Below are 123,324 nucleotides of genomic sequence, written 5' to 3' on the forward strand. Positions count from 1 at the left end.
TAAAATTTACCGTAAGGGCCCTTTCACACGTGGCTCATGTGAGCGGCTCACGTGAGCTGAAGCGACTGCTGGAGATATAAATCCCAGCAAAATGCATTGGACCCTTTCAAACGAGAACCACTGAACCTGTGCGAGCGCCTCGCATGAGCTGAAGCGACTGCTGGGGATATAAATCCCAGCAAAATGCATTGCACCCTTTCAAACGAGAGCCGGTGATCCTGTGTGAGCGGCTCATGAGCCACTAAGCAGCTCTCCCCGCTAGTAGCGGCTACTGGCGGGGAGAGTTTTGCCTGCTTTAACATGGAACCCTTTCACACGAGGCCCACTGAGCTGCAGATCAAGCCAGTCTAGCCAACGCATTTATACGGGAGAGTCACATGGTTGAAAAAAACTCCAGTAAGTTGTTTGTAATAGGTAATATTAATTCAATCCTAAAGGGTTTTGACGACGGTAGTTTACACTTAAAATTATGCATTTTCAGGAATTTTTCTATCTTTAAAATCACGACGTTTCGGAGGCTGGTCCTATCTCCGTCTTCAGGTGAGAGGTACCTACTCTGTTCGGTCCCTTAGATAGAGCTAGTCTCTGTCACTGGACAATATAAATCGTGCAGTTATTTCAACTTATCCATCCAAGTACAGGTTCCGTCAGTAGATTATAATACTTAAATGATAGCGGTCTTATAATTTTTATTTTATCATCTCCGTCCGAAGGAGTTCCTCGCGCACATCGCAATACTGTGAGTGTGTGTTGAAGGTAAACCAGAATGTCAAGGATCGCTAGAAGCAGCTCTTTGCCTGAAAGCAGAGCCCAGGGTTTTGTACCATCGTTGACAAATCTCGCCAACGATCGGCAGCCTCTTGTTATCACATTAACCTCAACGATGTCGATTTTGGTCTCCTGGGCTGTGACGCTGATTGGACCCGCAGGTTGTCATGTTTTCCGCCGTAACGTCCTCTCGTCTTCACTGTACGAAGCACACAGTAGCTTAAATGCCATCTTATGAGACGCATGAGAAATCATGTAGATAAACAGCCGTACGTTTGTAATGTATGTACTCAAGAACGGATTCCCTGAGGAGACGTAAGGTGAAACATATTCTTGTGGATAGGATACACAGGTCATATATATGTGATGTATGTGGTAAGGGATTCTCAAATAGAACCTATCTCAAAAGGCATTCTATTGTGCATGGAAATGGAAAGTCATATTTGTGTAATCGATGTGGAAAAATATTTACTCAGTTGGGTGCTATGAAACGACATGCAACAGTGCATACAGGTCGAGAATTGCAGATGTGTGTCACATGTGGGAAGTCTTTCAGCTATGTCTACACTCGTGCGCTTTTACGTTCGTCAATGGCATGCGTTATAGCGCAAGCAATAGCGCACGTAACGCATGCGTCTACGCATGCCTGAAGAGAGTTGAACGACAGCAGTTTTAGCAGCGCATGCCTCATTGCACGTGTTCCCAGCCTGAGTGGGTTTTGGTTCAACACGCCGTGCGTCTCGCTTCTCAAGATGGCGTCTTCTGAAGAAGAAACTTTGTTGTTTATCGACATTTACAGGTCGTTTCAACTGTTATGGGACCACAACCAACTAATAAAACAAAACGGAGCGATGCTTTGATTGAGATGAGCAGCAAGTTAAACATCGACGTGAAGAGTGTGAAAAACAAAATAAAAAGTTTGCGTTCATACTTTTCTAAGGAACGCCAAAAAGTGTTTAAAAGAAAAAGTGGTTCGGGCGCTGAAGATAACTACTCCTCCACGTGGTTTGCCTATAAGTCTCTGCTGTTCATTACAGAGTCGATAACACCTAAGGAAAGTAACGAAGCATTGCTGAAACGAATTGCTTGGAAACTTTAAACAAATACATTAAGGACGCAAACGAATCACCGGTAGCTAAAAATCTCAGCGTTATAGCTAACTTGATCGCAACAGGTATCGCTTCTCTGAAGTGAGTGTTCTTTTTTGCGATTTTCGGCGCGACTATTTCCAAAAGCGTGTTGAAGTTTGCTCTGGACATTCGTGTAAAGTTTCTAAATAGAACCTCTTCATCGTCTTCCAAATCCTTCAGAATTCCAAAATTCCGTTTCTTTAAATAATCCTTCATCCATATGCGTCTTTGTTTTTCTTTCACCTGCGATAACTAAATATGCTGCACTTATGCCCATAAGTAAAGTTGCGTCTGCCATGTTCCTCTCTTCTGTCCAGAAGAATTGCCTGACAAATGGCAGCATAGTGTGGACAGCTAGGGGCACATTCAACAAAGGCATGCCGTACACGAAAGTTGAATTGAATGTTGAAGCGCAAGTTGAATTTAAAGTTGAAAACGAAAGCGCACGAGTGTAGACATACCCTTCCAGAAGCGAATGAGCCTTCTAAGGCATCAGGTACATCACACTAAAGAAAAGTTGCTTTACTATAATACATGTGGTAGAAGCTGTCTTCAATCTCACAGATTTCGACATGTGGCACACAAACTAGTTATACGCCTTGCGGGTAAGGAATTACATAGATTGAGGGTAAGATTTCACGTCCACACGGTGGCAGATACGAATATTGCTGTCTTCTGGGATGTCGTGCCCTTCCACTTCTTCAGTGTATTCAATGGCATGATCCGACGGGAAGATATTCTCACAAGTCTCGTATCTAGGAAGTCCAGAACGAAATTGCATTGTTTGCCGAAATATTGGTTAACAAGAAACATTCAGCACCAGCCGGGAAAACCTACGGTCAAGTTTAGTTCAGTTATCTGTGCACTAGAAAGCAGAAATATTATCGTTGACTGCAAACAGATTCTCATTTCATTGTCCACGTTTATTCAGAAGTGTGATGCATCAGTAGGATTCTTTCAAGCTACTTTACTATACAGTCTTCCAATCAAGATGTGTGATGAAAAATTAGCATACCATAAAAACAAACTTAAAGGTAACTTGAAAAGTATTCTTTCATTTGATTGTTTGCTACATGTGAGACTTTTACTTGTTGTGTTCTGTTTGTGAGATAGGATTTGATTATGTTATAATGTGGTTGAAAACGATTCCCATCTTGTGTTCATTATGTTGTGGCTATCATTATCATGACCACTTCACAGTTAACAGTGTGGAATTAGCCTTTGTAAATGAAAGAAAGTGTGTATGTATCTATGGGGATTGAATGTGAGATGCTTGTGTAAGAGGATATGTACCTTGGCATCACTACAGCAAGACTCCAGTAAATTTCTTGATCCACCAACACAAGGTTTATGCATTTTCTTGCCGCACATAACATTACAGCAGTTTCTTATCGTCTGGAAATTTTGATGTGAGAAATATTTGTGAGATACAATTTTATCCTGAAAATACTCAGTATTAGCTTGAGGGCACCCCATATTCTATTTCAGAATATGCTATTGTAGATTCTCATCTAGTTTATACCAGAATTTAATGCATATCATCCCAAGGAATTATGTTTAACTCATACTTTTACAGCAGAATATTGATAAAATCAAATGTGTATGTGTGTATGTACAAATGTATCCATACATGCATGCATGTGCTTCTGTTTTAGGGTAACTGTTTTATAAAAACAAACATTTCTGGAAGATAATAATTGTGTATGTGTATGGTGGTTTTACAGAACTGTGTGGATTCGGTGAAAGATGATCCCCATTCAGATATTGAGACTTGTCAGGATGGAAATAAGTAACAAGCCCAGTAACACAAGTTGAACAGGAGGTATGTCCATTAAAGTCTCAATTGTCCTCATGTGTGTCTGTCCATCTACATGAAAAAGTCACTTGTGGTGAATGAATTTTGAAATTGTATCTAGGTTATGAATGGTATCATAGACAATCTTCAGACATTCGTAAATCCTGCGAATTATTCTACAGATGGAATCAGAGCACTGTGTTTGTTTTCGCAGTGCATTCAGGCTCTACCCTATCCTTCTGAAGTAAGGAAGTGACAGTCTTATTAGGGTATGCTGAATTACCAGATTGTACTCACAGTGGATCTTTTTTAGGATGGATGTCTTATGTATTCCAATTTGCCCTTTTCTCATCATAAGTGATATCACTGAAAGAATAAAATTTAAATCCACACTCTGAACAACTTTGTTGTTTTTGTGTCGTTAAGTTTGAAAGTATTGCAACTGCAGCATGACAGACAGTAGGGGAGAGAGAGGCTTTGTGGTGTAAGAAGAGACTTCTCAAAAAGTGAGGTGGAGTGAAATCATCACTCAGAGTTTACATACTTTCTGGGATATTAGATTTATTGGTTGCACTGTAATTAGTGACAGTGATAGGCATATGGAATATTGTGCGCTGTTTGATAGTCTTACTAAATGTTTTGAACATGAAATTAAAGGACAAGTTCCCAAAGGGGAGAAATAAAGATGGGTGCAGGAAGTTATAAGAGGTGTCACACAGTACGAAAGAAGAACATGGGAAAAACGGAGGAGAGGTGTGGAAGAAAGAGACATGTTTATCTACAGAGTGGCACTGTCTTATGAAGATAAAGACTGCAGTGTGTTAAAATTCACTGAATGTGGAAATGTTAAATAAGATTAACACCTATTTATATTTCTCCAAAATATGGAATCCAAACCTGGCTACTCCTATTGGTAGAAATATGTTTTTATAAAAATTAAAATTTGTAAGAAGTGGTCATCTCTTTTAGTTGAACTGTAAAGTTTGGAAAGTGGTTTATTGGAACAGTTATTATTACTGTAGACTGTACATCACTTTGTCTGAACAATAAATTTTATTTGTTTTCTGTTTCTTATTAAGGCATGAAGATATGCTGGAATTCTTTGTGACAAATAGAGAAAGCTAGGTGTTGTCAGTCAATACATTTCTAAAGATCTGGGTTATTTATTTAGGTTAATTTTTTGAATTTATATTCGCTTTAGCAAATTATGACCACACTTCTTGATACTCTGGCTCTGATTGGTTAACTTTTTGCTTGCCTGTTGCAGAAAGCACAATAATTTTGTTATAGGTTTTCTAATAACAAGTCTGGCTGGATAGAAAGAACTTGAGTATGTATGTTATGATATAGGATGAGAATCTTCCTATCCCTCTGCATCTAGAGTAATATATTTGCCGATTTTGCGTGCTTACCTTTTAATACAGTGACCTACCATTCAAAGTTAGAACACATTATGCGATGGAAGACCATGGGTTGAATTCAAGGGTTCCAAAATATATAATCTCTTGCTGTAAGTAGCCATCAAGTGATTGAACAAACAAATTTACATGTAGCTGTCCCACTGTATAAAAAAATGCATTTACAATGGAATTCAGATCCAACCTGCTACAGAGTAAGAACCAAGATAACTGGGTGACTTGGCATTTATTATTTGAGTATGATGTTAAATTGGGGGCTGAAGTTTGAGGTCAGGGGCTCCGGATTACATCACATACCTCAGTGAATTAACTGTTGTAAACTGCGATGTGGACTTCAAATTCTTGCACACGTTCCACTAAATTTGGGTCAGGTAATGGGATTTGGTAGAGAAACCTATCATGTTGCTTTCAAACTCATTCTTCTTCTTCTTTTATGTTAAGTTCATCATAATTCTTTTCTCTTTTCTTCAGCAGGGATGTGGTATTTTCAGTGCTAATTGCATGGGGTCACAGAATGTAAGTTGTTCTTACAAAATCTTCTGTAAATGATGTAAGTATTCTTTTGGCAGTGGTATTAGGTGTTGTCTAGTCCATAAAACTCAAGAATGTTTTTGTATGGTACTACTTGTGTAAAATTATTTTACAAAATGGGGAAGCGATAAATAATGTGTGTCAGAAATTCTTTCATCCTGCATCTACAGACAATCTGAAAAAGCTGATGGTTTATGATGTTATTTTATGCTCAAGAAGTCTTATTGCAACTACATTATTTTAAGCACGTTTAATTTTAACAACAATATTTTTGCAGTTTCAATTTATGTCTTGTATTCAATACACTTGTGGTGACATGTTTTTGGTTATGAAACCATCTTCATAGTATTACTGAACTGTTGTTAGAGATTGGGTTTCTGATTGTCTACAACGGATATTAGAAGTAATTTAAAGAATGTTTCACCACTTCATTTTGGCTGAATGTAAAAGTATACACACAGTCATATTACTTGAAAAGAACCAACGAGAAGTGGTGTAACATACTTGAAATGACTTTGTTTCTGGTGCTCGAAAGTATCCTTTTACCAGAAGGTTAACAGGAAATGCCCACTTACCTTGCAGCTAAGGATAGAATAAAAGTGAAGATGTTATGGAGGTAAGTAGTAGAGAGTAGAATATTTTATTTATTTATTTATGAATGTTGTGATTATAATTTGTGGTAATTTAGTGACCTTCATAGTAAGGGGGTAAATTTGATTATATAACTCGGTAGGGCCGAATGTGATTCATGCAGTAGCAACCATGAGCTTGGGAACCGTCTGAGCATTTGTTTAAAGACGAAGGAAAACCTGTGTCGAAATGGCCAGTCGCAGTGCCTTTGTATAAAACCCTTTGGAGCTCGAACCTGCCTACCCTACCACAAAGAAAACTCAATGCGACTCCATAACAACAATCAGTTGGTTAATGATGTTTAGGGAATTAATCGCTGTTAGAAGATTTCTGTCTTCTGGGTTATTGCACCATGTAGTCTGGTAGATTTCCACCAACGTTTCAGAGGTCATACTGCCTCCGTCATCAGGGCGATGAGAACGAAGATTTCTGTCTTCTGGGTTGTTGCGCTGTGTAGTCTGGTCGATGTTAACCAACGTTTCAGAAGTCATACTGCCTCCATCATCAAGGCGATGCATTAGTTTGAAGATTTCTGTCGTCTGGGTTGTTGCGCTGTGTAGTCTGGTCGATGTTAACCAACGTTTCAGAGGTCATACTGCCTCCATCATCAGGGCGATGACGGAGGCAGTATGACCTCTGAAACGTTGGTTAACATCGACCAGACTATATAGCGCAACAACCCAGAAGACGGAAATCTTCAGATTATTATAATGTTTTCATACGAAAAGTTAAAGCGATCGTGGGAGTTGAAAATATTCAGAAACCTCAAACTTTTTCTTGTACCGGGCACTGACGAGAAATGTTGCAACAAGAGTTCCATCATTTGAACTCCTCGCCCCTTGTTGACGGAGTGATGAGACGACGAGATTGGAAGCGAATGCAGAAGGCGCGGGAAACATCTTAGGCAGAAATCGGGAAGGATTGGGGACCACACGCAAGACAAAAATTAGCAGAGGGTAATAATAATATTAATAATAATAATTTAAAAAATGGAAGTTAATGGAACAGAATGTGTGGTTGTAGACTGTGTGACCAGTGAAATGTTCAGGATCATAAATATTTTGTTTCTGCAGAAATGCTGGAAATGTTTTGTGTCCGCTGATCGACAAAGGGATTTGTTCCATTGGAATTAGTAAGTCAGTCTGACGCTGCTGAGTGGAGAAAGTGCTCCTGGTCGTGCGAGATGTATGCAATCCGGTGTTGCAGCCACGTGAATTCTTTATACAGCATGCAATGAATTAAATTGGTCTAATCCATCAGGATCTCATAACGCACCAAACTAATGGCGTCTGGCTCAATATGAATTCAAATTTAGATCAGACAAGTAGTGATGTCGTTCCCGTAATTTAATAATTCGCCTTCTGCAATTTCTCTGACGATGCTGTAGAACGTCAGCAAACAACAGAGAATCGTAAAGTGAGTAAATAATTGACCTGTCTGTAGGAAGTAAATATTTTTACCGTAGTCCTTATACGTGACATAAAACAGTGTCGGTCTAATTTTTATTAGTCCTGTATTCTTACGTTTGAAAAAGTTAATTTACAAGTAATCCGAGGACGAAGTGAGATATATAATACAAAATTAATTTTTGCTGACCTAGAAGTTTACTTTGCTTAAACAATTCACACACGTCGTTTATGAGTGAGCGTTAATCAGAGGCAGAAGAATTTTTAACTGAAACCTTTGTAGCGCGCAGAGCAAAACACAAATTCCGTACACCCCTAAATCTTACATCAGGGCAAACAGATTTCGTCACCAGTGCAATTATATTTGGAACTTCGTATTATTGTTAATGCTAGTAAATTGTTAGAATTATAAGACATCCCTTACAACGTGAAATAAATTGAAAGTTGCAGCCACTAAATATTCTGTAGTATAAAGCACTGTAATTTAACAACATTTTCGTTTGTAATATGAGTATGATAAAGATTTTAAATATGACCTTTTTTGGAGAGTCGAAACATGTCGATCTAGATACAGTTAGTATTGCATAGCCCGGTAATTGTTAATTTTGGTTTGTGCATTCCCGGACAATAATTACATATTCGCTTCGAAAAATAAATTTTGAATTTAAGAAATGTCTTGCTCTAGACCAGTGTTGGGCAACCTTTCTTCACTCGCGGCTCCCTAAATATTGTCGAAAAGTCATGGCGGCACATCAACCCCATTTTGCAAATCGCGGGGGAGGTAGATGGTTTAAGGCATTGATTGGCCGCGACAACTTCCTATAAATCGGTCCCAACCGAAAAACATTCTATTTGATGTTTATAATTACCCATCTTCATTATTACGCCATTAGTTTCAGATAGATTAAAATATATATTTCCTACCGTTTGATCCAAAATGTATTAACCACGTGTAAACATTTGAACTTACAGATATATCGCAGAAAAATACACAGTGACAATGAAAGTAAATGGGAGGTGCACGTGTTTTGCTGCAAAGTGTTTTTGTTGTTTTCCAATTCCATTTTGTAAATCTTGTCTGTCCCTTGTGTGCCCGATCATAATAAAGTAAAATAAAACTGAGAAAGGGCGGGAAACAAGATTAACAATTATGTGCCTCATTATGGTTTTAATTATAAAATGAGGTGAAAATTTCGCGGCACACAGGTTGCGCATCTCTGCTATAGACGAGTGATCTTCCCACAGTGGCCGCTTTTAGTGTTTCCAAGATGGAGTTCTTGCCAGGGATGTCATCTGAATACTTACCTGAGAAAAGCTTACAGTTCTATTATTATTTAATACTTTGCCTGCTTTGTTTATTGCTGTTCTATCTTTCGGTGCACTTGGCAACCCTGACTTGCATGAACTTGGCGTTTTAAGGTTTCTACCATTTGTCCGAGTCTCATTTGTTTACAGGAATGCATGTCTTGTGCTGACATCTATTATCATCAGCATCATCATTATCCTCACCTCCACTACTCGCACTGATCAACAGTATGTTATCATTTTAATTATATAAATTCTCTGATCTAGTACGTTGTATGATTTAAATTCTTCTAATTTTAATCTAAAATACTTAATTTATTTGAACTATCATTATAAAGCTTTCATGAATAAAAATTCTCCACAATTATGTAATTTTAGATAAAATCTTTGTTGTTACCATTCTATACATTTTATTGTGTTCTTCTCGTGTGCTGCATCTGTAATTGGCCTTCCAGCTGTTGATACAACACACCAATGATAAAGAACTTAATTGAATCATAATTACTGTCATCATCATTAATATTATTCTTGTTGCTTTTATTAAATCATCAGCAGCAGCAGCACTGCGTGATTGCATATCCTCAGGTTGCGGACGGAGGGGAAGGCCTCTAGATAAGGAGGGTAGCTTTGAATACTTAACCTTCGACAAGGGGTGGTACCATAGCTCTTGTTTGAGCACGGGTCAGTCTTTTCCCCATCTTAGAAACTCAGCTTATAGTCAAAATGTTTCTCAGGGTCTCGGACTATGAGAGATTATTTGAATTTCCTATATTGTTATCTAATTTTGTAATCCATTTTTACTTTCTTAAAATATTTAGTAGGGACTCCGTACCACCTAACAAAGACAGTGTTTCTGCAAGTTTACATCCACTTTCTTATTTCCATTTGTGATTCAGAGGATTCAAACTTGGAAATTGACCAGCTCCCTAATAACTTGTCTGCAGATGAGTGGTAACTATTACGTGTTCATTTGACCTTGAGAAAATAACAGCTGACTGCTCTTTCTTAATACCATTCTCACCTCGTAGGAACATAAACATAATAAAAAAAACACGTTTATCAAATACAAACATTTATTAACAATTTAATTATGTACACATGTTTCAGTTCCATGGGGCTGGTTTACTTTCTTTCTGTTTCTTGGAACCTTATGGTCTAAAAGACGAGGTGATTGGGGCGAAGTATTTATTCCGTTGCTCGTCTAATCTCCCTTTTGGATCTTTGCTGGAGGTCTGTTACATTTTGAATCGTGAATCTCGTTCTGTTCGAGACGACTCTCGTGTTCTGAGAGAGCTCTTTCATCTTTCTGAACCACTCAGACAGATCCTGCATATGCAAAGAAGATTCAAGTCACATTTACTGGCAACATGAACTCCTTACACTCATCAGGACTACGGAATGAACTGGAAAGAACACGTAAGAAACATGGCACTGCAGTCAGCAATGGCAGAAACAACCAAAGTTAACATCAGCGCAGATGGCATTTGAAGAGCACTGACAGGATTTACAAGAATTGACAAACCCAGGAAGAATATAAGAGGAAGACACACAGAAAATGTCACGGTTCGCTGTCCCAAACACATGCAAAAGAGAATGCAGGGAACTCCATTACCAATTTTGCACTTTAAATCGACTGGCGAAAGAAACAGCAGCAATGGACTCGTCTGTTTTTGTATTCCTTTCTTGTTTCGAGTGGGGAAAAATAGTACAAACTGAAGTGTTATACTCTTAGGGGAAGGAGCAGAAATGCAAAGGTCATACAACCTCTTCCTTCGAGAACTAGCCGCGTAGAATGTTGACGGTTATCGGGCACTTGTCTTGTGAAATTATTTCGCGCGACCTCCATTCCAAGCCACGTGGTTACTAACTCACGACTGCAGCTTCATAGGTAACCACACACGGAGGCCAGAAACTGTTATGAAATGCGCAAATTCTAAAACCCTTCGACGGCAAAATGCCAGGGATTGAGGGTCAAATGTAGGAAGTAAATTGCCCCATTTCCAATGGAAAATTCTGTGACCCGATGCTACATATCCTTCTCACAGGCCACCCCGTTCAATTAAGTCATCTGCTCCCTTATTTCGTCCTTCCTTCCTTCCAACGCCTTGATCTGTTCCGTCCTGTCCGAACCACGTGGCCGCTAAACATTTCCTCGTAACCTCCTCTATTGCTTCTCTGGTCACGAAAACCTATTCCTTCATCCAATTTCCTAACCACCCGGTACCAAGGACTATTTTTTTCATGTACAATGCTCATCCACGAGGCCGCATCACTTCCTCCCCCCGTGGATACCCCCTCGCCCATTTTACAATCATCACATTTCCCACTAACCTAACCTAACCTTCTGATGCTTCCGAATCTCCCCAAAATATATTCGCCCTCAATGAAGATGGTAACAACACTGTTTGTCGAAACGTTGGGAAATATTCAACAGTCTACGCTGCTTGTTTCCGTAAACAAAAATTAATCAATGAAACCAGTAGTCGACTTACACGTACCTGCATCGTTGTTTCCGTGGCCGTCATTTGGGAGGTCGACCTCCGGCGTTGGTGGTCGTGGTCTTTTACTTGGCCTCCCGCCATCTTCTGACCTGCTCAGTTTCCTCTTCTGTGACGGAGTCTTCCCGACAGCCGCAGGTGCTGTTTGCGCTGCAGGAATCTCCGTCGTTTGTGTATCTGAAGAGAAATACACGAATTTTTCAGTCTGTGTTCGTGTAACGGACACAGCGATTCTCGACACTTGAACACGTCTGCTCCAGTATATTTTCTGCTGATAAATACTCTAACATTCTCTGAAGACTGCAACTACTATTCCATGTTTTAAAAATTAAAGCTGTGCATAATTCTCCCCATGAAGTCGCCTTTCTTGTTACTTCTGAGCAGTTTTATAAACTGAGTCAAGTGAATGTGGGGCAGAAAGCAGTTGCTGGACCACATTTTAACTTGCGTTGACAGAATTCAGCGTGGTACAAGCCTTTATTCTAGCAAATGCTATCACTTTCTTCATTACCCGTGTGCCCCTGAATTTTGTTTATCGTATTCAAATTCAACAAAACGTGATCCTAATTATGCGACCTGGAAGGAGATAAAGCAATTGGGTGGAAAAGGAAACTCACATCATCAGACTTGCCTCTGTACCAAAGTTTTGGAAGAATGTACTGATACCATCTTCAGCGATGGCGATGGAGGCAGTATGTTCCTCCGGAACGCAGAAATGTATTTACGTGTGCACATGGCATTACAACGCAGAGGACCAACGTCAACATGGAGTGTCCTTTTCTGGGCACATTTGAAATCAAACTCGTCTGAAGAAACACGAGTCGCAAAAAGTAGGTTTCTTCTGAAACTAAGTCACGTATCTCACCTGAGCATGAAGTGACACGATCCTGGGATCGAGCAGGGGATGGCGGGAGGTGATTATCCTTGGCGCCGAGGATCTTTTCGTTACCAAAAACCGGCTCAAACGGAGCTTTCTTGGCTTTTCGAGCCATATCAGCCCAGTTGATTTTCTGTGGGATGAACACGAGCATTAACGGTGATTGCAGAGTGAATGTCTGGCTGGCAAGGCTCAACTGGGAGCATCTCATTTGAACAGATGCTTCAGTTGTGCAGACAGAAAAGGGTTCTGAAAACAGTCTTCAGCGTGGCTACAAATTTTGGTCTCTGCTGTAAGTTATTTAGCAATAGTACAGATTGCAGGGAGGGGTGTTTGAGGATGCACCCAAGGTTCTAAGCAAGTTATTTGGAAATCTAAGGCGTGTGGCGAAAGGTTTTTTTTAAAAACGTCATCTGTCAATGATTTATGCATTCGCTTCCTAACTTGTTACTGTGAACTCATGAAGCAACTTCTGTCAGTGTTATGATATTTGTTGCAGACGATGAATTCTGCTCACTTAAGTCTTAAGATAAGTCAAGAGTCTCTAACTGTTTGGATGATATGGGAAACCTTGATTTTCTTAATACAAGTTAACGTGGCCAAGACACAGTTTAGAACTGAAACATTTAGAACAGACACGGAGACAGAACTCACGTTGAAGAACGGGTGCCTCTTGATGTCATCCACTCCGTTGTCGCCTGCACCAAGACGCTTCGTTGGATCTTTAGTTAACAATCCTACGACGAAATCTTTCGCCTTAGCGGAAAACTTTTTCGGGATCACCGGATCTTGCGTCAGAATTCGGCTGTAATGGGAGAAAAGAACGCCATTCTTGTATTTGTATATAGAAAACTACATATTAAATATGCATCCATAATTAGTGTGCCTAATTCCCCTCACTTCTATTATAAGAAGCCTCATCAGTGGCTCTTTTACATGGAGAACTCTGAAGCGGGTAACACCACAGACGTTTAAGATGGATCATCTATAAGGACGCACTCAGCTTCTCAACATTTCGAACCCTTTACTGCCCTGTCCCTCACAGTCAATTAGGGCCCTGTACAATCGTCAGATTTTAAATGGTTTTGGTCACCAGGCGTTTTTTCTGACTGCAATTCATTCCCTGTCCTAAGGTTTATTTAGCACGTGTTTAAAGGAGCTTGGACGTCACACACTGAACTCACTCGTAAAGCCTCATGTAGTTGTCACTCTCATCATCCTCTTCTTCAAATGGCGTGGCTCCTTTTAGCATCTCATACACCATGATGCCTAGACTCCACCAATCAACCGCCTGCAACAGAAACAGGTGAAATCAGTCACTTTTCATTTCTAAAGACTTCTACATGTCCACAAGAATTTAAGGGCAACAAAATTTGCGGAATCTATAAGGTGTTGTTAATTTATTGCGTTAATGTTATATATATATATATATACATATATATATATATATTAATTCTCCATTCTTCTGGCAAATGTGTGTCCGTCGGCACAAAGTTAACTGCACCAAATACAGACGAAAGCTTCTGACACCTGTAACGTGCACTGACTATTTATCTTTAAATGATGTTATGAGCAGTTGGTAAACACACACAGATTTTAAAATATTTTTTCGTTGTTGGCCCTTCCTGGAGGTAGGGGGAGGGCATTGGTTGAAGAACATCTCATCCCGCATGAAATTTGTACTTATGCATCCGTACCCTCACACTGCTACACTGCGACAGCTCCTCATTGTCAGATTGCCATTGCGTAAGAAATTACCTTGGTATGTCCTTCGCCTGTGATCATCTCAGGAGCCATGCAATGGGGAGTGCCACAGAATGTATAAGCACGTTTATTCTGTTGATAGAAACAACATTTTACATACGTGTGACAGTAATATGAGACACGAAGCAACTAGTAACTAACTTTCTGGTAGTAAGGCTAAAAACTCTTAATATCGCTAATTCCAAAGACCACCACTGGACGCAGTTCTCATCCAGTGTCATTTTCCTCCTGCTCTCAAAATCAATTCTTTTTCTTATATTCCTCTTAACTCTGTCCCCCGATGTTCTTCCTCGTCCTTTGCCTTGGCCCTTTGTAAGGGGTTTGTCTCACCAAGACTTATCCACAAAGTTTCTCATAAAATAACATCTAAATTATTTCTCTCTTTACCTCATACAGCTTTGTTTCCATTAGAGTCTATCTTCTAACACCGGTAATTTCTGTTTATGGTGTTTATATTTCTTTATGGTAAAAATCCCGAAGGAATTGCAAACAGATTTGCTACAATTAAAATGGTTCTGTGCTTCTGAGTTCAGCTCCTCAATTTCTGAGTGCATCCGATGCATGTTAGTTGCACTTTACGTTAAATATTGGTACAAGACACACAATCTGATCACGGATGAAGCGATTTTAACAACTGAAATACGTACAACCTTTATGATTCTTGTATTCTGACGTCCGTCAGACAAAGCGTACTGACAGTGGTCCACGCAGCTCCTGCATTGTCGGCCTACGTTTTCCTGTAGCTGGACTAAGCAACAAAAGGGCCTCAGGTGGAAATTAAATTTACCTTCTGACGAGGGTGGAACTTCTTACAGAGGCCGTAATCAGTGATCCTCAAGTGGCCACTGGAGTCTATGAGGATGTTCTCGAGTTTTAGATCGCGGTAGATGACGCCCATCTGGAAAAAACAAAACAAAATTAACAAATTGCTTCTGTTCTGTTGTGTTTCCGTACTTATTGTGGCTGTGAGATGCACACCCAGCAGTTTGCTTTTCTGCTACGCTGTAGCTGCTCTGACTAATTTTATTAAGTTATGACTATGCTCATGAGTCAGGAAGTTTCATGTCACTGGGTCTGAAAGCGGAGGAGGAGGAGGATTAGGGACAGGAACCCTGTGATCTTAACAAATTACCTTTTCTAACACAACTCAAAAAAATAATTATTTTTCTACTTAATGATCACAATCGTGATTTCCCAAACTGTTGGCTGTCATTTTCAACCAGACACAGAAATGGGCTATTTGAACGTGCAAACAAACAAACAGACAAATACTGTATTTGTTAGGCAGTTCATTGGCGAGGTCTGCAGTGAGCTTACCTTGTGCAGGTGTTCGATACCGAGGACGATTTCGGCTGTATAGAATTTAACATCGCCCTCTCGAAATTTACGTTTGTGGAACAGAAGCTTATATAAATTTCCACCTTCCATAAAGTCTGTGAACACATTGAAAACAATAATTTCCAGACCTCCTTATTTTAACGACCATTACTCTTACTAGATGTCAGCGAATAGTAGTGTATTGAATATTAAAGTCGACAAAATGTAAGTGTAAAGGTTGAAGGGTAACATAGTTTAACAAGAAGCAAGGAATTCTTCCCTAATTAGGCTGCGAATTCTGAATCTCTACTAAGCGTAGTTAAACACTTCAGTTCGTTGCCACTCAGGACCCAAACCCCCAGCCACGGTTTCGTCCCGAGCATGAGAGCAGTTCTTCATGTACTCACCTATCACAAGGTGCAGATCAGATTTCGTCCGGAAGGTGTAGTGCGACTTAACCAAAAACGGGCTGTCGCCTACCTCCGCTGACACGCGACACTCCGTCATCGTGTGCTGGTAAGTTTTTCTGTTCTTAGTGATTTCCTTCATTTTCATTGTCTTCATTGCATAGAATTTTCCCTCATTGAAGCCTCTACTCTGCTTAACCAAGTTAACCTTCCCGAAACCTGTAAAATTTCATCTGTGTTGCTAATTGATGCCCTTTCAACAAACGGTTCTCACGTAAGAAAACAATCTCCTCATACAGATTAGGATTCAGTACAATTTCTATGCAGCGTCTAAACTTCTTGAGTGAAAAAGAATTTTTCAGTATATTCTGTAGTCAGTTTAGAAAAACACTAGAATCACTTGCAGTAAGTGCGAAAGTTTTTGTAGTTTCTAATTATTGGAGCACATAATTTCAAGTAAGGGATATGAATAGCCCTACTAATTGAGAGTAACATAATAAAACTTTATTTAATCTTATTACAGGTATTCTATAATTAAACTTTTCCTGTTATAATACTTCTGTGCTAAATCTCTTCGAAGGGTTGATTGACCAAGTCACACGAGCTCAATGCCCGAATTCATTACTTGCCACCTTGTTTTGAATCTACCCACAAATAAACTTTTACAGGCCATAGGTTGAAAATTATCTACGTCAGAACAGGCTCTACATAATTCTCAGTTTGAAAATAACTAGATATGTCACTCATCCGTTAAAATGGTGGTGGCGGGACACAAATTAAAATCTCATTGACGTCAGGAACAAGGACCGCGCCACAGAAATGTCCTGTCAGCCTCTACGCGCACATTTCACTCTCGATTGAGTTGCAGTGCCCGGAGGTAGCGGTGAGATGCTCGTCTCCTCATTGTCTGCTGCTTAAGAATTGCGTTTGTGAAAGTCCACGGAGATGGCAAAAGATTCAGTGCGGTTCCGTCGACGTTAAGAATTCTTCTACCCTGTTATGAACTAGACCTAGCGTCACACAGAGGATCAGTAAGGAGACAACGACAACGAGGAAGCATTAGTAACAGCTCCGATTAGCCAATGTACTTTGCTAGGAAGGCGTTCAGTAACTTGTCAGTCATCATAGAAAAACGTAAAAATAAATCAGTTTTGTTGCTGATACATTTCCATTGTCTTACAGAAAGGATAAATAAATCCTGCGTTATTTTAAATTATCTCCCACGACTTATTCTGACTTCTAGAAACAAGGAAATATCGCAGATGATTACGATGCGTTAATTCCATGGTCCTCGGAACTTTGATAGCGACGGGGATCTGAGTGGAGGAAGAAGGTTGTGCTCAGACAGTTGTTAATAATTGCAATTTTTATATAGCGAAATAATTTGTAACTAATGTTCAGTATCTTTAAATATTCTGTAGTCACGTGCCTGTAAAAGTTGTGACTAATTCAAAACTGGGGATGGGCTCCACTTTCCTTGCTCCTGCTGATACTACTACTAATAATAACAATAATAACTTTACTGCTAGTCTCCTGCCAATCTGTCCATGAAAGTTCGGGTAATCAGGTTTGTGTTCTATAAGGAGAAAAATCGGCTCAGAATTAACAGAAACCTGCACTTACCTCCTTCTCCTATCACCTTCAGGGGTTCAAAATCGTGTACAGTGATATCGTCGGTCCGTGGTTGTTTATCTGTAACAGAGCATCAGAATTACAGGTTTAACCGTGAAGCAACTTTTTTTGCACTAATCACTATATTAATCTTACGAGTAAAATAAACCATGATCCTGAAATGTACAAGGTTTCTGTGGGCTGGACACGTAGCACTCACGAGGGTGCCTCGTTCCTCCCAAAACCCTTTAAATTCAACAAGCTATGCCCCTTTGCTGGGAAAGAAGGCGGCGCAACGATTATGTGTGCTAGGTCCGCTCATCAATAGGAGAAGTGGCCTGTCCATCAGGAACGGTGTGCTGCTCCATAAGCAGCTCATCCGTCCCATGATGGGTTACGCATGCCCGATCTGGAGGTCAGCTGCCCGCAGCCACGTCCGGAAGCTGCAAGTTCTGCAATCCAAGTGTCTTCGCATTGTTACTAACGCGCCCTGGTACGTTAGTAACAGGCAAATACATGAGGATCTGGGGGTCCCTTTCTTTGCCGACCACATCAGAGCACTGACTGAGAGATTTGACTCGAGGTTAGCTGGTGTGGGGAACCCCTCAGTCCGGCAACTCGGGAGGCACTCGTGCCGAACGAGGGCTGCCAGAGATCGCCCAAGGGCTACCGAGGGCGACCGATGTTCAGCAGGCCAGCCGAGGCTGTCCCCAAAAGACGGCCAGGTCGGCACAACGAGTGGTTAGACTACTCGGCTACCCTGACTGAGGTTTTCCGTGCTTTTCCTCAGTTGTAAGGCGAATGCCAGGGTATAATTTAATAGGGGCACGGCCCCCCCAACGGCTGAAGTGATCTTCCCCCCATGCCGCAGAGGCCTTCAGCCGAAACGGCCCCTCCCTCTCTGGGTTCAAACCCCGGAGATCCAACCAATCAAATTCCTTTGGACAACTTGCCTGACGATATAACCTCCCATCACCAGCAACAGATCCCAGTTTGAATGGTCGAGGCTCCCGCCACGACGAAACCCCGTTAGCGTTAGCGAAATTTCCGTATTTTCTAGTTAAGACCGTGTACCATTTCCAGCAATGCGCCTTGTGCACAGGAATGGTGTCACCTGGGAAGGGACGACGCTTGCGCTTGCGCAGGACTCCACCCTTAGTTAGCTTTTTGGTTGGCCTTTGCTGACCATAATGTAATTTCCTAGGTGCGCCAACGTACCTCTGGCACGGGGTAAGGATTACTCATCCCCCGGGCTGAGGTCCCATTGTCAAAAGCACGTCCCAGTCTCCAGCCTGTCGCTGGCCAGACACAAGCCCGCATAGCATCTACGTTAAGCTACAATCCTAAAATATAAATCTAACAAATTTCCAATCTATTATAATTATAACTTTTGATTTAGAAAGGTACTATCAAGAGCAAAACCTAACTTAAGCCCCTTTCTTTGCACACTAACCGGATTGACGGCCGGAAGTCAAGTTCCTGTCCATCTCTGGTTGCTTGTTCGTCATCGAACTCAGAACAGGTTGTCACAATGTCCTTGTAATTTCTTCGTTTGTTGACAAAAAAATCGGGATTCTCCTCAGACACCTGTAGTTAAAAAAGATATATCCTGTTACCTTCCATCAGCGCTCTTTTAAAGTCAACAAGAAATTCGGAACACACGAAATACAAATTTATATTACGTACTTTACATTGTTGGAAACAACAGCACTGAAGCATTCTTTACATGCGCCATTTTTGGCGAAGGAAACCTTATGGCCAACCCTGTGCCCCTATTTTGTAGCATATAGAAGGTAATGATTTCTCCTGGGTTGTCTCTCCAGGAATAAGAAAGTTTTATGTATTATTCATCCTTGGACGCAGTAGCGTATATGAATTTTGGACAATCCTGAGCGCTATTTAAAATCTAGGCAATTTCCCGTGGTTTTGTCTCCAAGAGGAACGCTTGTGCGTTTACAGATTTTTTCAGCGACGAGCGTTGCCTTGTACATCCCTTAGCCCAATTTTGGAAATAAATTCTCCCCCCATTGTTCCTCTCCAGTTAGTAATTTGTTTCGCGTTTTTCACGGCTCGCCATTTGTGAGAGACGCTCTGGCCGACGCTCTCCGTTGCAATGCACCGGTGAATACCGCGCCACTGCCAGGCGCGAATTTTGAATGTACATTCGAATTTTTAGAAATTTTTTTCGCACCCTTGCACAGCGAATCAGCGGCTGAAATTTTGTGTACAATCATTACTAGATGGGCTCTGTAGATGAGCAAAGCTTCAGGTGAGGTTTCGACACGACCAACCGAACCATTCCCTCGTCAGTGCGAGTAAGAGTGTAATAAATTACTTGATTAAGATAAGTAATTTTGACAACAAACCCTCTTTCAGACCACAGACCACAGACCAATCGTTCAGTTCACTGCTGTTTAACTGGATGGTGTATTCAGACGCCGAAACATTTTTAAACTGCACAGTCCGACTTGTGAGCCTTTACTTTGAACCTTTCGTAAGATCGTATGATACTCTTTATTTGGGTTATTAATCGACGCTCTGTTCCCTACGTAGATTGACTAAACGATTATTAATATTGAATGAAAAACAAATTGAAAACATTAGTGTTCAATGACAAATGTGTAATGATTACATATTTAGTGTTAGAGACTACTATCTAATCTTATGGTAACCGCGGTTAAGAATCCTCGAAACTTTTCAGTGACATTTCGGGAACCAGGGGACAAGAAACATTTTGAGAGGCGTTGCATTACAGTACTCTGTTCCACCGATCGATTTGGTTTGCGTAGGTAATATTTTCCCAACCTGTAGTTCGCAGGCAACGCCTAAGCAATTCCACACGTTTCCTGGCAAACTACGAAAGAGACTTAAGCCGCTTCTTTATTCCCAAGTGACTCTGACTTAAGTCCCTATCAGCCGTTTCTTAGCCGGAACTCAAATAACTTTGTTGATGATGGCCGACGTGTGTGGTTGCTAGCATTTGGATGCTTAAAAATTACACACAAACTCTCAAAATACCACAGACAATTACAAATGCAAAATCAAATAATAATATTAATAAGAAATAGGAAACCTTTGTCTCACCCTTTGTGAAAACGAAGAGACCTCGATGTCCACAGGAGCAAAATTTTAATCAGAAAATAAATATAAAGAGTGCAGGACACTGTCACGAAATTGTTGATAATTCACAGAAGATAAAACACGAGTTATTTTCAAAGGTTTTCATAAACAATGTAAGCACAAAATTATCTAGACAACCACGCACTTCAACAACAACCGATTCACAAGGCAATCCTTTCCAAACGAATCCCGATTGTTGACTGCAATTTATACCAGTACAACAAAGCCGACGTAACATATGACGCAAGAATCAGTAAAGGAGTGTAATAAGGTTCAATCAGGCTATTATACCGCGTGAGTAAGAAATAGGAAATGAACCTTATGGCATGCTCAGTCGAGATTGTTGCACGTGTTCTTTAGAGATTCCAATCCCTTTTCTTACATTGTTGAACTCGCAGGTGTTTTTTTAGTTACAGGAATACTAAGAAAATTACACCAAGTTTAATTTGGTTACATTCCATCATAAATGTAAGAAGTCAATTATTAATATTAAATATTTTCTCTGTAAGAAGGAAATCGATTTAAAACTATTGAAAAGAGGCTTGGGGTATATTTTTAAATTTGATTTGCCCTATTTTAAAAACAACGTCGTGTTTTAAAGACGATTTTTAGGGTCCTGGGCGCTGTTGAGCCCATCGCCCTGGGCGAGAGAAAAATGTTTCCTTCCTTCGAATCCCGGCTGAGATGTTTTCTGTTGTTCGGACAGAGACGAAGGCAAATTTTGTTTGTTCCTGGGAAGGGATCTCATTGGCTAAGATCACAAACCCGAAAACTGTCCTGAGATCGAGAAGATGAATTTGTAAGAAATACCGCAGAGTCTGCTGGTCACGTGTAAACTCGAGATTGGGGGTTGACGTGTTTCTTCACTCGTTCGCTTAAGGCACGTGAAGGAAAAACGTGGCGGGATTGTTCGTTTTGACCAATGAGCGAACACAGGAAGGTCGGAACTCTGGGAAAAGTGTCCTGAGTTCGATTTCCTTCAAGGGCGGTTCCTTTAGCTCCGAAACTAAGCGAGACAGAACAACGGAGCCAGGATCTGAGATTTTTATTTGCTTCGAAGAAGAGATTACGGAAACGAAGGCCTCGATACTGGGTTCGAGTGCCGACAAGGGTGGTTTCTGTTGACGGAACTCAACCGACATAGACGAACGACGCCAAGGCAAAATTCTTTCGTTTCGGAGAGGAAATTACGGAGCCTAAGGACACAGACACGGATACACAGTCCTCGGTTCGAGCATTTCTCTTAAGGCGTTGGTTTCTGAGGTAATTTTTACGGGCGTATTAAACGATACACGTTTACTGATTAGGCCTATAAGCTACCAGGTGTCTCAAAATTAAGGTGCTGATATTTTGTGGTTATAATAGACCATGTTTTTTATTCATTCTGATTAGGCCTATAAGCTACCAGATGTCTCAAAATTAAGGTGCTGATATTTTGTAGTTATAATAGACCATGTTTTTTATTCATTCTGATTAGGCCTGTAAGCTACCAGATGTCTCAAAATTAAGGTGCTGATATTTTGTGGTTATAATAGACCATGTTTTTTATTCATTCTGATTAGGCCTATAAGCTACCAGGTGTCTCAAAATTAAGGTGCTGATATTTTGTGGTTATAATAGACCATGTTTCTTATTCATTCTGATTAGGCCTATAAGCTACCAGGTGTCTCAAAATTAAGGTGCTGATATTTTGTGGTTATAATAGACCATGTTTTTTATTCATTCTGATTAGGCCTATAAGCTACCAGATGTCTCAAAATTAAGGTGCTGATATTTTGTGGTTATAATAGACCATGTTTTTTTATTCATTTTGATTAGGCCTATAAGCTACCAGGTGTCTCAAAATTAAGGTGCTGATATTTTGTGGTTATAATAGACCATGTTTTTTATTTATTCATAGTTTATTTAACTACTCATTTTCAGTATCTAACCAACCAACCAACCAACCAAAAAGCTAACTGAGGGCGGAGGCCTGCGCAAGCGCAAGCATCGTCCCTACCTAGGTGAAACCATTCCTGCGCACAAGGCGCATTGCTGGAAATGGTAAACGGTCTTAATATAAGAACGGAAATTTTGCTAACGCTAACGGGGTTTCGTCGTGGCGGGAGCCTCGACCATTACAACTGGGATCCGTTGCTGCTGATGGGAGGTCATCCCGTCAGGCAAGTTGTCCAAAGGAATTTGGTTGGTTGGATCTCCGGGGTTTGAACCCAGAGAGGGAGGGGCCGTTTCGGCTGAAGGCCTCTGCGGCATGGGGGGAAGATCACTTCAGCTGATGGCCTCCGTGATCGGGGTGGGGGTGGCGGGCCGTGCCCCTATTAAGTTATACCCTGGCATTCGCCTTACAACTGAGGAAAAGCACGGAAAACCTCAGTCAGGGTAGCCGAGTAGTCTAACCACTCGTTGTGCCGACTTGGCCGTCTTTTGGGGACGGCCTCTGCTGGCCTGCTGAACATCGGTCGCCCTCGGTTGCCCTTGGGCGACCTCTGGCAGCCCTCGTTCGGCACGAGTCCCACTGGACACAACCAAAAAGCTAACTGAGGGCGGAGGCCTGCGCAAGCGCAAGCATCGTCCCTACCTCTCTCCAGGCTGTGCCGGGGGGCTCCACTCCCAACTACCGGCCCACCCCCTCATTTTCAGTATCTCAGATTAGCACCGCAATACATACCAGTACAACAATGCCGACGTAACCTATGACGCAAGAATTAGAAAAGACGTGCAATAAGGTTCATTCAGGCTATTATACTGCGTGCGTAAGAAATAGAAAATGAACCTTATGGCATGCCGGCCGAGATTGTTGCACGTGACCGTCGCAGATATGCTTTACAAATTCCAATCTTTCGCGCAGGTGTTAGTATTTTATAAGAACACCTGCATTCCATATTTACACATTTTTTTCTAGTTACAGGAATACTAAGAGAATTACTCCAAGTTATAATTTGGTTACATTCCATCATAAATGTAAGAAGTCAATAATTAATATTAAATGTTTTCTCTGTAAGAAGGAAATCGATTTAAAACTATTGAAAAGTGGCTTGAGGTATATTTTTAAATTTCATTTGCCCTATTTTAAAAACAACGTCGTGTTTTAAAGACGATTTTTAGGGTCCTGGGCGCTGTTGAGCCCATCGCCCTGGGCGAGAGAAAAATGTTTCCTTCCTTCGAATCCCGGCTTAGATGTTTTCTGTTGTTCGGACAGAGACGAATGGCGCTAAGGCAAATTTTGTTTGTTCCTGGGAAGGGATCTCATTGGCTAAGATCACAAACCCGAAAACTGTCCTGAGATCGAGAAGATGAATTTGTAATAAACTGTCGTATTTGCCCTTAGTAAATACCTCAGAGTCTGCTGGTCACGTGTAAACTCGAGATTGGGGGTTGACGTGTTTCTTCATTCGTTCGCTTACGGCCCGTGAAGGAATAACGTGGCGTGATTGTTCGTTTTGACCAATGAGCGAAGGCAGGAAGGTCGGAACTCTGGGAAAAGTGTCCTGAGTTCGATTTCCTTCAAGGGCGGTTCCTTTAGCTCTGAAACTAAGTGAGACAGGACAACGGAGCCAGGATCAGAGGGTTCCCCCCTCTCTTTCTTTCTCTCTCTCCCTCTCTCTCTCTCTCTCTCCCGAAGAGGAGATTACGGAAACGAAGGCCTCGACAGTGGGTTCGATTCCCGACAAGGATGGTTTCTGTTGACGGGAACGCAACCGAGATAGAAGAACGACGAGAGGAAATTGCAGGTTCTAAGGTCACAGACACGGATACAGTCCTCGGTTCGAGCATTTCTCTTAAGGCGTTGGTTTCTGAGGTAATTTTTACGGGCGTATTAAACGATACACGTTTACTGATTAGGCCTATAAGCTACCAGATGTCTCAAAATTAAGGTGCTGATATTTTGTGGTTATAATAGACCATGTTTCTTATTTATTCATAGTTTATTTAACTACTCATTTTCAGTAGCTCAGAGTAGCGCAGGAGCATTCAATCCACTGATAAATCCTAGTGCATACATAAATAATTTTATTATTTCGAGAAACAAAAACCAGCTTCATTTTGCATTCCTGTTGATTTACACGTATGCTACCGGATGTCTCAAAAGTAAAGTGCTGTTCAATTTGTATGTTTACCCATATTTAAGAAAAGTTGTTGTGTTAATATAATTTACCGCATTCGACCGGCGGCTGAATAAAGCATGTAGTTTGGTGGATAAAAATGAATAGTGTATGAAAATGTGCTCCATTAATAAGTTTTTGTACACACGAATGTTTGAAGCACTAGACTGACTACCAACTCTCGACAATTGGGTTTTCATCTCAAGCGTGAACCAAGAAACTGGGGGCAGCCGGTCCCAACCTGTTGGTCTACTACGATTGGATGAAATCGATATTTTGGGCGTGCTTTAAGAGGGCACAGGAAATGGATCGAACTTTTAGATTATGTTGCGGCAGAGTTTAATTAATCTGAGAGGCGGCTTCAAATGGCGGATGCTAAGTTTGTTATGAATTGTTAATTGCAGAGGGTAAATGTGTAAATGATTTGAGGAACTGCTAAGGAATTTGCCTTCGACAAGGTGGGGATTGTCTCGTTGCACAAGATTCGAACAGAAAATTGCTTAGATAAAATGTCAGCTTTTTCTTGAGTACTTCGTGTTTTTACTTTCGTTAAGATAGAGAATTTTCTGGTGTTGATTCCGATCTTGCCGCAGATAATTCGTTCATTTGTTCCTGTGCTCAGGCTTCATCTTCACGCTTCGGCCAGCTTGATCCTCGGTTGTCAGGGGATACCAGGCTAGGTGGGCCCCAGAAACAAGACTGGTCACAGAGAGAGGGAGGAACTTTGCCCCGTAGTTTACACAAAACCAGGATCATGATTGACTATGGCCGCCAGATACGGAGTGTTTCGAATACGCATTAGCGGACAGCCGACATGGGGTGACTCTGTGACTTGGGGGTTGGGCGTGGGTCTAACAATTCCTGACTGTGAGAATAATAAAATGTTCCGAAATGTTGGGCGTGGCCTCTAACTGGGACGGATTGTTTGCTACAATTTCAGCTGGACTAAGCGTGATCAAAGGTAAAAGATAAATAACATTTTCTTGTTATCATCTGCTCTTTAACGTGATGCATGCGATATCATCATTTGTGTATGTTGGCTACGTGAGAATTATGATATTTCTTATGCCCACAGTTTATATGTGCACTATTTTTTTATTTAACCACAAGAAGGGGCCTCGAGATGACATTTATTCGGTTGAGAACATGTGATTTAATTCTCTATCACTCAACGTAAACTTCTGGGTAAAAAGCAATACTTTGAGAAAGTGGTCAAAGGAACAGCAGGGAACGAGAATCGAACTGTGGGACACTCAGCAGAAGACAGGAGCTCGCCACGAAGCTACTATCCGCCTTGAAAATATTAGTTTTAATAAATCGGTGTAGCAGTGTGCATTCTCCTACCCGGCAGTCAGTTTGTTGGTCAATTCTTTCTGAGCAGTGACGTAATTTCTTTCCTTCAAGGGATTCTGAGCTTCGAGTGTTGTGTTGTTGTCAGTTGTGACTTGCCTGGTTATTGTCGTGTGAGCAAAAGTGAATTTGCGGTTCGATCCGTCTCTCTCTGTGAATCCGCTCTTTCGTGAAATGCTGGGTTTTAATTGTCTGCATTTGTGTTTGCTTTGAATTTAATTTATATGAAGATGTGTGCAAGGAAGTGAGCTGGGTTTATGCAAATAAAATTATTCTTAACTTACACGGAAATACAATTACTAAAACAGTGATCAGAATAAACTTCCAAGTTAGAAGGCGAATAAATTAGTTCACTGGGTGCGGTAATTTATTTGTCACGAAATTATCTCTACTGTGAAATACGAGGTGCGATCGGAAAGTTTCAAGACTGCGCCTATAAAAACCCCTACACTTATCTCAGGTATTAAATTCATCCATCACCCTCGAAGTAGTTCCCCTGGGAGTGAACACAACGATCCCAGCGCCGCTGCCAAGCCTGGAAGCATCCCTGGAAATCTTTCTTTGTCAGCCTGTCAAGCACCATCTGCGATTCTGCCTGAATCTCTTCTATCGTCTCAAATCTCCTTCCCTTTAGCTGAATTTTTATCTTGGGGAAGAGGAAGAAGTCACACGGCGAATAAGGAGGGTGCAGGATGACGGCCATGGTGTTTGAGGCCAACAACTGCCGAACTTTGAGGGCGGTGTGCGCTGGCGCGTTGTCATGATGCGTCGCATGTGGAGTTCTTCCTTTAGAATCAGCTGACAGGTCCCATAGCCTATCCCAACAATGCCGCACAAGTCGTTGATGGTACGACGTCGATCTTCGTGAATGGCCTGCCGAATCTTCGTAACATTTTCGGGCGTTGTGCTCGAAGATGGTCGTCCAGAACGCTCGTCATCATCGACAGAGGTTCGGCCATTTTTAAAACGTGAATGCCACACAAAAGTTTGTGTACGACCCATTGCGGACTCCCCAAATGCTTGCTTTAGCATTTCATAGGTTTCTGTAGCCGTTTTGGCGAGTCTTTGGCAAAATTTGATGCACACGCCATTCCGAAATCGCAGGAGGGTCGGCGTAATGCACTACCAAAACGCCCGTAACTAAGAAATAAATGCTAATTCGATGATGCCGGCTGGCACACTGATTCACTATGAATGTAGGCCGCACCCCCTAGCGGCAGAAGCTCGTACTACATCCGATTCGCCCTCTATAGACACAGTCTTGAAACTTTCCGATCGCACCTCGTATATTAGCCAACACAGACATATGCTTATTTTGCATGCAATGCATTAAAGAGCAAATGAGCATAAGAACAAGTCATTTGTCTTTTATCTTTGATTGTGCTTAGTCCAGCTTAGGTCGTTGCAAATATTCCGTCCCAGTCAGAGGACACGCATAAAACGTCGGAACAGTTCCTTATTCTCACGGTCGGCATTTGTTAGCCTCGCGACAACCCATAAGTCGGAGAATCACCCCCTGTCGGCTGTCCGCGAATGCTTATCCGAAACACTCCGTATCTGACGGCCATAGTCGATCGTGATGCTGGTTTTGTGTGGGCTGCGGGGCGAAGTTCCCGCCCTCTCTCTGCGTTCAGTCTGTTTCTGGGGCTCACCTAGCCTGGTATCCCGTGACCACCGAGGGTCAAGCAGGCCGAAGCGTGAAGAAGACGCTTGAGCACAGGAACAATTATCGCATCAACGAATTATCTGAGACAGAACCAGAATATACGCCACAAAATTCTCCAACTTAACGAAAGTAAAACCACGAAGTACTCAAGACAAAGCTGACAGGTTATCCAAGCGATATTCAGTTCGAATCTCGTTCAAAGACACAATCCCCACCTTGTGGAAGGCAAAATCCTTAGCAGTTCCTAAAATCCATTTACACATTCGCCCTGTCCCATTCACAATTCATAACAAACTTAACATCCGCCTTTTGAAGCTGCCTGTGAGATTAATGAAACTCTGTGGCACCATAATCTAAAAAAAAAATAGATTCAATTCCTGTCCCCTCTTAAAACACGCCCAAAATATCGGCTTCATCCAATCGCAATAGACTAACATGTTGGCACCGGCTAACCCCAGTTCCCTGGTTCTTCTCAGTTACTTTAAAGCAGGCTCAGAATGTACTCCCGCGATTTATCATTCATAACCATCCTGTCATGTTTAATTAATGGATACGCAACATTATCAGTTGATAGAGGAAATCGAACTCAGGACACTTTTTCCAGAGTTCTTACCTTCCTGTGTTCTCTCACTGGTCAAAATGAATATTCGGGATTCGAAGGAAAGAAACATTTTCCCTGTCGCAGGGGCGATGGGCTCAACTGCGCCCGGGCCCCTCAAAAGCCGTCTTTAAAATTAAAAAAGTATAAAAACACGACGTTATTTTTAATCAAGGGCAAATTAAACTGCAAAATTTACTTCAAGCCTCGTTTCATTACTTTTAAATTAATTTTCATTATCATAGAAAATATTTAATATTAATTTTTGATTTCTTACAAATTATAACTTGGAGTAATCCAATTTGTATTTCTTTAACTACAAAAAATGTGTAAATATGAAACGCAGGTGTTCTTATAAAATCCGAACACGTGCAACAATCTCGGCTGGCATGCCATAAGGTTCATTTCTCCGTCCTTATGCACGCTAGAATGAACAGTATTGCACTCCCTCTACTGACTGTTGCGTCATAGGTTGTCGATAAAGTGCTTGTAGATACGTTTGTGTTGAATTATTTAGCAAAAACCTTTCTGAATTAGTAACAATTTTGTGAGTGTCCCTCACTTGTTCGATTAATTTTTAATTTATAATTCAACTTTTGCTGCCTGTGGACATCGAGATCTCCTGCTATTCACAAAGGGTGAGCCAAGGGTTTCCTATTTGTTATTATTGCTCATTACATTTACAGGTTATCATTTACAATTGTGAACTCTTGTAAGAGAATTAGGCTTGTCTTGCTTTTAACACAATTGATTTCTGATTGCTTACGGCATCATTTGTTCTCGAAAAGAGCGTGGGGTGAGTGGTTTTATTAATTATTTTTATTTAATTACGTGAAGCTGTTGGAACAAACATGAAGAAAAATGGGGAATATCAGAAGAAACAAAACTGGTGAATCAAACAGAACAAACATGTTAGAGACCTCTACATGGTGTAAATGAATTTAAGAAAGCTCACAAATGAAGGAGTAACTTGGTAAAAAGGTGAGAACGGTGCTCTACTTGCAGTCTCCCACAGTATTCTGAGAAGGTTTGTGAATTACACGACTTAAATCTTTTGAGCGCCCACGGGGTTAAAGATGTTATATATGATCGCATGTGTCTGCATTTTTAAATTTAGACTATTTCTGAACGCATTTATAACCGTCCTACTTTACATCAAGTCCCATACTACATAATAAATGGCACATCTTGTTAGCATGATTGATACAAAAAACTTTTAATGCCGTTCAGAGGTTTTAGAGGTAGCAAGTACGTGTAGACGGCCGGAATGTTTCACTGCACGTCCCGATTTTTACTTTTCTGAATGCGACTACACCATTTACACTCTGCATTTTCCACACGTAAACAGTGCAAAATGGCGCATGTTGTAGTTATATTAAGCGTCTTCTTGCTCATGCTTTTTGCTTTTGATAGCGACAGATGTTTTAGTGACGTAACAAAGTGTGATTTAATTAAGGAAGACTACATCGATAAAAGAAACAAACCAGTCTTGCTGAAAAACGAAAGTCCAGAACTTGGCCCAAAACTGGATAACACGTTTGATATTGTGCGGTTTGAGAAACATACATAAGCAGAAAATAACGACAGCGTGCACCAGAGTACACGGGGTTTAAAGGTGTTTTGAATCATTCTGTTGTTTAGCCTCGCAGCTGTACATTAATCGTAAAGAATATAAATTTAGAACTTTTTAAAATTTGCAATTTTATTTTGCTTAACAAAGGGTATGTACTACCTCCAAATGTACGTTGCAAAGATCTGTTGAGGATATTATGTGTATTATAGTAGGGAATACACATTCAGAGATTGTTAAAAGTTGTTTTCTGTCTTATGTATATTCATCTAATGGAAAGTGATTGTGGAGAGAACAGTTGAAACACTGAGGACCCTTGTTTTGTGTTATGGATTAATCAATGACTGACTTGTATTGTGTACTAGAAAGTTTGAAATGTCTCCTAACTTGCTAATTTTAAAGCAAAAGCATTCATTAAAGAAAGTGCACGTTATTTTACACAACCTTATTTTGTGTTTTGATAAATGTAATCTTCCTAATATCTTCTGTGACAAATGTAAATCAGTAGCAGTGCAACACACAAACAGCCAATGCACACACGATTTTATGTGTAGCTGAAGTTCAGATTTCAAAGTTGAGACAAATGTTTAGCAATAAATATTAACATTATGAAGTTACAGAGAATTCTTGGATTATAAAATGCTGCATTCTGTGTGTCCTCAGGTAAATCCTCTAACACGTTCTCGTCTCATGAGGGAATCGAAAGAAACCCAGAAAACTCTGACTGAGAGGATCACAGCATTAAACAAGAACTACATAATGCTGGAAAAACTGATTGAGATATTCAATGCAGACAGTAAGTATGGTGGAATTCTGTGTATGTGCTAAGGTTAAAAGTACAGTCTATAAGTCACATCAGTATGATATTCTGTCAATTATGATGTTAATGTATGTCTATCTAGATGTCCAGATGTGCCCCCCAGACCCCTCTTCCAGTATATTTTGAACTTTCTTCAATATAATGTGTTTGCCCCCAAAAAATTAGTTGCCATGACTTTTGAAGTAACTCTCGTATACACTCACAAGAGGAATTTTATAATTTAAAATAATTATCAAATGTTACAGAATGTGCAGCCTCATTGCTCTTGGAAGCACAGAAGGTGTACACAAGCAGCTTGTTGCAAGTGATAGATCAGCAGAGAAAGGAGATTGATAGCCTGACAAGTCTAATTTTGTCACAAGGAATGAACATTTTGAACTTGGAGCAGCAAGTCAACAGTCAAGTTGAAGGCCAAATCGACAATGAGGTTGAAGGCCAGATTGGTGACAGTGTTGATGGCCAGGTGGATGCTACTGTCACTGCATCGGCAGAAGACGCGTGTCTTGTCCAGGAGATTGACTGTAGCGACAGAAAGACAAAACGTAACAGAAGAAGGAGGATGAGATACAAGATGAGCTTGAAGAAGATGGAAGCAGCACAGGTTTGTAATGACCCTGAATAGTCTGAGATTCGACGTAACAGACGTGTATGGAGCCTTCAGTTACTGTTACAAAATTTCAAATGTTGAAGTTATGTCACTTGCTAGATTAATTTGTCAGGTTTGCTTTTATAAATTGATGGTTTGCATTGAATAAAAATATCTTTTTTATGTTGCGGTTGAACAGCTGTAAAAATCATTGTTCAACGAAAAGAATCAGTTACAATTTTAAGAAAATTGGAAACGAACGTTGAGCTTAGCACCGTGTTTTACGAAGGTGTTTGTGTGTGTGTGCAGGAGGAGGAGGAGGAGGAGGACATGTCTGCAGACTCAGGAACTACAATAACTGAAGAGGCAGAACCAACAAGTACAATTCCTTCCGAGGGAGCAGATGCCATCTCTGCAGATGCACTGAACATCGCAATTGCTGTGGATTCTTTGACGTGCACAGACAAAGAGGGTAAGTGTAAAGAATAGTGAATTTCATTAGGGGCATGCACTGGCCAAGGCGTGAGTGGAGGATAAATGTGCCAGTGCTGAGAACTATAAGCTAAATGAAATATTTTTTTTATATATAATCAGTTCCTATTCTGGACTGCTATAAATTAATATTCATGTGTGTTAAAGAATATTTCGTTATGTCAGACCAGAAAATAGCATAAAGTTCGTGCCTGATGAACGGCTCTCCGTGTGTCAAGCATAAAATGTGTTAATCCTTATGTATAAGCACATTTATGACAAAGTTTCAAAACTGCCCTTTTGTCTTCTTGCTCATAGCATGTAATAACTCTGTTATTAAATTTGATATCTTAGAGTTTTGCTACAACTTGTCACAACGTTCCACTTTTGGTTGAAATAAACAAAGAGTAAGCGACGCTACACAAAAACTAAGTCGCATTTCTGCGTGCAAAAGTCTTGAACGACTGTGTGTGGTAATTCTTGGCCAGACCCACCATCTGTGAAGCAACGTGGAGTGCACTCGTGTAATACAGGTTCCACACACTTGTCCCATGACCTCTGACCAATCTGATGTCACTGGCACTATTGTCAGGGTCAGCGTCACATTTTGTCCTCTCAAAGAGCTCCTCAATAGTGGTTATGCTACTGGTAAGAGATCATATATGAATTGAGAATCTGGAAGGAATGATAAAGCAAAGAATGCAGAATTGTCAGTAACTTCTTACAGAATGCAGACAGTGCTAAAAATGTATCTGGTTCTTTCTTCATGGAGAATACGTTTTGAAATGAGTGCATATCATAATTTTGCTGTTTGTTTTTGCTACAAGTCTGATTTGAATGTTAGTTGAATGGAAGAAACACAGGGCCTTGTTTTCTGTGCTGCAGTATATGCAATGAAAATTGATATCACTGAACAGCGACAGTCCTTTGTAAACAACCTACATACATACATACATACATCTTTATTACATTCCATGGATCCATAAGTTAGTCAGATGACATAGGATGTAGAATAAGTCATAATAATACAATACATGTTATACAAATACAAATCATACTATTATATAAATGTCACAAAAATACAAACAAAGGGTTCACATGAAGTAGAGATAAGTTACAAATAAATCCACCCATTATATACAATAGATAAATTACGACTTACTTGTAAACATTAGAAATTCATCGACAGAGTAAAAGGAGTGTGTAATTAAGTATCTTTTCAATGCTGGTTTAAATTGTGCCTTTTTATTTACAAGACTTGAGAGATCAGATGGTAGACTGTTGAAAATTTTGATCCCTGCATAATATGCACTCTTCTGAAAACATGAGAGGTTGGCAATTGGTCTATGAAGCAGATTTTTATTCCTTGTGTTGACAGGGTGTACAGCAGAATTAGTTTGAAAGAGTTCTTGGTTATTTACAATAAAGTTCATTAATGAGAATATGTATTCACATGGAAGAGGTAAGATTTCTAATCTCTTAAATAGACTTCTACATGAATTCCTAGGCTTTACACCAGCCAATAATCTAACAATTTTCTTTTGTAAAGTGAATATCTTTTTGATGTTTGATGAATTTCTCCAAAAAATTATTCCATATTTCATTAAAGAGTAAAAATAGGCAAAATATACTGATCTGAGTGTGTCAGTGTTGCTGACATGCAACAGAAATCTAACATAACATGCGCCACTTAACTTAGGTATCAGTTTGTCAATATGATTAGTCCAATTTAGGTGATTATCAATTTGCAAACCCAAGAATTTTGTGTTTATTGACTCTTGTATATACTTCCCATCATAACCAATACTTAAAGCACATTGTGGAGAGTTATTTGTTATAAATTTTATTATATTTATTTTATCTAGATTTAGGGCCAGCTTGTTAGCAGTAAACCATTTAGTCATATGAGACAGAACTATGTTTGATGTTGAACAGAAATCATCAAAATTTTTATTTGAAATTATGACGCTTGTGTCATCAGCAAATATTATGGGTTCTGTTAAAGTATTTATTGTTTTTATTGTTGGAGGAAGGTCATTTACATATATTATAAAAAGCAAGGGCCCTAAAATTGACCCTTGGGGAACTCCATGTTTTATTGTTCCCCAGTTTGAGAAAAAAATTTGTTTGTTTTTAGGTGCTTTTACTTCGACCTTTTGCTTTCTATCTGTTAAATAGGATCTGAACCATTGCGCTGCTATTCCTTGAATGCCATAAAAATGCAATTTATCCAACAAAATTTCATGATTTACACAGTCAAAAGCTTTTGCTAAATCACAGAAAATTCCTCCAACATGCATTTTTTGGTTAATAGATTTAAGCACATTGTCTGTTAGCTTGAAGGCTGCATCTTCAGTGGATACACCTTTCCTGAAGTCAAATTGTTCCTGGACTAATATGTTGTAAGCATGCATATGATGACTTAATCTATTGTACATAATCTTCTCAAGCACTTTAGAAAAGGTAGTTAAAAGTGAAATTGGTCTGTAATTTGTCATATTGGTTTTGTCCCCTTTCTTGTACAGTGGTTGTACTACTGATAATTTAAGGCGGTCCGGGAAAATGCCTGTGTATAATGAGTGATTACAAATGTGGGTTAATGGACGACTAATTAAAACTGAACAAGCTTTCAAAATTTTACTTGTTATTTCATCATAACCTGATGAGTTTTTTGATTTGAGGGAATTTATTACACTTTTCACCTCAGTTTCGGTGGTTGGAATGATATTAAGGCCAGAAAATTTTAGAGGAAATGCAGCTTTTAAAATGGAAACAGCATCTTCTGTCCCTGTTTGATTTAAATTCAGGCTTTCAGTAATTGTTAGAAAAAACTTATTGAAGGCATTAGCCACTGTTCCAGGATAATTTACTTTTTCATTGTTTATTAGAAGAGATGGCATCTGTTCTGATAAATATATTTTTCCTGTCTCCCTTTTTATTATGTTCCATGTTGTTTTTATTTTATTGTCTGATTTTGCTATAAGTCTACTGTAATGCTGCTTTTTAGCCTCTTTTATAACATTATTCAGAATTTTACAATACTTAACATAAAATGCTCTTGCATTTGGGTCTTTCCACAAGAATTCATATCTTGGAAGATTTCAGACTTTCCATTTGATTGGTTTTGAAAGACCCATTAAATTGCAGGTTAACAGAAGTTCTGTTGCAAATTTATACTGGCAAATGTTGTGGAAGGAACTGATTTAATATATAATGCAATTTGTAGAAGAATACCTCACATGAAGAAAAGATTTTCAAATATTTCATGATGACACAAAGCTCAAATTCCTCATTGCTGATTTTGTTGCAAGCTCATGTCAGCGTTTGCTTCCAGACCAGGGGAGTCCACAGAATCCAGAAGGTAAGAGGATATATGACTGAAATTTCCTGTTGGAGCTGTCAATGAAGAGACCAGACGACTTACTTGATCTTAGTGCAGTAGTGAACGATGGCACAAATCAGGTACATTTAAAATTGGCACTTATTGATATAATGAAGTAAGTCTTTTTAAAGTGTGTAAATGATTGTGGGAAGTTGAATCCACTTTAGATTGTATCATTTGTTTTGGAGAAGGAAGGTGGATTTCTTCTATAGCTGTCAGAGTGTAGTTTATAGGACGAAGTATTGCCAAAGGCAGTCACTCGGTGTGTGGGTGACTGATTGGTGATGGTGATGGGGTCGGAGTAGTATGTGTTTCGAAAGCAAAGGTGCAAAAATCTGTTATGGATGCGGTAGAAGTGTAGGGTACATGGAAATGGGGGGTTGTGACATTTGGAGTGTTCTACAGGTTAGATGCTTTGTGGAAGGATAAAGAACTTGGCTGTATCCCCATTTACTGACAATTGCATTAAGAAAATTTAAGCTGTGCTGAAAGAGAATTGATTATATGTGGTTTAAGATAATGGGCGAGTTATTTGTCAGTGATCATTCTTGGCTAGCCATTTAATGTATGTGTGTGAGAATGAAGTGAACAGTTGAAGATGTTTTATAAGTAACTGCAGCTGTAGGAATGTTGTATTTTTTGTGAGAGGTGATGAACACAACAAACTAGAAACAACTTGAGCCAAATTTCACTCTCTTGCCATTCAGAGCTTTGTACATACAGGTGTATTATTTTGTGAGCTGTTGGATGCATCCAGTAATGTATAAAATGAATGTCTAAATTCAAAAATGGAAAATTTAAAGTAAATATATGCCAGTTTAGTTTTCAAAATATACTCAGAGTTGAATTCCTTACTTTGCCGTGCATTTTGAAATACCCTAAAATTCTGAGCATAATTGTTTTTAAATTGCTTTCAGGTACATGTGGTAGAGAGGAGATTCTCTAAGACGAATAGAACTCCCTCTGGCACGCCATCTCGTAATATATTTTATCCTGACTTCATGAAGGGACATGATTCCGAAGAGGTAAGTATGTGAATATTTTGTGTGTTTGCCTTGTGATAATTGTCCATAAATGCAGATGTTTCCATGAAAAGCTAGTGCGTACCAGAAGTGTTAGCTGTTATGCACAACTGTTGCAGCATGCTACAGTGTTCTGCAAAAATTGAGTTCACACTGTAAAGTAAGTTTCAACGTGGCCACTTGTAGTTTTTGGAATATTTTAAGATCTAGATAATCTTTTAGAACAAGATAATTTTTAGGATTGAACACTGAGCTAATTTTCTGCTGCTTCGGTTCAATTCACAGCAGACTACACCTTGGAGAAACAGCCAACAAATCGTCACTAAGTCTAAGGAGCCTGTTACTCATATAGAGCTTTCGCTGAAGGAAGATGTACAACTGCAACATGCAGAAAACGCATGGAGGCCTAGACGAGTGAAGCCCTCTGCTACCAATGAAGAGGAGGCAAAGACTCAGGTATGTACCTGGCATTCTTTGACCACAGGATCGCAGAAGCAGTGAATACTGCTGTGTCTATCCCAATGTAAGATGGCTGAATGTAACAGTCCTGCACTAAGAAACTCGTCTACACGGAAAAAACAATTTTCTGATGTATCTGTGGGGTGACCAACCATTTAGGGGTGATGGGGGTAATTTGGCGACGTGTCTGTAGAGAATTGGATTGTTTAAACTCTTGTGCAGTGACCAGAGGTTTTGGGTTTCACTCATACTGGGTCACAGATTGCTGAGTGGCTCTTAAGTTTAATGTGAAATGCTTCTTTCACTCTTCAAACATCCCTCAGTCATTCTTGTGACCAATTTTGTTAACCATTATTCTATTGGATCTACTCTTTAGATTTGTTCATCTTTGCTCTATTCAAGTGGCGTTAGTTATGCCCTGTAACCAGTTTATTTTCAACGGTGAATTGATTATCCTTTCTCACACCACTGACTGGTCATGTGAAAAGGACAATCTGATCTGTTTTAACATTTTTTGCTTCACGTGCATGTGTTGTAAAGGCAGCAACTTTTGATTTGGATGTTAATGTAATGGAGATCTTGGGCTTGTACCTCGAACCGACTTAAAAGGCAGAGTACTGAACAAACGTCACATATTAAAACATGTTTTGCTTTAATTTTGTGTTTTGTGTTGTCTTTCTGTGAAGTGATGAGAGAGAACTTGATGTTGCAGGACCTGTATAAGAAGGTGCGCAGTGTGCTCAACAAGCTCATGCCTGAGAAATTTGACACACTTGTTGCTCAGGTCCAGTCTCTGCCAATTGACAGCAGTGATCGCCTGGAGGGCGTTATCAAGCTCATATTTGAAAAGGTGAGGCAGCAGTCTTTTTAACAGCTGATACATTGAAACAGAACTGTCATATTGATACAATTTTTCTTTGTTTGAGACTTTGCAGCTGAATTTCTGAAGTACTGAAAGTATCCTCAGCATAATAATAATGGAGGCTCTAGAGGCAGCTGAAAATTGAAATTTTTACTGATCACGGTAATAATCTTAACCACCTGAAACCTGGTTGTTCTTTCTTTAAATACACCTTCAAGCATAGGATTTCTCTTCACTCATCTATAAATGAATGTCTCATACGTGAAAAGGGAACACTGTCATGAAATGTTTGGCATCTGACTGAGATTTGGAGTTTCTTGGGTTCAAGGGATAAAGATTTGCTTCTGTCGATGCTTCATTTAGGTGGCTATGATTTAATAATTTTAATTGATGCGACATCTCTAGGTATATCTTCAGTACAGTTACTGTTATACGAGGGGCAGTCAGAAAGTACCCGGAATTGTGGTATAGCACTATAATGGTAGGACATATGGCAATGCTTACCTAATCACCTTCAAAGTAGGACCCTTGCGCACGCACACACTTGCTCCATCAATCCTGCCATTGTTGGAAGCACCAGTGGAAGGCTTCGTTTGGAATCTTCCGGAGTTCGGCCGTCGCATTCGATTTATTGTGAAACGTGTCGGGTGATGACGGGAATGCTTTTCTCGAAGAGGAATTGCTGCACAACCAGCGATGTGTGGCTCAGTGCGTTATCGTGATGCAGAAACCACCCACCCTGCCACTTGTCGCGCCGATTCCTCCGAACTGCTTCGCGCAACCTCTGCAACAGTTGCACGTAGAAATGACCCGTAACAGTCTGTCCAGGCGGTATGAACTCATGGTGCACCACACTGTCGATGTCAAAGAATTCCATGAGCATCACTTTTTCCTTGGATCGAACGAGGCATGATTTCTTTGGTCGGGGAGACGACACTGTGTGCCACTCGGATGACTGCATCTTCGTCTCCGGGTCGTAGGCGAACACCCATGACTCATCACCAGTGACGACCTTTGTGAGGAACTTAGGGTCCTGCGTACTTTTCTGAAAGAGATCTCCAGCGACCATCGTGCGACATTCCATCTGATCCGTAGTCAGCTGCCTCGGAACGAACTTCGCACTGACACGTCTCATCTTCAAATCGTCGGACAGAATTGCATGAATGGATCCGTGAGAGATACCAACTTCATGCTCCAACTCCACGATGGCCATCCTGCGATCAGATAGAATCAGTTGTCGCACTTGTTCAATTGTTCCCACGGTTCTGGATGTCGAAAGCCTCCTGCTGCGCTGGTCATCCACCAACGTCTCCTGTCCATTCTTAAACCGGGAAAACCAGTCCTAAACCGCGGATTTCATTAGTGCAGTATCACCGTAAAATTGCTGCAGGGCCGATAGCGTCTCTTCAGCAGATTTGCCCAATTTGCACATGAACTTGATGTTCGCACGCTGTTCGAACTGTGAAATTGCGCCGAATGACCTACATCCACGTCTAACTGAAACGGAACACTAACGACACGGCACGCCGAAACCTGTCCAGACCTGTTGCCACTGCGAGCAGACACGCTCAGCTGCCCACCACAACACTTGCGTGCGCTATCTTACCTCTCATTCTCCGTCTGCAGGGGAATTCCGAGAACGTTTTGACTGCCCTACGTATATATGTCATACAGAGCAAAGTGATCATGTCGTGTATTTTTATGTTTAGGCCGTTGATGAACCCAGCTTCTCCGAGGCGTACCCAAGAATGTGTAAAGTTCTGTCCGGCACGCAAGTTCCAGCAGAGTGCGGGAACAAGGATGAACCAGAGATTACCTTCAGGAAGCTGCTGCTAAACCAATGCCAAAATCATTTTGAAAAGAATTCTGAGGTGGAGCTGGACCTAGAAGCAAGACATAAAGAGATTGAAGAAGCAGCAGAGCCAGTGAGTACTTCTCAAACTGTCTTTGTCTACAGTCTAATGTTTTACGTTTCTGTCGACAGATTGGGAATAGCTCGGTCTGCTTGATCTGACAGAATATGTGTCTTCCCCCTTTATGCTTGTAGATGAAGATCCATCCTTCAAAGCATAGTTATTTTTATAAGTTTCTAAAGTTTTTAAGAATTCTGAAGAAAACGAATGACAAGGAAAGTACTAAATCCCTCAAAGTATTTGCACAAGAACCCAACTACAAAGTGTGAGGGTCCAATGTGAAAATTATGGCATATGACAAGTCTCTTTTTGCAGTTGTTCTCCACTAATGTAATTGTAATCTAATAACATTACGTATCTCAAGAGGGCATATAAATTGAATTAAAATTATTATGATCTAATTGTACCTCAAGATGAAAAATCATTTTCTTAACTCCTTAAGCTAGTTTTACTTTTCTACATGTTTGACTGCCTATAATGAATACTTTATGCAATGATTTTTTCTGAACATCATTAACTCTCATAACAATGGACTTTTGCTGCACTTTTATCCTCCTTCCCTACCCCTGGCAATGTATTTCTCATTGGCTCATGATATGTTCTCTTGTATCACAGTTGAGTGTCATCAGCCACACAAAAACACTGATTCATGGACTCAGTTGCATATTTATAATGATACGCAAACGTCATAGCAAACTTTAAAATGGAAGCTTACATATGTGAAAGGCGTTGCATGAAATGTCTCTTACTGGCGCTATCTTAATTAGCGATTCCTAATTAGCAGAGTTCTGAATCAACACTGAATTCAAACTAAAATCTTTTATATCTCTTTGTTCTGCAGGCAAAGAAAAAGGAACTACAACGCAATCTCGAAGAGGAACTGCGAAGGATACGAAAGAAATCAGTGGGAAATATTAGGTAAGATTCGTTTTTGTTTATAATATTTGCAGCTCTAAAGTTGATTCGTCAGTGGCACGTGAAAGTAGTGAAGCTAGAGTAGTAGAAACTGGGAGGAAATTTGAAATGTTTATGGCTTTTACCTTCCAGTTTGTAAGTTGTGCCTTTTATTCTAAATTTTGTGCCAAATTGGAATGGGACTGTTGGGTGCCAAGTCTTGGTACAGTAAAAGGTTAATGTTATATTTGATAATTCAAAGTTCTTTATAATTTTGAAATGATTCCTAATTCCAATCTGAGAATTCACAACTTCATTTATTTTGTAACCTTTAATAGTCAAAAGGGACATGCTCTCTTTTACACCAGCCATTGTGGTAGGCTGAATGGTGCCATATTCTTTTTTTATGTCAGGAGATTCTTAAGGGTCTTATACATTCAAAGAAACTCTGTCTTGTTTCTCTGAAATGTTTCTAAGGCTTCATAGTTTGTCAGAGATCCATTTGTAATTGAATCACTCTTAGTCTTAGACTTCCCCGGCTTGGGTGACCCTACTAGGAGCCGAAGCCCATGCCCGCATAGCCCTAAGGGTCATTTGAGTATGCAAGCCCCCTCACCAAGCAAAATGTATGGGCCTTTGACAAGGTGGTGATACCTTTGAGGGGGTTTTCTTTCTAATATTCCCCTGAAATTTGCGAAGAATTTAGAATATTTAAAATAAATGTCTCCAAGAAGATGTTTTCTGTGTTGTTCCATAATGTGTCAAAATGAGGCAGAAATATCTACGTATGCTTCACAATTCTGCTGCTTATCTCATCATAAAGTCCACACTTCGTCTTCTTTTTTTTCATGAAGATGTATGTGTCCTGCCAGGGCACTGATGGATTAACTCTGTATATAATCAGAGGACTGAAGGTTAAAGTCCTGCTCCACTTAAAATATCCATAGGCTTTTAATATGTCACACAACCCCTTTGAGGAATTGCATGTATCGCAATTGGAACAGTTGAACAATCTCTTGTTTATTGCTTTCCCATACGTGTGATACAACATCTTGCTCTGCTGTGCTTGTTCACACAGTTCACTCAGATCTCACCTTGCCCCTGTGTTGCTTGCGCCCCATGTCAGTTACGGTTTCTTACCATGAAAACGCTGTGACGTTCCTGCTCAATTAAATGATTCACAGCACTACAACTCCGTATTTTTCCAGTATGTAAATTGTTACGTAAGTAAGTAATGTAATTATTTAATTTGAAGTTCTTAATACTCTGTCTGAACTCTTTTAACAGCTTTTTCCAGGGTCGCCTAGAGAAACCACGCAAAAGAAATTATAGTTCACATCAAAAATATATATCACACACAAGAGATTGAATAAATGAAATTAATTTAAAAAAGTTATTATTTTAAGGTACAAATGTTTCTGTATCTTGCAGAGACGAACTACTTCGCTCGTGTTCTTTTTTTGAGTTTTTACTATTGTCTTAACTCAACCCATTGAAATATTTTTTGTACTTTACAGATTTGTTGGCGAGCTCTTCAAATTAGGGATGCTGACAGCGAGCATAATGCAGCGATGCATTAAGCGTCTTCTTGTGGAAGGAGACGAGCAGTCGGAGTGGGGGCTGATTTAGAGAGAAAAAACCAAGTATGTTTGTGTTAATTTTCAAATAGTTTTAGTTTTGCAGTTTTCTTACAGTTTAATTTATTGCCCTCCTTTGAGTTCTACGGAGACCCCAGGCATATATGTAAGGTATGACACAAAAAAGCAGTGTGTCGTAGTGTTTGTTCTCTTTCAGTTTCTGGTTTCTGTCTCGTAACATGCAAGTAGTTCGTAATTGTTACGCGTTCTTGGCACGAATTGTATAACGAGAAGGCATTATGGGCTGGTCATGTCTGTCCGGTCAATTTAACTTGACAGACTTGGATGAAATTTGATATGGAGTTTGTGCTTTTTGCACGACCTCGCTCACGTCATATTTTGAATATCCTACTACAGGTGGTAAGATGGTGATGAACAAGCAGTTTTGTGAGTTAGAAAATTTGATGTTTTAATCTGGTGGCCAACATGGTAACTACTGCTGAAGTTGGATTTAATACTTGTAAATGCACATTATAAAGAATACATAAAGATATTATGCGTATTCTGATATTAAATACCTTTCTGAGATTGCCGACGAGATTCTGAAAGTGTTTCTGTGTGATGAATGATCACCATGACATGTTCTTCTGCATTTCTTTGTACTCCTCCTACCTGGGTCACGCTCATAGGATTAAAATAAAATGCCTGATGCTGTAGTGTAAGCTTGTCCCTGTCTAGCGCAAAGGAAATCTTGCTCAGTATTGGGTTAGACTTGAATGTTTCCTCCCGTCACCTCTGCTGGCTCATGTCAGAATTCACTCACTGTCACAGCACGAGCAAGCAGTACCATGCCTAGGCTCAGCTACCAAAAATCTCTGTTTAAGTGTTCGTGTAGATGAGACGCACATTTACATTTAGTTAGTGACGGTAACCTTCAGAGCTCCCTTTAAATTTACACGTGCCTTCCCGCACAGCATGTGCTATGTGGACTTGATGAGTTTTCTAGTTTCATGTGTCGGCTCTTAAGCGTAAGGAGTGAAATGTGACTTGAATTTTCTGTGTTCTTGCAGGACCTGTCCGAGTGCTTCAGCAAAATGAAGGAGCTTTCCCAGAAGAAGGGACTGCTATCAAGTCGGATCAGATTCATGCTGCAAGATGTTGTAGACCTCCGGAAAGACAACTGGGTCCCGAGAAGGACTGCATCAACCCCCAAAACAATGGCCCAGATCCAGATTGAACAAGGGGAGGGAGATTAGATTACGAGTTTGAAACAAAATTTCCCTCCCAAAACCTCACACCTAAGAGAGGGCGTGGCTTTTAAAACACTTCGAATATTGATGCAGCCGCACAGTGGTGAAACTTGAAAAATGAAATTGTCAATAAATGTTTGTGTTCCATAAAAGTGGTCGCTTGGTTTTGTTATTGCTGTATGGTACTGCACGGTTTGAACGGTATTAAGAATGATCAGTGGGTGCACGGTATTTGCAGAAGAGAAGACTTTGCACTCAAGTGGTTATTTTTTAAAAGTTCTTCCTATTAGGCCGTGAGGCTTGTTAGTCTTGGATTTTCCCTCCATCTCTTCATCGGACGTCGTATCGAAGTCTTCCCCTTTTTAAATGTTAAATGAATATGTAGTAGTTACTGCTGATGTGTAGACAAGGCATTAGGGATGTGGTCAGTGTCCAAAGTGGAATCCTCTCCAGAATGTGCGGAAATAAGAAAGTGGACGTAAACTTACAGCAGTGTTGTCTTCATTAGATCCACCTCCATAGATTTGTAAAATTTAATGGAAAATCTAATTTCTTGTTTTGTGATGCTGTGTCCAATACTAGGCGCATCTTTTCTAAAGTAAATGTCCGTCTGCTTGGGATCGTTATTAGTGCACTGCCACAGACTTGCAGAGCACCTGCAATGACCATTTCCACTCATGTCTACGAGATTTACGACATATTGCATGCACGTGCACGTCACGTAACTTGCATAAACGAAACCACTTTAATGAAATCTTTTTTTGAGTACTTCTGCCATGTTGCGCAACTTTCTGCACTCGCGGCACACTAAATATCGCGGCAACCAACCCCATTTTGCACGTCGTGGCTGCGACAACTTCTTATAAATCGATACCAGCCGAAAAATGTTCTGTTCGATTATAATTATCCCTATTTATTATCACGCCATTTATTTTAAATATATTCGTTATTACAAATAAATTCAAATTTAATATTTCCTACAATTTCATCTAAAATGTTTTAACTATGTGTAAACATTTGAACTTAAATATTCTTTTTTCATATTGTTTAATGTAGATCGCAGAAAAGTACACAGAACGGCAATAAAAGTGAAGGGGAAGTGCACGTGTTTTGCTGCGAAGTGATTGTGTCGCTTTCCAATTCTGTTTAGTAGATCTTGTCCGTCCTCCGTGTGCCCGATCATAATAAAGAAAATTAAAACTGGGACAGAGCAGAAAAACGTTTTTCAATTATTTTAGGATGACAATATCCGCTTTTGATGTACTGCACTGACGTCTAAAGGATTCTCTTCAGCGCCAAGACACATTCATGAGAGAACGCATCCAGCCTATCCAAATGTTGGCCGTTGCAATTACTGTTTAATGAATAGAAAGTTTCAATAGTTTTACTTATGATATACAAAGTACAAGAAACGTGTAGAGGATAATAATCTACAACTATTATTAGCGTAGAAATGTATAATTACTTGTAATACAAAAAAGGGGCACAGAAAAAGACCAATACAAGAAATATTTGGAAACATTTCATGAAGTAAAGTCATCAGAGGTTTCTGATGCTGGTGAGAGATGTGGACCAACATTTTCTTAGTTCTGGCTCGCTGTTCTAGCTGCCAAACTTCTCTGCTGGATCATACCCATCGCTTGAACCAGTTGAAGTACTCGGACGCACGTTCTGATAGAGATGGCCTTCAGTTGATGTTGTCGCCTGCCGACTAGTGTTTATGCGCATAGGATGAATTTCAGCAGAGTACTGATTGTAGGAAACCATTTTTTTCCGTTGTTTCATGGATGTTATTTTTTGTAGCACCGACATTTGGAATTCTAATATCTTGTCGTCATCAAAAGTGTTCAATGAAGGAATTATCCCTCTGAAAAAAGACAAATGACGATCCGATTGATCCTTAGGAGCTTGAATCATTTCTAGTTCAACATTGTCTAGTGTTTTGAAATCCTTGGCGATTGCTTGAGTAACTTCGTTTTCATGGGTGTTTTGAGGTGTTTGCTCATTTGCCGCCTCGGGCTGTCCAACATCGGCTGATCGGGTGACTTCTGTTTTCCGTTCCTGGAACACTTTCCTTAGGAATGGTAACAGTGCGTTGTAATCGTGCGTTTTTGTAGTTGGCTTTCCAGCTCCCGATCTTGCAGCCTCTTTTTGTTTTTTAATGGATTTTTTAGGAGCATCTCGAACATTCACCCGTCTCTTCATCACTTCTTTAGCTGAAAAAAACAACATCATAAGAATAAACCAATGTGCCACATGCTAGATTCATACCAATCAACTAGAATATGCTACAACTGTTATTGTCATTGATACAATAATTTATTTACCGTCTATACACAAACTTAAAATAATGTAGTTTAAAATTACTTAAAATTATAACATTTCTCAGTAGATACTGTATCTTGTTACATTTTGTATTGACGACATGTTTCGATGTGTATTACATCATCATCAGTTCTATCAATTTTAAAAACTGTTGCACATCTTGCGTTGCGTATATTGATTTGTTTGATTTTTAAGTCTCTTCCTTTAAATTTGAAGGTTGTGCTTGGATGTTTTATATCTGTAAAATTAATTTTCAAATCGTGATTTTGGATATTGACATAGGAAATATAATAATTTACTAATTTAAAGAGTTATTACGTAATATAACGTAATACAATGTAAAAGAATCATAATAAATAGTAGTAAAAGGTAGTAAAACATACATACATACATACCTTTTACTACTATTTATTATGATTCTTTTACATTGTATTACGTTATATTACGTAATAACTCTTTAAATTAGTAAATTATTATATTTCCTATGTCAATATCCAAAATCACGATTTGAAAATTAATTTTACAGATATAAAACATCCAAGCACAACCTTCAAATTTAAAGGAAGAGACTTAAAAATCAAACAAATCAATATACGCAACGCAAGATGTGCAACAGTTTTTAAAATTGATAGACCTGATGATGATGTAATACACATCGAAACATGTCGTCAATACAAAATGTAACAAGATACAGTATCTACTGAGAAATGTTATAATTTTAAGTAATTTTAAACTACATTATTTTAAGTTTGTGTATAGACGGTAAATAAATTATTGTATCAATAAAACACAAACATGACGCAATTAAGATATAAAAAAAAATGTTATTGTCATTATTCTAAGCTTTTTTCATTATTGATGTTTTTGTTTCAGATATCTGGCGAGCGGTTGTATTTTCACAGATATACATTACTCGGCATTTCTACAGCAAGCAAGATTGTCAGAGATGTAAGTTGCAGTGTTTGGAATGTATTCCCGTTCCCACTAAACAGCACTGGGAAACGATCGCTTCAGATTTTGAAAGAAGGGCGAATTTTTCGCACTGTTTAGGAGCAGTTGACGGGAAACATATTAGAATAGTCAGCCCATTTGGCTCGATGTACTTCAACTACAAAGGTTATTCTTCTGTGGTCTTGATGGCGGTTGCAGACGCGGATTACTGTTTTGTCTATGTTGATGTTGGAAGTTACGGAAAAGATTGCGATTCTAAAATATTTAAGAGCTCCTCGCTGTGGACATCATTAAGACATGAAAAACTGGAAATGTCTTCCAGGATCAATAAGTCCTAAAGTACCTTCTTTCTTTCTGGGAGATGAAGCATTTGGGCTACACAAACACCTACTTCGTCCGTGTGGTGGACATAACTTGACAGTAAAACAAAACGTTTTCAATTATCGTCTCTCTAGAGCCCGAAGGTACATAGAACGCTCGTTTGGAATATTAAGTAATAAATGGAGGATCTTTCATCGAGCTATAAACTTGCAACCTGATTTTGCTGTAGCCATCGTCAAGGCTTGTGTTGTTTTACACAACTTTGTTCGGGAGAGAGGACTTGATAAAATATGTGGTGAAGACGCAGTGCGCGGGGGAATATAAGCAAACAATGTGAGGAATCTTTTAGCTGACTACTTCTTAACACCTGTTGGATCTCTGAAATGGCAGCTTTCAAAGATTTAATTTCATGAACGTTAATCATATCTTTATAGCTATATAGGGGAATAAGTGGCGGATTTTCTAACAATCAGCGGAGAATTTTCATACAATTACCCGGTCTAGATTCGAACACCGAACTCCGGAGTTCGTAGATAGGAATACAACCCTGTACGAAGTAAGGTTTGATCACTTGCAGTCGAGAAGTTTTTGGTCAGACGAAGGTCTTAGTGTTTTACGATAAGAATAAAGTAATTTATTTCATATATAAACACGTGTTATTATTATTATTATTATTATTATTATTAAGTAACATTAATACTGTTTCTGTCTTTGCAAAAATATATAATGAAGTTATGAGCTGGACCTCGCGGGGTGTAATTGGAAGGAGGTAATTATTAGGCCCACACAAAACCGGGAGATGTAGGAACATCTCATTTGCACAAAGGAGACTCTGCTCTTTAGGAAAATCTGACACAGAACGCAAAGAACAAAGCGCACTCCACATACCTGAAACTGCAGTTTCTTCCTCTTTCCCTCCTCCGCTTTCGTGGCCGCCCTCGACTTCAGCTGCGTTAGACGATGAGTCGGTCTTGAAAGTTATATTCCCCGAAAGATGTTCCGTTGGTGCAATGGAAAAATCGTCGATATCCAGAGGACAAATTTCAAGTTCTCCATTCTCATTAAAGAAACGACGAGACTCGTGCATGTCAATTCCCTGTGTCGTCGCCGATTGCAAATCTGCAGTGGCCAAAGGAACGGTGTGTCCATTTGAAGCCACTTCGATTGTGCCCACACAATCTTCCTTCTTCGACTTCTTCGCGCGCGTTGAGTTCATTTCTTCGAGTAATTTCCTTTTCGTCCCAGAGCCAGCCTGGCGATCTGCTTGCGTACTGTCGGTCGACATGTCTACCGACGTTTCGGTGTTCAATAATTTCTTCGTCGATGTCCTCCGACAGAATAGAATGAAGAGAGTGAAATTCCGAAAGTTTTTTACTTTATCGACAACCTCTTCGCAGCACAATTCGTCCCAGAATGATGAAAGCCGATTGTTGCCTGCTATTTATACCAACACAACAAAGCAGACACGATTGAAATAAATGTGGTCTCGTTCGACTACGATGCGAGCATGACCTTGAGTTGGCGCCGCGCATGCGCGAGGCGCGGGTGGGGGCCCGCGGCGACTGGCGGCCAATTTGGGCGTGGGCGAAGATTTCCGGGCAGTATATCTCGCGACTCCGATGAGCTAGCGCGCTGATTTTTTTGCCAAACGAAAGATCTTGTCTAGATCTGTCGCTTTAAGCCATAAAAAGAGAACTTTGTAAAATATTTGTTGGTGTCGTGAAAAATTTAAACTTTCTGATGTCGTTTTATTTCCATATCCCAAAGAAAATATTACCCGCTAACTCAGACGTATTCACGTAAAACCCACGGCCGTGTCCCCGACACAGCGACACCCCGAGTTTTTTAGTTGCAGGAATAATAAGAGAATTACTCCAAGTTATAATTTAATTACATCCCATCATAATGCAAGAAGTCAATAATTAGTATTAAATATATTCTGTGTAAAAGGAAATTAATTTAAAAGTAATGAGAAGAGGCTTGAAGTAAATTTTGCAATTTAATTTGCTCTTGTTTAAAAATAACGTCGTCTTTTTTATACTTGTTTAATTTTAAAAACTATTTTTGAGGGTTCCGGGCACTGTTGAACCCATCGCCTCTGGGCGAGAGAAAATGTTTCTTTCCTTCGAATCTCGATTATTCATTTTGACGAATGAGAGAACACACGAGGGTCAGAACAAAACATTTTCGAAATATTTAAAAAAAAATTTTGAAGTTGAAATTTTAATTTTTTTTAGATTTATGCGCTTTTTGGACAATTTGCCGCATAATTTATTTTTCGAATTTTTCAAAATTTTGATTTTTTTAAATTCTCCCCACCCGATCCATATCAGAACCGGTCTCTGTCGTATCCTGTCTTTGAGAGTCTCAGCCACAGCCGTACTCCCTGTAATAACCGGTCATTTTAGTGCAGTCTCTGCAAAGAGAGGTAGAGATTGGGTGATTCAGAGACCATGTGTGCTAGAGACCGAGGGCAGCATAGAGCAGGTGTGGCAGAGACCGAGTCCGCGAAAGACCGTGATAGGTAATCCCGCTGAGACCAGTTCTGGTACTGATCGAGTAGAGAAATTTTTCAAAATAATTTTCAAATTTTTAAATATTTTCAAAAAATTGAAAAATGCTTGAATATCTCTAAAAAGCGCACAAAATCAAAAATTTCGAAATATTTTTTGAGGTTAAATTTTTTTTTTTAAAAAATAGTTTTGTGACTTACTCCGGCGGAAACCGGGTGAGGCAGACTGCGTCCGGCAGAGGGCGGGTGATGCAGAGACCGAGGCTTGCAGAATGTGTGCGCTGCAGATTATGGGTTTAGCAGAGACCGTGTGTTGTCAAAAAATGCTGGAAATTGTCTGAAAAGCGCATAAAGCAAATTTTTTTCGAAATATTTAAACAGCTTTTTGAATTTGAAATTTTTCAATTTGTTTAGTTTTGTGCGCTTATTGGACAATTCCCAGCATTTCTTAATATTTCGAAAATTTTAATAATTTTGAATTCTTTTTTAATACTCCCCCACCCGATCTCTTCCAGTCCCGGTCACTGTCCTACCGTTTCTGAGAGGTTCTTTCTCTGCCGGACTCGGTGTCTCTATAAACCGGTCACTTCGGGGCAGTGTGCAAAGACCGGGTGATTCAGAGACCGTTTGAAGCAGGGACTGTTAGTAATAGTGGGTTCCAGAGACCGGGTTTGGAAGTAACTGAGCCCGTGTGAGACCGTGTATTACAGACACGTAGCCGAGTAGAGCCCAGTTCTTTTTTATACAGTTTTCTTCGAAAAATGTTGCACACCGTTATGTTCACATTTCAAAAATACCTTGTGTTGTTGACGATTAGCTGTTGAGCAATTCCTGTCCGCAATCGATACAGGTATCGATTGTGAGTCGAGTTTTAGTAACGACGTATTCTCTATTTCCGACAGATGTCGCCAGCAAGTAAGAATTCGATTCTAAGTATTGGTTGGTATAAAAGATTGTGTTTTGAACGGATGGTAGGTTGTTTTTTATGATAATTGCCCCAAAATTTAAAGTAACGTGAGTTTTGATTTGATGTGAATTTCTTGACAAGTATTTATTGCATTGCTTGTTGCTGCATATATAGACATGTATTTTGGAAATATCTTGCCTGTGGGAGTACAAATAACTTCCCTAACCCAAATGCCCATTTGAAGGAGGTAGTAATGTACTTTGAACTGTCCGTTTGTCTTGGAACTAATTAAACATTTTATGTATGCTGTAGACAGTTAATAATAATAATTGACACACCAGCTGCAGAATTTGGTGGAGACAGTACAAAAAAAGAAAAACGTTCTGTTACATAACCTCAAAAAGTGTATAATTCAAAGAAAGACTCCAAGCCATGAGAATTGTAAATGCTGGCTGCAAATGCAGATCTACAAGTCATCAACTTCAAATACCTCATAAACTGTTAAAGTACTGCATCAGCAACATACACATCATTATATCTCACTTATGTAGTAGCAGCAAAATTCATGTTTCTATACTTCAGAAAGAAGCTGATGGATGACCGATTTGGTTATCAATAATTTTGTAGAAAAGTTTTCTGTACTTCTCTCTTGTATAATTTCCTATGTCAGGTTTTGCCTTCTTGATTTCCCTGGTTTTTGTCAGAGAATTAAGAACAGTGTGTCATGTTCATTTTGCATGTGACTTTGAATTTATCTTATTTTGTGAATAAAATCTATACCCAGTTTGTAATATATGAACCAAAATGTAAGAATTTGTGAACACAGAAGGAAAGGATTCTAACAGTAAGACCTGTTACTATCATGAATGTACCTCTCGACAAAATGAAAGTCAGAAGTTTCATCCAATATTAGGCGGTGCTTGAATTTGTCTTGAAATGTCACCTAGCAACACTTCATGGAGGGCTTTCAAGAAATCATTTTGACTGGCCAGTGAAGTGCCTTTGAAAACAGTGGTGATTCAGCAGAGGATCATAATGTTCTAGCAGTTTGAAAGATTCTGTACAATTATTTCTGTCAAGGGGCAACTCAGATTATTCATGACCTCTAAATGTTAGTTCTTGATCTGGCAGCAGGCAAGTCGTGTCACCCGTTTCAATATCTCTCAGATTTTACAAACTCTTTTATTATATGCTGAACTACTAAATGTAAGTTGAATCTCCAGAAGCTCATAATTTCTTTGGAGACTTTTGCGGAAAATTCATGTTTTTTTTTATTTTCTTTTCTTTTCGTGAAGCACATAAGTCATAAGTTTGTTAAAGGCCCCTGATATTAAAAACATTTCAAATTTTTGAAAAATCAAGCATTGCCAGCAAATCAGTTTTTCTCAGATTGTTGCAAGCTGTAAACCATGGGTAAAAATGGTATTGCAAAACAAAAGTTCCCAGTGAACATTTTGTTTTCTTTATATTCACTCTTAGGGTTTTATGTAGGTTGGCAGTGTCTCCCATATTTTAATGTTTTTAGTTTCTCCATGAATGTTGTTCTTGACAATAGTTTTTCTAAAAGATATTTAATAACATTTTTATCTAGTTTCCACAAACTCACAAACTTCAAATGGTCTTCCACCGTTATAAACATGTAAACTTACATCACTGCATTTGTGTTTATGAAAATTCCAGTTTGTGAGTGATTTTGGTACAATTCACCTCTTCTTCAGTTCATGTTGAGGTCAACCATTTTTATATTTAAAAGAATGGTAAAGACCTTTCTTTTTCTTATATTCACAATATTTTAATATTTTTATTTGCATTATGCAATGCCAGAGCATGTTAATTTGATTTTGTGTATTCAAATAACTTGTGCCTTTAATGTCAGCACGGAATAATTAGTTTGTAGTACCATGATGATGCTGTAAGTGTAAGTGAAATATTTATTAGTGTTGTGATTTTAGATCTTGCGTTTCAAAGTGGCAAGCCAGATAATCATTATTTTATTACGGTCATTAAATAGGACTAATTGTTTATATTTATACACATGCAAGCTGACTCCAGTGAGAAGTTGGCAGAACATTGAGCTAGGTTTTGATACTTGTATGATAAAATAAAAAGTAAAAATTGTTTGCATCATCAGAACCTCAAATCCTACATAGAACGAAATGTGACTGGTAATAAGACACACGTGGAGGGGTGTGTTGTTAAACTGTGGGCCAAATTAAGCATGTTGTACATAAGCGAAAAGTGATTAAAATTTTGAGCCTTTTGGGTTGTTTTCAATCTCCTACAAGAACATGTGTTCATAGGGCGAAGTTTCAGTCATGTAGCGTGAGTAGCAGCGATCATTTGTTATCTTGAGAGTGTTGTAACCGGTCCTTCCACACTCGACTCTATGTTTGTTTATTGTAGTCAAACCCAGTGACGTGCATGGCACTCGGCACTCATACGGTTACAACTTTTAGTACTTATGATAAGTGTGAAAGATATTTAAGGAATTTCTGATAATGGTTGTGGGTTTAGTCGGTGAGCAAAGGCCTCCAATTCTCAGGCAGTGGTGAGGTAGATGTTTCGCGAAGGATGCAAAATCTTTTGCTTTGGGCACCCAAAGACGACACTGATGAGCTGAGAGATATTCACTTTATTGCCTCTTGAGACACTTTGAAGTATAACCAGTTACAGTTAATGCAAGGCAGCGCGATGATTCAGCTGTTTGTATAATAAATTAAAGTACGTGTAGATCGGGTCTGCACGACCTGAAGATCAAAACCTAAGAGAGCCCCATAACTATGCAAACGCTCTATAAATACCCCGGCAATTCATAACTAAACCCACCGAAGGGGGGGGGTTAGTTTAGTGTCTTACTCAAGATATTAAAATGCAACCAACCCCCCATAAAAGTGGGGTTGTTTGCATTTTAAACACTTAAACAACCCCCCTAAGGGGGTTGGTCAAGTGTTCTAACCCCCCATGCGGGGGGAGGGGTTAGTTTAGTTTCTTACTCAAGATTTTCAAAAAGGAGTATATTATACAGGTATCAAGTTATTTAATAATCTTCCAACAACAACTAAAAGTCTAAATTATGATATAAAGGTATTTAAGCCTGCATTGAAAGATTACCTCATCACTCACTCTTTCTATTCTGTAGATGCTTTCATCTCTGCTGAAAATTTTTAACTTTATGTATATCTATAATCTATATTTAAAGCAAGTTTTGTATTTCTATTTAAAATTTAAAATTCTGAGGTTTGTGTATATTAATTTGTAAAATTATTTTTCATACTTGTATTGCAGAATCTGAAGTTTATGTACACTGATATGTGAAATACGTTCTTGTACTTGTGTTGAAGTTCTGAAGTTTATGTATACTAGAGCAGAGCGCTCCATTCGGAGCTCCTCGGGTAGTTGGTCAAGTTTTTAAAACGCAACCAAGGGGGTTAGTCAAGTATTAAAAAAGCAACCAAGCTGGTTGTGTAAGAAACTAAACTAACCCTCCTGAATGGAGGGTTAAAACACTTGATCAACCCCTCCTTTGGTGGTGTTGGTCAAGTGTTTAAAAAGCAACCAACCTCCTTTGGGGGGTTGTTTGCATTTCAAAATCTTGAGTAAGACACTAAACTAACCCCCCTTTGGGGGGGGGGGGGGGTAATTTAGTGTCTCATTCAAGTGTTGTAACCCTTGAGTAAGAAACTAAACTTTACAGGTCTGTTGTGACGAAATGTTATAGTAAAGTGTTTGGCACTCCTGTATCAAATTGAGGAAGTTCTGTGCTGAAATCTCAGCCTGCATATTTTTGTTTTACCAAATTCATTGAAAACCTTTCCATAAAAGTCACGAGTTGCCAACAGTACTGGCTGAGCACTCAACTTTACAGATCTGTTGTGACGAAATGCTATAGTAAAGTGTTTGGCACTCCTGTTTCAAATTGAGGAAGTTCTGTGCTGAAATCTCAGCCTGCATATTTTTGTTTTACCAAATTCATTGAAAACCTTTCCATAAAAGTCACGAGTTGCCAACAGTACTGGCTGAGCACTCAACTTTACAGATCTGTTGTGACGAAATGCTATAGTAAAGTGTTTGGCACTCCTGTTTCAAATTGAGGAAGTTCTGTGCTGAAATCTCAGCCTGCAAATTTTTGTTTTGCCAAATTCATTGAAGACCTTTCCATAAATAACAGATTACTGTGACATACAAGTGTAAATGTTATTTTCTCTTGGTGGCAGTTTGTTATACCAGAGATGAAAGCGATGTACCATGTGATTGTCGCGGACATAAATGAATTTCTTGAGGCAGTGAGATGGAGGCTCCCTAAAGAAGATGCAGTGGATATGGGGTTGGTAAGTGTGGACCTCTTTGCTATCATCATTTGTCAGGGCGTAAAGGTGCGAGCCGTCGCCGTTACAGTCGCGGATGGTTGGGACCGGGTAACATTAAGAAAAGAGCAGCTGGAGGACCAAGATGTGGGGCAGATCTTTCAAGAGATGGAAAAGGGACAACGACCCCAGTGGGATGACATTGCTGACCGTAGCCCGGTCTACAAGAGCTACTGGGCACAGTGGGACTCCCTAGCGATTAGGGACGGCGTGCTAGAACGACACTGGGAGTCGGCGGATGGTAAAGCGAAGACGGCTCAATTGGTCCTGCCACGAAATAAGATAAAGGAGGTTCTGGCCGAGGTTTATGGAGCGTCTTCTGGGGGACACCTGGGAATTAACAAAACCCTGGACAAGGTCAGGCGGCGGTACTACTGGCTACACTCTAGGAGCGACGTGGGGCAATGGTGTCGGCAATGTGACACATGTGCCGCCAGCCGGGGCCCCAGGACCAGAAGTCGCGGCCTCATGCGCCAATACAACGTGGGCGCTCCATTTGAGAGGATCGCCATAGACATCGCGGGACCCTTCCCGAGGAGCGACGCAGGAAACCGCTATCTCCTGATCGCAATGGATTATTTTACGAAATGGCCAGAGGTCTATGCCATACCCAATCAGGAGGCATCAACAGTGGCAGATGTACTCATAAGCAATTTCTTCTGCCGCTTCGGAGTTCCGAGGGAGCTGCACAGCGACCAGGGCCGGAACTTTGAATCCCGACTGCTCCAAGAAGTGTTGCAGCGTCTGGGGGTGGCCAAGACTCGCACCACTCCTCTGCACCCACAGTCGGACGGCATGGTAGAGCGCTATGTGAAAACGGTCGAAGAACATCTACGGAAGGTCGTCTCATCACATCAGCGGGACTGGGACACCAGACTGCCTCTCTTCCTCCTGGCGTACCGAGCCTCGACCCACGAGACTACGGGGGTAACACCGGCCAGCCTAGTGTTTGGGAGGGAGCTACGCCTGCCGTGCGACCTTATGTTCGGGTCTCCACCAGATAGGGAGAAGTCGACAACCGATTATGCGGCGGATCTCGAGGAACGACTCTATGACGCGCATAATCATGCCCGCCAGCATCTGAAGATGGCCAGCGACCGGATGAAGGCACGCTATGATCGCCTGGCAAACTCGGCTGGCTTCCAGGAGGGAGATCGCGTGTGGTTGTATCATCCTACCCGGACAAAAGGGAAGTCTCCCAAGCTACAAACATCTTGGGAGGGCCCCTACAGGGTGGTGACCAGAATCAACGACGTGGTTTATCGGATTCAGCGGCATACCCGGACCCGGATGATGGTAGTCCACCTGGATAGGTTGGCGCCGTATTTGGGTGTTGCTCGGGACGAGCAGCTTTAAGGAGGGGGTAGTGTGATGTGTTGGGGTTGGCATTGTTGTTAGTTTATAGACATTGTTGTATTCATGCATTGTTGTATTATTGACATTGTTGCGTTTAGCATTGTTGCGTTTAGCATTGTTGCATAGACATTGTTGTATTTGTATAGTGTGAGTAGATTGAGCAGAGACTGAGCAGAGATTGAGTAGAGTGGTGAGATTGGTGAGAGAGAGGTGTGGTGGTGACAGTCGTTCCGGCTCCGGAGCCCCTCGGCACAGCCTGGAGAGAGGTAGGGCGATGCTTGCGCTTGCGCAGGCCTCCGCCCTCAGTTAGCTTGGTTGTGTCCAGTGGGACTCGTGCCGAACGAGGGCTGCCAGAGGTCGCCCAAGGGCAACCGAGGGCGACCGATGTTCAGCAGGCCAGCCGAGGCCGTCCCCAAAAGACGGCCAAGTCGGCACAACGAGTGGTTAGACTACTCGGCTACCCTGACTGAGGTTTTCCGTGCTTTTCCTCAGTTGTAAGGCGAATGCCAGGGTATAACTTAATAGGGGCACGGCCCGCCACCCCCACCCCGATCACGGAGGCCATCAGCTGAAGTGATCTTCCCCCCATGCCGCAGAGGCCTTCAGCCGAAACGGCCCCTCCCTCTCTGGGTTCATACCCCAGAGACCCAACCAACCAAATTCCTTCGACAACTTGCCTGACGGGATAACCTCCCATCAGCAGCAACAGATCCCAGTTTGAATGGTCGAGGCTCCCGCCACGACGAAACACCGTTAGCGTTAGCAAAATTTCCGTTCTTATATTACGACCGTTTACCATTTCCAGCAATGCGTCTTGTGCGCAGGAATGGTTTCACCTAGGTAGGGACGATGCTTGCGCTTGCGCAGGCCTCTGCCCTCAGTTAGCTTCTTTGGTTGGTTGGTTGGGAAGTGCACTGTGTTTTATTTTGACATGAACCTGTTTCACAGAAAACTAGACAGACTCAAGGGCCAAATATTTTGTTCTGTTCACCACATGCAGTCCATGGGCTCTATGTTGCATACCTCTTACTTACTGGCTAGAACATCCGTGATATCATTATCACATACGTTTTAGTTACCAATGTCATCAAATTTAATCCACTTACAACAGAATCAAATATTTCAATTGTTACAATTACTTCTATCTACTGTTTTCATAATTATATTAAAATATTTCAAAAGTAAGGATTTTGAAAAGGTCACATAACCAAAGCAACAGTCAATTCCATCATTCCCTAGTACTCAAGAACATCCTTTGTGTCTAATTAAGTGCAGGTGTAAATATCACACATGATTCGGCCCATTAATATTCATTGCAAGTTATTTGGAACCGTAGTACCATTAGAAAATAACATTTACAGGCTTGTGTGACAATACTCTGTTACTCTGTTAATCTTCAATAAATCTTATAATTACAGCACTCATAAAAAAGGACGGCAATTTAAATACTGCTTGCTGTATGCATCTGATTGTTTCAAAAGTATTAATTTTGACTAAGTTTGATATTTATTCCATACACCCTGACAAATGATGATAGCAAAGAGGTCCACACTTACCAACCCCATATCCACTGCATCTTCTTTAGGGAGCCTCCATCTCACTGCCTCAAGAAATTCATTTATGTCCGCGACAATCACATGGTACATCGCTTTCATCTCTGGTATGATGAACTGCCACCAAGAGAAAATAACATTTACACTTGTTTGTCACAGTAATCTGTTATTTATGGAAAGGTCTTCAATGAATTTGGCAAAACAAAAATTTGCAGGCTGAGATTTCAGCACAGAACTTCCTCAATATCAAACAGGAGTGCCAAACACTTTACTATAACATTTCGTCACAACAGACCTGTAAAGTTGAGTGCTGAGTCATTACTGTTGGCACTCCACTTTGGGGGGGGGGGGGGGGAGGGTTAGTTTAGTGTCTTACTCAAGTGTTTTAACCCCTTCCTTTCATTGTATATATCGCCTAAATATAATTTAAAAACAGAGTCGTCAGATTTTGTAATAATCGAATGAGCAGTATGACTTGAATGTGTATCATTGTTAGTATCAGATTACCTTGTTGGTGTTTGTAACGTCTTCTTTCACTTTTATTCATTCCTTAAATAGTCTTATGTCGCTGTTCGGAGGCAATGTGCTGCTGCTGGAGCATGACCCTTCCGTATAGACGTATTTACGTCAAAATTCTTGCTTTATATTATGGAACTCTTAAGGTTAATTGTCGTGTTCAGTTCATCCACCTACCTTAAGTCAATTGAATCTATTCAATTTTGTGCGGTACATGTCTCAACCATATCATAATACTCCTTGAATTAATCACTCTAAAATGTTAAATTGAATCATAAGTATGAAGTTCCCAATTACGCATTTTTCTCCATTCTCGACTGCTGTTTCCTCTTTCTCATTACTTTGGCTTCAAACACCCTATAATCTTATCAAGAAGTATGAAACCAATTTTAACACCAGAATAAATCAGGGGAATTTCAGAAAATTTGAAGTTATATTATACAATCGACTAACTACATGGAACATTGTCCTTCCTCAAGAGCCATTAGTACTCTGTTAGACAAGAAAATACAGCCTTTTAATGAGCCAAAATATTCGGTCCCCATCCTGAGTCAAGTTGATCCAATCCACACCCTCCAAATGTATTTCTGTAACACCCATTTTACCAAGTTATGTTATAAACAAAATAGAAACACAGAAAACCTTTTTCATTCAGCATTCTCAGAACGTGCATGCTAAAATTTGTTTCTTCATGAACAACTGTCAGTACTGGTACTCACCTTTAATATCTTTACCATAACCAGAATCATTGGTCTAGCCTTGTCCTGCAGCAATGTCTGTTGACTTTGTAGGACGAGACTTCTCCATCAGTCGAATTTTCTCCCTCTCTCTCTGTAATAAGGAAGAACCACCATTTTATCTGAGGACAAAAACAGGTCTACTTTCCAAAACATTGTTCTGTTTGGAATACTAGACAATGGACAATATACAGAAACTCAGTAATACTAATTAAAAATCATCACTGTTTATAATTCTGCATTAACACTTGCGTACAGTAGGACATGCTCTACAAACCCTAAAAATATTTACCTATCTTACAGCCTTAACATTAGGAGAGCTGTTTAAAATAATTAAAAAGTTGTCAGTGGAACCACGGTTCCGGAGAATTTGACGTAAATACGTCTATACGGAAAGGAAGTTTATGTATGGGCTTTAGTCTAAATATTTCCTTTATACATGCTTTACAATTGAGATAATTTTGATTAAGACATTGCTTATTTAATTTGAATTAGTTTTTTTCGTTTCCCTTTTTCGTTCCACTTTTTTGCCGAATGACCCTTCCTTATAGACGTATTTACGTCAAAAACTTCCTCATTGTTCGGAAGTAACAACTATCTCGTTTTGTAACAATTAGAGTAAGGTAGGGTAATGTAATGAAATGTTTCCTAGGTAACAATAATGCCGAGTAAACAGACGACGTTTAGTTATTATTATTATTAAGTGTTCTGTCTTACGACAGGTCCATTGCTCTGCCCAAAAAGAGCTCTCCAGTTGTCCCTATTCTCGGCTTCTCGCTTTAATTCCTGGAACGTCATCTTCTTTCCTTGTTTAAGGTCGTCAGTTAGCTGTATCAATCTTCTTCCTAGTCCTCTCTTTCCTTCAACCTGGCCTTCGGTGATATCACTCATTAATCCATTCCTTCTCATAATATGTCCCAGCCAGTTAGCTTTCCTTCGTGTAATCGCCTGCAGAATGCTTCTTTGCTCGTTGACTCTCCTCAATACTTCTTCGTTGGTCACTCGATCCGCCCACCTGATCTTCTCTATTCTTCTCCAACACCACATTTCAAAACTCTCCAGGTATTTCTGTTCCTTCTTCCTGAGTGTCCAAGTCTCTGCTCCATACAGCGCGACACTCCATACATAACACTTCACTAGTTTCTTCTTCATCTCCAAGCCCAACTTGCTAGTGAGAAGTATCCTCTTCTTGACGAAAGCTGCCTTGGCCATGGCTATCCTTGCTTTTACTTCCTTGGTGCATAGGGCGTCCGTCGTGACTATGCTTCCCAAGTACTTGAAATGCTCCACATTCTCCATCTGTTGGTTTCCAATTACAACGTTCAATGGTTCTGCTCTCGGTGCTATCCTCATTACCTTTGATTTTTAAATGTTGATTTCCATTCCATACTCTCTACCTGTTTCCACTAACTTGTCCATCATGTTCTGTAATTCCTCCTCTTCCTTCGCCAATACTACTAAGTCGTCTGCATACTTTACAGTCTTTATCACTCTTCCTCCAATTTTGAAGTCTCCTGTTCCCTCCAGAGCTTCCTTGGCAAGCCATTCCCCGTACAGGTTAAAAAGAATTGGTGATAAGCAGCATCCCTCTCTTACACCTCTACCTATCTCAACGCTGTTGGTGTCTCCTGAGTCCAGTCTCACTTTGACTTTTTGCTGCATGTACAGGTTTTTGATTAGTCTTCTATCTCTCCAATCAATTCCAATTCTCTGTAGGATCCTCATTAATTTCTTCCATTTTACTCGATCGAAAGCCTTCTTCCAGTCGATGAAGCAGGCACATACTTCTTCCTTGACATCGAGAACTCTCTCTGAAATTATTCTCAAACTCCGATGGCATCTCTGGTCCCTCTTCCTCTCCTGAATCCAAATTGGTCGTCTCCCATCACTTCCTCTATCTTCTTTTCTAGTCTTTTAGTCAGTATTCTCGTCATTATCTTCGCCGCATGTGAGATTAGGCTGATGGTCCTGTAATCGCCGCTCTTCTTGGAATTCTTTTTCTTCTGTAATGGAATCATTGTTGAAGATTTCTGTCTTCAGGGTTGTTGCGCTGTGTAGTCTGGTCGATGTTAACCAACGTTTCAGAGGTCATACTGCCTCCGTCATCAGGGCGATGAATATGCCAATAGGGTGTGAGAAGTTGGATTTTATAGGCAGGGAAGTGAAAGGTGTAGCCTGCCCCGAGCCAATGTTATCATCATTGTTACTTCCAGAAAGTCCTTGGGCCACTCACCGGAGGTGTGACGTTTAGTAGGTAACAATAATGCTGAGTAAACAGACGACGTTTAGTAGGTAACAATAATGCCGAGTAAACAGACGACGTTTAGTAGGTAACAATAATGCCGAGTAAACAGACGACGTTTCGTTGGTAACAATAATGCCGAGTAAACAGACGACGTTTAGTAGGTAACAATAATGCCGTGTAAACAGACGACGTTTCGTAGGTAACAGTAATGCCGAGTAAACAGACGACGTTTCGTAGGTAACAATAATGCCGAGTAAACAGACGACGTTTCGTAGGTAACAATAATGCCGAGTAAACAGACGACGTTTCGTAGGTAACATAATGTGACGTGTGTAGTTGTTTATTTATCACGTTAATTGTTTACTCGGCATTGTTGTGTTGGTATACTAACACAACAATGCCGAGTAAACAAATACGAACTCCTGCGTGCATTGTTATGTTACCTAAGAAACAGTTTATTTATCTGTTTATTGGCATTGTTGTGTTTGTTTACTGCCATTGACAATCGGCTTTCGGGTCATTGCGAAAAGAGCTGAGCTGTGAGTCGCTTGTGGAAGAAGTGTGTTGTAGAGTAGATAATTTTGTACTGTTAAAAAGACGATTTAGTTTTGATTAAATTGATCATTGCTGGAGGACATCGTGGTCTCTTGCAATTGAACCAAGTTTACAGTCGGGTCGGAGCCAAGGCAGCAGACCCCAAAAATCAAGGGTTGACAACCAAGGTCGTAATTACCAACCCACATCACAATATTTTTTCTTTTTTTTGAGAAATGGAGGAAATAGACATTAGTAAGTGGAATATTGGATGTTTAAATTTCTTTTAATTTGCTTGTGTTTAACATGGATGTAAAAATCTTTATAAGGATGTAATTATATAATGAGAATACCGTGATAAATATTGCAATTGCAACTGTCTGCTAACAAACCAGTGTTACTTAAAAAGGCGTTTTCGGAATTTAGTTCCTAAGAATGAATTAAAAGAGATCCGATTCTGATTTGTACAAATTTATAACTAACTAGAAACGTATGTTGCAGTCATTAACATCTTTTTTGTCTGGAGGTATTAGAAACTATGCTTGGGAGCCCTAATTTCAGACGTTTAGGCTACCCGCTACAAAACTTAATATGCTAAAGAATAAGCACTACATTTGCTAAGTTCAAATATTTAGAAGCAATAAGAAATAATAGAAATTGTATTCATGAATAAATTAGGGACAGATTGTATTCTGAGAATGTCTGCTACCACGAAGTCCAGAATCTTTTTTGCTCCCATAATATGTTTTATAAGATTAAAGATGATCTACACAAAACTACGGCCCTTTCAAGATCGTACTAATTGTCTAACTATTCTGTTGCAGTTATATTGTCGTTACAAGGCCCAGCACCTTCGATCATTGCCTACAAAGACGAAGTAATGGCAGGGCTGATAAATTTTCTACCCAGCTGCATCTGCTCCACTAAAGTAGTCTGCTTCCTGTTCATGATGTTCATGATTTTATGTGTTTTCAAGGTAGGTACACTGTCCCTCTATCTGACTGAACATGTCAGAATAAAGTCCTGTAGTGTATACATGCTGTAAGTGGCAAGTAGAGAAAATTACATAATGAGTTACTTGACAGTTTGTAAAATTTACATAGTGCTTTTAGATTAACCCAATCTCTGTGCTGAAATCTAAGCCTGCAAATTTTTGTTTTGCCAAATTCATAGAAGACCGTTCCATAAATAACAGATCACTGTGGCATACAAGTGTAAATGTCATTTTCTCTTGGTGGCAGATCATAATACCAGAGATGAAAGCGATGTACCATGTGATTGTCGCTGACATAAATGAATTTCTTGAGGCAGTGAGATGGAGGCTCCCTAAAGAAGATGCAGTGGATATGGGGTTGGTAAGTGTGGACCTCTTTGCTATCATCATTTGTCAGGGTGTATGGAATAAATATCAAACTTAGTCAAAATTAATACTTTTGAAACAATCAGATGCATACAGCAAGCAATATTTAAATTGCCATACTTTTTGACGTAAATACGTCTATATTTTAGGGTCAGTGTCATTCGGCAAAAATGTGTTACGAAAAAGGGAAACGAAAAAGTGTAACTTTATTGTTATGTTACTTAGGAAACCTCATCTGTTTATTCAGCATTGTTGTTACCTAGGAAACGTCATCTGTTTACTTAGCATTGTTATTACCTATAAAACATTACATTACATTACTTTACCTTAAATTACATTACATTACCTTACCTTACATTACATTCAGCTATCACTGACCCATCTTAAGCGTAACTAATTCAAGTTGAATAAGCAATGTCTTAATCAAACTTATCTCGATTGTAAAGCATGTATAAAGGAAATATTTAGAATAAAGCCAATATATAAACTTCCTTTCCGTAAAGACGTATTTACATCAAATTCTCCGGAACCGTGGTTCCACTGTCACTTTTTATGAGTGCTGTAATTATCAGATTTATTGAAGATTTTTACACCGATAACAGAGTATTGTCACACAAGCCTGTAAATGTTATTTTCTCCTGGTACTACAGCTCCAAATAACTTGCAATGAATATTAATGGGCCGAATCATGTTTGATATTTACACCTGCACTTAATTAGACACAAAAGATGTTCTTGAGTACTAGGGAATGATGGAATTGACTGTTGCTTTGGTTATGTGACCTTTTCAAAATCCTTACTTTTGAAATATTTTAATATAGTTATGAAAACAGTAGATAGAAGTAATTGTAACAATTAAAATAAATATTGATATTCAGAGAAAAGAAGCGGCTATAGGCTTGGTCACAGAAAGGTCTTGGATTCCCATTCATGTGGAAATGGAGAATAGAGAAACATGTCAAGACTGCAATGCAAATCTGTATGTAGTTTTGAACTGCTGAACATTAATGTGATATCTGGTACTCGTTGCGGTTCATGAGGTCAGAGGCTACTGTTATTCAGTTTGCATATGTTTGTACATAAGTTTCCAACTTAACGTTTGTTTGGGGTGCATCTTTTTTTAAAACAGTTGGTGACAAATGCAGGAGCTTTCAAATAATTAATTTATAGTATATGCATTTACATTTACGTAGGTGAGATTATTTTGAGGAAGTTAACAGTTTTTTAATTTCATTCATTATTTGCTTTACAATTCTATGAGCTCTACATGGAACTTTTCTGATATAACCTCAACATCTGATTCAATGCAAGATGCAGATTTTTTTAAAAAAAAGTGTGTTCTAAAGCCTTGGAACCTTTTCTCTCAAAGTACCAACTTCGGGTGCATATTCTGCTGCAATGAATGAGACATTTACCTCTTTCACTTAAAGTTGGGAAGTGCACTGTGTTTTATTTTGACATGAACCTGTTTTACAGAAAACTAGACAGACTCAAGGGCCAAATATTTTGTTCTGTTCACCACATGCAGTCCATGGGCTCTATGTTGCATACCTCTTACTTACTGGCTAGAACATCCTTGATATCATTATCATATAGGTTTTAGTCATGTCCTTGTCTATGTAAATTAAAGTAAATACCAAATTTAATTGAGATCTTACAACAAATTTCAGACACGTGTGTAAATGTTGTTTTCTCCTGGTTCTAGATTTCCAGCCAGAAGCCAGAGATAGATGATATGAGACGTCGCATTGAATCACTGATGGTGGTAGTTGAAGAGGAGCGATCACTATATCAGAAATCAGTATGTATCGAATCCTTACTGGCTTTTTGTCCACGCTATCACACAAATGCTTTATAACCCTTTACACTTTTAGCGATAATCACGCCACATAGTGTTATTTTCTGCAAAATTGTCATAGTTGAAAAATTGTGGATTTTCAAGTACTATTTTAGGAATTCTGTCACTACATAGTAATTTTAACATGGAATGAAATAGCTTTTGTTAGATACAGCGCTGTTTTTATAAGTGGCCAGTGTGAGCTGAATGTGCACTGATGACAGTATGCAGTGATGGTGTAATGGATTAATCAAGCAGAAGCTGTGAGCTATTTGATTTATCAGTAGGATTTGGGGTTCTAACAGGTATAAGTACAAAGTTCTGAGTTATGAGCCTGTGTGGTCTGGAAGAAGTTTACCAACGTATCTGAGGTCCTTGCTTCCTAAATCATCATGGTAATTGATGATGGAAGCAACAAGGACCTCTCAGAAGTAATTTACTACTACCAGACTACAGGGACTTCAAAGCCAGAAGACAGCCATCTTTCAACAATCTTTTGTTAGATACAGTGCTGTTTTTATAAGTGGCCACTGTGAGCTGAATGTGCACTGATGACAGTAGTTAGTTCCTTGTAGTCTGTTAATTTATTGGAGCAGAAAATAACAAAAACTTTTGGTATTCTGCATGCATGATCAAGTAGTTCCACCCATAACAATGTTTGGTAATATCTAAAATATTTCACCCTTCCAGGAGAATATGCTGAGTATACAGAAAAAAATAGTAGAGGGAAACGATGAAATCATAAGAGATCTCACACCAATCCTGCAAATGATTTTATGTGGCAATCTGAATGACCATTCTCAGTTCATGTCTGATACGGACATCCATGGAGGTAATGAAGAGGCAGGTGGACAGTGTGAGACAAAACAAGATGAATGTAAATCAGAGTATGAAAATGGAACGGAAAAACAGGTGAGGAGCACAGAAATGAAGGACATACAAGCAATACTGTTGTTACTAAAATGTGTCTTCACATTCCTGTTTTGCTTAAAAGTAGTCAGGAACAAATACTTTACATGAATACATACATCAATTTCTGTGGGGAATACTCTGAAGTGAAGCTGTATGAAGTATCTGTTAATCCATCTGTTCAAATTTAAAATGCATTAATCAATCTTGTAAATTTTAATTTATGTTTCAGGAGAATATGCTGAGTTCAAATGAAGAAATAATAGAGGGTCGGGATGAACTTGGCAGCGAAGACAGAGAAATCGTACAAAAGACTGGCACATCTGAGTTAAGTGACCAATCCCCATTCATTACTGAAGTGGGTAATCACTTAATTCCAGAAGGTAATGAAGAAACAACTGGACAGCGGCTGCAAGAGGAAGATGACGAAACATGGATCGTAAGAGACATTTTAAGTATAGAATATAGCATAACTACAATGGCATTTGAAAAGTACCACTCGGCCAAGTTACTCTGCCCTAGTTGTTCTGTTTTCCCTGTCAATATTCCACCACTGCACCATATTACAACATATATCATTACGGGATGTGGACACGTGGCCTGATAGAGGCAGCGGTTCCGGAAAGATGTAATTTAATCTTACCCCACTGAATTAGGATCCAGAAAACAGGACAGTGGACTGGATTTCTTTATGAGTATGAATTGTGCAGTTCCACGTGGGTACAGTGTGTTGAAAAGTCATACATCCCTTATTAAAATATTTAGTATTGGTTGCTGTTCGGTGTAATCAAACTGGATTAGTAACTACACTATGTCGCTGTCGAAAATGAAGTTAATAATTACTTTTATAGTAATTAAGAAATAATGCACCTGCTTTAGAAGAGCCCTCTTTAAGAGCTGTATTAAGTGTCCGTTAATCCATTTCACCAACATTAAAATGCATTGATCAATTTTGTAAATTTTAATTTATGTTTCAGGAGAATATGCTGAGTTCAAATGAAGAAATAATAGAGGGTTGGGATGAACTTGGCAGCGAAGACAGAGAAATCGTGCAAAAGACTGGCACATCTGAGTTAAGTGACCTATCCCCATTCATTACTGAAGTGGGTAATCACTTAATTCCAGAAGGTAATGAAGAAACAACTGGACAGCGGCTGCAAGAGGAAGATGACGAAACATGGATCGTAAGAGACATTTTAAGTATAGAATATAGCATAACTACAATGGCATTTGAAAAGTACCACTCGGCCAAGTTACTCTGCCCTAGTTGTTCTGTTTTCCCTGTCAATATTCCACCACTGCACCATATTACAACATATATCATTACGGGATGTGGACACGTGGCCTGATAGAGGCAGCGGTTCCAGAAAGATGTAATTTAATCTTACCCCACTGAATTAGGATCCAGAAAACAGGACAGTGGACTGGATTTCTTTATGAGTATGAATTGTGCAGTTCCACGTGGGTACAGTGTGTTGAAAAGTCATACATCCCTTATTAAAATATTTAGTATTGGTTGCTGTTCGGTGTAATCAAACTGGATTAGTAACTACACTATGTCGCTGTCGAAAATGAAGTTAATAATTACTTTTATAGTAATTAAGAAATAATGCACCTGCTTTAGAAGAGCCCTCTTTAAGAGCTGTATTAAGTGTCCGTTAATCCATTTCACCAACATTAAAATGCATTAATCAATCTTGTAAATTTTAATTTATGTTTGGGAAATTTTTATAAATACTCGCATACTCACCAGTCCTGCAGTCCAACTGAGCAACAGAAAACTGTATATTTCTGAGGTCAGAGCAACTATACCCAAATTCAGTTTGACGCATGTTTGAAAAAATATGTGACCTTAATAATATTCTGATTTAGCAAATTTAAAAAAAGGATGTGGTGAACACACTAAGTACTTGAGGGAGAAGGTAAATAAATTACAGTAAAGTGATAGTTCTGCTAGTGTGGTTATAGACACATTTACTAGTGGTATTGGAATGTGTCTAGAATTTCAGTCAAAGACACGTGAAGTGCATCATGTGAGCTTCATGTTTTCTCAATATATGATTCCATATAGACAACTCTGCTGTCACTGATGCCATCTGGATTTTTCACATTCTGGCAAAGCACAGAATTGTAATACTATGTATACATTTCCTAACTTGTTAGCTTCATGGAACAGAAAAAACTGTTGTACTATTATCTACACTTTCTGAAATAGTTCCTCCCATAAGTCTTCGGTGATATTTAAAATATTTCACTCTTTCAGAAAAAAAAGCTGGATTTAATGGAAGAAATGATAGAGAGACAGGGTGAAATTGGCAGCGATGACAGAGAAATGAAGGTAATAATTACTTTTATAGTAATTTAGAAACAATGCTCCTGTTTTAGAAAAGCCCTCTTTGACCCTTTGCGGTCCTTTTTAAATACCACTATGGCTCTTTTCTGGTCTATTTAAATACCACAAACTGTATAAATTCAACTACTATTATGAACAGGTTTGATTTTCTTTTATAACTTGCATAGAACAGAAGAAACTTTGGTGAAAATATGTTCTGATGGGAGGATGACAGTTCCTTTTGTTTGAACACTGACCGTGTGAAATATTTTTCGCGAACTGTACCACTGTCGCTATTGAGATGTGTAGTAAGTGTTGCCTTTGTGCTTGCTGTCGTTTGGTAGAGAATAAAGCAAGTCCAAGTCAATAGACATCTCTTATTGCATGCAGATATACGATGTCTAAGCATTGGATTTCATAATCTCAGAGCTGTGCTTCGTGTTGCGCCGATTGTATTCGGAAGATCAAGACCAGTTCAGCACCATAAAAGTGTAACAGAATGCAAAGTGTGAACGATGAAGTCACTACACATGAAGAATGCTTGATAAGAAGACGAATGAATATGCATATGTCAGTGGTAGATTGCTCTATGCGTCAATGATAATTAAAAAAAATATAATTTCTTAGTAGGAAGATGGGATATTTGTTTATAACTTGATCAGATATAAAATACTTTTGTTCTAAGTAAATATGACAGCAACACACCCGATGGTATTCCTTCACTATAAGATGTATAAGATGACCGCCACGGTGGTCTAGCGGTTAGAACGCTGGCCTTATAATCCTGGGGTCTCGGGTTCGATTCCCGGCGGTGCCCGAATTTATAACTTGTGTTGGGCAAGGCCGTGGTCTAGGCAACACGGAGTTTTCCTCCGGGGGCTTCCCCGGTTTCTCCGAGGCATCCCAACAAATACTCCATTCACACACAGAAGAAGGCAATGGCATACCACTTCTGGATCATCTGCCAAGAACGTATATGAACAGGTCCCAGTCCGAGAAAAGGATGGAAGGATCCTGTTCATATGGACCTGTCGTCAGACAGAACAATAAATAATAATAATAAGATGTATGGGAAAACACTTGGTGTGGAATCCTGGCTTCCTTTAGACATGTGTCAGAATAAAATGACTTTTCTCTCCTGCCTCCTTTCACTGTTATCAGGTACAGAAAGTCTTACCAGTAAAACTGGGATAGAACTATTGCAAAGAAGAAGGCTTGAATGATATGCTGACACTGTTTGCCAGCCTCAGTTTGACTCCAGATCACGTAAAATATGCGTAAAGTACGTGGCGGACTCAGTCCGACATGGGACCGGAACTCCGATTTGTAAATGTCGGACTCAGCCCAACATACGACCGCAAAGGGTTAAGAGCTGTATGAAGTGTCCGTTAATCCATCTCTCCAACTTTAAAATGCATTAATCAGTCTTGTAAATTTTAATTTAAGTTTGAGAAATTGTTATAAATACTCTCATACTCTCTAGTGCTGCAGTCCATCAGAGCAAAAAAGTTCTAAATTTCTGAGGTGGGAGCATCTATACCCAAATTCAGTTTTTACGTATGTTTGAAAATATAAGCAACTTTTGTTGTGCCTGTATGGTTATATACACATTTACTATTTGTATTGATACTTACGTACAATTTCTGTCTATTGCATAAGAAATGTGTCATGTGAACAGCAAATTCTTTCTGTATGTCGATTCTCCCAGACAACTCTGTCGTCACTGAACATAGTTGCTAATATGACATTTTTAGAATTACGTGGATACATTTCATAACTTGCTAACTTATAGAAAGAGAAAAGAACTGTTATGATATTCTGTGTACTTGGTAAAATTGTTCCATCCATAACAATGTTGGGTCATGCTTAAAATGTTTCAATGTTACAGAAGTCTGTCGCCTTGCCAACAATAATGGAGGATAGCAATGAAGATTCTTCTTCTTCTTCTGAATCCTCTGTACCATCAGTGATGCCGAAGGAGCAGGAGGGAGATACAAGAGAAGAGGATGCATCTTCTTGTGAATCTGGTATGTTAAGAATTACACAGGAGGAAGGAAAAGAAGGAAATGCACCTTCTTGTGAATCTGCCATGCCAGTGACGATGCCGAAGGAGCAGGAGGGAGATGCAAGAGAAGAGGATGCATCTTCTTGTGAATCTGGTATGTTAAGAATTACACAGGAGGAAGGAAAAGAAGGAAATGCACCTTCTTGTGAATCTGCCAAGCCAGTGACGATGCCGAAGGAGCAGGAGGAAGATAAAATAGAAGAGAATGCTCCTTCTTTTGTATCCCCCATGTCAGCAGTTGTACAGGAAGAAGGAAAAAAGAAGAAGAGGAAAAACCTTTTCCGCTGGTTCCTCCATACCAAGAAACATGCATCTTGTGAATCTGTCATGCCAGTGATGATGCCGAAGGGGCAGGAGGGAGATGCAAGAGAAGAGGATGCATCTTCTTGTGAATCTGGTATGTTAAGAATTACACAGGAGGAAGGAAAAGAAGGAAATGCACCTTCTTGTGAATCTGCCAAGCCAGTGACGATGCCGAAGGAGCAGGAGGAAGATAAAATAGAAGAGAATGCTCCTTCTGTATCCCCCATGTCAGCAGTTGTACAGGAAGAAGGAAAAAATAAGAAGAGGAAAAACCTTTTCCGCTGGTTCCTCCATACCAAGAAACATGCAAGAGCGAAGCAAAAAGAATAGTGAAGGGGGTTGTTTTTGTTTGGAATCTTGCATGCCAACAATAATGCATCATATGGTTTGTGCAGACAGAAACAGTGCTTATTTCTTTACACAATACAATCACCACCACAAGAGTGATAATAATTTAATAAGCACTGTTTCTGTCTGCACAAACCATTTATTTATTATACATTAAAGATGAATGTCTTCTGGGATCGTGCAGCACATAGTCTAGTAGAAGCCTGTTGAGGTGGCAGGTCGGTTTCTTACTTTCTGTTGTGAGGTATTTTTCTCTCTAGACTGCCTCCGTATTCAGTGTTAAGGTGGAAATAAATATGGGTGTCTTCTGGGTTGTAGCACTGTATACACTGATATAAACAAACCAACAACTATTAACGCTATGACGGACACTATTGCCATACGCGTTTCGACCTCAAGAGGTGGCATCAGGGAAATTAATACATTTAGTCAAATGGTTCAAACTAGATTCAGAATTAAAAATGAAAACGTATATGACAAGGGTTTTGAAGTGACACTGCACTAGATGCTGTTATTCACAGGAGTAAAACTCGCACTTACCTGTTGAGCCCGTTGTTCGGTGGCCGTGGCTGGTCTCGGCGAGTTGTAGTCGCGTCGTCTGTACCTGCGAACTCCAGAACCGTGGGTGAGAGACCGTCAGTTGGAAATGCATGGGTATATATAAAAGTTTGAAATCAGGGTGGCCAACTATTGAAAAAATTACTTTCTCCTGTTTAATGCTAGGTCAAATAATACGTTAGAATCTTTGGTGTTTTGTTCGTTAATGATGGCTTTGTGTTTACTACTTTTGTATATATGGAATTTTTCTAAGATATCTAGCGCTTTACCTTTTGGAGCTACTCTTAATATATTCATGATATCATCTATGGGGCCGTATTTATGTCCGTGTTCGAGGATGTGTTCTGCATATTTTGATTTTGTTAAATTCAATCTAATGTCGTGGACGTGTTCTTTAAATCTAGTTTTAAAATCCCTACCGTTTTGGCCAATATAGACCTGCTCGCAGCTTCCGCATTTTAATTGGTACACACCACTTTTATTGTATTTGTTATCTTGTTTTCTTGAACTGCATTTGAGTTTTATGGTATTGTTAACTTTGTATGCTACTTTTACGAGACTGAGTGTCGTAATTACCGAGGAATTTCGCTCCTGTCAACCTCATACAAAATGCTATCAAACATTCTCTTGGCAAGATTAACTCCATATGCGAATGAAATTATTGGGGTTCATCAGTGTGGGTTCAGACGAAACAGATCAACGATTGATCAGATCTTTTGCATTTGTCAGATGCTAGAGAAAAAATGGGAGTTCGGTGGGACCGTACATCAATTATTTATAGATTTCAAAAAAGCCTATGACTCTGTGAAGAGAGAAGTGTTATATAATATTCTTATTGAATTTGGTATAACAAAGAAACTAGTGAGTCTAATAAAAATGTGCTTAAATGAAACCTGTAGCAAAATTCGAGTAGGTAAATATGTATCTGAGACATTCTTCATCAAGAACGGGCTAAAACAAGGAGATGCTTTGTCTCCCTTGCTCTTTAACTTTGCGCTAGAATATGCCATCAGGAAAGTCCAAGATAGGCAGGAGGGTTTGCAATTGAATGGGACACATCGGCTATTGGCATTTGCTGATGATGTTAATTTATTGGGGGACGATATGAATACAATAAAGAGGAACGCAGAAGTTTTACTAGAGGCTAGTAGACAGGTGGGGCCAGAAGTAAATTCAGAAAAAACTAAGTACATGTTAGTATCTCGTCATCAGAAGACAGGCGGGCAAAATTATCTTAGGGTGGCTAATAAATCCTTTGAAAGGGTTACAAAGTTCAAATATCTGGGAACAACAATAACAAATGAAAATGACACTCATGAGGAAGTTAGGAGGAGATTAAATTCTGGAAATGCTTGCTACTTCTCAGTTCGAAATATTTTGTCTTCCCTTCTGATTTCTAAGAACCTGAAAATTAAAGTATACAAAACAATAATCTTGCCTGTTGTTTTGTATGGGTGTGAAACATGGTCTCTCACTCAGAGGGAGAAACACAGATTGCAGGTGTTTGAGAATCGGGTGTTGAGGAGGATATTTGGGCCTAAGAGAGAAGACGATGGGGTCTGGAGGAAACTGCATAATGATGAGCTTAAAAATCTGTACTGCTCCCCTAGTATTGTGAGGGTGATTAAGTCAAGAAGAATGAGATGGGCGGGACATGTAGCACGCATGGATGGGACAAGCGGTGTGCACCGGGTATTGGTTGGGAAGCCTGAGGGAAAGAGACCGCTAGGGAGACCTTGACGTATATGGGAGGATAATGTCAGGCGGGATCTACGGGGGATAGGAGTTGAAGGAAAGTGGATTTTGTTGGCCCAGGACAGTGTCCGGTGGAGGGCTTTGGTTAATTCGGTGATGAACCTTCGGGTTCGGTAAGCCATCTAGTTAGTTAGTTAGCATTAGAACACTCACTAAGATATTCTAAAACACAAACGTAAAAGTAGCATACAAAGTTAACAATACCATAAAACTCAAATGCAGTTCAAGAAAACAAGATAACATACAATAAAAGTGGTGTGTACCAATTAAAATGTGGAAGTTGCGAGCAGGTCTATATTGGCCAAACCGGTAGGGATTTTAAAATAGATTTAAAGAACACGTCCACGACATTAGATTCAATTTAACAAAATCGAAATATGCGGAACAGATCCTCGAAAACGGACATGGATACGGCCCCATAGATGATGTCATGGACGTATTAAGAATAGCTCCAAAGGGTAAAGTGCTAGATATCTTAGAAAATTCCATATATACAAAAGTAGTAAACACAAAGCCATCATTAACGAACAAAACACCTAGCATTAAACAGGAGAAAGTAATTTTTTCAATAGTTGGCCAAACTGATATCAAGCTTATATATACCCATGCATTTCCAACTGACAGTCTCTCACCCACGGTTCTGGAGTTCGCAGGTACAGACGACGCGACTACAGCTCGCCGAGACCAGCCACGACCACCGAACAACGGGCTCAACAGCTAAGTGCGAGTTTTACTCCTGTGAATAACAGCATCTAGTGCAGTGTCACTTCAAAACCCTTGTCATATACGTTTTCATTTTTAATTCTGAATCTAGTTTGAACCATTTGACTAAATGTATTAATTTCCCTGATGCCAGCTCTTGAGGTCGAAACGCGTATGGCAATAGTGTCCGTCATAGCGTTAATAGTTGTTGGTTTGTTTACTCTGTATTCTAATACACTACACGGTATGCAACGTTTTAAGAATGGTATAAGTTTACCAAAGTTTCAGAGGTCTTTGCTGCCTCCACTATCAGGCCGATGAGTAGCCATCACCTTGATGATGGAGGCAGCAAAGACATCTGAAACTCTGGTAAACGTCTACCAGGTTACAAGGTGCTACAATCCAGAAGAGAGCCATCTCCGTACTCACCACTGTGAGAGAACCTCACATCCTTCAAGGTGGCAATGCTTTTTATGCTGCCACTTTGTCCCCGCAGATTGAGATAGTACGTGTCTGTAGACGATCTCCATCGTCCAACTGAGGTGGCAGTGCTTTTGTGTCTATGAAAGGCCTTGCTATTCAGCCCTGAAGGTGGAGACTATTTTTCTCTACTGATTCTTGTAAGAAAATAAGGGCTTGAAGATGGTGACGGTGTGATTCTCTGATTCTACAGAAGACTTGAGTCAGCACAAAACTCAGAACATCACAGTCACATAAAAGAGAGATAAAATTTTGAATTGGTTCTCGTAGAATGTTTGTTCTCTGTAAAATGGTTTGACCTAAGTACTTTTTGGGGTAATCTTGGGAAGCCAATTGTTAAAAATCTTTGTTCCTATGTGTATCAGTATGATGGTTTTTCACTTAATTTAACTGGTGTTACTAAATGCATATGAATTTCAGTGTTTTTAAAAAGATTATTTTTCTGGTTTGATATTGATTCTGTTGGTATTGACAAGGAATTGTCATTAGAATTCTGTAATAAATCTTTCGCACCATATGGTATGTGTTTATCCCATTCACTGAATACTACGTACCTGTCCATCTGTGTCTAAATGGATGACACGAGCGATCTGCGGTAGTGTGTTTCCTGTAAATGTCAAAACGAAGTTTGCTTTCTTGGTTGAGGTGTCATGGGTTGATGCTCTATACGCCGGCACCAAGAATGGTATCCTCTCATCCCAGTCCGGTGCATTAAATGACCATCCTCGTATGCTACTCAACCACCTTCACATAGTATGCCATGCTGTCTGACGGCAAGCAAATAGGGGTGGTCCATGTCATGTTTATCCCAGCTGATAATCAGAGTTGTCCCTTGTTACTGTGCAGCTCTCTCAGGACCCTGAAGTATCAGCATCTGGTCCTGGTTCTGTCTTCTCGGACATTGTGCCTTGTAGAGATTTACATATGTTTCAGACGTTCTTACTGGCTCCACTGCCAAGGCAATTATGATCATCCTGATGGTGAAGGTAACGAGCACCTCTGAAACGTCTATCCGTGTCTACCAGACTACAGGCTGTAACATCTTAGAAAACTACCATTTTAAGGGAAATAATTGTTCAGATATAATTTGTTGAGGCATTAAAAGAGTACGCATGACTTTTGATCAGATTAATTGAGTAATATTTTCATTTGATTCAAGAACGACTGTTTATTGAAGACAAGTTTTTGATAAGTAGTTGTGACTTCCGGCTGTTATAATTTTCATACTACGACATCCCTTTAAGTTCCTCAAACAGTAAATGTTTACTAATTAATAAGATGTTCATTTAACCACAAGGCAAGCATAAAAAGCTGTACTTTGAGTTCTCTTTCATGATGGTAACTGATAAAATATTTAATTTAGATTGGTTGCAGATGATAACAAAAACATGCAAATTATAGGAAACACATTTGCTGTTTATTAGCAACTACATACGTCATCATGATGTCAAAGCTTTGAGATCGTATCTGCCAAGTTTTAATTTGGTAATAATCAGTACTAATGAATGTTATGCACTGAAACCACAAGATTGCATATTATGCAATTAGAGTATCCCAACTAGCCTCCATATAGATTGAAAAACTTGAAGGAGAAAAGGCATCTGAATTTATTTCCTAAACTGCTTCAACAATAAAATGGTCACAACTATATTTATAGTAACATTTGGTTTACCTTACATCCTGAGCTCATGAAGAAGCTAGTTATGTACTGGTCAACGGGGATTTGATTACTGCCAGAAACACATATTGATCAGTTCTGCTCTGGGCCTTACACTGCCGCCTACATAGTACCGGGTCTACAATTTATGAGGCTGCGGTCGTGATTGCATTGCTTGGTCGGCCGGCGCTCTGTTGATGTCGGCGGGAGTCGTGCAAGCACGACCGCAGCCTCATAAATTGTAGACCCGGTATATCTCTATCCCTGGCAGTGAAATAGAGGACCAAGTTCATCACACGCTCATGTAACTTTTGTATGCATAGCATATTTCTAACAGATGTAACCTTGTTCCCACATAACCTTAAATTCTAAATTTACAAAAGTGGTGAAATCTAGTATTCATGCACACCAAACATTATGCATTAAAGTAATTACAATGGGCTGAAGCTATTTAATTCAAATACTAGTCAATAACAAGAATGTCTAGCTTCATTTCGTCAAAACATAAAGTGCCGTTGATTTTAGTATTGATAAATATTATACTGCATTTTTGTATAAGCGTATGTAGGATCTGTAGTCTCGGTGTAGCAAGATTTCATACAATCACAGGCGCCGTTTCATTTAGTTTACAACACACAATTGAAATATGAATTTTTTTGTGGGCTTAAATCATGGTGTTTGATTTAGAGAAAATGGACGGTTTGCTCTTCATAAACTGAGCCACTCAGCCATTCATGCAATTTCCTACCTTTTAAAGATCACAAACATCTACTACAATGAATCAAATCCTCAGCCAGATGAATCCAATCTACCCATACCCTCATATTCTCTGCTTCGCCATGCGCAGTGCATGTGTCCACCCCAAATGATGCGACAACACGAATTACACAAAATATTAATTTTCGTTATGAAATTTTTTGAAATATCATGTTACTTTTCCATTCTTAGTCCAAATACAACATGAACATATGGACCCACTTTTCTGTGTATGTTATCCTCATTGGTAGCATTTACAATCACGTAATATATTAATATTCCTTCACAGAGATACCGAATTTGAAGCCGCAAACACATCTTTGTGAGAAAATTAAAATCATGTTAATCTTTGCTACATCAAAGATACTACGTATACTTGTAGTTAACTGCGATTTTCATCATCATCAACTACTATACAAGGAACGGGCCTATTGCCCCCTTCCGGCACAGCTATTCAAGCCATGTAAAAGAACCTAACGAGCATGATACGAGATGTTTCGTAAGCAAAAATTCAGCGGCCATTTCTCATCCAGGTCTCTCCAGATTCCCTACTAGATGGCTGTAGTAGACAAAATCAGGATTGAGTAAAAGTTGTGCAGAGGCAGTGGGCTTGTCACTCACTGCTCAATTCCACCCTACAAGACTAGTTCTGAGGACAACTTCGATTTTATTGTTGTAAATGAAGTAACAATAACATTGTTGGCCGCGAAGAAATCTCTTGTTTGGATACATTGTCGCTGTTTCCATGGAAACGTATTTGTTTATTGTGTATGAGGTGTATTTGAGAATTTTGTGGTAAATAATGGAGGGCTTGGACGTAGGTAAGTGAAATACTTAATTTATAACATTATTTTCAATTTGTCTATTTGTAACCGAGTCCTAAAAACGTTTATTAGGATATAATTGCCTCTGCTAGAAAGTTTATAATCCCTCCTCACGTTAATAATACGTTATATCACTGTTGTGTCTAGGTTCATTGTAAAATAATCTCGTGTTTGGAAATATTGTAGCTGAGTTTCCACGAAAATGTGTGTGTTTTATATGTATGATGCTTATGGTGTGTTATTAGATCATTTCGTTTTGTGAATAATGGAGGACTTAGACATGAGTAAGTGAAAAATGTAATGTTTAAAATTATTTTTAATTTGTTTGTGTGAAACCGAGTTCTGAAAACGTTTATCGGAACGTAAATGTGAAATGAGAAAAACGTGATGAATGTCACTGCAACTGTCTACGAAAATGTCAGAGATACCTTTAAAAAACCATGAAATTTCGGAATTTAACTTATGACTATCTAGAAACATATGATGCAGACAGTCAATCATTCATTTCTTTCCTTCTGTCTCCAGGCATTATAAACTCTGCTTGGGGATCGTGGATTCAAACTTATAGGCTAGACGGCAACGATATTGAATGTGACAAAATGTAATACGTTAAAAGTTTAGATTCGGAGAATGCTTTCTGTCGTGCATTTCAGGATCTTCTGAGCCCCCACCACGTATGTACAAAAGTAGACAAAATTACAAAAAGAAATTTAAATCATGAAAGTGAAGAGACCAAGGTGTCAAAGAACAGTATGCTGTTTATGTTCAGTGATCCATCAATGGTTAAAGTGAGTGGAAGATGGAAGAGTTTCTTAAGCGTCACTTTATATCGAAGCATTTTCTTGTGTATTTCAGTGGTTGCTATTCTCCGAAGATTATTAAGGCAGTAAAGTTGAGAGGGGGATGGGCACGAAATTTTTTGAAGTAAATACGTCTATATTTTAGGGTCAGTGTCGTTCCGCAAAAAAGTGTGACGAAAATGTGTAAGATGGTTACCTAGGAAACGTCATCTGTTTATCAACAAATAAACAGCAATGGTTACCTAGGAAACATCTATTTACTCGGCATTTTTGTTACCTAGGAAACATTTCATTACATTACTTTACCTTACATTACATTACATTACATTCAGCTACCACAGACCCATCTGAAGCCTTACTAATTGAAGTTGAATAAGCAATGTCTTAATCAAACTTATCTCGATTGTAAAGCATGTATAAAGGAAATATTTAGAATAAAGCCAATATATAAACTTCCTTTCCGTATAGACGTATTTACGTCAAATTCTCCGGAACCGTGGTTCCACTGACAACTTTTTTGGAAATCATGGAGAAAAGAGACAATTTAAAATGGCAGTGTTTTGCGAATAGAGTAATGACATGAACGGAATTTCTTGAGCAGACGAGTGTCAGTTTTGTCAAGGGAGACCACAATATGAAGTGCGTTTAGATGATCGTACTAATAGTCTAATATTCTGTTGCAGTTATCTTGTTACGAGGCCCAGCACCAGCGATCATTGCGCACAAGGACAAATATGTGGCCTGGCTAATAAACGTTGTGGAGCGAGAATGCACTGCATACCTCTCGAGATGCTTCTGCTCCACTAAAGTAGTTTGGTTCCTGGTCATGATGTTTGTCATCTTATTTGTATTCAAGGTAGGTACAAGAAGGAACAGATACACAGAAAGGGAGGAATTAGTACACTTATGTGGATTTAGGTTGATATGGGTATAAAAATTGAAGACTATGTAAGAGTGTGAAGTGGACTGATATGACTCCTTAAGATACATTCAGGAGTTAAGCTGACAATCTTCTGGTATTAGTGCCCTCTAACTGACATTTCAGGGGTGCTTAAAGCCCTTGTCAACAGGTTGATGGATCAAAATTGATATGTCTATTAACTTCTACCATGTAGGATTTGAGGTTTTCATGGCAGTGAGTCTGAAGATGGCTTTCTTCTGGGGTGTTGCACCTTGTTTTCCGGTAGACGTTTGCCGACATTTCAGAGATCCTTGCTGTCTCCATCTTTAAGAGTGATGATTTTGGCAGGAAGGATCTCTGAAACCTCGGTAAAGTTCTACAATCCAGAAGGCAGCCATCTTCAACTTTTACCACACTACACGTCTGAACAAAACTATCAGGAGTGACAATGCACTAGACAGTTAAGCAGTTTGTAAGAGAGTAGATATGTACTATTCTAACCAGAGTGTGACAGTCTGTATATCAAAATAAATAGCACACATATTTTGATGGGGAATATTAATTTTGGTACCACTGATCCAAAATAACGTATGTGTTTAAAGGTGGTGTAGTTTTTATGGACTGGTGTAAACACATTCTTTAAAGATTCTTGATCAATAAATATGTTAAATAAAACAAAATAAATGCTTCAGATACAAATACAAATGTGTACACACACAGTGATCAACAAACCAGCCAATTGCGATTCACCATTTCATTCTGTTTATAAGTATGTGAATGCCCTGTTTTGACACGTTAAGATGCGAGGAGTTACCGACAGTACTGGCTCACATCTTAACCGTACAAATGTTGTAGTGAAGAGGTTGGCACTCCTGCTTCATATTCAGGAGGTTGTGTGTTCAGATCTCGGCCCAGATGGTTTTTTGTGAGTTTCCTGAGTCCCCCAGGGAAATTTGGGATCGTATGTTACATTATGGAATGACCACTTCCTTCCTTCTACGTCCTTTGTAATTCAGGATTCGGTACCATAGTGTCTTTTGGTGTAATGGAGTCTGAGTTGCTGTAAACATCTTTAAGTAATCTATAAGTATATAATAGGTTTGTAATCAGTTGTTTCAAACCATTTTTGTTGAGAAGGGGAGGTCAGGCAAGTGGAGTTTTCATTTGACTGAGTTGACAACATTTGCTGACCTATGTTTATGCTTACTTGCATAATGAATAAAGCAACGTAAGATTTTGTATTATTTTCTTTAGGTAATTCAAATGTGTATTAACTATCTTATTTTAATTTGTCTCTCACAAAAGGTAATTGTTCCACATAATATGTTTGTGGTTGTAGAGAATAGATACCATATTTTGTCAAATTTAATCCATTCAGAACATAATGAGATGAATAGTGCAATGCGCACATGGACTTATATTTTTTGTTAGAAATGTAAATGCCAAATTCATTGAAGACCTTTCCATAAATAACAGATCACTGTGACGCACAAGTGTAAATGTTATTTTCTCTTGGTGGCAGAGATGAACGCGATGTCCCGTATGATTGTCGCGGACATAACTGAGTGTCTTGAAGCAGTGAGATGGAGACCCACTTTAGGAGATCCATTTAATTTGGGATGGGTAAGTGTGGAACTCTTTGCTATCATCATTTTTGGAGTTATATGAACTAAATATCTTACTTAATCTAAATTAATCCATTCACAGCATAATCAGATGACTAGAGCAAGCAATATTTAAATTGCCTTACATTTTTTGAGCGCTGCAAACGTACAATTTAATGAAGATCTTTACACCAGTAACACAAGTCTTTAATTGTAATTTTCTTCTGGTGCTAGGACCTCAACCAGGAAAGTGGCAAAGAAGATGACCTAGGAGAGAGGTTGGAAGGGGATGACCCTTCTGTCGAGAAGGAGTTGGTAAGTTTGGATCCCTCACTGCAGAGATGTACAAACTTTTCAAAGTGAGGGCCATATTGAAAAATTAGATGCTCATTGCTGGCAAAATACAAGCTTTACTAGCCAATTATGTACTAAATATAATTATGTCATTTGCAGTGAAATAACTGTGACATTTATTCCAATACTTCTTTAGACACAAGGGATGTGTTCTTGAGTACTGAATAATCATGACATTCACCATTCATTTACTTAGTTTTGCTTCGATTATGTGAGCCATTCAAAATTCTAGCCTTTCGAATACATTAATATAATTATAAAAACAGTAGATAGAATTGATTGTAACAGTCAAAAGAAATGTTAATCCTCAGGAAAAAGAAGAGACTTTAACATTATAATATCAACCAACATGCCCCTCAGTTTCAGTTGCAGACAGATCTTGGATTCAAATTTATGAGGAAATGGAGAATACAGAAACATGTCATGAGTGTAATGTAATTTTATATGGAGTGTGGGCAGTTTTGAACTGCTGACCTTTAATGCGATATTTGGTACTGCTTGTGGTTCACCAGGTCGGATATATCCACTCTGATATTAGAGGGGGCAGTAGTTTATTCACATTCACGTGTTTGTCCTTATCTTTTCTCCGTAACGTTTATTTAGAATGCGTTATTCTTTAAAACAGTTGGTCACAAATGTAGGAGAATACAAATAATTCAGTTACATTTATGTTTACAGAACTTAGATTATTTTTAGAAATAGTGTGTAAAATTTTTGCAAGAGATTTTAATTTCATTTGTTCCACGCTTTGCAATTCTCTGAGCTCTACTTGAACATTTCTTGACACTGTCTCAAAATCTACTTCAAAGTGTGATGCAAATATCCAAAAAGTGTTTTGTGCTTTCTGAAGTCTGGAACCTCTTCTCTCAAAGCATCAAATTCACCTCGTACTCACTGGCTAGAACATCCTTGATATCATTATCATATAGGTTTTAGTTACCAAATACCAAATTTCATCAAATTTAATTCACTTGCAACAGAATCAAATGAATAGAACAAAGCGTACATGTCCTTATGTTTGAAAGTACTGTAAATATCAAATTTAATTAAGATCTTATAAGTCATGTCAGAGTATAGTAACACACGTGTGTAAATGTTGTTTTCTTCTGTTCCTAGCCTTACGTCCAAAAGAAGGAAATGGATGACACGAGACATCGCATCGAATTACAGAAGTCGGCACGTAAAGACAAACGAACAGTAAATCAGCACTTGGTATGTGTGGAACCTTTGCTGGCTACGATGTCCATACTATAACATAAATGACTTATAACTCTTTCACTCCTAGTGACAATGACACCGGTGTTATTTTCTTCAGAACTGTCATAGTTGAAAAATTGTGGATTTTCAAGTACTATTTTAGGAATTCTCTCACTACATAGAAATTTTAACCTAGAATGAAATAGCTTTTGTTAGATACAGTGCTGTTTTTATAAGTGGCCACTGTGAGCTAAATTGTAGTCTGTTTCTTAAAGACCATTTGGCAATAGAAAGAAATGAGCCGTGGCCAGTATTTGCCAAAGAGTTGTCAGATTTAGGCTGGAGTTAACGCTACTTTCATGGGTTTGAATTCCACTCCGTTTATGTATAATTATGTGTGCTTATTTAACAGTGATGAATCTTACTCATTGCCATATACCTCTCAGTGTGTTAATGAGTTAATTCTTTTCTTGACAGTTGAGTCTTAAAACTATTGCAGGTGATTGCAAAGACTCGCCAAAACCAAGAAACTCGTAGGGATTGGTCAGATGTAAAAGAAAGAAAGAAAGTCTGAAATTATTACTAAGTTTTATACTTTTTCTCTGGTTATGTTCACAATCGGTAGTTATAAGAGTTATGCCTATTAGTTTTACGTTGTCTGTCTTTCTGCATGTAAAACTCAAGAGCCTCTGAACAGATATTCATTAGATTGGTTATTGGAGAGTTTTATTGAAATGTGTCTGCACATTCCAATTTTGTTTGAATGTAGAAAATAACAAAGACTTAACATGACTACTTACGTGTTTCCTGAGTGGAAATTCATGCAGCTTAGAGAAACATTGGGGAATCCTGTGTTATGATATCAACTAACCAACATACCCCTATTCAAAGGTTAATATCCCAAACATTAGTCTACTAACACTGATGCCATTTGCAAAGTTCACATTCTGCGGTGGAAATAGAATTATTGTTCTATGCATACATGTTCTAACTTGTTAATTTATTGGAGTAGAAAATAACACGTTTTCGGTATTCTGCATGCATGATCAAGTGGTTCCACCAATAAAAATGTTTGGTAAAGAGTTTAAGAGCTGTGTGAAATGTCCATTAATCCATCTCTCCAACTTTAAAATGCATTAATCAATCTTATAAATTTTAATTTAAGTTTGAGAAATTGTTATAAATTCTCTCATACTCTCTAGTGCTGCAGTCCATCAGAGCAAAAAAGCTCTAAATTTCTGAGGTGGCAGCATCTATACCCAAATTCAGTTTTTACGTATGTTTGAAAATATAAGCAACTTTTGTTGTGCCTGTATGGTTATATACACATTTACTATTTGTATTGATACTTACGTAACAATTTCTGTCTATTGCATAAGAAATGTCATGTGAACAGCAAATTCTTTCTGTATGTCGATTCTCCCAGACAACTCTGTCGTTGCTAATGTGACATTTTTAGAATTACGTGCATACAGTTCATAACTTGCTAACTTATAGAAACAGAAAAGAACTGTTATGATATTTAATGTTCCAGGCGTTTGCCCAGTTGTCAACAATAATAGAGGAGGATGAATCTTGTGAATCCTCCACGTCAACAATTATCCAGGAGGATGAAAATGAACATGATGCATATTCTTCTGAATGATCCATGCCAGCAGTGATGCAGAAGGAGCAGGAAGGAGGAAAATAAGAGGATGATCTTGTGAATTCTCTGTGCCAACAATGAATCAGGAGGAGAGGAGGATAAAGTAGAGGAGAATTCATCAGCTTACAAATTCTCCGTATCAGCAATAATAGAGTGTCATTTTGCCTCACCTGATTATCATGTTTGCCAGATCGATTGAGAATGGTAATATAAGGAAGGCTGCTTTTTTCTACACAAATCATTTAAGTATTTCATTTTCCGTGTCCGTCAATTCCCGTTTGGGCGTTCCGGTGCTAGCGAGACTAGTAAGTGACCCCACTAACTCTGCACAATTTATACTCTATCCTGATTTGACAGCCAGAGCCATATAGGAGTGAAACAGGAGACTTGGGTGAGAAATGGCCACTGAATTTTGCTGATGAAACATGAAACATATCATGCTAGCAAGGTTCATTTACATGCCGTAAGTCTACGACATGGGACCGCCGACTTTACTTCCCCTCCAAACGAAGTTGTGCTACGGATTTTTATCATCCTTTAAATCCATCGACCTTGGCCGGGTATGAACCCGCGAACCTTGGGTCCAGTGTCAAGCATGCTAACAACTAGTCCACTGAGGGTAACATTTATGTATTGTAGAGTGAAAATGCCACTTCCTAGGATGTTGTACTGTACAGTCTGATAGATATCTACTGATGTTTCAGAGGTGTTGTCTGCCTCAATCCTCAGGCATGTTTCTCTTCAGTGACTCTGTCTTAAGTGCTAAGGTGGTGAAGGAGATGGCTGTCTTTTGGGCTGTAGCACCTTGCAGTCTGGTAGAAGTTTACTAAATTTTCAGAGTTCCCTTCTGCCTGCATCATCAGGGCGATAAGTACACGTCCCCTGATGACAGAGGCAGCAGGGAACCCTGAAACTTTGGTAAACTTCTACCAGACTGCAAGGTGCTACAGCCCAAAAGATAGCCATCTTCGTACTTACTGCCGTGAGAACATCAAATCCTGGATGGTGGTAGCCAATTGGTAAATGTTACTGTCCTTATATATTTTTACATCATTTAAAGGGTGCTATTAAATTTGTATGAGTTTTTATGTTTTTAAAAGGATTATTTTTTTGGTTTGATGACCTATGTGAAAGGATATCGACTCTTGTTATTGGCGAGGAACTGTTATACAATACTGATTCCATAATATAATAAGTCTTTTGCCATATTTACATCCATTTATTCGCGTTTCAAATAAATTTATCAGTCTTATAAATTTTAATATATATTTGTGAAATTGGTATAAAAATTAGAAGGGATTTGAATAAAATCACCTCCTCCCCATATACTTACATCTGCCACCGAATTGGCACAGCTGATTAGTGAAGTCTCCTGTTGGGTTACAACACTTGCGGGACGTGCAGTTTTGTCAGTTGAGTGAAAACTGTATAGAGAAGCATTACTCAACCTATGGTACGCGTACCACTGGCAGTACACGAGCCAATGTTGATTAGTACGTGAACTAAGAAAGAAAATAAAAAGATAATATTAACATAAATAAATTTTGCCTGAACGAAATTGGTTAGTGGTACATTTAATGCGTTAAATTAGAATTAGTGGTACGCCAGTGAAAAAGTATGAGAACTCCTCATATAGAGATTATGTTTGTAACATTGTTGCAAGGCGAAAGCTAATTACAAAGATCCATTTCTGCTATGTAAACGTTTTACATTTTATGTAATTTTAATGACAAGGTGTTAATTGAAAGCGGGTGTCATTATTTACTTGTGGCAATCAGTTGCATTTGTTTTCGAAGTGGATGATATTAAGCACACAGATCTCAGATATTCTATTGACTTTTGGGTTGCTATTAGAGCTGCAAGGAATAAGCATAAGGGATTGATACAATCCTAAAAAAAGTGTTTGAATTAGCAACGTCAGCTTTGGAAAATAAATCGAACGCTAGGGAGGCACAACCAATATCTTGAAGAGTTATCCAGTTACTATCCTAAGATGTAAATCAAATTTTTTGGACCCACACTGAAAGATATCAAGAGAATGGCCTTTGATCTCGCCACATAAAATAATATTTCTTATTTATTTTACGTACAACAAGGTAAGGAGTACTGGAAATGGCTGCGAAGATTTATCAGTTGACACCAAAACCAGAGTTCACAGAAATCTCAAGGCATATTGGCAGCAAGAGTTACTCCAGAGGCTCTATCAAGTTTTTCCTCTGGTGCTGTGCATAAAGTTTAATTCACGTTGTGTATTTAACTGCGATGAGTTGGCCTGACTGGTTCAGCATAAGTTGCCTAAATTCATCTTAGAGAAGGGCATCATCAGCAGAAATGTCTTCTCTTGTTTCTTCCGTCTGTTCTGATATTTCCTAGAAGCAACATGAGATTCAAGCTACTTGATGGTGCTCCTCCAGACTCGATAGCAGTTTGTCACAAGTACGGGTTGATCCAGGTTGGGGGTTGGGGCATTAGGCTGATGACCTGATTCCCGGAAAATATTTCGTTGTCCAGAAACCCGATAATTGGCCTCGGAATAGGTATGAAAGACTACGACGAACTAAGCTACGGAAGAAGGTAGCTCAAGGTAGGAAGAGATGAGGACATATTGTTCGGGATGCCGGAGCCCACCAAGTGTGATGTTGATCAGAGTTAATTAAGAACTTGGTAAAATATTTAGATACAGATGACAATAAGATCATTCTAAAAACTGCAAGCAAAAGCGAACAATACAATATTTTAAAACAATGAAGTACGTATTTTGTAGACAGGCATTGTTCAGGCATCAAGAATGTTACACCTTTACATTGTTGGAAATAACGGCATTGAAGCATTCTTTACATTATGGCCAACCCTGTGCCCCTATTTTGTAGCATATAGAAGGTAATAATTTCTCCTGGGTTGTCTCCCCAGGGATAAGATATTTTTTAAGTATCCTTGGACGCAGTAGCATATATGAATTTTGGACAATCCTGGCGCTATTTAAAAACTAGGGAATTTCCCGTGTTATCATTATACGTATATTTATGCATAAAACATATTATGTATCGAACTTCATGTTGTCCGCTTGCAGACCAAATTTTGTCGAAATTGCCCGCACAACAAAAAAACGATGGACAGGTCTGCTATACACGTTTGACATTGTTTAACTCTTTGTGCTTTTGGGATCGTTCTGTCTGTCTCGAAGAACTGCTCCCGTGGATGTATTCTGAGCCCCTGCTGTGAGAGTTGGGTTAGGAGCACATTTTCACGTAACGCACTCATCCATGATTCGACACGAGAGGCAACACTGAAGTCTCGGTGAGATCAATATAGACATTTACTTACTGACATAAAGAGCGTATTAAAATTATGTGAATTTAGGAACGCATGGTGAAATATGTGCATTTGTTTTGTGTTGCACAAGGCCCACGCCACAGACCGCGCGGCGAAAGTGACTAAAAATGAAACCCAGAAAGGAGAAACAGAGCGTTGTTTGTCCGAGATGGACACGAGGCATTGAAAGAATTTGAAGGCTACGCAGACAGCTGGCAAAAATGACGTCATTGTGCAGTTAGAGGGCCATAAAACTTTTCTTCTCCAACATCTCAACTTTTCCATTTTCAAAACTTTAAAAGCTTTCTGCGGCCAGGAAATCGAAAAATGTCAACTTCTCGATCATGGCCAAAGCGTTATTTGTTCCACGCGTCTTCTCTGCTTTCAAAAGTGTGATGAAAGGCGGTATCGACTTCCGACGTAGGAGATTGGTTTTTTCGGGCAAATTGACATCATTTCCTGTTGACAGACGAAACAGTGGTCGGAGGAAAGGTGTGGCCTCAGCACTGTGAAAAGTGGGGCAAGAAGAATTCTAACATTTTTAAATTTGTTCTTTGTCTGAGATTATCCTCCCATCTACGTCTAGGTCTCTCAAGAGGTCTCTTCTCCTCAGACTTCCCAAATAGTGGACCCAACCAACCAGATGGCTTACCGAACCCGAAGGTTCATCACCGAATTAACCAAATCCCTCTACCGGACCCTGTCCTGGGCCAACAAAATCCACTCTCCTTCAACTCCTATCTCCCATAGATCCCGCCTGAGATTATCCTCCCATCTACGTCTAGGTCTCCCTAGAGGTCTCTTCCCCTCAGGCTTCCCAACCAGTACCCGGTGCACACCTCTTGTCCAATCCATGGGCGCTACATGCCCCGCCCATCTCATTCTTCTTGACTTAATCACCCTGACAATATTGGGGGAGCAGTACAGATTTTTAAGCTCGTCATTATGCAGTTTCCTCCAGACCCTATCGTCTTCTATCTTAGGCCCAAATATCCTCCTCAACACCCGATTCTCAAACACCTGCAATCTGTGTTTCTCCCTCTGAGTGAGAGACCATGTTTTGCACCCATACAAAACAAGAGACAAGATTATTGTTTTGTATACTTTAATTTTGAAGTTCTTAGAAATCAGACCGGAAGAAAAAACATTTTGAACTGGGAAGTAGCAAGCATTTCCAGAATTTAATCTCCTCCTAACTTCCTCATGAGTGTCATTTTGATTTGTTATTGTTGTTCCCAAATATGAGTCAGGAATACCCGAAAAAAACATGGAACTTACAAATGAAATGGGTTCAGGGACAGAGATAATGGGCTACAAGGAAAAGCAGCAAATTATAAGCACGAAAGCACTATCGGGGGACATGTCGGCTTGAACCTTACCTATCACAGAATAAGGCAGTATGTGGCATGGGAAGGGATAAAAACCGATATTGACCACTACATCAGAAGATGCGCGAAATGCCAGCAGAATAAACTGAATCAGCGCAATACGAAGATACCGCAAACATTGACCACCACACCAACAGGTGTAATGGAGAAATGCAGTATTGATATAGCAGGACCGCTGAATGTGAGCCATAATGGTAATCGATCCATATTAACCAAACGGGATGAATTGTCTAAATTCATGGTAGCAGCACCGTTGAAGCAGCAAACCGCGAGGATGTAGAGAATGTCGTGCTAGTCTTTTGTTTTACTTAAGACGTAATTCTCTGAGTGAAACCTTTAGGAATAAGGTAAAGCGAGTAGAGATTGCGTACAATTCGGGAAAAAATCACTAAAAATCGAAAGTTTATGTATTTTCGTAAGTAAGTGTACACATGTGTTCTTTGGTATGTTAGGCATATTTAATGAACAATATTCCGATTTTTTTTTCAATTTTTGATAAGATAATGCAGTTTTTTCAGACATTCGATTTTACGCAATCTCTCCTAACCGTGTAGGTGAGATTGCGCACATGGGTAGGACAGATGGTTTATTGTTTGAATTACTTATTTCGATCAAACGTTATTAGAAATTGTTATTAAAAAATTAATTAGAAACTTTATTATTACAGAAAATAAATAGATAATTGTATCCGACTGTTTATACTCAAAAACACACATATTATTCTTCGTAATTTTAAGAACGTTAAGTCGGCCTATTGTAAGTCAAGAGAAGAAACACACTTAATCAAACAAAAACTGAATCAAACAACAAACGTACTTAATTACTAATATTAACCCTTTGCGGTCCGTTTTAAATACCATTATGGCTCTTTTCTGGTCTATTTAAATACCACAAACTGTATAAATTCAACTACTATTATGAACAGGTTTGATTTTCTTTTATAACTTGCATAGAACAGAAGAAACTTTGCTAAATATGGTGAAAATATGTTCTGATGAGAGGATCACAGTTCCTCTTATTTGAATTCTGACCATGTGAAATATTTTTCACGGACTGTACCACTATCGCTAGTGAAATGCGTAATAAGCGGTGCCTATCTGCTTCCTGTCGTTGGCTTACACATTCTCAGAGCTACGCTTTCTTTCGTCCTACTTGTTTTCGAAAAGTCAAGACCAAATTCAACACCAGGAAAGTGAAACAGAACGCGAAGTATAAAAAATGAAGTCACTACACACAAAGAATGCTTGATAAGAAGACGAAACAATATGCACATGTCAGTGGTGGATTGCTCTATGCGCCAAAAATAATTAAAAAATAGAATGTCTTACTGGGAAAATGGGATAACTGTTTTATAACTTTATCAGATATGAAATACTTTTGTTCTAAGTAAATATGACAGCAACACACCCGATGGTATTCCTTTACTATAAGATGTATGGCAAAACACTTGGTGTGGAATCCTGGCTTCCTTTAGACATGTGTCAGAATAAAATGACTTTTCTCTCCTGCCTCCTTTTACTGTTATCAGGTACACAAAGTCTTACCAGAAAAACTAGCATAGAACTAGTGCAAAGAAGAAATCTTGAATGATAGGCTGACACTGTTTGCCAGCCTCAGTTTGACTCCAGATCACGTAAAATATGCGTAAAGTACAAGGAGGACTAAGTCGGACAGAGATCCCGAAAAGGGTTATATACTCCGGATACCATTCTAATACAAATTCTTGCTACTTTCTTCTCTTCTGCCGGATTTCTTTCGACCGCAATCAATACACTGTTGGTCACACATGAAGCCATCTACCGCATGAGATGCATTTTATCCAGTCCGATTTTGAAGTCGTAACGGAGTAATGTTCTAAACACTCTACGCATTCGTCGCTTCTGTTTTCTCTGACGTGGACTGACAGAAGTTCCATTCCATCGCTGGCTTCGCCAGATGTTGACGATGGTGTAGGAGAATCACGTTTAAACCTTCTACGGCCTGTACTTTGTTTCTTTCTTGTTAATTTAGATTGCCGAGACCTCACAGTCACTCCTTGTTTCGTCTTATCTTTTGCTGTTTTCTTCTTTTTTAAAGCTGCTTCGTTCTTCTTTCTTTTACGTTCTTGTACTTCTTTCTGAGTGTTCATGTACTCAGGACCAGTAACGTTTGTCGCACTCCGCTTCCTTTTTGCTGTAAACTGTGAGGAAAAGGTGAAATTTGTTTTAAAACTTTTGTTGGGGTCACCTTAGCTTGCGTAGATGTTGACGGCTGACAATTGGGTAAAACGTCTGAGGAGGGAACCGTTGATGTGGTCGGTGTGCATTCAGGAGAGACAGGAATTTGAGCGGATGGAGAAGTCGGAGTTGTGACCGAAGGTCTGCTCGGAGTATGAGGTTGTTCAGTGTTTCCTTGTTGGGCATCTACATCACAGGGTAACAAATAGGCGTGTTCGGGAATTGCATCTATGTTTAGAGGATAAATGCCAGTGGCACGGAAGGCAGAAGCTGCGAGTTGAACGTTAGCGGCGCGAGACCATGCTGAATTTAAAAGTTCGCCGAAATCCTCTCTTGTAGTTCTTCCTGTTCCTTATCGAGCCGTGAACAACTTTTCACAAGCATCTTTGAAATAGGTTTTGAAAGGCTTAAATACAACCCGATCCAAAGGCTGTAGATAATGGGTTGTGTGACTTGGCAAGCAAAGGATGATAACATCACTATCTGCGGCGACTTGCAGCATGTCTGGGCTGTTCATATGAGAACTATGGCCATCAAGTATCAGCAAATTTTTACCTAGCGGTTTTCGTGGAATGAAATGTTGAGTCATCCAATCCATAAATAATTTACTACTGATATAAGCGCTCTCTCTCCTCATCTTTATTACTGAACCTGGTGGTGCGCCCCTTTCATATTGAGGTTTTGCGTAAACGCCTTTGAAAATACAGAAAGGGGGTAAAAATTGCCTCTCCGCATTGCAACAAGCCAGAATAGTGATTCGTTATTCAATTGTAGCCCAATCTCGTAGCAGTTCCAGATGCAGCCTGGTTTCCGCAGAAGATCGTTTTCGGTCAAAATAGATGTCATAAGACTGAAATAATTCTTAACTTCCTCACGATTCATGCCTTCTGTTCTTGCTCGACTGTTTCTGACGCTTAAATCACGATTTATCCGCATAAACGATGCGAACCAAACTTTCCCGGCCATCTTCTGTTCGGTATTGAAAGTATCTTTAATACCCGGTGTTTCTGCTAAAGAGTATGCCATAATTCTTATATCGCGTTGTGTTGGCGCGAACCCAAATGCCTGAAGTTTATTGATGTGATCGGCTAATTTCTTTTCCGAATCGACACATATTTGCGAATCTGGACCCAAAGCATGCTTTTCAAAAACATTTTCCTTTAGCCTATTTCTCAAGGTGGATTCAGAAATATTGAATTTTCTATGGTGAAAGAGTCATTTTTATAGCTTCTATAGCTCGTCGCAAATCCTCCTCTGACCAAGATCCTTTATTCGACTTTCTCACATAAACGTTTGGCATTATGACCTATAAGGAGAAATGCCAAAAGAATAATTAGTTATACTCTGCACTAGAAAAACAGCTCCGAAAACAAACTAGGAATTGCATGTATCATTTTATGCTATTTTATTCCTTAACTTATATAAAATACAGGTAAACGCAGTAGATAAGATGAAAAACACAAAGAACATACTTCATTTTGGTTTGGTTTTGTAATTAATTGGGTGAACAAGTTTATTTTAATCTCTCCTCCCATTGAAACAAATGAAAATCCTGTGCAAACCCAATGGGAAATGCTTTGTGAATAAAGAATTGAGTGACTGCGACGAGTGGGTGAGATACGCCGCTTTTGTTCATAACACTGCGCCTCATAGTTCTACAAACTTCACAGCCTTTAAGCTCATGTTTGGACGATTAGAAAATTTACCAGGATACGGGTTTTACGCGTGCGAGAATTGAAGGCTAGGTTCCAGAGCGGTTACACATTGGCAAGAAACAAGTTGGAGTCATCAAAACTTAGGAGTGAGGAGTCTTACGACAAAACTGTTCACACTCCACAATTTAAGGTTCACGATCTTGTTCTAATGAAGGATTTTTCGGTTAGAGGTGGACGCAGCCGCAAGTTAGAGGCAGCAAGCTCTGGGCCATACAAAATCAAGAGGATAGAGAAGGAAAAGGGCCAAAGGAAATTGGGATGCATACAAATTTACTGAAAACTTTTTATGCGTAATTGCAGATGTGGGCACTTTTAGCAGTTTCCGCACTAAGTGCGATACCGGGACCTGACTCTTGATATTCGAGTAGAGGATATTCCGAGCGCTCCAGGGTTGTACTTTGAACATCAGGCAGAAGCAAGTCTTTACAGCAGCGAATGGAAAGTGGTGACGTATGTAGACACTCGCCAAGCAAGCGAGAATTTGGACATGAGAGAAAAATACATAGCATTAACTTTGGGATTTTGTAAGAAACATGATAGCACCCTTGGGGATGAATGTAACTAGCTGTCGAATGATGATCAATGAAGCAGATAGGAAATTAAGCAAGTATAAGCATTTGCGTGATCTCGTGAACCAGATAACCAGATCAGATGATGTAAATCATAGGCGGAAACGAGGGATAGTAAATTTGATAGGAAGAGCTTCGCACGCCATCTTTGGAGTTTTAGACGACGAAAATGAAGCTTCTTACAATAGGAAGATAAAACAACTGGAGACTGAACAGATGGACCTTATTAAATTATCCAAGGAACAGATGACTGTAGCGAAGTCTACGCTGAGGTTAGTTAACTACGCGTTACAAGACGTAGCTAGAAATGAAGCTGTATTAGCAAAGGGTCTTATGGCAGTCAGTTACCAGATTGACAAGGAGAAAGGGTGGATCATACACAAGTACACGTGCACATCGCTGCTAGTGGCCTTGAACAAGCACGCCATACCAATAGGGCGTGAATATGACGTCATTATACAAGCGGTCTGAAGGGCATTATTCAACCACATGTCTTGTCGCCTGCTCGGTTGTTAGGAATTTTTAAATCCAGTCAGAGTGACTTTCGGAGGGATTTGCATGTCCCTGTAACCTTGAGCGACGCCCAAACATACCAATTAATTACGATATTAGACACCGAAGTATATTTGATAGTCAGTAAGTTAGTATATGTTGTAAGAGTAACTTTAGTAAGTCGTTACACGTATAATATTTATAGAGTGTTATCATTTCCCGTCGGGATGAATAAGAACAGTAACAAGTACATATTCATGGAACCAGATAAGGAAGTGCTTGTGGTAGATACCACCAAATAATACGCTGTTAGTTTAAGCAAGGGAGAATGATCACATTGTAAAATCATGCAGGAATTAGAACTTTTCTCTTCAATGAATTCAGTCATCCACAGAAAGTGAAGTGCAAATGTTACAATCTATTCGAGACATTCCAAAGAGTTGCTCACAGCGGATTATTGAACTTAAGGAAACATTGTGGATTCCGTTAAAGGGTAACGTGTGGACATTTGTCGCACCCGAGCCAATTCATTGAACTATAATTTGCCGGGATCAGGAGCCGTACGACGTGAAAATCAAGGAGAATGGTAAAATCACATTCTACAAGGACTGTACTGGTTATGAATAGCAAATCTTAACCAGATCTTTCACAGAAGGTTATGCAAATAACACAGATAAAGACGTAATACCACCTTTGACTCTAACCATGGACTGTTGTGAGACCGAAAGCAACAAGCTTATAGATTCAACTTCTATAAGAACGCCCATAAAGAACATACTCGCACACACGGATGAATTAAAGTTAGCCAACCATAAGGTAGATGAGTTGATACAGGAACAAGAATGGAAACCCACCAATTAACCATAATCGCGAATGCTGGATCAGTAACGTTAGGCCTACTTATTTGTATATTGCTTCGTTGTTGCTGTGAATCTGTAGGAATTGTTGACTTAGAACTCTTAGAGCATGCAAGGAATATAACCGCGTCACAGCCATAGTTCCAAGCCAAGAATAATAACTAATGTTCACGCCTCAGGTGATGACTTAAGCAATAAAGATACACGACTAAAATTGGTAACCAGCAGAACAAGTAGGGGGGCTTAAACGTTCCAGGAAATCAGGGTCAGATACGTGCAGCCATAGAGCAAAGCCCACTAGGAACTAGGAGTAGCAGCCGGGGTACACCTGTAGGGAGGAGATGAGAGGTAACTACGATTGGGCAAACAAGATAATAAAATTGTTGCCTCAATCTCCCATAAGGAGGGAAGGTACTTGTGGGATATCGGGACACATCGCTTTAAAAATAGGTTAGGTTAGGTTAGGTTAGGGTTGTTTTTATCTGTTACTTCGTTCAGTTATTTATTGCTGTCCACAGGTTAGGTTAATGTGTGTGGATAGCAATAAATAACTGAACGAACTAACAGATAACAACAACCCTAACCTAACCTAACCCAACCTAACCTAACCTAACCTGATCTAACCTAACCTAACCTGATCTAATCTAACCTGATCTAATCTAACCTAACCTAAACTAATCTAATCTAACCTAATCTAACCTAACATAACCTGAAGATTTCTGTCTTCTGGGTTGTTGCGCTGTGTAGTCTGGTCGATGTTAACCAACGTTTCAGAAGTCATACTGCCTCCGTCATCAGGGTAAACATCTTCCATACTACACAGTGCAACAACCCAGAAGACAGAAATCTTCATACTCACCGCTGTGAAAACCTCAAATCTTACACTAACCTAACCTAACCTATTTTTAAAGCGATGTGTCCCGATAACCCACAAGTACCGGAGGGAAAAAATCTTTATGTTCTATCCCTTATCCGAAGGTTCGCGGCTCGTGTTTCAGCTTAAGCTCCTCCTATGTTACCTGCAGCATCCCTTACACTCTCAGAACACATGGGTACAAGGGGCTAGTAAATCTGACAACCTGTCTGGGACTGAAGTTCATTCAGGGTGAACCCCGGACCGCGCTGACTCAGTGTCACCAGTTTCGTAGTAAGTTGGCCGCCTCCGTCCACGTACATATTTTGATAACCGGGGATGAGACATCGTCATGAGTCTCTCCCAATCTGAACTGAACATCCGATATTTCAGCGGATGTTGCAATGAAAAGTGTCCTCACTTTCGTTAACATAAAGAAATTCTCTGCAGTTTTACTCCATTTGTAATTTATGCATAATTTAGGCTGTTAACTAGGTGCATGCATTTCGTGTACACCCAGTTCTTCTGAGAACTGGATCTTCTTTGGCCACCTACTTCAGTGGCTGGCTTCGAGCCTATAGCTTCTCAGTGTGACAGCTCCTCATATCCTGCGCCTGCGTAGCTGTTTATTTGTTCCTTTGCTGTGCAGTGCGTGTCGAAGCGTCAGCTCCTGGAAGATGTCCACTCTTTCATCTTTGGAACCTCCTGTTTTCATAACGTCTGGTATATTCCGTTGCTACATTGGGCCACATTTCCAAAATTTAATTTTGTTGTATTTTGTCGGCTTTCTCCTCCTGAGGCGTCTCTTCGTCGCTTTATTTCTTGTTTCAGCTGAATGTCATTTGTATTGTTTTCTAGTGAAGTTGCTTCGACTAAAGGTTTCTCGGAATTTCGATGGGTGCTCTCTGGGTAGGGTTTTTACATTTCTTAGGACGGTTGATCTTACGTGATGACCGCGTGCATATTTTTGGTTTTCCGTAACAAATTATTGTGGTGAAGAGGATACAAGAATCTGAAGGGATTGCTATGTACCAGGTTCTTGTGTACGATTTTCATGTGATTGTATCTTCGTGTTGATGTCCCGGTGAAGGCGTTCTTTCTAGACTCGGATGCTGAATGATCTAACTGCGTGATCAGCTGTAGTCTAGCGCGGACTCTCGTAACTGGGGGTCCTAGCGGTGTGGCCTCTAGTTCGCGTCTCGAGCGAGGCGAACTAGAAGGTTCATAGTTTGGATCCCGCATAGTTGTGGTGCTCTGCGTGTGGCTGGGGTCCCCGTCCACTGAGGCTGTGCTGGCCTGAGAGTCACTGGCTGACGTGCGTCATCGGTACCCTGGGGTTCGAGTGGCGTTAGTGGTTCGCGAGCCTCCTCACTCCACATCGTTCGCGACAGAATGACTTCTTTTTGGTCTCGGTTTTTTACTTCCCTTCGCCGAATTTATTTTTCTTTTGGACAGGTTTGGTTCAATGGGTCCATGACAAATACACCTCATCACCAATTTCAAAGTTAAGCTTTTTGTCATAGTTTCTTTATTTTTTCCATGGGACTTCCGGTTATTTTCCTTCGCGACTTCTTCTAAACTAAATTTTAAGTTCTCTAATCTTGTCGCGTGCTCAGAGTTTAGTAATTCCTCTGTCAATTTGGCTTGCAGATCGTTCTGAGTGGGCAGATTAGTTTCCTTACCGCGCATCAGATAGAAGCGGCTGTAGCTGGTGGTGCTATGGGGTGTGGCTCTAAATGCAATCAAGAAAAATGGTACTACTATGTCTCAATTGGTACTTGTTCCATCTATATAGTTTGAAAGACCATCATGGAGGGAACTATGAAAACGTTCCACCATTTCGTTTCCCATTACATTATACGCTGACTCTGCACTTTTCTGACTCTCAAAATTTTGCTAGTTTCCTTAAAGAAATTAGATACAAATGGCCGTCCTTTATCTGTGATTAGGATTGAAATTAATTTCCTCCCTGAGATTTGTCTCTTATTCGACCACCAGTGGTTAAGACCGATTAATTCCGTGCTGGATGAATAGCGAAGATAGTTTCCGGGATTACCAAGAAGGCTTGCCTACCAACCTGACGACGATACACGACTCCGTCCCAGTCTAGAAAGAATTCGCTTTTGTTTGTGAAATGACTTCTTTTCTGTCGTCCACAAAACGGGTCACTGAACTGTGCTTTGAGCACTTCTTGCTTCTTGGGCACGACTTTTGAGCCTGGGGTATGTTCATCAGTAAAATCAAAATCCGCCAAACCGCAGACGGCCATTGTTGTCTGCAAAATTATGCAAGAACGTCGGACAGCACGGCCTGTTATTATCAAAAATGTTCGTCTGTTTAGATAGCATCGAAAACACTTGGTGGCCCAGACAAGAGCCGAATATGCTCTCTCAGTCTTATTTAGGCGAACTCTCTGCTAGCGAACGAAATAGGCCTCTCTATTCCGCCCTGAATTGCAGCTCCCGCCATCTTGGATGCATCAGTTTTAAGTATGAATGGCAACCGAAAATCTGGGTACGCCAGTACTGGATTTGTACTTGGCTTAAATTTGAGTTCATCGAATGCACTTTGGCATTGGGACTTCCACTCAAATCTTTCTTCTTTCTTAGTTAATTGTGTCAATGGCTTTGCTATCTGAGCAAAATTTGGAATTAACCTCCCGTGAAAAAATGCCATGCCCAGGAATGTTCTAACGCCCTCCACCGTTTTGGGGACTGGGTACTCTTTAATTGCCTACTAGCCTTCACCTTGAATATTCCACCGGCCAAAATCTCCTGCGACCACTTTACCTTCATGCCGTGTAGAAAGACTGCTTCACTGTGTGTACAGTCCACAGATCAAGAGATAAGCCCTGGTAGGAATGCGATATACGCGCATGCGCAAGATTTCGCGGTGAGTGACCTGCTGCTACTAGCCAACCTAAAAGCATTCGTTCCACAACCACTGAAGGAACAACAGACAAAAGGCTTTCATAAGTTCCAATCAGTATAGCTTTAAAATTACCTCGTAGTGCTCGGAGTTAGAAAAGTCAGTTGCTACTTCAGACTCAATATCTTCACGAGAAGTCTCTTCGTCATCGCTACTGTCATTTGGATTGGAAATAATAATTGAGTCTATCACGTCAGCAACAACCCCGTCCCGTTCCCAGTATTTTTGTTCCACATGTTGGCAGTATCCTTCCCAATCCTTCGCAGTCTGTTGTTAAATCCAGCAGCCGCTTCAAAGACAGATCTCCTTTCACGTAATTCTCGCGAACGTAATTTTTACCTTAGGCCACGGTAGTTCTATTGGGCTAAGGTCATACATGTATGGAGGCAACCTAACTACAATGTGACCATGGGCGTTTAGTAACTGATCAATTTTGAAAATATTTCTTTTGTTTCCTTGTCAGTATTAGGTCTTACAGTTGGCCTTTTCTCATAGCTCGATCACAGAAAACTCCGTGCCGCTGTAACCATGAGATCATTTCAGATTTAACCGAATATTTCGATGGGGCTTTATCTGCTGTGGTATGGAGCGTTATCAAGTACTACCACTGAACTGGGGGGCAAATTCTGTAACATTTTCTCTCTAATCTACTTTTCAAAATTTGTACTGTTCATCTGACCATGGTAGTCGCCACGTGCCGAGCCAGCTTTATATATCAGTCCCGCACCTTGAAGGAAACCAGCACGCGATCCAGCGTGAACCATAATCAGTCTTTTTCCAGCATTTCCATCAGAGCATACCCCTTTAACTTTTTGAAAGTTAAATTGCTGTCTACCCAGCTTTCGTCTAGGTAGAATATTTGTCTTCCTTCATTGCGAAGCGTCTTAATATTCACTAAATACCTCCCTCGCCAGTTTACTATGTCCGGCCTTTCAATCAGGGTCTTCCACTTAAACCCTAAAATATGTAAAATATTCCGTAGAGATTCAACACCCCATGGAAAGTCGATTTTCTGTTTAATTATGGGCAGTGGCTTGGGGCAGCTTGGTACTCTCTTCTGCATTGCGTAAAATTCTTGCACAGTCCGCCTTATCACTGACATGTCAGTAGGTTTAGGCCGGTGTTTCCCTGGCGTGTGTAAAGGTGACAGTGTGCCCTTCTCGTCTCTATCTTTTGACTCTCGCCGTACCTTCTTAATTAAAACCTTAGATACACCCGTGTATTTGGCTGCCCTGTCTGTTGCACGGGTCTTGCTTCCTCATCACACAGCTTCACTACGCTGGATATTATTTCTCGCGCTTCCCTGTGAATAGTTTTCGCCTGTTTACGTACACTCGACATCTTTAAATCACCTGTGATTGAATATTATCACAAAACCCACAGGACACAGAAGAGACGCTCACACTACAGGCTAATCTCAACTGCCTGATGTTTTCAGTCTGTGTTGTAGTAGCATAACTCTTTGGCGTGTCACACTTCCCACCAATAGCAGCCCTCTAGTCCAGCTGGCAGTAAACATTCCCCCCGCACCGCACCAGAAACGACTTCCTTTCTCGTGATCTGTAGACTGTAGGAAATGTAATGTGTTCGGCAATAGTCGTTCGATTTCGGAATATTTCGTGAGTCGACTTCTCCCCCCAACCCTCTTTTCCCGATCACACTATCGTTCCGCTGGACTGAGCCAGTCGGTTGGTATATACAGCGGTGCACGGTTCCGTTCGAAGTTTTCTGTTTCCCATCTGACTCGTGTATTTGTCTTTACATGTGCGAAGTGTTTGAACGAGTGATTTCTGTTGTCTGATCAATAACATTTTTGGAAGAGCATAGATGCTTTGAAAAACGTGCCGCAGGTGTTATATAAGCAAGCGATTTAATGTTTCTTGGTGCTAAAAGAAGTCTTTCAGTGTGTTGGCAGCTACAGATTTTTTAACGTTTTTACTTTTGCTGGGAAATTTGGAACATTTTGTGGGTGACTTGTTCCTGATACTGCATTTGTGTCGTCTCCTTCTGTGGTCGGCGGATGCATTTGGAGTATCACACAAAGAAGCAGGTGAGTGACGTAAAACGTAAATTTGTTTAAACCAAGACCGATATGAGCTGCCTCACAAAATGGCCGTTGGTAGTTAGTTTCACGTTGCACCCGTTTAACCTTGAATTTTCTCCTGTACTCACTGCACGCGAGTCCGAGTGTGTAAAAGAACTTGTCTGAACAGGACGGCTGACGGAAAAAGGAAATCACTGCTGGAATACGAAAACCGGTCGTCGTAGCTGACTACTGTGCTCCATACTATTATTTGATCGACTCTACACGTTTGACCTGTTACTGCTTTGTACTTATGGGCGCGTTCTTTGTCTGTCTAGAACTGCTCCCTTGGATGTATTCTGAGCCCCTGCTGTGGGAGTTGGGTTAGGAGCACATTTTCACGTAACGCAGTGATGTACGCTTCCATGATTCGACACGAGAGGCAGCACTGAAGTCTCGGTGAGATCAATATAGACATTTACTTATAAAGACTAGAATGAGGTGAATTTAGTCATCGCACGAAGAGCTATGTGCATTTGTTTTTGTTGTGTTCTGAAGTCACGTTCAGTGCAGTGCATAATGGAGACAGTAGTTATTAAAGTATAATATCACTTATCACGAACCCTGGGTCCTTTGACCCGGGAGTCGAAATGGCACGATGTAGATGGCCGAGCGGACTGCTATTTATGTTATTGGTTGATGGTGGGTAAGGCGTCGTTAAAGAGTGAAAGTTCGAAGAGTAAGTTTAATGAATAAGAGTATAGCTACCGATGATAAGTACTTATATGGATCAGAAGACGACAGAAGTTGTGGAAAATGTCCCCCGACTCACTCGGCATCAAACACCGAGCTTATGAGGTAAAACTGCGAAGGGAGGGGGGAACTAAATCACCCCCTCATGTGGGTTCTCACCCTTACATTCACAATGGTCTCTTCGTACATGCCAGACACTGCTTTATCTTACTGTTTGGGGCAGAAATCCCAACTCTCCGAGGGATAACTTATTATTTGTTGTGTTTGGATGTGACCACCGGGCGCCAGTCTGTCGACTGGTGGGATGACAATACTTGGAGCGGGACCCATAAGCATCTGGGATGCTACAAATAACACAGGACAACAATTTTTCACTTTTTCCCGGTAACATGGACAATTTTCAGTTTTGTTTACTAATTTTGGGGCGCTCATTTCAAATATGACCTTGAAAAACACCCAACACGTAAGATTTTTACTTTTTCTCGATTCCGTATACAGTACAAAGTTTAGCCTACTATTAATGTCATGTTTATGGGTTTATTTACAAAGCTGCTGGTAGTTTTCTTCCTTTCGCTTTCCAAGGAAACCTTTCACCACTCATACAAAGGATTTCCACGCTGCGAGTTCTTTAGCAGAAAGTCTGGTTTCAAAATTTCCATCGTCCAACAGTTTTCTGATCTGAGGCCCGATAAAAATTCCTTCTTTTAATTTGGTATCACGGCCTTCAATCTGAACGTTGACGAATCTATAAATAGTCGCCATTCTTATGGATCATAAATGACTCCTATTTCTTTCATAAGACCATTCATGTCATTACAATAGCATGTGCTTAAACGTCAAAACTCACACTTAAAGTGAGGTTATGGGAGACTGTCAGTGTAGCCAACCAGCAAAAATATCCCTATGGAATCAAGAAATTCAAGACAAAATAACACAAAAATGGTACGTGATGGAAACTTTTCAAGGCCATATTTGAATTTAGCGCAAAAATACAATATGAAACAAATATTTTCATCCGTGTTACTGAAACATTGTTGACAAGTGTAATCAGACTTAGATTTGGTAAATTTCTTAAGAGACGCATTCTTCTTTCTAACGTAATAGACAAAAGTTTTGGAAAACCAACGAGGATAGGTAGAATTTTTGGGTTTTGCAAAGGGAACTGCTATGTTAATAGCCTTCGACACAGTAGCCGTGAGATTATTAACTGCAGCATCAACAGAATTTTCATTGTGAACGCAAGACCAGTCCTTGTTTACTAGGGCATCATAAGGTAATAACTAGTCTCCTGTGCAGTAATTGCGTCGAGGCGTAAGCGAAGTTTATTGACAGTCAAGAATTGATTTAAGATTAAGGACAAGAGGCGGATGATAGTGGTCAGGAGGCACCAGCGAGTGAGTAGAAAGAGAAATGCTGAGATTGCTGATGTTAGTAAAGACAAGGTCGAGCAACGCATTCTTTGGAGGAGCGCAGCTGTTGGGCAGATTAAGGCCAAGAAAGCACGAGGTGGCGTAAATTACCTTTAATTTTGTTACAATAGTAAGAATTAGAAGAAGGGGTGCCGTTTAGCCAGTCGTAATCGGGAGCATTAAAATCTCCTAACATGACAACCCGATAGAAATGCGAGTTTAGATTTACTTCTAAAGAGTTTAAATAATTTTCAATTACTTTTGTATCGCAATCCGGGGCAAAGTTATGATTCCACGTAAGCAGACTATGGTTTCAACCCCCACATACTCTTCAATCGTTTCCAGATCATGCCTTCGTTTAACGACGCACAACGACTTTGAGAATGCAGTCAGCGCTCCGCCTCCGCGTTTTTTTATTGGAGCTTAAGTAATCTCTATCGGCACGAAACACGTAATAAGATTCAGGAAAAATATTTTAACTTAATATAGAGTCATTAAGCCAGGTTTCCGTAATGCAGTAAATTCCGGACGTGATAGCGAAAACATTGTCAATGAAGTGACTGCATTTGGTTCTTAGACCCCTGACATTTTGATGAAATATATCAAAATCGCAGTAGTCGAGAGCCATAATCAGTGGGAATCCGAGCCGCCTCCAGGCACAGGAGCCCCACAGCCTGACTCTGTTGACCTGACAGGTGTGCTCGAGGAGTAGAATGGAGCAATAAGGTAACCATTTGGCCACACTCCAGTATTAATTAGTGGAAAGTCATCTTCATTGGCCGAAACGTGAAAAGAGTAATAACTACTGAATTTTGTTTTAAGCCTGGTGCACACCAAATTCTTAAGGCGTAATTGCTCTTTTAATGAGGTTTCAATATCCACAGTCGTGATCTCAGGACTAAACCGCGAAACGAACAGGGCCATAGACCTCTCTTTCTCAGAAATTATAGGCAGAGAGGCAGAGTTTCGGACCCCAATAAAGGGCTGGTTAGTCGTTTTGACCGCCGAAGTTCCTTTTTCTTTTTACCGTTATAAAGCCTTCAGAGCCAACCTGCGTTGAAGACTCCTTGTAGGATTCAACGCCCGCTATATCCACCGGTAGGAGTCTGGAAAATTGTTCCGCCCGTTTCCGTTCGTCCAATACGGCAACTTTACCCTCCACATAGCCGACCAACTTCCGAAGCTCCTTGTAGGATCGCGGGCGTTCCAAAAATGCCGACTGCGCCAAGATGTTCGGGTGCATGTTCATTAAAACACGATCCACTACTTGTTCGGTGGCGGCATACCTAAAAAATTCCGCCGCTTTAATGATCTCATCAATAAATGTTCGTAAAGGGTCGTTGCGCCCTTGGAATCTGCCGACAATTAATTCCCTGACTAACCTCTCCCTAATCACAAATGGGAAGTATTCATCTAGTACCTCAAGCTTGCATTGCTCCCATGAATCTTCTCGCCCGATACACTCCCCCAAAAAGGTCAACATGCACCCTTTTACTCGGGGCAACAGGCTCTATCCGAAAGCAGGTGAAGATCGTACATAGCTTTCACCTCTGAAAAAAAAAATAAATGGCTTTGGGATCGTCAGACTCTAAACACTCCACATTTTTCAATAGTTCTGACAGTATGGGAGAATCATTTTCCGGCAGAGCCACACGAGAGCCCGATTCTTCACCCCGACTAAAAGAACCCTGTCGAGATACCTCATCTTCCACCGAAATGCGTCCGTGTTTCACGAAGTCCTATGCTTGCCCTGTTTAACAAAGACTGACACACGCTCACGTAACTCACGAATGCCCCATTCGTTACACTGCTGCACCAAAACAGGTCGCGACCAGTGGTAGATCTCCGAGGCAGTACAACGTCTGAAGTACACTGCAATCAAACGCGGTCGTCAAGCGAACCCACGATCAGAACTTAGATCGTTCCAAGATGGAAAATAATGAACCACGCTCTGCTACCATTTGATCCGCCCTCCACAACCTCTGGGTTCTGGGCCCAGCACGCTTCCACTGCGCTGCTACTTTGCGCGACGAAAGGGTTTAAGATAGAAAGTGCATGAGCACTGGCAGCGATGCTACTCAAATACTGCTTCAAGTATTCGTTGTACATTCAGAGGCCGAATGTTCAGTCGTGTAGTGGAAGTAGCAGCGATCGTTTGTTGTATTGAGAATGTTGAAACGAAAACTGTTCCCCTACACCGGAATATTATTGCTAAAGGTTTCAATACACACTCGTATATTGTGGTACAAATTTAAAATATTCTCTCTTCCTGGTCTTTTAGAAATGTGTATTTGTGAGTAGTGGGTGACCAGCCCAGTGCCTCCGCACAATTTCTGCTCAATCGTGATATTTGACTGCTAGAGCCATCTAGTAGGAATCGGGAGATATGTGGGTGAAAAATGGCCGCTGATTTTTGCTGACGAAACATCCCGTTCATGCTTTTTCGTGCCGTAAATCTACGAAATTGGACCGCCAGCTTTACTTCCCCTCCGAAAGAGAACACGCTCAAGGAAGCCTTCCTCGACGTCAATTCGAGCCAGCATGTCGACGACGTGGCCCATCATCTGAATCAAGAGCTTTGTATGCGTACAGTCTCAGATTTTGTGGATGGTCCAATTGTCTGGCGGCGGTGCGAATGGACTTTCCGGGGCTACGGACAAATGCACCACGCACACGTTCAATGTGTTTGGTGGGCGACTGCCAGCCGCCATAAATTTCCTGTGCCACTCACGAATTGTGGGTCTTGATGGCGGTTCCCTTCCCTATTTGGTCCTGAACTTGCGCTGCACCTGCGCATCTGATCTTGTCTCGATAAACCAGGATACACATTGTGCCTCCTCCTGTGGAGTAGCCGTTTCCTGTAATGTTAGATGTCAGTCGAAGTGCAGACACCTGCAATTAACAAAAGTTATGTTATTAATCCGGTGTTTTGCACGTTTTCCTCCGTGGCAAGATTTACCTTTCAATGCCAGCGTCATATCCGGGAGGGCGTTGTAGAAAAGTCCCGTCCCATCCGCATTATAAATGCCCCGCGGCTCATATCCCTCCAGCAGTCTCTCGAGCACAGCTCCGTTCTTTCCATATCCACAGCAGCACTTTGGCCGGCTAACTTCTTGTAAACTATACCATACCAGTTCTCTTGCAATCCTGAGCCCAATGGCTACGAGACTCGCAGAACACGCAGCAGCGGTCTGGTTCATCTCTAGTGTTCCTTGTTACTTTTCCCGGCTTGTCGTGTACGTGAGAGTTTCTGCGGTAGGCGTGAAGTTAGCAGAACTGACGAACTCACCACGTATCTTTTGTGTGATAAGGGCAGCCTCCACTTCTTCGCCTAGGAATTCCATTAACCTGAAAATATCGGCTTCCCTTTCCACTTGAATGATCCAACGTCGACCAATTTCGTCCGGGAAGCCGCGGAGTATCTTCGGAGCCAACACTCGACCATATCCGTTAACGTCTTCTCCAAGTGAACGAAGGGCGTGGATGTTGCGATTGCTTTCAATGTACGTAGTGTTCGGCGCTTACGTAGTGGCGTGCTGGATGAGGCTTATGTCTTCCAGGTAGTCTAAGTGAGCCTGTATTATCCTGTTCTTGACACCGTAGCGGTCTATGAGTATTTTCTTCGTTTCTTCATAAGTTTTCGCGACTACCATCTGTTTTGGTTCGTCCTCCAAGTATCCGCGCAGAAATACGTGTTTATTTATTGTTGATAGTGTGGGATCGATGTCGATCGAAGACTCGAACTGTTCCCAGAATCGGGAACATTTTTCAACGTTTCCAGAAAATGGCTCAAGTTTAATTGGCGGTAGTCTGACTTAGCTCGTCGCTGGGATTGGAGCTGTCGCCCTGAGAGATTGCGAATCCGTGAATCCAACACTCGCTGTTGGCGATGCAAGTTTCCTCTCAGTTGCCCTTGAGGTCTTTCGAATCGTACGTTTGGCTTAGTCGATATATTGCTCACATCTTTCCACGTCAGCCGGGTACTCACTATCGGATAGTAAGTCGTGAATAGCATCATCTAAACTGATTAGACGAGTCTGTCCCGTTAATGCTCTCGCAGACGTCAAATGAAGTGTCGTACATGTCCGCTGAATTCGAATGGCTTTGAAGACAATTTGTCGTTCACGAATTCTCTGCACATTAAATTATTAACAAGTAATTGTCCCGAAGTAGATTTTGTAATGCAACTTACCTCACGCTGATTTTATTATTGCTGTCTGCATGTTACAGGGCAGCCAGTTTATTTCTCCATTCGTTTGAGAAGACCATGAATGCGTTTGGCGGTCTAGGGACTCTGCGATTCCGCACAACAGCAAGATGACACTTTGGTGTATGTTTGCCATGTTTTCCTTTCCTCTCCTCTCTTCTTCTGTTGACAATGTTTCTTTGGCTGCACTGGTGTTTTCTGCTGGTGGTAAGCCTGGTGCATGTTGGAATCTTGCTGTTGCTGACTATTGCCAATAATGTGGTCTATATTTCCTTGAAGAATATTGGAATCCATGCATAACAGTTTTAAAACTATAGGAATCAGAATATGGTCAACAGTACATGGCTATTTCCAAACTTTTTTCTTTTCTGAAGAATTACAGACATCTTAAGCAACTATAACGGATATTTTACAGGATCGAAAGCGTTACTCAGGCATCAAGTTGAACATAAATTGCAAAGTTGACATTATTATGTTTGAACTTCACTTCCCGTCATCTAAACTGATTAGACGACGAAAGGTATCTTGGAGTCTGTCCCGTTAGTCCTCTCGCAGACGTCAAATGATGTATCGTCCGTGAGACTCCATTTCTTTGGCAAAGCGCGTGGTGTTCGTTCTTTCTCTTGTACGTTTAGGCCTCAAGCCTGGTAGAGTTTCCACAGCATTACTGTGGGAAAATTCGACAAATGCTTGCATTCGTTATCAATTATGTTTTCCGAAAATTTATCACAGGCCTTCATTCGATGCGTAATATTGAACATCATAGAAAACATTATTCATAAAACCAACATCTTCACTGAGACTCGAACCCTGGAGAGTTTTTCTCATTTTTGGTCTTTGTGTTCGTAATGGCCTCTTCGTAGCAATTAACTTGGTCTTGGTCTCGGCGCCATTTATCTATCGTTCTTAAGTTCGGAGCTACAGGAAACGCCCTCACCGGTACTCAAACTCAGGACACTTTCTCCAGAGTTCTGTCCTTATCCTGTGTACTCTTCCTGGTCTCAAAGAACAAGCATTCAAGTTTGGCAAAAACAGGTTTTTCTCTTCTTAAGCAAAAAGCGAACTTGTGACTCATAAAATGTTTTGGCTAGGTTAGCCTGTTTGAAAATCGATATGGAAATGAGCGAATAACGTTAAAACGGATCTTAGAAAAACATTTTGTGAGTATGGGTGGTGGCTGGAACTGGCGAAAGTTTGTGTCCAATGGCAGGCTTTGACATTAACGATACCAAACCTTCGCATTTTGCTACCAGAGTTGAACGCAATAGAAAATGTCCCAAGAATGCACACACTGTGTTCCGCCACGTTATTTTGTTTCACTTGATAGTGGCATCTAATGGAATGCACTAATACAAATGTAGAAATCAGAAAAATAAATGGCAGGACATCTACTATGGTTTGAAAAGAAAACCAAAATAGTGGTATTCAAAAAGGAGGATCGAATAAATCTTATAATTGGATACTGTATAGGGCCTACAGACAGAGAATCTGTGAAACAGATGGTGCTAAAAGTGTCATTTTGGGCTGCAGGTTACAGAATGTATTTAAAATGTAAGAAATGGTTAATGTATGAAGAATTATTATTAGTGAAATTTAATTATAGATCCCTTTCTTTTTTCTTTTTTTTTATTTCTGTTTTCTTCTTCTTCCCCCCCCCCCTCCCCAATAGAGATTTTGTTTCAGTTTCTTGTGAGTTCAGTGATAAATCCTCCACAAAGAGACCAGACATAAAATTTGCATCACCAGTTTAAGTTCCTCCTATAAAATAATTATAGCTCAAGTACAGAAGAATCAGCAAATATTAATCATATGTGATACACAAATTAAACAAGAAATCCTTTATCAATATTGTCTACCAAAATACATTAATATCCGTGCACATGCACCTACAAAATATATTCACTACATACGTTTCATTCTTCCACAGAAAGTATGAGGATGATCATAAACCCACAACAAAAATTAAGAAATGTAAAATAAAATGAGACATAGTGGGGAAAGTTTCATACAAATAAGCTGACATCACCAATTTTCTGACATAAACTAGCCAGTGGAATGACACACTGAATTGCGGGATATTAACATATTGATATTTGTTACATAATGGCTACATGTATAATTATACAAATTATGTTCACATGTCCTTGAAACATTGGTTCCAATAAGCAACTAACTGTTGAGTTATTCTGCATCCTATAAAAAATATATTATGACTACAAGATTTTAAATTTGAAGCCTGATGGAGCGAATGATTGTTTTGTATCATCTGGAAAAGGATTTTTCTTCACTGCGAATGTTTTCTCTTTAAGCCTTGCAGGTGTTGGCACATTGGAGATATCACTGCGATAGGGATATCCCAAACTACGATGCTCATGTGTGTCATAATTGTAATATATCAGTGCAAAATTCCGTTACAATTCTTTGTGTCATTTCGAACAATGTCATTGGCACCTCCCATAATTACTACATAGTCCTGAGAGCCTAATGATGAACAATCTCTTAAACAATTCTTCATTACACCTTTTATCTTAGCACTAGGCCTGACTTCACCATACACTGAGACATCAACATTGTTTTTACAGAGCGACGTAGATATATCACGACCGTAGTTTATTTTTATTTTTCAAAGCATTTACCTTTGGGCAAATTGATGCTTTCCTTGATTGCGTGTCGTCAACAACTTCATTTTGTTTCTCGTTGGAACTAGAAACGGTTGAGTAGACTGTATCATTCTTTTCTAATTTCTTTGGCTGCATAACGCCAGCCAATTTCATTCACTTGCTTTACTTGAAAACGCGTATCTTGTATTATTTCATTCTGTAGAACAGATAGTATTTCACGCAAAGACGATATTTCCTCGAACAACTTGCGAAGAACTTCGCTATTAAAGTGCTGTGTGGTTAAGTTTTCATTTACCAAGTCGTCGTGTGATGGGCAAAAACACAGAACCATTCATTATTAGGTATCTTTTCCTCACATACGTTGCTACATTTATCGCAATTGTCACATAATATTCCATTTCTAACTACTTTTTTACACTTGCCACACTTATTACCTATTAAAATTTTCCAGCATAATGCATCCATACGCCTACTTTCCGCCATGTGGTCTCTGTCCTATGTGATAACGTTTGTGCACAACCAGAGTTGGTCGTTGATTATACCCAGGTTCTGATAACCAAAATCCAAGTATATCTTCTTCACTAATTTATTCTACTTTTGAAGAAAAGTCAAAGTAGTTTCTTGAATGGAAACACAACGTCGTCAGAGGCCGCTTCACTAGTTGAACACCAAAGATCAGCTACAGTTGCAGGACAAGGATGATAAATTGAGAGAAATGAAATTCAGTTGCTGCATCCATCAGAACCTCTACTTGTCTGTGTGAACTGTATGCTTCGAACTCTCCAGGGAAGAGTGCGTGGAGCCTTGTCCAAGCGAAATTCGGGAAAGTCAAGAAAGCCTGACCTACTCTATACTTAAACTTCGGACGTGTTGTAGGGTCAGTTAGCTCAATCTTCCTGAGAACCAACGAAAAGCTTATCGAAAATAGATTTGGCAGCTACGTTCTTGGCCGCCTCCTCTGACGATCCACACTCCATGCCAGTTTCTTGATGTTTCAAGACTTCGTCTTCATCTTGCTTGAAGGCAACAAAGGAAAACTTGTAAGAACGTTCATGAGTAAGTCCAGCCTCATAGGCTGGAGCGGGCCCCAGTCGAAACTTACACGACTCCAGTACCATACTGGCGTAGTTTGCGCTTTTGTCAGGCTTCTCGTGGGAACCAACACACAGCTTCCATTCTACCACTAATACGTGCGCTTCCTTCTTAGTTTCAAGGCTCTAGATCCACCAGATGCCTTTCAGTTGTTCAGAGTTTGTTGCCCATTTTCCCATGGGTAGCCTAATTTGTCTCATCATCGCGGTAAGTTCCTGAAAGAGCGTAATTGCCCCATTGTCGTCCTCGGCACCCGCTGCGAAGTTGTCCCTGAACGTGCTACTGTCTACGAGGGCCGCAACTCTGGGGAACGTGGTCTTGTTCATGTTGGCGAGTTCCCTCAGCGGCGCTAACAGTAGAAAGGGGCTTGAGGTCAAACCAAACGGGAGACGACTGAAAAGATACGTCGCTACTTCATCAGTCGTGTTGTGGTTTCCCTCAGTGTCTAGTGTTACATTGTACCAGAAGAATCTTGTCAGATCCCTGTCCTTGGTGTCTAAGACCTAGTTGATATCGCCGATAAGTGCCACTGGATATAGCTAGAATCGTAGGAGGAGTTTTGGTCCCATCTCCAGCACCTCATTGAGTGAGGTTTCGTTGTCTTCGTGCGAGGACGCGTCGAACACAATTCTCCATTTAAAGTCCCCATGTTCCTCCTTGTCCACAGCTTGATGAGGCAGGTAAAATGTATCTGGATTCCCTTCCGTTTGAGTTGTTCGCTGTTCTCGGTCATACTGAGGAGTCGTTGGAAGAATATCTGAATCCTTCGTTAAATCGTCGTTAGATCGTGCTATAAATCTGATGGTGATGGAGTATTCCCTTTGGCTAATACTAGATGGCTCCGTGTAAAGAAGGAACGAGATCGAATGGCTGTTTTAACACAACCAGTCTTGTAGGTTCAAGGCCGATTTGCGGCAATTCAATCATTGTTTCTTTCATTGAAACCACATTCATAGTCGAATGTACTATTGTTATGGCCGGAGGATGGGGATACGGACAGGTACCTACCCTACCTAACCATAGGTAACTTATTACCAAAGTTAACCCAATTAATCACAACGCGGATCTAACATAACTCTATTTCAAACAAATAATTAAAGAAAATAAATCAAATACATTTATAAGTGAATATAAACTACTTTTATATACATTAAATCGTTCATCTACTTGACAATTAATCAGTCACCTCCTGTACTACATTATGCTTTATTAATGTGTGGCTCGTAAGATTATCTATGCCAGCAGAAACACCCATATCTGCTTAATTCTATGAAGTTCCATGATAGTCAAATGTTAGGACGAACACGACGACCTCCCCTCTGAACAAGGTTCGTTTAATCACAGTCTATACGCACTGAAGAGTAACTAATTTCCAAAAAGTATCCCTTAAATATGTGTTTCATTAGGCATCACATGACATGAATTATTATTGGTTGTTCACGCCCTAATTTCAAATAATATTTTATAAAAGAAGATGTCTGATTTGATGTCTTCATTCTTACAGGATGCAACTTGTGGCTGCAGCTGACCAATGTGTGGTTGCAGTTCTCCGCAACTTCTCCGGATCTTGCTTCACAACATGTTTACTCATGTATTCCAATATATAAGATGAAATAAAGAAATAACAAATAATCATCAATAGATTAATCAAACAAAGGTAACCCGAATATACAGGTGTATATATATATATATATATATATATATATATATAGTTATATGTATAAGCAAGGGTGTTCATAACATTTACCCTCACCTTTACTAAAAATGCAGCGATATACGCTCATTTTTAACACATCTTAATTAAATAATAAAATACAAAGGAAATAAGATTATATGTAACTTCCTGAGGAAGTTATGACCTTTACTTTAATGCAACTAGGTAAATGCATTTTATAAAACAAGGAAGCAATCATTCAATGTAGATGGCTGAAAGTGGCAACTATACTCAAGGTGGTCCCCCAGGATCATCCTTGATCGCTGGTGTACGACGCTTCCTTCTGTGCTCTCGATTAGAACGGATTCAAGCAGATTTAAGAATAATGGACTCGCTGCTCAACTCCACGCTAACTTCTGGAGCTACAATTCCACTTCCAATTTACCCCGACGAACATACGGCGTAGGTGGTTTAACTATATTCCCAGCCCCTTCTGCTTCTGATTCCATGTCAGCTACACTAGTCCCGCTTTGAACTGCTGATGCCATCATTACCACTGCAGGTTGAGGAGTTGACGAATGTAGAGTCCATATTCGTTTCCAGTTGCTCCATCGTCCTCCTTCAGTGTTTTTAGTGCGAATAAAACATACTACTATTAATAGAACAAGTGTTATTGTGATCCCAATAAGCCAAGGTAAAGTATGATTAGTATGTCCAGGTGTGACATGTCGTAGAGTACGAGAGATCTCAGCCACATCTAGTCCCGGTCTAGCAACTCGTTCTGTAGCTCGTTGAATAACTCTTTCCGTTGTCTGTGGTGCTGTTAAATCACCAGAGTGCTCCTGTAACAAGGCTTGTTCATCTGTTTTTAATATATCACCAATACTTGGTAGGATAAGGTGAGATTTGTTTAATCCAACAGCGGTTCTTCCCAACGAATGTGGTAACAACTTAAAAGTTTCAGAGTATATATAGCAATCTGAAGAATTCGGTAGAATTCCAGTGCCATGTAGCAACTTCTCTTGATTTGGTTCATAATCCTGGGGAGGCCCGGTTGTCCTACATTTCAAAGTGACTAATGGGTGAACTAACTAACTAACTAACTAGATGGCTTACAGAACCCGAAGGTTCATCACCGAATTAACCAAAGCCCTCCACCGGACCCTGTCCTGGGCCAACAAAATCCAGTTTCCTTCAACTCCTATCTCCCATAGATCCCGCCTGAGATTATCCTCCCATCTACGTCTAGGTCTCCCCAGCGGTCTCTTCCCTTCAGGTTTCCCAACCAGTACCCGGTGCACACCTCTTGTCCCATCCATGCGTTCTACATGTCCCGCCCATCTCACTCTTCTCGACTTAATCACCCTCACAGTACTGGGGGAGCAGTACAGATTTTTAAGCTCGTCATTGTGCAGTTTTCTCCACGCCCCATCGTCTTCCCTCTTAGGCCCAAATATCCTCCTCAACACCCGATTCTCAAACACCTGCAATCTGTGTTCCTCCCTCTGAGTGAGAGACCATGTTTTGCACCCATACAAAACAAGAGACAAGATTATTGTTTTGTATACTTTAATTTTCGGGTTCTTAGAAATCAGACGGGAAGACAAAATATTTTGGACTGAGAAGTAGCAAGCATTTCCGGAATTTAGTCTCCTCTTAACTTCCTCACAAGTATCATTTTGATTTGTTATTGTTGTTCCCAAATATTTGAACTTTGTAACCCTTTCAAAGGATTTATTAGCCACCCTAAGATAATTTTGCCCGCCTGTCTTCTGATGACGAGATACTAACATGTACTTAGTTTTTTTCTGAATTTACTTCCAGCCCCACCTGTCTACTAGCCTCTAGTAAAACTTCTGCGTTCCTCTTTATTGTATTTATATCGTCCCCCAATAAATTAACATCATCAGCATATGCCAATAGCTGATGTGTCCCATTCAATTGCAAACCCTCCTGCCTACCTTGGACCTTCCTGATGGCGTATTCTAGCGCAAAGTTAAAGAGCAAGGGAGACAAAGCATCTCCTTGTTTTAGACCGTTCTTGAAGAGGAATGTCTCAGATACATATTTACCTACTCGAATTTTGCTACAGGTTTCATTTAAGCACATTTTTATTAGACTCACTAGCTTCTTTGGTATACCAAATTCAATAAGAATATTATATAGCACTTCTCTCTTCACAGAGTCATAGGCTTTTTTGAAATCTATAAATAACTGATGTACGGTCCTACCGAACTCCCATTTTTTCTCTAGTATCTGACGAATGCAAAAGATCTGATCAATCGTTGATCTGTTTCGTCTGAACCCACACTGATGATCCCCAATAATTTCATTCACATATGGGGTTAATCTTGCCAAAAGAATGTTTGATAGAATTTTGTATGAGGTTGATAGCAGCGATATTCCTCGGTAATTACCACACTCAGTCTTGTCCCCCTTCTTATGAATAGGAATAATTATGGATTCCTTCCATTGTTGTGGCATCTCTTCCTTATCCCAAATTAACTGAATAAGCTTATGGAGCCTCATATGCAACCCTTTGCCACCTGCTTTAATTAATTCGGCCGGAATCTGATCAATTCCTGGAGATTTATAACTTTTCAACTTCCCAATGGCTAGTTCCACTTCATCTAAGCTAGGTTCTGGCACCAACAGTTCAGCTGTATGCATTTTAATCTGTCTAATATCACCAGTATCATGAACATTTAAGAGCTCGCTAAAGAAATTTTTCCACCTATTCACAATTTTTATTGGATCTGCAAGCAAATTGCCACTATCATCCTTTACCAAATTGGTCTGGGGTTGATATCCTTTCTTAAAGTTATTAATGCCTCTGTACAGGTCTCTGATGTTTTTTTCCTTATTATTTGTCTCAAGTTCAGCAATTTTGCCCTTCAGGTATTCCCTTTTCTTAGTCCTAAAGGTTCTACTAGCCTCACGTCTCACGTTACATAGATTATCCGCATTTGTTTTGTTTGGGTTCTGCAACCATTGAAATTTTGTTTGCTTCCTTCGATCTATTAATTTTGAACAATCTTCATCAAACCACGGTTTATTTTGCTTTCTCCTGTAGTATCATAGTTTCTCTTTTGCTGAAATTTTGATGCAGTTTCTGACATTTTCCCACTCCCTGTTGATGTCCACACTTTCATTATCTTCATTTGTCTCTAAAATTTGAAACCTATTTGAAATTTCAACTTGATATTGTTCCTTTGCCTCTCCCTCACTTAATTTTTTCAAATCAAATCTTTCTGTGTCAAAATTTTGTTTAGTTCGTCTACTTACTGAAAGCCGCTCCCTCACTTTTGCTACCACCAGATAATGATCAGTGTCGCAATCTGCTCCTCTGAATGATCTCACATCAATTACATTTGTCTGCCTTCTCTTATCTACTAAAACATGATCTATTTGATTGTGTGTTCTGCCATCTGGGGAAGTCCAAGTGTATTTATGAACATCACGGTGTGGAAATTTTGTACTTTTTACAATTAAATCTTTTGACATAGCAAAGGTTACTGCTCTAACACCGTTATCATTACTAAGTGCATGGAGACTCTCGCTGCCTATTGTGGGTTTGAAGATATCCTCCCTCCCAATTTTTGCATTGAAATCTCCTAGCAGAATTTTCATGTGATACTTGCCAAATGTATCAAATACTGATTCCAAACTATAAATCCAGTATTTGAAATCTGGTGACCTGATCCATACAGGTTCAAAATTTTCATGCAATATGATTCGTTTGCATTTTTCTAATACAATATCTATTTTTCCAAAGAACAGAGCCACCTAACAATCTTGATGTCCGGGTTTTCTTAAAACAAAATCTGAAGGGCATACTGTATAATAATCTTTATAACATTGAGACAACATTTGCTCCGTAAGGGTTGTAAAGAACTGTCGATCTTCAGCCACTGCTAAATAATTGAATGGTTCATCAATCATCATAAATCTATTAATCCCTTTATGGAAAAATGGTAAGGAATGGGCCCGATACAACTCAAAGTATCGATCGGTAGCTTTCAACGGTATATCAATGAATAAACGAATGCTTCTTGTTGTAGCTGTTGCATGTACACTAGCTACTGCATAATAAACGTACATTTCCTCAACTGTTAATCCCGTTAACATTGACGTGCCTGTCGGTAAATGTAAACTAACTTTTTGTAGCTTAAGTGCGTCATGTTTGTGTTGAAACCAAATATATGTTTATTATCACAGTCAATACACAAACGTATTTAAAATGTTGTTGTTAAAATTTATATAACACTATAACATCTGTAGTATAAAATATTACAATAAGTTATATTATGTTATATTATGGCGCTTTTATCGTAGTATAATGTTACATTTATTATGTGCGCTTATTATTAATTGTACGACATGTTTCGATGTTTTATGACATCATCTTCAGGCTTTATATCGTCATTTTTATCATTTTAAAACTATTATATATTTCGATGCAATGCATTTATTGATTTATAGGTATATTTGTAGATATTTCAGTCTTCATAATGCTCTGCATGTCTGTAGTTAGACGTTCATTTTCGATTTTGTGTTGTGTGATGTATCCTACGTCTGCAGTGTGGGAATGACAATCTGTGTAAACTAACTTGTTTTAATATATCTGACAAATTATGGGGATTTATCAAAGTACTACTTAATTTGCATATACTAGTCAAATCTAATGACTCCTGTAGTTGTATCAAACTAAATTTCATTTCTTGCATTGCAAGTTCTATTTCACGTATAGCTGTACTATACCTAACTTGTTTCTCCATGGCTACATGTACATCATATAGGTCTGCTTCATTTCTACCTAATCTAAGCGAGAAATTTTGAATTGAATCTTTCAATCCTTTAGCCAACTCAACAGTGTCTCGTGCATTTTGTCTCGACGCTTCATCTAACGTATGTAAATAAGTCAACTGTTGCTCAGTTGCATGCACTACTTTAGTTTCAAATGACTGTAGGTTATCACAAACCATATTCAATCTCTGGACATCTTTAGCATCTGCTGTGCCAAACAAATATTTCAACCCATGTCCTATAAAATTAACTAATCCACGTTTATTCCGCCTAGTTCCGGGTACAGAACTTTTCCCGGAATTATCTTGCGATAATAGTTTAGCAAAACTATCTAAATCGACTTCCAATTCATTAGTTATTTGATCTAATCTTCCTATTTCTTCCCAATAAATATCTAACGACGTTTTAAACTGACTTCGATGAAGTTGTATGTTCCTTCGGATTTGAGCTAAGGCGAATCTCATTCCCCTAATCAAATTTAGATAATCATCTAAACCTACATTAACTGCAATTGTCCACTTATCTCCAGTGAGTAATATATCTCTATCTTTCATAAATACGAATCCCTTGTCGTATTGTTTTGATTCTGGTTCGGAAGCTATGACTGTTCACTTCCAACAGATGATACCTGTATCAAAAGGTTAATTTTTTACTCACACTTCTAATTCCTAATACTTTTCCTATTTACGTAGGTTATTACTTCAAGTACATTAAATTCTATTTCTCAAGTTATACGAGTGTAAAACGGATTGTGTAGTTGGACTTTGTACCAATTCATTTTCTGTTATCGGCGGAATTTCTATCATTTTCTCGGGTACTTCCAAACTATCTATAGGCCTATCGCCTCTTGAATTATTTCTCAAATCTTCGTCTATCTGACGTCCTACTCTAGGGCGTAATTGATAAGGCATTGCGGGTTTCAATGTTCCTTCTGGAATTTCTGTTTCTTCGAACAATTTCCGTTTAAGATATCTCGTATCTGGAACCCAATCTGTTTCTCGATTTCTTTGTTCTGAGTTAGGTGACTCTACCCAACTATAATCTTCTGAGTCTGGAACCCCTGGACTCCTAAATTCACTAGTTCCTTGTCTGTCATTTACTAAATTGGGAGTAGTTACTTTCTTGCTACTAACTACTTCATTTGGGGTTTCACTTACTTTAGACTTCCCTTCTGTCTTAGTGACATCTTCTGCTTGAATAACTTTATTATTATTCCCCTGCGCTCTCTTCAAGCGATTTATATGAACAATTATGGATTTTTCTTCATTTATCCGAATCTTATATACCAAAGGAGATATTTTCATTTCTACTTCGTAAGGACCTTTATACTTATACGAAAACTTCTGAGCTTTCCCTCTTTTGAAAATAGGATTATACAAATATACAAAATCTCCCTTATGGAAACATTCATCTCGAATTTTCCTATCATAATATTTCTTTCCTATCTCATGACTCATTTTAGACTGTCTCCCAGCTACTTGATAAGCTTCATGTAATCGCTCAGCTAGCATATGTATGTGCTCCTCGTAATCTACTTTATCCTCTGAATGAGTTTTCTTAGGTTTCCATTCATCCTCAATTGGAAGACGAATGTCCCTTCCATATACTAAATAATATGGAGAATAATTTGTTGACGTATGAGGAGTGGCTCGATATGCCATCACTGCATACTGTACATATCTATTCCAATTCTTTGCATCTTTTCACACAAAATGTGACAACATGTCAACTAATAATTTATGCATGCGTTCACAAATTCCATTAGCTTGGGAGTTATAACTACTCGTTTGCAATTTCTTAATTTTTAATAACTTACAAGTTTCAAGCATCAAAGCGGATGTAAAGGAAGATCCTTTATCCGTCAATAATTTCTTAGGTACTCCAAATTGAACAATAATTCTGGTTACAAATTCTCTAGCAATTGTTTCTGTATCCTGACAAGAAATCGGTATTGCTTCGCAAAATCTCGTGAAATGATCCACAAAAGTTAACAAATCTTTATTACCTTGTTCCGTGAGTGGTAATGGTCCCACTACATCCAATGAAACAACATCTAAAAATTCACTTGCCTCTATCGACTCTCCTAAAGGCGCAAGTATTCTTTGTCCCGTTTTCCTTTTTGCAGATGCTTCACATCCCTTTATATAATCTTTAACATCTCGATTAAAGGTTTCCCACCAATATTTCCTTTTAATAAAACTAAGGGTTCTAGCTACTCCTTGATGAGCAGTGAACGGTAAATCATGATAACACTTTAAAACATTTTGAACCAATACCTGGGGAATTATTATTCTTGGATCTCCTCTCTGTCCTACATAATATAGGATGTTCTCACCATGCTTATAAAACTCGTTATATGATATATGCTCTTGACACCAGGTATCTTTTTCTTGTGCATCTCGAATGACATCTCTTGCCAGTGTTAAATCTCCTTCTACTATATTAACATGCCGTGATAAAGCATCTGCATGGAGCATTTTCGAATTTGGTCTGTGTTCGACTACGAAATCATATTCAGACAATTTGATCGACCAACGTGTCAATCTCGAACTAGGATCCTGTAAATTTAACAACCACTTAAGTGCACGGTGATCTGTATACACACTAAATCTTTTTTTATTTGTAGTGTTCTGTCTGACGACAGGTCCATATATTATGAACAGGATCCTTCCAACCTCTTCAGGTTGTCAGGGACCTGCTCATACATATATACATTCTTGGCAGAGATGATCAGAAGTGGTTTGCCATTGCCTTCTTCTGTGTGTGAGTGGAGTAATTGTTGGGATGCCACGGAGAAACCGGGAAAGCTCCCGGAGGAAAACTCCGTGATGCCTAGACCACGGCCTTGCCCAACACAAGTTGTGATAACACAGCTCCAATAGCTTTACTTGATGCATCACAGGCTACAATAAAAGATTGTGAAAAATCTGCATAAATTAACAATGGTTCAGTACTCAGTATCTGTTTAAGTTTATCAAAAGCCTGCTGCTGTTCCAATTTCCATTCAAAAGGTACTTCTTTCTTAGTTAAGTTTGTCAAAGGTTTAGCTATCTCAGCAAAGTTTTGTACATGGCGTCGGTAGTCGCCTCATCAAACCCTTCAGCCAGAACTCCATCGTGCCCATCGTTGATCAGACTCTGGGGTACCGGATGTTCTTTCTCTGAATCTGACAGGCGATACGAGTGATTCCCTATAGTCAATGAATGAGAGGCCAGGCTTATCTCAGCCCCCACTTTTTGCAAGAAATCCATACCAAGAATGCCAGCACTACAGATCTCCAAAGGGCTTACAATAAATGGATGTACGAAAGTCAGCGAATTACCTTCCGTACCAATTATGAACTTAATATCTTGTACACCTAGTATATCCGAATGTGTGCCTGAAACTCCCCTAGCCTGCACTTCACATGCTCTCAGTTGCGCTTTATTTATCTCGGGCTTAATTAATGAAACCATGGCACCGGTATCTACCATGAACACAAACTTCCCTCCCTCTATTTCTACTGTCAGCAAAGGTCCTGTCATTAACCCTATCGCTGCTGACGGCGCAACTAGGCTGTCTCTTGGCGGCTTCACTTCGGGTAAGATGACGGGGTCTAATTCATCCTCCCTATCCCGTTTGGGTTCACACTGGGACACCCCTTCTCGCCCCTTCGACAATGTCGTCTAATGTGTCCAGTCAGCCCGCAATTCCAACACTGAATACTCCTATGATCGTACTGCGCGTAACGACCGTCGTCGTTCTTCGATCCCGACGCCGCACCCCCTCCTACAGAAGTTCGACTATCAGCTGTGGTATAGCCTGACGCCGCACTCCCTCCTGCAAGAGTCCGACTATCGGTCCGGAAGGAGCGAGTCCCTGCTCCTCTGTTCCGGGTATATTGACCATATGAGCCTGAGCTCCGGCCACCTCAGTTACTGCTCCATTGGTTTTTTCCCAGGGGACCCCCTCGATTCCTATCTGGTGCATACCCACGGTTGCCTCCTACCGCAAACACCCTCTTATTTGTCCCCTGATTATCACGTAGCGCGGTTCTCTCCGCCTGATCTGCGTTTGTTGCTACTATAACCATATTCAAGGCTCTATCAACTGTATCCGGCATTTGTAATCGTACTTGCCTCCCTGGTGTCCCAGCCATTCCTCTTATAAAGGCTGCCAAAAGCCTACGTTCAGCTTCTCTATTGACCACAACCTGCTCCACTGGGTTGTCAGTAATCTGTATCGTTTTCTGGCATAATTTACGCAACCGATCCAAGTACATTTCGGGACTCTCATATTTTCCTTGAGAAGCATTTTGTAATCTAGTATAATTATATTGATCGGTTTGCTTAGCCTTGAATCTATTCACAAAAACAGCTTGAAATTCCTCATATGTGATATCCTGTGCTTTCAAATGAGCCTGTACTGAATAGAATGATTTCGCTATGCCTCGCAGCTTTAACGTAGCGAGCATCACTTTGTCTTTGAAACTTAATCTACCCATTTCCGCAGCTTCATTTATCGAGTCGAAAAAATCATACACTGATATACTACTGTGTTCCCCTCTCCATGGTTCAACCAAATTTGCCACCCACATATCTTTTGCAGAGATTGCCATTTTATTTAATTCAATTTATTCACTCAGGTACGCTATTACACTCATACACACATGTGAAGATTGTCAAGGAGAACGAATCATGGAATTACGTGTGGTACACCACCAATATCAACAGGCAGGAGTGTTCCAGCCTATTGACACACCAGAATTCTCCATAATCAAACACAACTGCGCCTGCTTCAGATGGCGATACTCATTGACATCAGTTCACATTCATCCAATACCCTATTCACCTTTACCTGCTAACAACTAACAGGTGGGTATTTAGTTTATACTGGGGCTACATCTACCTAAGTCCTAGTGAGTCTAATTCTCTCTCAACCACTCTTCTATGCTCATATATCGACATATTTCAACGTAACGTCTATCTATTTTACTAAAACCTGTACGTTTTTCAGTACAATACCTATCTAAATCATCATATCTATTTAGATCATAATACTGCCACACTCCATTCTCAATTATTTTTAAATACTAGAGCAACGAGCTTCTTTCGGAGCGCATTCTCTAATCTGATATTTTACTTCTTTACTTCGCTGTTCTTGGTCAGTCAGCTTCCTACGTTCAAAACGCAACCTTTGCAAATGTTAGTCTGTTTCTTATCCCTTCTGTTTTTTTAAAATATTTTTTTTTACGTTTATGAATGTAAGTCTTACTTACCTTTCCTTCTTCTCTTAATATTTTCCTTTAGCTTTTTTAATTGTGAGATAAGTCTGGTCTTTAAGTTTTTACTTCGCTATTGAAAGGCCAAATGTTCTTGGTCAGTCAACTTACGTATTGTTTGTGTTGAAATAGTATGACAAAAGAGGGAAGTGAATTTTTGAAGGCAATATACGAAGACAACAGAATAGAGTAAAGAAATGACCTAAAATTTGTTATTGTATGATTCTTTCGAATAATAAGAGTGTTACACTTTTACATTTATCGATAAATTTCCTAGATTTTTTAATATTATTATCGTCGAAGATAAGCCATTCATCGTTATAACGTCGCCATGCCTTGAAATGTCCGTCGTTTCCTGTACCGTTAATGTCCACAAATTCAACCGCACTTTGCAGTTTCCAATGTTTTCCATACATTAATTGGTTGTTTTGTGTAATTCTCATTATTTGAAATGTGCGTACTCCATTTAGAATTAATCTATTTATTTCTAAAATCATGTACTTTTGACGGTCACCAACAACAATATCTGTCGTTCCACGTATGTAGTGTTGTTGACATTCCGTACACGTTCCGTACAGATCTGTTTGTGTTTGATACTCCAATAAGTCTCTGAAGTTTATCACCTTCGTTTGTGGTAATTTCATTAACAATATTTGGTTTACATAACGTTCTTCAACTTGATGACCATTTCTACATGTTTTTTTATTCACCGTCTGATAGTGAAACATGTTTTGCATTTCAATAGGTAATTCCTCGAAAATGTTGTAAATTGTTTCGGACACACTTTGAAAACCTCTTCTGAAATGTTCTTTAAGTTTTTGTCGTATTGAAATGACATTATGTAAGTTTTGAGGATGACTGTATGCGTTTGCAATCTCGGAGATCAGTTGTGCACCATTGTTGTCGCCCTCGTATTCATTTAATATCATTTCTTTTAGACTTTCAACGAACGCAGTAGCTGAATGCAACATGTTTAGTGAGGAAATCAAGAAACAGTCTGATCCATTGGCATTCTCGAGTTTCAAATGTTCGATAGTTGGTACAATTTCACGTGTAGTGAAGCGCTATTATTTGTTTACTCGGCATATGATAGCCTATATATTCTTGTGTATTTTATGGTCGGGGCTCCTTTAGAGAGAGGCGTTAAAGTCGTGACTGTTCTGCCTCCTGTAGGGAAGAAAATGAACTCAAGTTGCCAAGTAAAGAAATGACGCGAGTGGATTGCGCTAAATAAATGTTTGTAGAACCTAAACCATTTGTGATATGTAAAATGTGAAAACAGATATGGAAAGCTCAAGAGGTAATACGTATTTCGTACGCAATATGTCCAGATCCATCTGTTACGGTTTTCGAGAGGCGGGC

General features: G+C 39.7%; 8 protein-coding genes and 2 long non-coding RNA genes across 18 annotated transcripts; 6 read left to right on the plus strand and 4 right to left on the minus strand.

Moving 5' to 3' along the window:
* The first annotated feature begins 2,633 nt into the window (after nt 1-2,633).
* On the plus strand, nt 2,634-4,767 carry LOC147872396 (uncharacterized). The gene is made up of 3 exons (XR_015537405.1): nt 2,634-2,932; nt 3,623-3,720; nt 4,351-4,767. It is a non-coding gene; the product is annotated as an uncharacterized LOC147872396 (long non-coding RNA).
* Nucleotides 4,768-10,064: 5,297 nt separating this feature from the next.
* LOC110840065 (ribosomal protein S6 kinase alpha-5) lies at nt 10,065-20,755 on the minus strand. 2 transcript variants are annotated; one of them, XM_087357172.1, is made up of 12 exons: nt 20,542-20,755; nt 18,911-19,044; nt 17,470-17,538; nt 15,847-16,065; nt 15,440-15,555; nt 14,910-15,020; nt 14,117-14,194; nt 13,543-13,649; nt 13,013-13,163; nt 12,347-12,491; nt 11,482-11,658; nt 10,065-10,309 (listed from the first exon to the last, which is right to left on the minus strand). In XM_087357172.1, the coding sequence occupies exons 2-12, from the start codon at nt 18,963-18,965 to the stop codon at nt 10,299-10,301; spliced, it is 1,239 nt and encodes a 412-aa protein (XP_087213298.1). In that variant the 5' UTR covers nt 18,966-19,044; nt 20,542-20,755; the 3' UTR covers nt 10,065-10,298. The 2 variants fall into 2 exon arrangements, with proteins under 2 accessions (XP_087213298.1, XP_087213299.1); XM_087357173.1 differs by lacking the exon at nt 15,847-16,065.
* Nucleotides 20,756-29,460: 8,705 nt separating this feature from the next.
* Nucleotides 29,461-43,272, plus strand: LOC147872397 (eukaryotic translation initiation factor 4 gamma 3-like). 3 transcript variants are annotated; one of them, XM_087356946.1, is made up of 9 exons: nt 29,461-29,909; nt 30,528-30,660; nt 36,041-36,148; nt 36,431-36,601; nt 37,317-37,454; nt 39,176-39,391; nt 40,221-40,297; nt 41,791-41,916; nt 42,921-43,272. In XM_087356946.1, the coding sequence occupies exons 2-8, from the start codon at nt 30,652-30,654 to the stop codon at nt 41,900-41,902; spliced, it is 831 nt and encodes a 276-aa protein (XP_087213072.1). In that variant the 5' UTR covers nt 29,461-29,909; nt 30,528-30,651; the 3' UTR covers nt 41,903-41,916; nt 42,921-43,272. The 3 variants fall into 3 exon arrangements, 2 of the variants coding, with proteins under 2 accessions (XP_087213072.1, XP_087213071.1); XM_087356945.1 differs by lacking the exons at nt 29,461-29,909; nt 30,528-30,660 and adding an exon at nt 35,004-35,203; XR_015537367.1 differs by lacking the exons at nt 29,461-29,909; nt 30,528-30,660; nt 40,221-40,297 and adding an exon at nt 35,016-35,203.
* Nucleotides 31,049-31,827, plus strand: LOC147872398 (uncharacterized). Its single transcript, XM_087357020.1, has 2 exons — nt 31,049-31,285; nt 31,580-31,827. Exons 1-2 carry the CDS (start codon nt 31,049-31,051, stop codon nt 31,757-31,759), a joined length of 417 nt encoding a protein of 138 aa, XP_087213146.1. The 3' UTR covers nt 31,760-31,827.
* Nucleotides 43,273-44,545: 1,273 nt separating the features above from the next.
* LOC147872399 (uncharacterized) lies at nt 44,546-48,208 on the minus strand. Its single transcript, XM_087356944.1, has 2 exons — nt 47,586-48,208; nt 44,546-45,316 (listed from the first exon to the last, which is right to left on the minus strand). The coding sequence occupies exons 1-2, from the start codon at nt 47,980-47,982 to the stop codon at nt 44,703-44,705; spliced, it is 1,011 nt and encodes a 336-aa protein (XP_087213070.1). The 5' UTR covers nt 47,983-48,208; the 3' UTR covers nt 44,546-44,702.
* A 13,189-nt stretch (nt 48,209-61,397) lies between these two features.
* On the plus strand, nt 61,398-74,586 carry LOC147872400 (uncharacterized). Its single transcript, XM_087356937.1, has 9 exons — nt 61,398-61,676; nt 62,246-62,397; nt 62,663-62,776; nt 64,486-64,581; nt 65,308-65,529; nt 65,759-65,965; nt 66,504-66,710; nt 67,790-67,864; nt 69,747-74,586. The coding sequence occupies exons 1-9, from the start codon at nt 61,658-61,660 to the stop codon at nt 70,554-70,556; spliced, it is 1,902 nt and encodes a 633-aa protein (XP_087213063.1). The 5' UTR covers nt 61,398-61,657; the 3' UTR covers nt 70,557-74,586.
* Nucleotides 74,587-77,245: 2,659 nt separating this feature from the next.
* LOC147872401 (uncharacterized) lies at nt 77,246-85,503 on the plus strand. Of its 6 annotated transcripts, XR_015537418.1 has the most exons (8): nt 77,246-77,303; nt 77,832-77,980; nt 78,790-78,962; nt 80,530-80,630; nt 80,846-80,926; nt 82,082-82,177; nt 83,697-84,566; nt 84,749-85,503. XR_015537418.1 is itself a non-coding variant. In XM_087357174.1 (7 exons), exons 4-7 carry the CDS (start codon nt 80,532-80,534, stop codon nt 83,805-83,807), a joined length of 387 nt encoding a protein of 128 aa, XP_087213300.1. In that variant the 5' UTR covers nt 77,246-77,303; nt 77,832-77,980; nt 78,790-78,962; nt 80,530-80,531; the 3' UTR covers nt 83,808-85,503. The 6 variants fall into 6 exon arrangements, 5 of the variants coding, with proteins under 5 accessions (XP_087213300.1, XP_087213303.1, XP_087213301.1 ...); XM_087357174.1 differs by having other exon boundaries at nt 83,697-85,503; XM_087357177.1 differs by lacking the exon at nt 77,832-77,980 and having other exon boundaries at nt 77,282-77,303; nt 83,697-85,503.
* A 5,572-nt stretch (nt 85,504-91,075) lies between these two features.
* LOC147872402 (uncharacterized) lies at nt 91,076-92,023 on the minus strand. The gene is made up of 2 exons (XM_087357034.1): nt 91,933-92,023; nt 91,076-91,278 (listed from the first exon to the last, which is right to left on the minus strand). Exons 1-2 carry the CDS (start codon nt 92,021-92,023, stop codon nt 91,076-91,078), a joined length of 294 nt encoding a protein of 97 aa, XP_087213160.1.
* A 7,766-nt stretch (nt 92,024-99,789) lies between these two features.
* On the plus strand, nt 99,790-111,877 carry LOC147872403 (uncharacterized). Its single transcript, XR_015537356.1, has 3 exons — nt 99,790-100,187; nt 100,499-100,619; nt 111,747-111,877. It is a non-coding gene; the product is annotated as an uncharacterized LOC147872403 (long non-coding RNA).
* Nucleotides 111,878-112,318: 441 nt separating this feature from the next.
* On the minus strand, nt 112,319-116,024 carry LOC147872404 (uncharacterized). The gene is made up of 3 exons (XM_087357036.1): nt 115,686-116,024; nt 115,538-115,649; nt 112,319-112,548 (listed from the first exon to the last, which is right to left on the minus strand). The coding sequence occupies exons 1-3, from the start codon at nt 116,022-116,024 to the stop codon at nt 112,319-112,321; spliced, it is 681 nt and encodes a 226-aa protein (XP_087213162.1).
* Nucleotides 116,025-123,324: the final 7,300 nt, after the last annotated feature.

The sequence above is a fragment of the Zootermopsis nevadensis genome, unplaced genomic scaffold (assembly GCF_977971745.1).
Source record: "Zootermopsis nevadensis isolate Lab colony 2312 unplaced genomic scaffold, Znev_1.0 Znev_ptg000028l, whole genome shotgun sequence".
Taxonomy (NCBI): Eukaryota; Metazoa; Arthropoda; class Insecta; order Blattodea; family Termopsidae; genus Zootermopsis; species Zootermopsis nevadensis.

What these genes read in the sequence shown, in the direction of transcription:
- LOC147872398 (XM_087357020.1), top strand. Translation starts at nt 31,049, where the DNA reads ATGAACATTTTGAACTTGGAGCAGCAAGTCAACAGTCAAGTTGAAGGC. An exon ending in AGAAGATGGAAGCAGCACAG is followed by an intron (nt 31,286 to 31,579) that starts GTTTGTAATGAC and finishes GTGTGTGTGCAG; the next exon opens with GAGGAGGAGGAGGAGGAGGA.
- LOC147872401 (XM_087357174.1), top strand. Translation starts at nt 80,532, where the DNA reads ATGAACGCGATGTCCCGTATGATTGTCGCGGACATAACTGAGTGTCTT. An exon ending in CTTCTGTCGAGAAGGAGTTG is followed by an intron (nt 80,927 to 82,081) that starts GTAAGTTTGGAT and finishes TTCTGTTCCTAG; the next exon opens with CCTTACGTCCAAAAGAAGGA. An exon ending in GAACAGTAAATCAGCACTTG is followed by an intron (nt 82,178 to 83,696) that starts GTATGTGTGGAA and finishes TTAATGTTCCAG; the next exon opens with GCGTTTGCCCAGTTGTCAAC.
- LOC147872399 (XM_087356944.1), bottom strand. Translation starts at nt 47,982, where the DNA reads ATGTCGACCGACAGTACGCAAGCAGATCGCCAGGCTGGCTCTGGGACG. An exon ending in GGAAGAAACTGCAGTTTCAG is followed by an intron (nt 45,317 to 47,585) that starts GTATGTGGAGTG and finishes TGTTTTTTTCAG; the next exon opens with CTAAAGAAGTGATGAAGAGA.
- LOC147872400 (XM_087356937.1), top strand. An exon ending in ATGCAGTGGATATGGGGTTG is followed by an intron (nt 62,777 to 64,485) that starts GTAAGTGTGGAC and finishes TCCTGGTTCTAG; the next exon opens with ATTTCCAGCCAGAAGCCAGA. An exon ending in GCGATGACAGAGAAATGAAG is followed by an intron (nt 67,865 to 69,746) that starts GTAATAATTACT and finishes TCAATGTTACAG; the next exon opens with AAGTCTGTCGCCTTGCCAAC.
- LOC147872402 (XM_087357034.1), bottom strand. Translation starts at nt 92,023, where the DNA reads ATGCCAAACGTTTATGTGAGAAAGTCGAATAAAGGATCTTGGTCAGAG. An exon ending in AGCTATAAAAATGACTCTTT is followed by an intron (nt 91,279 to 91,932) that starts CACCATAGAAAA and finishes GAAAACCGCTAG; the next exon opens with GTAAAAATTTGCTGATACTT.
- LOC147872404 (XM_087357036.1), bottom strand. Translation starts at nt 116,024, where the DNA reads ATGTTAACGGGATTAACAGTTGAGGAAATGTACGTTTATTATGCAGTA. An exon ending in AACCCGGACATCAAGATTGT is followed by an intron (nt 115,650 to 115,685) that starts TAGGTGGCTCTG and finishes ATAGATATTGTA; the next exon opens with TTAGAAAAATGCAAACGAAT. An exon ending in ATCAGTATTTGATACATTTG is followed by an intron (nt 112,549 to 115,537) that starts GCAAGTATCACA and finishes TTCTATTAATAG; the next exon opens with TAGTATGTTTTATTCGCACT.
- LOC110840065 (XM_087357172.1), bottom strand. Translation starts at nt 18,965, where the DNA reads ATGACGAACAAGCAACCAGAGATGGACAGGAACTTGACTTCCGGCCGT. An exon ending in TGATCTGCACCTTGTGATAG is followed by an intron (nt 15,556 to 15,846) that starts GTGAGTACATGA and finishes ATGTGTTCACAG; the next exon opens with ACTTTATGGAAGGTGGAAAT. An exon ending in CAGGCGAAGGACATACCAAG is followed by an intron (nt 13,650 to 14,116) that starts GTAATTTCTTAC and finishes TTTCTGTTGCAG; the next exon opens with GCGGTTGATTGGTGGAGTCT.
- LOC147872397 (XM_087356945.1), top strand. Translation starts at nt 35,144, where the DNA reads ATGAAGAGACCAGACGACTTACTTGATCTTAGTGCAGTAGTGAACGAT. An exon ending in TGAACGATGGCACAAATCAG is followed by an intron (nt 35,204 to 36,040) that starts GTACATTTAAAA and finishes AATTGCTTTCAG; the next exon opens with GTACATGTGGTAGAGAGGAG. An exon ending in AAGAGGAGGCAAAGACTCAG is followed by an intron (nt 36,602 to 37,316) that starts GTATGTACCTGG and finishes TTGATGTTGCAG; the next exon opens with GACCTGTATAAGAAGGTGCG.